At 45.4% G+C, this 141,349-nt stretch overlaps 8 protein-coding genes and 3 long non-coding RNA genes across 15 annotated transcripts; 6 read left to right on the top strand and 5 right to left on the bottom strand.

The window, feature by feature from the left end:
- Positions 1-4,716: 4,716 nt before the first annotated feature.
- Positions 4,717-17,589, bottom strand: LOC123583921 (zinc finger protein OZF-like). Its single transcript, XM_045451128.1, has 6 exons — positions 16,656-17,589; positions 14,698-14,824; positions 13,896-13,985; positions 7,088-7,275; positions 5,734-6,605; positions 4,717-5,688 (listed from the first exon to the last, which is right to left on the bottom strand). The coding sequence occupies exons 1-6, from the start codon at positions 16,665-16,667 to the stop codon at positions 5,478-5,480; spliced, it is 1,500 nt and encodes a 499-aa protein (XP_045307084.1). The 5' UTR covers positions 16,668-17,589; the 3' UTR covers positions 4,717-5,477.
- Positions 17,590-22,945: 5,356 nt separating this feature from the next.
- Positions 22,946-25,032, top strand: LOC123584325 (ubiquitin carboxyl-terminal hydrolase 17-like protein 6). The gene has a single exon (XM_045452122.1). The coding sequence runs from the start codon at positions 23,378-23,380 to the stop codon at positions 24,983-24,985; it is 1,608 nt and encodes a 535-aa protein (XP_045308078.1). The 5' UTR covers positions 22,946-23,377; the 3' UTR covers positions 24,986-25,032.
- Positions 25,033-36,256: 11,224 nt separating this feature from the next.
- Positions 36,257-43,920, bottom strand: LOC123583914 (ubiquitin carboxyl-terminal hydrolase 17-like protein 11). Its single transcript, XM_045451120.1, has 2 exons — positions 43,858-43,920; positions 36,257-37,602 (listed from the first exon to the last, which is right to left on the bottom strand). The coding sequence occupies exons 1-2, from the start codon at positions 43,918-43,920 to the stop codon at positions 36,421-36,423; spliced, it is 1,245 nt and encodes a 414-aa protein (XP_045307076.1). The 3' UTR covers positions 36,257-36,420.
- A 5,394-nt stretch (positions 43,921-49,314) lies between these two features.
- On the top strand, positions 49,315-51,231 carry LOC123584316. The gene is made up of 2 exons (XR_006705313.1): positions 49,315-50,354; positions 51,067-51,231. It is a non-coding gene; the product is annotated as an uncharacterized LOC123584316 (long non-coding RNA).
- A 370-nt stretch (positions 51,232-51,601) lies between these two features.
- DEFB107B (defensin beta 107B) lies at positions 51,602-59,739 on the bottom strand. The gene is made up of 2 exons (XM_045452094.1): positions 57,197-59,739; positions 51,602-52,667 (listed from the first exon to the last, which is right to left on the bottom strand). Exons 1-2 carry the CDS (start codon positions 57,264-57,266, stop codon positions 52,474-52,476), a joined length of 264 nt encoding a protein of 87 aa, XP_045308050.1. The 5' UTR covers positions 57,267-59,739; the 3' UTR covers positions 51,602-52,473.
- An 11,725-nt stretch (positions 59,740-71,464) lies between these two features.
- On the top strand, positions 71,465-75,448 carry DEFB106B (defensin beta 106B). Of its 3 annotated transcripts, XR_006705311.1 has the most exons (3): positions 71,465-72,891; positions 73,832-73,883; positions 75,191-75,303. XR_006705311.1 is itself a non-coding variant. In XM_045452057.1 (2 exons), exons 1-2 carry the CDS (start codon positions 72,843-72,845, stop codon positions 75,340-75,342), a joined length of 201 nt encoding a protein of 66 aa, XP_045308013.1. In that variant the 5' UTR covers positions 71,465-72,842; the 3' UTR covers positions 75,343-75,448. The 3 variants fall into 3 exon arrangements, 1 of the variants encoding a protein (XP_045308013.1); XR_006705310.1 differs by having other exon boundaries at positions 71,465-73,883; XM_045452057.1 differs by lacking the exon at positions 73,832-73,883 and having other exon boundaries at positions 75,191-75,448.
- A 6,826-nt stretch (positions 75,449-82,274) lies between these two features.
- Positions 82,275-88,143, top strand: LOC123584310 (sperm-associated antigen 11-like). Its single transcript, XM_045452080.1, has 3 exons — positions 82,275-83,121; positions 84,195-84,344; positions 87,719-88,143. Exons 1-3 carry the CDS (start codon positions 83,064-83,066, stop codon positions 87,850-87,852), a joined length of 342 nt encoding a protein of 113 aa, XP_045308036.1. The 5' UTR covers positions 82,275-83,063; the 3' UTR covers positions 87,853-88,143.
- Positions 87,048-109,615, bottom strand: LOC123584318. 3 transcript variants are annotated; one of them, XR_006705318.1, is made up of 5 exons: positions 109,508-109,615; positions 99,574-99,722; positions 95,103-95,166; positions 94,893-95,023; positions 87,048-87,746 (listed from the first exon to the last, which is right to left on the bottom strand). It is a non-coding gene; the product is annotated as an uncharacterized LOC123584318 (long non-coding RNA). The 3 variants fall into 3 exon arrangements; XR_006705319.1 differs by lacking the exon at positions 94,893-95,023; XR_006705316.1 differs by lacking the exon at positions 87,048-87,746 and having other exon boundaries at positions 93,222-95,023.
- LOC123584298 (sperm-associated antigen 11-like) lies at positions 101,340-103,363 on the top strand. Its single transcript, XM_045452045.1, has 2 exons — positions 101,340-101,612; positions 103,065-103,363. The coding sequence occupies exons 1-2, from the start codon at positions 101,558-101,560 to the stop codon at positions 103,253-103,255; spliced, it is 246 nt and encodes an 81-aa protein (XP_045308001.1). The 5' UTR covers positions 101,340-101,557; the 3' UTR covers positions 103,256-103,363.
- A 5,161-nt stretch (positions 109,616-114,776) lies between the features above and the next one.
- On the bottom strand, positions 114,777-118,743 carry LOC123584293. Its single transcript, XR_006705306.1, has 2 exons — positions 117,321-118,743; positions 114,777-115,239 (listed from the first exon to the last, which is right to left on the bottom strand). It is a non-coding gene; the product is annotated as an uncharacterized LOC123584293 (long non-coding RNA).
- A 4,876-nt stretch (positions 118,744-123,619) lies between these two features.
- Positions 123,620-124,996, top strand: LOC123582598 (beta-defensin 103A-like). The gene is made up of 2 exons (XM_045448870.1): positions 123,620-123,788; positions 124,753-124,996. Exons 1-2 carry the CDS (start codon positions 123,650-123,652, stop codon positions 124,896-124,898), a joined length of 285 nt encoding a protein of 94 aa, XP_045304826.1. The 5' UTR covers positions 123,620-123,649; the 3' UTR covers positions 124,899-124,996.
- Positions 124,997-141,349: the final 16,353 nt, after the last annotated feature.

Below are 141,349 nucleotides of genomic sequence, written 5' to 3'. Positions count from 1 at the left end.
ATATGTACATTGTTTTATTTCCACATATTTGCAAATTTTCCAGTTTTCCTTCTGTCATCAATTTCTATTTATTTTCCATTGTGAGCAGAAACAGTACTTTGTATGATTTCAATCTCTTTAAATTTATTAAAAGTTTTTTGCAGCCAAACATATGGTCTGGTCCAGAGAATGTTCCCCATGTGCTTGATTTGTTATGCTGTTGGTGGTGGAGTGTATCATATATCTGTGAGGACTAACTGATATGCTGCTGTTTCAGTCACTTTCTTTCTATACAGAACTTCTATCTGGTTCTTGTATCCATTACTGAAAGTAAGTATTGATGTCTCCATTACTGTAGAAGTATTTCCTTTTTTCCCTTTGATTTTGTCAATATTTGCTTCATATATTTGGGACTTCTAATATTTGTCACATATATATTTATAAGTATTATATCTCCTTATACTACAGATTCTTTAATCAATATATAGTATCCTTGGGTGCCTGTGTGGCTCAGTCAGTTGAGTGTCCAACTTTGGCTCAGGTCATGATCTCGTGGTCTGTGAGTTCAGGCCCCGCATCCGGCTCTGTGCTGACAGCTCAGAGCCTGGACCCTGCTTCGGATCCTGTGTCTCCCTCTCTCTGCCCCTCCCCTGCTCATGCTCTGTCTCTCTCTGTCAAAAATAAATAAACATTAATATATATATTCCTTGTTTATCTATTGTAACAGTTTTGGACTTGATGTCCGTTTTGTCTGATATTAAAATAAGTACCTTAGCTCTCTTTTGGTGACTACTTCCATGGCATATCTTCTCCCCCCTTTAATTTTTAACCTAGTTGTAGCTTTAGATTTAAGCAGAATCTCTTGTAGACATTATATAATTGCATCATGATTTTGTTTGTCCTTCTGTTTAAAATTTTTAATCCATTCTGCCATTCTACATCTTTAGATTGGGTCATTTCATTCATTTACATGTCCAGTAATTATTCATAAAGGAAGACTTACACCCTTGGGTTATTAAATATGGATATGAAGTATGAACTAGTATTTTACATCTCTTTGGGTTTTAACTGTAATTATGTACTGTAACACCAGCATGATAGTTTAATAACATAGTACAATTATATTACAGTACAATATATAAACTAACACAGTGGTATGACAGTACATAACCCACGAAGAAGGGAATATATATATATATATATATATATACACATACGTATGTATATACGTATGTATATGTGTGTGTATGTGTGTGTGTGTGTATATATATATATATATATATATATATATTTGTGTGTGTTTATATGCCATACATGAGTTTTTAAAAAAATTAACAGTGCTATACAAAACTTGATCGTTTTTAATCACATGAAAACGTGCCTTTTTTGTTCTTCTGTATCCTTTCCTTTATCTTTAGGTTTCCATCATTTGGGATAACTTTCATTTATCTGAAGAGCGCCTTTCTATGGAAAGTACTATATGTTCTCAGATGAAAATGTCTTTAATACTGTTTTTTTTTTAAGGGTTTTTCATTAACTTTAGAATTCTGACAGATAATTAACTTTTTTGAGCACCTTGTTGATAATTCATTGACTTTTATTCACTTCTGTTGAGAAATTGGTGTAATTCTTACTTTGCTCTTTAAAGGAAGTAAGTTCTCCTTCCTTTGCCTTAATTTGTAACTATATGCATGTCTGGGAAAGGATGAGAAAATACATTTGAATGGAGTCGTTCAGGCTCCTGCAGAAGAGGAAAATCAATTTATATCTCTTTTGAGAAATCTAATGACAATAATATTTAGAAGTGGTCTGTACATAGAGAATAGAAACTATTCCTTGATTTGCCTTGGTGGATATTCTACTGTAAAATTTGCTATCAGATAGCAATCATTTATTTATTCTTATATTTCTGGATATTTATTTATTCTGTTTGCTTTACATGTTTATTTGTGATTTATACTCTTTCATTAATGTATTAAATTTCTGTGTATTTCTCTTTAATGTTCACTGCATGCTTAAAACTATTCATTTCCATAGTTCTTTGCATATCTCATTATTATAGTCTTGTTTATTAAACCTATCTAAGCACAACTATTTACATATTACCTATTTGGATATGGAGGTCCAGACTGAGTGTTTAAAAAAAAAAAACAAACCCTCGTGGCTTGACCTATGGGACCAGGGCTGTTAATGTGTACTGCTTATTGGTATTCTTCGTCTCTAGAACAGTTCTTATTTTCATTATAAACCTTTTCTTATACTATAAGGCATTTACGTTATGTGTGTTGGAGTCCCACCCTCACCCCCCAGCTCTTTTTTAGTACTTCTATGTAGGGGAAGGAAGAGAGAGCGAGAGCGAGAGCGAGAGCGAGAGAGAAGCAAACCACAGAGATTCTTAACTGGAGAAAACAAACTGAGGGTTGCTGGAGGAGAGGGAGATGGGGGGATGGGCTAATCAGGTGATGGGCATTAAAGAGGGCACTTGTTGGGATGCTCATCCTAGACACCGGGTGTCATCTGTAAGTGATAAATCCCTGAGTTATACTCTTGAAACCAATATTACACCATATGTGAACTAACTATATTTAAATAACAATTTGAAACAAACAAAAAAAACAATGAAGTACAGTTCATTCTGGGGATAGAGAGAGGAAGTAAGGAAATTGAAGACACTGCCCCTAAGGACATGGCTTTAAAAGTAGTATTTTAATGATGCTTTAAAAAAAAATAAAGGACACCAGGAAGAACGTGCTTTTACCAAATCAAGAGTTTCAATACATAAATTATAAAATGGAGTTAAATAGAAATTCTGGAGTTGAAAATTACAATAGCTAAAATGAAAAAAAAAAAAAACATATCATAAGAGGGCTCCTAGCATTGGATTTGATCAGGAGAAAAACTAATCAGCAAACATGAAGGCAAATCATTTGAAATGATCAGTCATGGTTTATAGATGAGCCAAAGATGGTCTCTGCATATCAGGCCTATGTTGTTTATTTATTGACAGGGGACAGAACCCTTTAGCTCAAAAGCCCTTGTTGCCAAATTCAAATTTTTACACACTGACTTGCTCTAAACATAGCCCAAATTTGTAGATTTTAAGCCGTTTTTAGTGTGGCTATATCTTCTGTGCATACCCCATGAATCCCCACCTAACGTCTACTAGCAGGAAATAAGATAAACCATGACTATCAGTGTCTCCAAGCTCCTGTCATTCATTCATAATTCTCTGGCTCAGAGACTCCCTATATTGCTGTTGAGAGACATCATCTCCACAGGTAAGCACCTTCTCCAACCCCTCTCCTCTGGGGAGTTTCTTTGCCATCCTAGCTTCCTAGGTAGTGGCCCCACACTGTGGCCACTGGAAGATATCATCCATGAGGGACCTCTCCACTTGGTCAGGCTGTCCGTGTGCCACTCAAACAAATCTTGTGTGAGTATGGCCCACTGTGATCATATAATTGTATGTGATCAGCCCTATACTGAAGTCCCTTAATCTCAGTATGACTCCCCAGCACGCATCCATGTGGGCATGGATAAATCCCACTGGGACATGGGGGTGTGTGCATCCATCATAGGTGTCCCAACACTAGCACAGACCCCACCCCCCAGGTGGAACCAGGACCTATCCCTTCCCTCCTGGTGACACACAGACCAGGGGACAGGGATGGTGATTCCTGGATGAGGTACCAGATAGGTCTCAAATAAGGTGGTTGCTCAGAATTCAAGTTCAATTCAACTACAACGTGTGGATGGAGCATGCTTTCCCTGAGGCAGATGATACAGTCGGTTGCTCATCACCCTTGCACATGAGTTGACATGTTTGTACCCTACCTCGACCATAGAATCGCTGGTGGAGATTTCTTTTAATGATATATCAGTTTCAATCAGGAATGTGCTCATTTATTTGGTCTCAGGCCCATGTTTTTGGGATGGAGCTGGAATGGCAAGAGCACAGGCCAGCCCAGTGGAGCTCCTTGGAGTATTTCCCCTTGATGTTTAGGTTCAGTATTGGTGTTGGTCAAAGGACAATATTTCTAAGCCTTGGAGACAAAGCAGGGACATCCCCTTCGTGATAATGCTTAATTTTCTAGGGGAGAAGTACATTACATTCATTATTAAAAAAAAAAAAAACAAACAGCTTATGTGGCAGCTCATAGGTTGAGGGATTTTATCCTACTGGAGCCCTATTTTCTGGTCTGTGGGATGGGGTGGCGAACAGCTATGGCTTTATCTAAGGTGACTGGAGCATGCATGAATCAGGAATTACCTTAAGAAGATGTAGACTGTGGTCATGGCATTAACTCTTGTTTCTACTTAGCTCAATTGAGAAGCGTGGGGACAAAATCCGCAGAGCTTTCTGGGGGCTTGGAGGGCACAACTGCCATCTCTCTGGCACCAGGTTGCTTCCAGTAGCAGAGACACAGGGTGAAGGGTCACCAAATTTTGGACTAGATGTCCTTGACAGTGAGTGCCTCCATGACCTTGCCTGACCAGGGTCATGACACCAAGAAACCAGGAAAGTGGGGCCAAAGATCACAACTATGCCACCACCAGGGCTTGAAGGGAGACAGATGGTGTCGGAGGCAAGTTGAAAAGAGTGGAGCTGATCTGTGTGGAAGGAGCTGTTGGCGAAGGGGGAGGTGGGGGGAGTCTTGCTGATCCTCTCACCCACATACCGAGGAGTGCAGAACTGAATCTGTTTACAACCACACAGAGAAAACTAGAACACCAACATTTCACTTCTTTAGCAACAGGTTTTATTGTTTCAAGATTTGCAAGTGCTGATCGACAGTAAACGTTTAACTTCTTACAAAATCCTACATTCGATCTTGCCAGACCATGTCACTCTCCTATAGTCCATGCCACATTTTCCACAAACAGGTATTTTCTCAAAGTCTCGATGACTTGCCAAGTACTAAAGGACACTTTCATATGTAGCAATACCACCACTCACGCGTGCGCGCGCACACACACACACACACACACCCATGCACACACTCTTTTTTCTGATACAAAATCTGGCTGAAGTTTACTCTGATTTCAGGACTGCTATCTTCTCAGTGTGAGAACCTTACTGTTGACTAAGAAATAAGGGACACTGAAGACTCCTCTTCACTCGTGACCCTGCGAGTGTTTCGTACAGTCAGAATCTTCACATGTGCCGCAAGAGTTGTTCTTTGAATAAAGGATTTCCCACGATTTTACATTGAATAACTTCTCAGGCCTGAATTATCTGCAAGAAGTGTTTGGTATTCCTCAGAGGCTTCATCCTCTTACATCCTTAGTGTTTATTCCTTCACGGACTTTTCTTACGCTCACCACACCAGGTATTTAGCTAAATATTCTTTCGCAGTGATTACAGACCAAAGGGTTCTCCCGTGTGGAGTTTGCTCATGCTTGACAAGAATTCCCGGTAAGTGCTCTAGTATCTTTCAAGTTGAGCGCTTTGCTGGAAACATCTGTGTCATTATACTTACAGCATAAGTTCTGCTGTGTTATCTGAGGTCAGCCCAGTGACTAAAGGCTTTGCCATGTGGACGGCATACATATGAATTCACTTCCAAATGCAAATACATTTCTTGAGGGAGGAGCATGAGGATCGAAGCATCTCCCATATTGACTGCAGGCCGTTTCTTCCATATGTGCATCCTGTGGTGAGTGTCACTGTGAAAGCTGTGACTGACACTTCTTCCACATTCATTGCATCTGTAAAACCGTGTCGTCACATGTCGGAAAACTTACTGAGGGCACTCATGATTTTCTCCACGGGGATGGGTTCCCTCATGTCGTCTAAGGGAAGAATAATGTCTGAAGGCTTTCCCACATAGCTGACATGCATATGGTTGCTCTCCAGTGTGCGTTCTCTTGTGTCGTCGAAGGTTAGAATATTGACTGAAGGCATTCCCACACTGGTGACATTCATATGGCTTCTCCCCTGTGTGTGTTCTCTCGTGCCGTCTGAGTTCTGAACCTTGAATGAAGGCTTTCCCACACAGAAGACACACATGTGGTTTATCTCCAGTGTGGATTCTCTTGTGCTGGCTAAGGCCAGAGCTCTGACTAAACGTTTTCTTACATTCATGACATTGGAAACATTTTTCTCCAGAATGAATTCTCTCGTGTTTTCTAAGGTAGGATCTGTGACTGAAAGCCTTCTTACACAGATGGCATTCGTATGATTTCTTTCTTGTGTGAATATTCTCATGCTGTCTCAGGTACGAATTCTGACGAAAAGCTTTCCCACACACGTGGCATTCATATGGCCTCTCCCCTGTGTGTGTTTGGTTGTGGTTCCTAAGGTCAGAGCTTTGCACAAAGCCTTTCCCACAAAGATGGCATTTAAATGGTTTCTCTCCAGTGTGAATCATCTCATGTCTCCTAAGGCAAAAGCAATTACTAAAGGCTTTCCCACACACATGACATTTATATAATTTGCCTTGTGTGTGAATTTGGTTATGTCGAGTAAAGGATGATTGTTCACTAAGTGATTTTCGACACTGTTTGCTGACGTAACGTTTCCTCCTGAGGTGAATTAACAAATGTTGAGTCAATGCAGATCTCTGAGTAAATGCATCACCCAAATCAGTGCATTCAACGGGATTCTCTGGAGCAAGAGATTTACGCTTTGGGTAGAAGACAAAAGTTGGTTAATGTTTTGCCCACATACATGCATACATTTATTTTTCTACCTATAAATTCTAGAGTAGCAAATAATAATAGCATCCTACTAAAATATTTTCAATGTTAGTTGCATACACATGTTTCTACTCCCCTGTAGGCACTATTATTTTCTCTTTTTTAGTATCCCAACCTCAGAGTTATCAGATTAACCTTGAAGAGTATATATATTTCAAATATGAGGTAATAAGCAATGTTTATGCAATTGTCTCTTTCCCTCTTTTTTTTTTTAGATCTCAGGTTATTATTCATTCATTTGAACTCATGTTAATTTCTTCACTGATTTAAAACTACCCAAAACGTTTTGCCCGGAAAGAGCTTAATCCTAACTTAATTACATTCAGGCAATTGTGCTCAATTATCAACTTATCTCATTACCTTTAGGCCTTTAGTTTGGATGTCTAGGGACTATCCCCATGAAACTTACCTTTGGCACAGTCAGGGCCATGCCCTTCTTGTGGATATGTCGTGTTAATATCATTTCTTGTTTTTTGCGGAGACTTCCCATGTCTAGAATAATTGAAAAAATATAAATTGTTAGAATGGCATTAGTGGAATAAAAATGTAGAAAATCACCAAAGTCCAGGTGAGTATCTTTCAGAAATTGGCACTCAGCTGGGAAAGTGTGCCAAACGAATACTCTAGGTCATAGAAACATTTTAAAGTTCATTGTCAGTTAGAAAAAAAATGAGGATTGGGAAAATTAGGAAGATGGCAGCATAGGAGGACACTGGGCTCACTGCGTCCTGCTGATCACTCAGATTCCACCCACATCTGCCTAAATAACCCAGAAAACCACCAGAAGACTAGAAAAATGCACTCTCCAGAGCCAAGCATGGACAAGAGGACCACGGAAGAGGGTAGGAAGGGCAGAGAGGTGGTGGGCACTACACGGACCTGTGGGAGGGAGATGGGGCAGTGAAGGGGCAGCTCGCCCAGCAAGGCAGAGCCCCCGAGTCTGGCTTGCAAAAGCAGAGGGGCCAGACAGAGTGAGTTCTGACAGCCAGTGGGACTTAACATCTGGAAGGTTAAAAGTCAACAGCTCTGCTCGGAGAGTGGGGAGGGCAAGAGGACACCTGGAGGGAGAGTTGTTGAGCCCAGGAAGACAGAGCTCAGATCGGTGGGAAACAAAGGCACTGGCCAGGGCCATCTCCCTCTCCCATCCCCCAGCTGAAATCCCAAAGGGAACCAGTTCCTGTCACCGAACTTGCTTACACCACGCAAACGCCCAAAGCTGTGCTTCTGTGGATCCATCCCTCTGATGGCTCTGCCTCCCTCCTGGTGCTGCAGGGCTCCTCCCAAAGGGGACCACCAATGGCAAAGCGAGCTAAGCCTGCCCCTCCCGCCCCTGTGCACCTTGCAGATCATCCACCCTGGCTAATACGCCAGATCCCATTGAAGAAGCACCATAAGCCTGGCAGTGTGCAAATAGCCCAGACAGGGGCCACACCACTCCACAGTGAGTCCTGCCCCTGGGAGAAGGGAAGATAAGGTACATGCCAGTCTGACTGTGGCCCCAGTGGTGGGCTGAGAGCAGACATCAGGTCTGACTGTGGCCCTGCCCACCAACACAAGTTACTCAGGACAGCACAGAAGTGCCCTGCAGTTTGGAGCCACTGCAGGGACTACCCAAAATGATGAAACGGAAGAACTCTCCTCTAAAGAAACTCCAGGAAGTAGCAACAGCTAACAAATTTATCAAAACCGATTTAAGCAATATAACAGAATGAGAATTAGAATAATAGTCATAAAATTAATCACTGGGCTTGAAAACAGCATAGACGACAGCAGAGAATCTATTGCTACAGAGGTCAAGGGACTAAAAAATAGTCATGAGGAGCTAAAATGCTATAAATGAGGTGCAAAATAAAATGGAGGCGACCACAGCACAGATTGAAGAGGCAGAGGAGAGAATAGGTGAATTAGAATATAAAATTATGGAAAAAGAGGAAGTTGAGAAAAGAGAGATAAAAAAATTCAGGAGTAAGAGGGGAGAATTAGAGAACTAAGTGATGCAATCAAATGGAACAATATCCGTATAATAGGAACTCCAGAGGAGGAAGAGAGAGAGAAAGGGGCTGAAGGTGTACTTGAACAAACCATAGCTGAGAACTTCCCTGATCTGGGGGAGGAAAAAGGCATTGAAATCCAAGAGGCACAGAGAACTCCCTTCAGACGAAACTTGAATAGATCTTCTGCACGACATATCATAGTGAAACTGGAAAAATACAAGGATAAAGAGACAATTCTGAAAGCAGCGGGATAAACAAGCTCTAACCTACAAAGGGAGACCCATAAGACTAGTGGAAGACCTATCTACTGAAACTTGGCAGGCCAGAAAGGAGTGGCAGGAAATCTCCAATGTGCTGCATAGAAAAAAAAAAGCAGCCAAGAATCCTTTATCCAGCAAGTCTGTCATTCAGAATAGAAGGAGAGATAAAGGTCTTCCCAAACAAAAACTGATGGAATTCATCACTAAACCAGCCCTACAAGAGATCCTAAGGGGGATTCTGTGAGTGAAATGTTGCAAGGACCGCAAACTACCAGAGACATCACTACAAGCATGAAACCTATAGACATCACAATGACTCTAAACCCATATCTTTCAATAATAACACTGAATGTAAATGGAATAAATGTGCCAACCAAAAGACATAGGGTATCAGAATGGATAAAAAAAAAAAAACAAGACCCATCTATTTGCTGTCTATAAGAGACTCATTTTAGACCTGAGGACACCTTCAGATGGAAAGTGAGGGGATGGAGAACCCTCTATCATGCTACTGGAAATCAAAAGAAAGCGGGAGTAGCCATACTTATATCAGACAAACTAGACTTTAAATTAAAGGCTATAACAAGAGATGAAGAAGGGCTTTATATAATAATTATGGGGATTATCCATCAGGAAGAGATAACAATCATAAATGTCTATGTGCCGAATACGGGAGCCCCCAAATATATAAAACAATCGTAAGCTAAGAATGTGGTAATTGCAGGGGACTTTAATACTCCACTTATAACAATGGATATATCATCTAGACACAGGATCAATAAAGAAACAAGGGCCCTGAATGATACACTGGATCAGATGGACTTGACTGATATATTTAGAACTCTGCATCCCAAAGCAACAGAATATACTTTCTTCTCAAGTGCACATGGAACATTCTCCAAGATAGATCACATACTGGGTCACAAAACAGCCCTTCATAATTATAAAAAAATTGAGATCATACCATGTACACTTTCAGACCACAATGCTATGAAACTTGAAATCAACCACAGGAAAAAGTCTGGAAAACCTCCAAAAGCATGGAGGTTAAAGAACCCCTACTAAAGAATGAATGGGCCAACCAGGCAATTAGAGAAGAAATTAAAAAATATATTGAAACAAGTGAAAATGAAACTGCAACAATCCAAACGCTTTGGGACGCAGCGAAGGCAGTCCTGAGAGGAAAATACATTGCAATACAGGCCTATCTCAAGGAACAAGAAAAATCCCAAATACAAAGTCTAACAGCGCACCTAAAGGAACTAGAAGCAGAACAGCAAAGACACCCCAAATCCAGCAGAAGAAGAGAAATAATAAAGATCAGAGCAGAAATAAACAACATAGAATCTAAAAAAAACTGTAGAGCATATCAATGAAACCAAGAGTTGGTTTTTTGAAAAAATAAACAAAATTGATAAACCTCTAGCCAGGCTTCTCAAAAAGAAAAGGGAGATGACCCAAATAGATAAATCATGAGTGAACATGGAGTTATTACAACCAATCCCTCAGAAATACAAACAATTATCAGGGAATACTATAAAAAAATATATGCCAACAAACTGGACAACCTGGAAGAAATGGACAAACTCCTAAGCACTCACACACTTTCAAAACTCAAACAGGAAAAAATAGAAAACTTGAACAGACCCATTACCAGTGAAGAAATTGAATCAGTTATCAAGAATCTCCCAACAAATAAGAGTCCAGGACCAGATGGCTTCCCTGGGGAATTCTACCAGACGTTTAAAGCAGAGATAATACCTATCCTTCTCAAGCTGTTCCAAAAACCAGAAAGGGAAGGAAAACTTCCAGACTCATTCTATGAAGCTAGCATTACTTTGATTCCTAAACCAGACAGAGACTCAGCAAAAAAAGAGAACTACAGGCCAATATCCCTGATGAATATGGATGCAAAAATTCTCAATAAGATACTAGCAAATCGAATTCAACAGCATATAAAAAGAATTATTCACCATGATCAAGTGGGATTCATTCCTGGGATGCAGGGCTGGTTCAACATTTGCAAATCAATCAATGTGATACATCACATTAATAAAAGAAAAGAACCATATGATCCTGTCAATTGATGCAGAAAAAGCATTTGACAAAATTCAGCATCCTTTCTTAATAAAAACCCTCAATAAAGTCAGGATAGAAGAAACATACTTAAACATCATAAAATCCATTTGTTAAAAGCCCACAGCTAATATCATCCTCAATGGGGAAAAACTGAGAGCTTTTTCCCTGAGATCAGGGACACGACAGTGATGTCCACTCTCACCACTGTTGTTTAACATAGTGTTGGAAGTGCTAGCATCAGCAATCAGACAACAGAAGGAAATCAAAGGCATCCAAATTGGCAAAGGTGAAGTCAAGCTTTCACTTTTTGCAGATGACATGATATTATGCATGGAAAATTGGATAGACTCCACCAAAAGTCTGCTAGAACTGATACATGAATTCAGCGAAGTTGCAGGATACAAAATCAATGTACAGAAATCGGTTGCATTCTTATATACTAATAATGAAGCAACAGAAAAAGAAACTGGTCCCACTCACAATTGCGCCAAGAAGCATAAAATACCTAGGAATAAATCTAACCAAAGATGTAAAAGATATGTATGCTGAAAACTATAGAAAGCTTATGAAGAAAATTGAAGAAGATATAAAGAAATGGAAAAACATTCCATGCTCATGGATTGGAAGAATAAATATTGTCAAAATGTCAATACTACCCAAAGCTATCTACACATTCAATGTAATCCCAATAAAAATTGCACCAGCATTCTTCTCGAAGCTAGAACAAGCAATTCTAAAATTTGTATGGAACCACTAAAGACCCCAAATAGCCAAAGTAATATTGAGGAAGAAGACCAAAGCAGGAGGCATCACAATCCCAGACTTTAGCCTCTATTACAAAGCTGTAGTCATCAAGATAGCATGGTATTGGCACAAAAACAGACACATAGACCAATGGAATAGAATAGAGACTCCAGAATTGGACCCACAAACACATGGCCAACTCATCTTTGACAAAGCAGGAAAGAATATCCAATGGAAAAAGACAGTCTCTTTAAAAAATGGTGCTGGGTGGGGCGCCTGGGTGGTACAGTCGGTTGAGCATCCGACTTCAGCCAGGTCACGATCTCGCGGTCCGTGAGTTCGAGCCCCGCGTCAGGCTCTGGGCTGATGGCTCAGAGCCTGGAGCCTGTTTCCGATTCTGTGTCTCCCTCTCTCTCTGCCCCTCCCCCGTTCATGCTCTGTCTCTCTCTGTCCCAAAAATAAATAAACGTTGAAAAAAAAAATTAAAAAAAAAAAAAAAAAAAAAAAAGAGAAAAAAAAAATTTAAAAAAAAATGGTGCTGGGAGAACTGCACAGCAACATGCAGAAGGATGAAACTAGACCACTATCTTACACCATTCACAAAAATAAACTCAAAATGGATAAAGGACCTGAATGTGAGTCAGGAAACCATCAAAACCCTGGAGAAGAAAGCAGGAAAAAACATCTCTGACCTCAGCCACAGCAATTTCTTACTTGACACATCCTCAAAGTCAAGAGAATTAAAAGCAAAAATGAACTATTGGGACCTCATGAAGATAAAAATCTTCTTCACTGCAAAGGAAACAATCAACAAAACTTAAAGGCAATCGACGGAATGGGAAAAGATATTTACAAATGACATATCAGACAAAGGACTAGTATCCAAAATCTATAAGGAACTCACCAAACTCCACACCTGAAAAGCAAATAATCCAGTGAAGAAATGGGCAGAAAACATGAATAGATACTTCTCTAAAGAAGACATCCGGATGGCCAACAGGCACATGAAAAGATGCTCAACGTCGCTCCTCGTCAGGGAAATACAAATCAAAACCACACTCAGATACCACCTGACGCCAGTCAGAGTGGCTAAAATGAACAAATCAGGAGACTATAGATGCTGGCGAGGATGTGGAGAAACGGGAAGCCTCTTTCACTGTTGGTGGGAATGCAAACTGGTGCAGCCACTCTGGAAAGCAGTGTGGAGGTTCCTCAAAAAATTAAAAAATAGATCTACCTTATGACCCAGCAATAGCACTGCTAGGAATTTACCTAAGGGATACAGGAGTACTGATGCATAGGGGCACTTGTACCCCAATGTGTATAGCAGCACTCTCAACAATAGCCAAATTATGGAAAGAGCCTAAATGTCCATCAGCTGATGAATGGATAAAGAAATTGTGGTTTATATACACAATGGAATACTACGTGACAATGAGAAAGAATGAAATCTGGCCTTTTGTAGCAACGTGGATGGAACTGGAGAATGTTATGCTAAGTGAAATAAGTCATACAGAGAAAGACAGATACCATATGTTTTCACTCCTATGTGGATCCTGAGAAACTTAACAGAAGACCATGGGGGAGGGGAAGGAAAAAAAAGTTAGAGAGGGAGGGAGCCAAAGCATAAGAGACTGTTAAAAACTGAGAACAAACTGAGGGTTGATAGGGGGTGGGAGGGAGGGGGCGGGTGGGTGATGGCCATTGAGGAGGGCACCTGTTGGGATGAGCACTGGATGTTGTATGGAAACCAATCTGACAAGAAATTTCATGTTAATAAAAAAAGAAAGAAAAAAATGAGGATTGATTATGCGAAAGACGTAAAGTGGTGGAAAGATGTTGGGTCAGCAAATGGTTGCAAAAATCTTGAAATAGGAGGATCAGGACTGCTACACCAATGTTTCACTGCAGTAATTGCATGAATATCCTTTTCTCTAAAGAGAAAGACAGGGGGAAGAGGACACATGCATTGTGATTGATTTATGCAAGGATTGTAACCACATGAGGAATTTTGCCCCAGTGTCCTCACTTTTGTTTTAGAAAGTATCACTCACTTGACAGAATCTTCAGTGGGTATTTCTAAAGGACACATTCACAGTAGGCACCTGCTCCTCCTGACCCACAGGTCCCTGCTGCTCACCTGGACTGTGCTCTTGGAGAAACCCAGTTCCTTCACTCTGCATCTCTCCTTCTTGCTCCAACCGGAAGGATCTTTTGCAGCTATTATTCTCTCTTGGGGGGGGGGGGGTGGTGGGAGGAATGGGAAGTATATGGATTTTGAGTTCTGTGCAAATTAATCTTTGCTATAACCAAGTCCAGGGCAGGATTTACCAAGGACGAATGAAGAGATGATGGAAGGTCAGCTGTAATGACACCTTCAAAAGAAACCACACTGAAGGTCCTTCATCAGACCAGGAGGAAATCCAGACTGGAGGCAAAAACAATGAACATGCTAGATGCTGATACCTGCCCACAAGTTCAGAGAAAGAATGCAGAATCCTCAGTCTTCTCCAGATGGGAGAGAATCAATATCTCCACAGTGGGTTAAAAATTATTTTCAAACACATCCAATAAATATAAGAGCCACAAGAATAATCAAAATTATGTTATTTTCACAACTCTGGTCTCATTATTCCACATAATGACTGAAACAGTCATTATTTTTCAAATGTTTAATCAGTTTATGAATTAAAATATCCAGTGAATTTCCAGTTCCATTTTGAATGCTGGAGACTGAGTACCAAGAAAGATATGAACTTGTGGTCAAGATTGCAATCTAGTGTGATGCCAAAAAGTACAAGGTGAAGAAACACCTTCCTTTCACATAGTTATGAGTTATGAAAGAATCAGGGCAGCATTTGGAGTGGGATATGGGGAGCTGTTCTAGATATTTACTCAATGAGTGAATGGATGGACGCAAACATACGTGTTGGCAGACTCACCCAGAAAGATCAGATGATTGATACTTTCCAGCATCACATCTCTGAACAGCTTTCGCTGGGATGCGTCCAGCAGGGCCCACTCTTCCTTGGTGAAGTCTACAGCTATATCTTCAAATGTCACTGATTCCTGAAACATCATGGATATTCTGGCTTAGACAGAGCACTCCCTACCGATGTCCAGAGTAGGAGGGTTGAGATGACAGCACTGAGGAAGGAGGTAGAGGAGCTGGGTGTGTAGAAAGATCAATATATATTTTGGGGGGGTCCCGTCAGTTCACTGTCAGTGCGGGGCTTTTGGATATGTTTACAGAGATCTACACACTCTGACTTCATAATACTTTATTAAAGAAAATCGCATGAAGTGTGATGTCATATAACCTGGATGTGTCTCAATAACCTGATGATTAGAACTTTCTGACAGGTGATTATAAAATATTTGCCTGAGGGGCACCTGGGTGGCTCAGTCGGTTAAGTGACCAATTCTTGATTTCAGCTCAGGTCATTATCTCACAGTCATGAGATCAAGCCCCACATCAGGCTCTGCAATTCTTGGGATTCTCTCTCTCTCTCTCTCTCTCTCTCTCTCTCTCAAAAAATAAGTAAACATAAAAATTCATAACTAAAACTCTCTTCCCTATTAATTTCAAGTAACTCTACAGATTCATCAAAAGACAAATAATAACTATGGTGTGCTGCTTTTAAACCATAATCACTGGCTTAATTTATTCTCTATATGAACTTCTTGTCCCCCATCTACAAAGTGGTTTATTCACATGTTATGAATGTTGAAGGATCCAAGGCATATATGTAGGGAACGTTTCCTGTCTAGCAACCCTGCACTAAATATAAGACATTATTGATCACTAAAATGTCAGAAAAGCTTGAAGGAATCGTCAGCATTCCTCAGAACTGAACAAGATTCATAGATGGCTCTCTTCATGCTACAGAACTGAGGTGTTCCTAACACAAGCAGCACGAGCCAGGGTCCTCTGAGATGGCTGTGCTGAGGACAGTCTTGCCCTGACCAGTCCTAGGCCACGAGGACTCCCAATCCCAATCTTCTCTGGGACCTCAGACACCAGTTATCACTGTTTCTCTTGTATCTTTACTTGTCTCCATGCTAAAGGATAACGGAAACCTCATGACTTGTTTGGGTCTATCCAAACAAGTTTTTCAGAAATTTATTCAGGAACCTAATTTTATTCTACCTACCATACTCTCTCTCCTTTCGGTGTGTGTAGTGCAATTAAGAAAATAGTCCTCCCTCCAAATTCTTTCCAATTGTCAAATATGGACAAAAGTTTGATTACTAAGAGGTAAAAATGTGTGATTAGGGACAAGCATGATAGTGGTGGTTTAGTTATATTTTTAAAAATTTTTCAGAAGTGTAAATTCCAATAATTGTATGAGAAAGTACAATAGAATACAATGCAATAAGATGGAGGGAAAAAAACCATAAACTGATTCTTCAGTCTTTCTAAACCTCTCTCCTGTTCCTCTCAACACTGAACAAGGCTCACACCAGGTCTTGTAACACCGGATTAATTATAGTCACATGCTGAAACACCCACCTCCCTATAGGACTATATTCTTCTCACTCTTCTCTAGCACTTTCAATCACCACCATCCTAAGCCTCTTCCATTCAAAAATATGGTTAATGAGTGAATTATTTGTCACTGGGGCCATGGGCTGGATGAGAGAAGGAAGACTTCTCTTATCTCTTCTGTAAATACACAAGCTTAATGGAAGATCTCATAAATTTGCATAATGCTAAGAAGGGAATTCATTATCGATAAGTTCCTGATGGATAATAACTATCCCAGAATGCTGGGGAAATTAGAGCACAGATGCCTCAACATCACCCGATTCCGCTTGCAACATGCATGCCAATAGGAAACACTGCCCATCATATGGCACTAGGGTGTAATTTCAGCAGGAAGATGCAGTCCCGACTCACCGGTGCCTGCATTGTCGACAAGTCAGTTGCCAGGTATCTTTCTCTGGGTTCTCACTCACAGACAGTCCAAGCACTACGCAGGCAAAGCTGAGGATGGAGAAAGAAGCCATGAGATCCAGTACTGTGCACAATTTGCCCCCAGACCTTCACCTGGGTGTGACCCCCTTGCCCAACAAACCACAAGTGGTGCACACTAAGAACAGGGTGTAAGTGGTACTCCTATCCCAGGGTCAAATGTCAGATTATAGCTGTGACTGAAAACAAAGGTCAAAATACAGATCTCTTACAAATCAGAACATGATAAACATTGCATTGTGTGCATTCAGTAGCCTATGGCATTCAGAATTCTTCAGTTCCCTCCCTGATTCCAGAGCAGAGGGCTTCCGGACTCATGACACACATAGGGTTTGTTTTCCACCTGTAGACGAACACTGCGGAATTTCTCAGATTTCGTTTTTCTTGCTGTATGCCCTAGCAATGGTTCTCCAGTATCCATGGCAGCTCTCTGAAGCCTCAGTCCCCTCCTGCTCTCTGGTCCCCCCTAGACTTGGATATCAAGCAACTAAGATTACAAGGGTGTTAATCAATTCATGGACTTTTATAAACCAATTTCCCCCTGACATCAAGAATAACTGAATGTATTTCGTGGAGAAATAATGCAAAAGCATCATGAACAAAGGGATCATTAACTCACCCATTTGCACCTGAGGTTCGGGGAAAAAAAAGAAAGTCAAACTTGTATAAAATGTGATTGTGCCCTTTCAGACTTACATATATTTGCCTATTTAGTCTCCACAGTAACCATGCTAATTGAAGTCTATTTATTACTTGATGAAATCCATAGAAAGAAATTAATTCAGAAAAGCAGAAGAGGAAGTATTTACAACGAAAAATTATAGAAACATAAGACGTAGATCACTGTGCCAATAGAACTTCCTAAGGTAAAGTAAATGCCCCATATCTGCATTGTACAATACAGTAACTGCCAGACCAAGTGGTTATAGGATACTTGAAATCTTGCCAGTGCTGCTGAGATCTGAAGGTCAGTTATTTAATTTTATGACTTTTTTTTTTAATATTTCTTTGTTTGTTCATTTTGAGAGAGAGAGAGAGACAGAGCGCGAGGGGGGAAGAGGCAGAAAGAGAGGGAGACACAGAATCTGAACAGGCTCGAACTCACGAGCCATGAGATCATGACCTGAAGTCGGATGCTTAACTGACTGAGCCATCCAGGTGCCCCTAATTTTACGATTTTACAGCTTATAGTCACACATGGCTGGTAGTTGTTTTGTTGGAAAACAAAGATCTAGGATCTTAGGGTAGGTGGTTAAAATAATTAAGTAGATTCAAGATCAATATGGGAAGGGGACATAAATAGAAACAGGGAGTGAGAATGGTGGCCTAAATGTTGACACAATGAAATATAAAGATCATCAGAAGCTGCTTTGATTAGACAGATGTCTAGGGGTGCCTGGGTGGCTCAGTCGTTTGACTGTCTAACTCTTGATTTTGGCGCAGGTCATGATCTTGCGTTTCATGGAATCGAGCCCCATGTCAGGCTCTACACTGAGTGAAAAGCCTGTCTGGGATTATCTCTCTCCCTCTTTCTCTGCACAACCCCCCCACCCCAAAATAAATACATAAATAAACATTTTTAAAAAAAATGATTTTAGACAGATGTCTAAAGAGAGATAGTATCTACAGAATTTTAAGGGGATGAGGCCAGCTCCCATGTCACTATGTGGAGAACTCACCAGAACCCAGAGTTGGAGGAGAGAGGGTGAGGCCAAGCAGATTCTGCAGTGAGTTCCACAGGCAAGCAGCCGATTCCTCTTGTTCTCCTCTTCTTCCAGTGTCCCAGACTTCTCCGTTTCTTCTCAAGACAAATACCTGGTTGACTTCCCTTTTATACTGGGAAAAACCCTTAGTAAACCTATTCAAGGACAACATTCCAGGGTCACACCCTGACTGACTAGATCCTAAACAGCTGCAGCCTGTGGGACACACCCTGTTCGATTTGATTGGATTCTCCACACTCATACAAAATTGCAGCCCTCACACCAAGTCAGAGAGACAAGACATAAGGACACCTTGAAATGCTATTAGAGCATCCATTCATTCCTTGACTCATTCCTAAGTACTTTGGAGTGCATTCTGTGTACCGAGAAACACGGTATGTCTTGGAAATGAAGCACAGCATCAGACACAGTGGGACTCTACAGACACAAAACTGGGGGAATATGGACTGAAAAACAAAATTTTAAAAAATGATTCCTTGACTGCTGGCCACTGGCCACATACTTTCAAGAGCATATTAACAATTTATTAATTATCCAAAGAAAATGGGGAACACAATTTTAGACATTGTTTCTTGGTTAGTGGGGAAATAAACAAGAGTGTTACTACATAATGGAATAGAGTAAATAATTTTGTTTCCATGTCATTCACAGTTGATTTACACATTTGAGTGGAATGCTTACAGTTGTAGAGATAAGCTCTTCTGGCTTAGAACTCCCTAAATTTCCAAGAGGAAATAAACCGGAGGATACAGTAAGTGTTCCATTGCATCTAAGGACATTGTGTCTCTTTCTCCAAAAATGCCCGGCAGTCCCGGTAAGCCACGCGCTCCAGTTCCTTCTTCCGTGCTCACCGAAGAGCATGTCCCACCTCTGGCGTTACCATGCAGTCTCCACTGACCCTCCTTTCACATTCTTCAGATGGTGTATAAACGAGCTCACAAATGAAACAGGTAATTTAACCACTAGATTTAACATTGTCCTGCACTTTCGCTCCCCTCCCTCAGGACAGCAGAGGAATGACTTTTAATCTCAGGTAATTTATTCCTGCACTTGTGTTTGGTACCGATTCTTTCCTGCTGTGTCATGAATTTTGTGCTATAATTTAAAGCGTATACACTTTATTTGAAAGTACTCCTTCTCAATTCCATCCATTCTCTGAGCAATTCAACAACTTGTAGCATCATTCAGCCTGAAATTTCAATTAGACAAAAAAAAAAAAGAACAAGAACAACAAGGGCTCCTGGGTGGCTCAGTCAGTTAAGTGTCCAACTTCGGCTCAGGTCATGATCTCGAAGTTTGTGGTTTCGAGCCTCTCATCAGGCTCTGTGCTAACAGCTCAGAGCCTGGAGCCTGCTTCAGATCCTGTCTCCCTCTCTCTCTGCCCTTCCCTGCTTGCATGCTCTCTCTCTCTCTTTCTGCCTCTCTCTCTCAAAACATAAACATTAAAAAATTTGAAGAAGAAAACAAACAACAACAAAAATAAACTTCCGATTCCATTTACTTCCAACTGCTTCTCTCTCTCATCTTGTAATCCAAGGTGAGGAAGCATCCACTAACTGACTTTTCTCCTTATCCCACACCAATCTGATTTTCTGTCCCCATCAATTTATGGACATCTTTCTTGCTGACAATTCAAACGTTCTAATCAACAAAAAGGATGTCAAGGCATATCATCAGTCTTTATGTTATTTTCCTTTCTTTTTTTTTTTTAATTTTTGAATTTTATTTAAATCCACGTTAGTTAACATATATTGTAATAATGATTTCAGGAGTAGAATTTAGTGCTTCATCAGTTACATAAAACATCCAGTGCTCATCCCAACAAGTGCACTCCTTATGGCCCATCACCCATCTAGCCCAACACCCACCCACCTCCACGACAGCAACTCTCAGTTCTCTGTATTTGAAAGCCTCTTAGGGTTTCCCTCTCTCTGTTTTTCTTATTTTTCCTTCCCTTCCTCTATGTTCATCTGTTGTGTTTCTTAAATTCCACATATAAGTGAAATAATAGGATACTTATCTTTCTCTAAATGACTTATTTCACTTAGCATAATGCACTCTGGTTCCATCCACGTTGTTGCAAATGGCAAGATTCCATTCTTTTTCATCACCGAGTAGTATTCCATTGTATATATACACGTCTTCTTTATCCATTTGTCAGTCGATGGACATGTGGGCTCCTTCCATAATTTGGCTATTGTTGATATTTATGTTATTTCCAACTTCAGCACACTTGGAGCCCTTCTGTGTGTAAGCCCTCTCTTCCCTGGAATCGTTTTACTGTTGCCACAGGTTAGGTTCTCAGAGAACAGACAGGACAGAGTTCAATGTGCTGGGTGTTTACTAGGGAGTGATCTCGAGAGAAACATCTCTGGAAAGGCTGAGGAGAGAGAAGTCTAGCCTTACAGCATCAGCCCGACTGCACAGGTTGCTGTAGAACTAGCAGGGCCCTCATACTTGGCCTCCACTAAAACAAAGTGGCCAGACCTAGGTATTCCCCACCTCCATCATTCACTGCTGGTCAGTCACTCTGGGGGCTGGGGGCCTTGAGGCAGGTGGCTCTTGGCAGCTGAGTCAACCCCCACCCCTGCTGACAGTTCAAGTCCTCCAGGATGCCTGCTCATGGCTCCTACCATCCCGTGTCACCCCTGCAGATCACAGAGTAATAAGAATGATGCCCTACAATAACTGGTCCAGACAGGAAAATCTAGATGTCTGAGATCTATGGGTCTGGCAAGGACAGATATCAGGGATAGCAGCTAGAATACAAGGGTTGACAGAACCCTGGGAGATAAATCTCTGTCCTGGTGGTACTCCCGCCAGCTGGGTGTGGACTAAGCCCCTGCGTTCCTGGCATGGAGGCACACCCTATCATCCAGCTGTCCTCGCTCCTGAAAGGTGGTTTTTCAGGGTGCTGTACCAAGGCCCCTCTACATTTGCCCATAAGACTGTTCTTCCATGGTTGACACAGGATGACTCAAGCGCTCCCCTGGCTTGGTTCTCTATTGTGGCACATATTTCATTGTTAAATCTAGAGCGCTGACTCCAACTACCCCATGAGAACTGCTATCATTACCATGCCACTCAGGGAAAGCTCCCTTCTGATCTCCCCTCTCCTTAGGCTCATGATTATCATTAACATAATAATATAATCCCCTGGTTATGATCATTATCATGAGTGTTATTGTCATTCATCATTACCTTCATTATTACTTTTCTTCCTGTGAATTATTTTTGTAGTGGTTAATATACAAGCTTCAACAGAGTTTCTCCACAGGAAAGCGATCCCTGCTATACCACATAGGATTTATTTTTCTGAGGAGCATCCTGAAATATTCCAAGTCAGCCTCCAGAAGCGGGATCAACGCTTGATGCCATGGAAGCCTCTGGAAGGGCATCCTTGGCACACTTCTTCTGATAAAATTTAATATCCCCTCTACAGCCCGCCGGCTGCTTGTGCCAGCCTAGAAGCCCCAGAAAGTTGTCCTTGGACCAACAGAACTGCCACAAAATTCTTTTAGTCAAATCGGGGCCCCACAACCACTCTCACCTTCTTGGAAAGAAGGGAGATGGTGTCTCCGCCCACGGGAACGTCCACAAAAGCTCCTATATCTGAACTGGAGCCCTGGAACCACCATAGGTAAACATGGAGGTGCAAGAAAGGCTTCCTAGGCCAGCCTGAGGCTCTGGATATCTTCTAAGTCCAGGATAGGCTGGTGCAGTACTGGAAGGCAGTTTGGAGACTGGGAGCTGCCATTCTGCACAACCCGCAAGTTTTCTAAGTCTTCGTGGACAGTAATCTTCCCAAAAAAAAAAAAACATTTGGTGGACCCACATAGATTCTGGCTGGTGACAAGAAAGGTCTTCCAACACGATACCTGAGCTCCCTTTGGAAAATGATCCTTCACATTCCAGAAACCTAAATGTCCCACATTCCTTGACTCACTTGATGTTACTCTGGAAGCAAAGTGGATGCTCGGAAAGAATTTCATCTGAAGTTGGAAACTGTCAAGTCAATCTGTCCAGAAATGGAACAATGATAATGAGAGAGGAGGAGAAATTGCTGAAATGTGTGTCTATCCAATAAGGAAGGGAGGGGGAGGAGGAAGGCTGAGCTGAGTGGTCTCTCTGAAGAAGTGTGACCACACCCTAAGACCTTTAAATGAATCTCAAGTTTGTAGCTAATTGGATGACCTGTTCCTAGTCGGCTGGGTGGGGCAAGCTGTAAAGGGCTGAAGAGAGGGCCACAGCTATCATTCAGAGACTGGCCTCTTTTTTTAAATTTTTTTTAATGTTTATTTTTGAGACAGAGAGACACAGAGCATGAACAGGGGAGGGTCAAAGAAAGAGAGAGGGAGACAAAGAATCCAAAGCAGACTCCAAGCTCCAAGCTGTCAGCACAGAGCTCGAGAGGGGCTCGAACACACAGGCGGTGAGATCATGACCTGAGCTGGAGCCAGAACTCAACTGACTGAGCCACCCAGGCGCCCCTGAGACTGGCCTCTTGATAGAACCATCGCTGTGCAATGTGAGGCTCCACATGGGAGATCTTGTAAAAGCTGTTTCTGGAGACATGGAGACTACCTCTTCCATGGAAACCTCATGGAAATGCTCAAGTCCGTCTGTCCAGAGAGGGAGCAATGGAAACGAGGGAGGTGGAGAAAGTGGTGAAACGTGTGTGTGCCTCTGGAGGAGGGAGGGGCAGGAGGAAGGCTGGGCTGCGTCCTCTGTCTGCAGAAGAGTGACCACACCCTGAGACCCTTCATCCACCTCCAGCTGGTAGCTGATTGGATGACATGGTCCTAGTCAGCTGGGTGGGGCGAGCTTTACGAGGGCTGAGGAGAGGGCCACAGCCATCATTCTGAGACTGGCCTCCGGAGAGAAGCAACGCTCTGCAACGTGAGGCTCCACGTTTCAGGAGACATGGAGACGCCCTCTCCCCACTGCCGAGAGGAGTCTCAGTTCCATGTCTTTCCAAACCTCAAACCTTGCGGGTCAAATATGCGTGGTGGTGAAAGCCACGGGGGACCCACTCTGCCTGAGAAGCCGTCACCGTCATCGCACACACCCTGCGACCTGCCTAACGGCCGGGCTCCCACGTCGACAGGTCTGCCCCCCGCAAAGAAACCTGTGAGTTGGAGGAGACCTTCTGTGGTTGGGGCTGGCCTGCAGAACCTGGGGAACACGTGCTATGCGAATGCGGCCCTGCAGTGTCTGACGTACACACCACCCCTCGCCAGCTACATGCTGTCCCAGGAGCACGCCCGAAGCTGTGGGAGGCAGCCATGCTGCGTGCTGTGTGCTCTGCAGGCTCACGTGACCCGGGCCCTCTGCCGTCCGGGAGATGTGATCCGGCCTCCGCCAAAGCTGCTCGCTGCCTTCCACACACACAGGCAGGAGGATGCCCATGAGTTTCTGATGTTCACTCTGGACGCTATGCAGCAAGCGTGTTTGCGTGAGGACAAGCCTTCAGAGCCTCAGGCTCAGGACGCCACCCTCATCCGGCAAATCTTTGGGGGGTACTGGAGGTCTCAAATCCAGTGTCTCCACTGCCAGGGTGTCTCCAGCACTTTGGACCCTTACCTGGACATTAGCCTGGATATCAGGGCAGCTCAGAGTGTGAGCCAAGCTTTGCAACACTTGGTGAAGCCCGAACAGTTGGATGGTGAAAATGCCTATCGTTGTAGTACTTGTCTCGACAAGGTACCTGCTTCCAAGACGTTGACTTTGCACACTTGCTCCAAGGTCCTGATGCTCGTATTGAAACGATTCTGCCATTTCACGGGCAGCAAACTGGCGAAGGAAGTGCAATATCCTGAGCGCCTTGACATGCGACGCTACGTGTCTGGGCGGAACGGGGGGTCGCTGACTTATGTGCTCTATGCCGTGCTGGTGCACGCGGGCTGGAATTGTCACAGCGGACATTACTTCTGTTACATCAAAGCTGGGAACGGCCAGTGGTACAAAATGGATGATGCGAAGGTGACCCCCAGTGATGCGACGTCTGCCCTGAGCCAACACGCCTATGTCCTCTTTTACATCCAGAAGAGTGAATTGGAAAGAGACCGTGGGAGTGAGCCAGGTGCTGGGGAATCCACATGCCTCCAGGCTGACCACGCAGGCACGGCTGCGGCCCAAGGGGGGCCTGAAACCGACCCCAGCATCGAGGTGCCACCATCGGAGGATCACGTGGAAGAGACACCACTGCCAGCAATCACGTTAGACCAGTGGAGATTCCTCCAAGAAAGCCACCGTCCCAAGTCTGAATTCAACCTCAGGAAACTAGAATTTGCTCTTCCCCCCGACGCAGTCCTAATTCACCAGTCCAAATACACAGATGAGATGGGAAAGGATCACCGTGAACCAAACATCTACCGGCTCAACAGTTCAGCCAGGGACATCCCACCTCAGAGGGCAACGGCCATTAACCGAGTCCCTTGTCTCACCGGCAGAGCCAGAGCTACCAAGAGGAAGAACAAGAAGGGACAGAGGTCTCAGGAAGCAGTGCAGGGATCCCACTACAGGCTTTGAGATACACGCCTGCCCACGTGCACACTCACCCGCCCTCACTCACTACTCACTCACTCCCAGTCCCTTGTAGGCCACATTTTGTGTGTTGTAGGTGGGTGTGATCCGGACATGTGGAGGGACCATGAATCTGGCTGTATTCACAGGATATGGCATTCAATTTGGCCTGGAGATTCTTGAGCTCTAAGGCTGGCTTTCTATAATGATATTATTGGAGAGATTTGGAGGATTATGCCGGGTATTTGGAGGATTTCTCCCCTCCATGACACAGAGGAGAATTGGGGGCCAATCAGAGCTGAAAGGGATGTAAGGAGTGGCCAGTCAGGCCTGAAGAGTAGAAAAAAGGCTAAGCACCTGAGTTCGTGAGAAAATGCCTGACATTCAAGTTCCCATCAATGAATTCCTTACTCTCTGTTTATTTTTAAAGCACATTTGTTCCTATGAGTTCCTATTAGTTCCTAGTGTATAATATCTAGTATCTAGTACCTAGTGTCTAATACCTAGGGATGACTTCATAGGGTCTAGAATTGAGGAGCAACAAGGTGATAGGATAGACGGGATTAAAGTGCCTACGAGGTCACATGACCTTGGCCAAGTATAACAGTCTGGGAAGGAAGGAAGTGTCACTCACTGACCGGCCCTCGGGCACGCCGGATGCTGAGTCTCCTCCACTGGAGTCCGCCTGCCACCCGCCATTCTGGATGTCTCCTGACACACAGGAGGAGCATATTTGCATTTCAGGTGGGTTGGGATGATTTGGGCCTCACACAAGCTGTCAGAGAAATAGGACAGGGAGGAAATGGAGGTTGTGATGAGCCTCTACTCACCAAGTGAAGGACTCTTTAGTGTTGAAGAGTATTCTGAGGGCAGAGACTGAGGAAAGGGATGGCTCTCAATGTTCCTGAGGACATGAGGTTCAGATTCCAAAGGAACTGAACCCCAGAGTCTGATTGGTGTGGGGGCATGCGGGAGCAGCGACAGCATCCTGCTCCATTTCGCCATGGGGTCTGAAAGCCTAAAAAATTCACTCCGAGTTTTCACCGGAGTTTTGATATTCATTTCCCATGGTTTACAAGGAAACTCAGAGTGGGGACATAGAAAGAAACCATAAATAAAAGAGTTCAGATATTCACTTTGGAAGATTCCAATCTAGCAGAAGGGATACTAGGTTTTTGGAATTGATTTTGTATTTGAAAATGGCTTCCTTTTATGTCAAATGGGCAGTTCCGTTTTTTGAGAGTCAAGCATACTTGTGTATGTTGGGGCAGTATTTCTCGTGTAAGTCAGGGCAGTATTTCCTGTGGTTTTCATACCAGAGTACAGTTGAGAGACTTCATGAAAGTCTCTCCAATGAGTCATTCAAGACCACCTCCCCTGCCTTTCCTAAGGCTTTCCTGCTGGGGATGGGTCCTCAGGAGACTGTGTAGAACATGCAGGAAGGAGAGGTCATGCAGGGTGAAGACTGTATTTGACCTGGAGGTCATGACGCCCCCTCATGCTTGTTGGGAGAAGGGGTACATGAAAGAGTCAAGTATCTATGTGAATATGACTCTCCTTTCTCTTTTGACTCAGGAAATCCAAAAATCCCTATCCGCGGAGGGCTGACCTGACCCTCCAAGGAGTGGGGCAGATGGCAGGAGGTCATACCAAGCAGGAATTTTACAGACCCTTGAATGCCCCAAAATGGAAGAGGCAACACAGGGTCCCCATGGTGTACAGGAATCCCAGGCCAGTGGAGGAGGATCCTAGGGTAAGTGGATCCTTGGAGGTGTGGTGAAGCAGCGGGTGGGAGCCACTACTCTGGAGATGGGGATTGCACATGACAAGCTCTGTGTCCTTCTGTCAGTTATCCTTTCCTAGCCAAGGATGGTCTGCCTTGGAATCTCCCCAGCAGGCTCATTAGGATCTTCAGATCTGCGGGTCAAACTTACTTGTACGTAGGTCAGGTCTAGGCTGGTGTTTGTCCAAATCTCTCCATGTGGCTCATTTCTATTCAGTCTGAAATCTCCAATCCCTGCTGTGGTCCCTCCCCCCACAGAGGTTCAGACATATTAAATATCCTGGAGCTCACGAGTCGTATATGATGTACCCTGTCCAGAACCCATCTCCCACTCCCAGAATATGTCCTTCTCTGTCGTAGAGTCTAAGTCTAAAGTTCTCTTTTTTCCAGGAAAAAGGGGACACAGGATTAAAGCGAGAGATGGCTAATGTCTGGGCAAAGACAAGAGACCCAAATCAGGGTTCTTGCCCCTTATTTATTAAGATCAGAAGGCTTACAAATGTGATGGGCATGCACAAAGAGACCAAGATACTGTGAACAATAACTTGGGGACGTGAGGGAAAATGGGGGTTTTGAAGATATACAGTGTTTGGGGTTTGGGTCAGTGTAAAACAAAATCCTGGGCCCGGGCAGATAGGCAGACGATTGTTAAGGGCAGGCAGGAGGCGCTGTGCCTGTTTATCTTTGGCAGCTTAGGGGATGAGACAGACAGGGAGAATAGCCTCAGGGTTAACAAGGCACCTTTTTTTTTTTTTTTTAACCATCTCCTCTCCAGGCTGCTTGGCCTGCAGCACAGTGTCCATTGTCCAATTCACCAGTTTACCTAACTTGGCCCTTTCCTCCTGTGAAAGCAGCTTTTCTGCTATAGAACTAATTGGGGGGCCTTTTTGCCCTGCATGCCTGATCTTGCTTACCTCATATACTTTTGTATTGGGAGCCTTTGTGCCCGTTCCTATTTTGGGGACTCTGCACCCACTATTTTGGGTGCCTTTGCACCTCCCTATTCTTGGGGTGCCAATCTGGTTTACCCAAACTCGGGTGTTTGGGTGAGCATTCTATGGCTTTGAATTTCTTTATGCCTTGTTAACCCATTGGTGGAAGCCCAGGGGATTCCTAAGCTTATCCCCCACACTTCTCATGTTCTTTGCAGTTGGATTTTGATTCCTGCTCATTCACTGAGTCTCTCCACCTTCCCTCACATAGGTAAAGTGTAAGAACTGCAGAGCCTTTGGGCACAAAGCATCAAGCAGCTGGTGCACCATGAGGCACTGGGATGGGCCCCGGGCCCCCCAGGCCTGGGACTCCAGGAAGCTGAGGGAGAATCTGGAGCCAAGGAGAATGTGGAAGACAGGCAATGCAGCTCCTTCTACTTCCCAAGTTTTGTCGTGCAGGCGAGAAGGTCAGCGGAGGAAGGCGCTGTTCCAGAGATTCCCCAGGAGACGCCCAGGAAGGCAGCAGCGAACCTGGAGGGAATCCACAGGTGACTATGGTGACTATGAGAGGGTGAGTGTCCCCTGTTCCTGCTCTCCTTCTTTCCCTGGGACAGGGGTGGGCTTCATTGCCCTCCTGGGAGCAGAGGGGTTTCAACTTCGACCAAGGTGATTTCTCTGGGGGTCCTTTTCACCCAGTTCCCCTGGGTGTCCATGCTTTTGCAGGATCCCTTGTATGTGTGCTAACAGTGTGGCTACTGGGGGAGGGCGGTGAGAACACTATATCAGGAAACTCTTGCAACACCTAGACGCCTCTCTGGAAGACCACGCATCTTTCTTTGTGACACATGCTCCCAAGTTACCCATGGAACTCAGTAGCCCCCACCGCAAACCTCCACCTGCAGGACGCCTGCCCCTTCCCTGGAAGCATGAATGGACGTGCTTGTCCACTTCAGGAGGCAGGCACGATGCACAACCTTTCTGGTCCGTCGCTCCGGTGGAATCAAAGCATCAAGGGGCTACTGCCCAGTGTTTCTTCCTGATCAGCACTGAGCTGGAGGCCCTCATCCTCTGTCAGTAGAATCCTTTCCTGTGTCTCCCAGTTGTTTGCAATGGACTGAGGTCTTGGCGTTTCTGTCTGTTTCTTTGCTGTGCTTGTCGTGCGTGTGTCCTTGGTGGGGAGGAAGGACTAATGGCCATCGTCTGTGTGTTGTGTGTTCCCACAGCATCCGCACAGGCCGATGCCCGTGTACACCACCAAGAGGGTGTCCATGCTGGAGCCGCACGTCCCGGCTGAGCCTCCTAGCGGGACGCCTGACACGACACAGCTGTCCCCGTCGGCTGCTCCTCTCGGGAGACCTGCGGCGAGCACCTTCCCGCCTGCTGGCCGACAGGATGCCCAGCATGGGGACCCCTGCCCTTCCCGCCCCGCCTGCCCCGGCACACCAACGCTCTGCCCGGGATCCAGGCCTCGGTGTCCAGCTGAGACAACACCGGCCCCGATGTGCCTCCCTTGAAGGTCTCCAGACTGTCTCTAGGGCGCAGGGCACTGGCGATGCCCAGGCACCAGCCAAGCATCCTGAGGTGAGCTCTGATCCTCCTCCAACCCGTTTGGCTCCGAGTCCCCAGCCCCACATCCAGACACCAGGCAAGAGATGGGCCCCGCTTCCCGACGACATGTGCCAGAACCCTCGAAGGAAACCACGATGGACCCCCTTTCATCAACCCCACAAGAGCACAGGACACCCCCGTGTGGGGCTTTGCCAGAGTCTCTGTCGTCCAGAAAGGAGAAGTGCATGTGGTCTCAAGGGGGCAGCCCACGTGCTCAGGAAGTCACCTGCCTTGGTGCAAAGCATGAGCCTCCAGCCTCCACGCCCCCAACCTCACCTGGATACTCTCCAGGCGTGCACCGTGGCCCTGTGTCCACCCTGTCCACAGGCACCCAGCCAGCCCATGGGAATGGTCTTCAGCCGCCTGGATAAAGGCAGCTGGAACTCCAGGTTCATAGCAGCTCCCTGTCTGGCACCTCCCGAGATGCCAGCCCCCACTGGTCAGGTCCCTCCCATCACACACCAGTCTGAAGGAGGCTGTGTGTGCATCCGATTGAGTGTCCTCATTGATCACCTGCAGCTTTCATCATCCTCAGATGAGTGCGATTGGCAGTGAGACACCTCATGGCCTTGGAATCTTGACCTCCAATTCAGTGACCCTGCGGAGATGACCGTTTAATTGAAAATAGGTTTCAGGAATGGCATATGGTGCATCAGCAATTCCCCTGTTGGGCTCGATGTACAAAATTGGAGCCCTGGTCATACTTGGATGTCACGCTTGTGTCGTGTGTATACATACATCCCTTCTCCCAACGCAGAACACACTTTTTCTTTAGGTAATATATGTTATTTTTCACATGATACTTATCAACATGGATGTAAAGTTTATTTTATGTGAATACATATTTAAGAAATTTCGTGAAATTAAATAATAAATTGTAAGCCTCAATGTAAATATAAATGAAATTAAATGAGTTTGGTTTGCAAATGTACAATTTGGGATTCTGAATAAAGGATCCAACTGTTTCCTTTGCAAATTCGAAGTAGAGATTAATTCGGTAGACTCTGTGATGGTAGTTTTGTGCCAATTGTACTGGGGAATATATTACCCGCTTTCTTCATTTTCGTTATGAAATCTTACCATGAAGCTATGTTTCCTTTTTTTCACATTTAATAAACATTTTCCAAATAGGACATAAGGTGCATTAGTTTTTTTCTCAGCTTTGAAGATTATTTTTAATTATTTACTTTGTCAAAGCTTAATTGTCAGGAAAGAGGAGCTTGATAGGACCTAGGTCTGCTTCGACTGTCAGAACCTCAGGCAAACCCAGCTGTAGTGTATAAATACATGCTTATTAGAATCATTTTTGTGTGATTGGGCACCTGGGTGGCTCAGTCGGTTAAGCATCCGACTCCTGATTTCAGGTCATGATCTCAGAGCTCATGAATTCAAGCCCGGTGTCTGGCTCTGCACTGTCAGGGCAGAGCCTGCTTGGGATTCTCTCTCTCTCCTTCCCGCTCTGCCCCTCCCCCACTCTCCCCCCCCCCTCGGTCTCCCTGAAGATAAAGTAAATAAACTATAAAAGTATTTCCATGTGATCCTGTGTACCTCCAATATGCACTGGGCAGGCTCAGTCTGTCTTTGGCCCATAATGGGATCCGTTGGTGAGGCTTCATGTATGCATATGCCAGAACCCTATGACAAGAGATGCACATATTGGCTGCCTTTTGGAGGCCTGGCTTGTGATTTACTGCCCTCCATAGGATTTTGTGACACAGCAATATTTGACAGGCTGGGCAGGTGCTGGTCAAAATATCACCTTAGGAACAGGCTATCTTTCTTCTCTCCCTCAGGGCAAACTCTGAGGAGGACCCAGGGAAATCCCATAGGTCTGCAGAGAGGTATCCTCCCTTAGGAAGAGCACACACCTCCTCCTTCCCCCTACAGAGCGTTCTTTGGGGAATGCTCCCCTCTCTCTCTCTGCAGATCTGGGCAGCCAGAAGGCAGAGCAACTAGCTGTTGGCCATCCAATGTCACTTAAACCAGGAGGGAAGTACAGGAGTCACGGGGTGAGCCCCACCCAAAACTCCATCCATGCAGACTCTGTGTGACTTGAGTCAGAGGCTGTTGTTCCCTTTCCCCGGCCCCTGACTCAGGCCCTGCCCACTGCCCCATTACTATCTTATTCCTTCTGACAAAACCATAATAATTGGGCTCTTTTTCTAATATTCATTTTATTCAGGTCATGCGGTTGCTGTTTTACATTGTTAACCTCACTCCCCTTTTGCAACGCATTTAACTGTGGATGACATTATCAATGTTGTAAGTCTTCTCTGGGGGTTCTACATATGAAATGCCTAATATCTTCGGTAAGGCATCATGGGGGGTCAACTACTATGCCAAAGATTTTTGACTTTATGACATGCACGGAAACTGTGTTAGATGATATTAATAGGTTATCTGATATCATCCATCACAAACAGATGCATTGAGAGGCATCAAGAATTCTCATTGGACTAGGGGGAGGGCCTCCAAGTGCAATGCCGTCGGCAGTCTGGATGGTTTCCCTCCTTGAAGATTGGCGTGTATTGGACGTCGTGTGCACTTTTCATTTGGCCTTTCCTATCTTCTCCAGGAGGCTGCTCCTGTGGCCTCTGTCCACTGCCCTCAAGGCATGGCCCTCTCCCAGCCTGGTGCCATCCAGCCCTGCCCACAGCCTCCCCCAGCCTCAGTCTGGCCTCACTCAATGGCATGGGACCACTGCCCCACCCTTACTGGCAGCATTCTTACCCCTGCCCCACCCATCACCACACGCTTCCCAATCCTCATCCTCTCAACTCCCAGTTGGTCTCACCTCACAACCAGCCCATCCCTTCACCGTACCAGCCTGGCACCAGCCACTCTCAGGACAGACCAGATTCTTGAGGGGGGGTGGTTAGCGGGCCCAGAGGAGAAGCACACCTTTCACTTTTCTTAAAATATCCATTGGCATGCACCAAACTTGGACCTGTTTTTTAAATGATTATATTTTCCTTTGGGTTTTCACCTTTTCCTATAAAATTGTTGGGGTTTCAATGGAGTTTTAGACAGTATTATCTCTGGCTTTATTAGAATGAGGTCACAGATTGCTCTCCTCCATGTTGTGACCTCAGCCAGTCTATTCCAGGCCTTCCTGGAGCACGAAGCTGACCCATCTCTGAGGACTAGACTTTTGCTCCTGTCTGAATGCTTTGGTACTGACATGTGGGTTCTTCCCGGGGCTTGAGTCAGCCGGCCTTCATACTTGAATGACACCCCAGCTTGTCTTGGTCTCCAAATCTCAGAATGGCCCAGAATCTTCCAAGTGGGTAGTCAGGATGGGGAGTTGTCTCAAAAGGACCATTCTACCACCTGTTTCCCTGTCATGTCTATGTGTCATCTATCTGTGTGTCTATCATGTATCTCTCCTGTCTTCATCGGGTCTCTATTATCTATCTATGGAGTGTATTTCTATTATTGAAATTGTATCTGTTATTTGCCATACTTTGTGCATGATGTATAAATTCAAATGCCTTTGAGATGCAGGTGGGTGACATCCATAAATGTTTAGTTTTCTAAGTATATTCTACATATATTTTAAGTTCATGTTTCTCATCATCTTTGTAGCCTGGACTCTTTGACAGATTATCTTCATTGTGAACATAGAATATAGCTTATTCTTTTACCCATTTTTGCTTTCTCCTTCAGAATATTTTGTTTCACCTATGGATTAGAGCCATGTCCAGGATCTACTGTGTGGGAACTATATGATTTCAATTTAAACTAATGAAAGATGAAGTGTTCGCCATTTTCAGGCATACTTTTAAGGATGCCTGTGCTCTCACATGAACAGGTGAAAACACGATCATACTGCCTTCTTTGGAGCCTCATTAATACCCTTATGAATTGTAGGGTGAAATCTATGAATTAAGATTTCCTTGAGAAATCCAGTTTAGGTGGCAGGATTTGTCAAGACCAAATAACACTGTTCCTATTGCCAGAATTGCTCCAACATCACCGCACGTGAGGCCACCTCCTGGTTTTCCCATATGCAATTGCATTTGCTAATTGTCAACATTTTAAAAAATTTAACATCTTGACTTAACTGGATTTATATTTTGAAATAAAAGTTCCTGGAATGTCTGGAAAACATATCATCACCAGTGGCCTGAGCAGCGCAGGGTTCTCTATTTTAGCTCAGAGTCCAGGGTCCAGCACGGCCAAAATTAAGAGTCACAATGAGGGAATCCTAGACCCACCAGACCTTCTGTAAGTGTTCATGGTCGCCTTTATGCCCCACGAAATGCTCAGGCTGCAGTGCAAGGCATGGCGACTCCAACCTGCCAGCCTGAACAAGTGCCCAATGCCAGGTCCTCCTGGAAGTCTAGGCAATGCCCGTGGTGGCCAGCGGCGCCCCCTGCTGGACAGAGAGCAGTGTGGCAAGACTCCCTCTTGTGACCTCCCCCACGGATTGCAGAGCCAGGGGTGCGGACTTCATCATGTGTGGGTGGAACACGTGACACACGGCCACCCAGGAAGAGCTGGTCATAGTCATCTGGGGAGCTGACTGGATGCTTATGGAGGCCATCATGAGATCCAGATCAAATATTGTGTGTGTGTGTGTGTGTGTGTGTGTGTGTGTATGTGTGTGTGTGGTTGCGTGTGTGATATACAGATTTTAATCCAGGAAGAGAAAGTTGGATCCCAAAATTTCTACAGGATGACCTAGCATGGTTATTTTCTGTGGCTTCCCTTCGTGGCTCAGATGCACATACACTGTTTGCATTCTACCCATGATTCTGCCCAATTTAGGATCAAATCCACAGGAAAAATAGATTTCACGTGTTAATGTCTTTTGAGATCTAACATCCAGTTAGCCCTGTTGAGCTCTTTCAGTGAGAAAGTGCCATGAAATCACTTGTATGTGGAATAAAAAACAAAACAGAAGAACATAGGGCAAGGAAAGAATAAATAAAATAAGATAAAATCACAGAGGGAGGCAAGCCATAGGAGACTCTTCAAAAAAAATTGTTTTTTGTGTATTTGAAAGAGAGAGAGAGAGAGAGGGAGGGGGAGGGAGAGAGAGAGAGATACAGAGCACGACCAGGGGAGTGGCAGAGAGAAGGGGAGACACAGAATCCAGAGCAGGCTCCAGGCTCTGAGCTGTCATCACAGCACCGGACACGGGGCTTGAAGTCTCAAACCCTGAGATCATGAGCTGACTGAATCAGAGTCCGAACCGGCTGAGACAGCCACATGCCCCAGGAGAACCCTGAAGTGGAGAGAAGAAAGTGAGGGTTGCTAGAGGGGAGGAGTGGGTGGGCTCCATTTGCAACAGGTGTTATGGAGGGCCCCTGTGGGGGTTGGCAGTGGGTGTTACATGTAAGTGCCGAAGCCCTAAATTCCACCCCTGAAACCTAGACTACACTCAATGTTAACTAAATTTGATTTAAATTTGGAAAATGGAAGGGGGACTGGGTGCTTCAGTCGGTTGAGTGTCCAACCTCAGCTCAGGTCGGGATCTCATGGTTCGTGGCGTTGAGCTCCACGTTGGGCTCTGTGCTGACAGCTCAGAGCCTGGAGCTGCTTTGGATTCTGTGTCTCTCTCTCTCTGCCCCTCCCATGCTCACACTCGGTCTCTGTTTCTGTGTGTGTGTCTCTCTCTGTTTATTTAAACGTTTTATTTCATGTTTAAATAAAACATGAAAACAACAGACCAGCAAATTTTAAAAGTAGAATAAGAAAAAGTATTTTTCCTCTATCGGCTCTGATATTTGAACATCCAGAATTCAATGTGATTTCCTGTACAAAATTCAAATACTGACATTAGTTCCCTCTACGTGTGGTGTGTATGTTTAATGCAGACTGGAAACAACAACAACAACAACAACAGCAGCAGCAACAGCAACAGCAACAGCAACAGCAACAACAGGCTTTACCCTGTCAGTGCCATTGGCCAACGAGCAGAGATCTCCTATATGGCCCTCCTCCCCTGGGGGGAACTGAAGGATCATGCGCTAATTCCCACTCAACAATGTATTTAGTGAGTCTCGCTCCTAAGAAATACAGGTGAGACTGAGAGCATCTATCCATACCCTGACCTGAAATACCACATTGTTGGCTCGGTGTCCACTTGAGACTGTTTTTCTGAGGTGTACAACCGAGGACCGAGATTGCAATGCAACTGAGCAGAAATCCCTGAGCCTCCTCCCTTGTGGAGGAGATTGTCCGATGGGGGGATGGTGGTCAACTCTGCGGAACAAGGTAGAGCTGCTTGGTGGCTCAGCAAGAAGAGGTGGAAGAAGGTTCTTTTCCCCCATTTGCTCTGCAGCCTCGTGGGAGGGGGATTGTTAAGGGAACCTAATCTAATGAACATGGGCCAGCAAGGCTCCACCCACCCGTCTCCCGAGAAATAAAGCACTTATTTGCTCCTTGCCCTTTCCAGGCAATTAGCCAATGTTCACATGAACATGTGGAGACTTTACAAAATATATTATGTATACAAGGAAATGCTTTGCACAGTTATGAATTCGTGTTTCCTTCTGCTCCTCTCCTTCGGACACAAGACATTCCTGAAAAGCCTGTCTGCTCCCACGTAGAGCTAGAGTTCTTCCAGTTTCCTGGTCATTTGCCACTTCTCCGTGTGGAAGCACTGAGATTGTGTCAAACTCCTTCCCCTGCCGGTGCATGTTTGGATATCACCGAGAGTCCCCACACGCACATGTTTGGGCACACGTACTTTACCAATACACAGAGAGTAGGGAATGGGATGATGGGACCGTGAGTCCCAGGCATTTTCACAGGGACTCCCGGTACTCTGCCTTGTTTCCACCTTCATGCCTCATTGGCCACTTCCTCTGACCCTTTCAGGCTCTGAGAGTGCCCGATGATCCTCGGTGCTGATGGAGGGGAGAAACCTTCCAAATACCCAGCATAATCCACACCTCTCCAATAACATCATTACAGCCGGCCAGCCTTAAAGCTCAGGATTCTCCAGGTCAGCTGGAACGCCATACCCCATGAATACAGCCAGATTCATGGTCCCTCCACATGTCCGGATCACACCCACCTACAACACACAAAATGTGGCCTACAAGGGACTGGGAGTGAGTGAGTAGTGAGTGAGGGCGGGTGAGTGTGCACGTGGGCAGGCGTGTATCTCAAAGCCTGTAGTGGGATCCCTGCACTGCTTCCTGAGACCTCTGTCCCTTCTTGTTCTTCCTCTTGGTAGCTCTGGCTCTGCCGGTGAGACAAGGGACTCGGTTAATGGCCGTTGCCCTCTGAGGTGGGATGTCCCTGGCTGAACTGTTGAGCCGGTAGATGTTTGGTTCACGGTGATCCTTTCCCATCTCATCTGTGTATTTGGACTGGTGAATTAGGACTGCGTCGGGGGGAAGAGCAAATTCTAGTTTCCTGAGGTTGAATTCAGACTTGGGACGGTGGCTTTCTTGGAGGAATCTCCACTGGTCTAACGTGATTGCTGGCAGTGGCGTCTCTTCCACGTGATCCTCCGATGGTGGCACCTCGATGCTGGGGTCGGTTTCAGGCCCCCCTTGGGCCGCAGCCGTGCCTGCGTGGTCAGCCTGGAGGCATGTGGATTCCCCAGCACCTGGCTCACTCCCACGGTCTCTTTCCAATTCACTCTTCTGGATGTAAAAGAGGACATAGGCGTGTTGGCTCAGGGCAGACGTCGCATCACTGGCGGTCACCTTCGCATCATCCATTTTGTACCACTGGCCGTTCCCAGCTTTGATGTAACAGAAGTAATGTCCGCTGTGACAATTCCAGCCCGCGTGCACCAGCACGGCATAGAGCACATAAGTCAGCGACCCCCCGTTCCGCCCAGACACGTAGCGTCGCATGTCAAGGCCCTCAGGATATTGCACTTCCTTCGCCAGTTTGCTGCCCGTGAAATGGCAGAATCGTTTCAATACGAGCATCAGGACCTTGGAGCAAGTGTGCAAAGTCAACGTCTTGGAAGCAGGTACCTTGTCGAGACAAGTACTACAATGATAGGCATTTTCACCATCCAACTGTTCGGGCTTCACCAAGTGTTGCAAAGCTTGGCTCACACTCTGAGCTGCCCTGATATCCAGGCTAATGTCCAGGTAAGGGTCCAAAGTGCTGGAGACACCCCGGCAGGGGAGACACTGGATGTGAGACCTCCAGTACCCCCCAAAGATTTGCCGGATGAGGGTGGCGTCCTGAGCCTGAGGCTCTGAAGGCTTGTCCTCACGCAAACACGCTTGCTTCATAGCGTCCAGAGTGAACATCAGAAACTCATGGGCATCCTCCTGCCTGTGTGTGTGGAAGACAGGAATAAAACCCAAGTGAGGGGGCGCCTGGGTGGCGCAGTCGGTTAAGTGTCCGACTTCAGCCAGGTCACGATCTCGCGGTCTGTGAGTTCGAGCCCCGCGTCGGGCTCTGGGCTGATGGCTCAGAGCCTGGAGCCTGTTTCCGATTCTGTGTTTCCCTCTCTCTCTGCCCCTCCCCCGTTCATGCTCTGTCTCTCTCTGTCCCGAAAATAAATAAACATTGAAAAAAAAAAAAACCCCAAGTGAGGATAGTTTCCTAGGACGTTGGCTGTAAAGGCTATAATGTGCTGGACTGTCGCTTAAGTCACGATAGATTTCTATCTTTATTGTTTCGGTCAATGTCCTCTATTAGCTACTTAAATTACATAGTCGGGTAATTGCCCCTTGTAAAACTTTTCCAGTATTTTTCATGGGTTAAAAACAGGGGTTTCTTGGCCTTCTCAGCAAGGCAAATTTGGTCCATATGCTGGCATCCATTTGTAGCCAAGGTGCAATGGGGAAGTGGGGATACTTTAGCATCCCTCCGTCACAGACCCTTAGTTGGCTGGTTGGTGATATCAGCAATTTTGTTTGAGGTATGCCTTGGGTCGCTTTGACATGTCAGGAACCTCTGTCATATCCTGCGTGTGGGACACCACTCAGGATTCGGGGGGGGATCTTTGAGGTAATGGAAACATGGGAGGAGCATGGGAGCTTCTCTTTGATCCCCAATGACTCTCCCTTGGGATGCCTTTTAACCCACTGGAAAAAATTTGACTGCAAAATTTAGGAAAGGACGGATCTTCTGTAACACTGCATGGCCTTAGCAGGATCTAGCAGTTAGATCTCTTCTGCAGGAAACAGGGCAAATGGGCTGAGTACCATCAGGCACCATCAGTTCATCCTCCCACTCTCACGTTAGGGAGCAAAGAGCACCCCTTTGGACTGCCTACTTCCTATTTCCCCACCAATGTTCCAGGTAAAAAAATTGACAATGGGGGAAAATTTGTCTTAAGTGGACCCAAGGGAAACATATTCTGTATTTGAACTAATTTAAGTTTGTTGGTTTAATTAAGATAGACCTGTCTTTAGAGTTATGAGCATTAAATATGAAACTGTTATTCTACCTAGGTTTCCTGAAGGTCAAATAAGCTCATGTTATCTCTGTTCCAAATTTTTAGCAAAAAGATGACTTAAAGTAATGGTTGGAGTGTCTGGGTCGCTCAGTCAGTTAAGCGTCTGACTTTGGCTTAGGTCATAATCTCACGGTTCGTGGGTTTGAGCCCCGTGTCAGGCTCTGCGCTGACAGCTCAGAGCCTGGAGCCTGCTTCAGATTCTGTGTCTCCCTCTCTCTCTGCCCCTCCCCCACTCATGCTCTATCTCTCTCTGTCTCAAAAATAAATAAATAAAGATTAAAATAATGGTTAATTTTGTCTGTCTCAAACTTTTCATGGGTAATTGTTAAGATAGCTTTCAAAGTCTTTGGGAACCTGAAACTTTAAAGTTTTGTTTGGTTGATAAATTAGGATTAAATTCATTGGACATGTGGGTCTTTTCCAAACGGAATGGAATGCTAAAACATTAATTACTGAACGTAGGTTTGTGCTTTTGACTTACTGACGAGAAACTAGGACTATTTGGGTCTGTTAGTAAACATGCTGTGTGCTTAAATGATTCATAAATTTGCCATCTAAAGAATTCTAGTAACAGTTCACAATTGGTTACTACTATGCTTTCACTGGAGACTCAGGTGTCTAAGAGTTAAAATTCTGCTAAATGTAGCTAAGACTGATGGAAATAAGGGAAACAGCTCTGTATGTAAAGAAGTAGGAGATGTGTAAGAAAGATATAAGGAATGGAAGTACATTTTTGTTGAAGGTAAAAGAAAGTAATTTTGTCCTAAATCAGACTGGTTGTTTGAAGAAAAATAGCTTGGGACAAAATCTGAAGGCAAAAGAAAGTTGTCGAAGGTTCATGACTGAAAATCTTTGGAAAGGAGTTTTATGTGTGGTCAGGATGGACGAAGGTTGCAATGAATGGGCTTTAAAAGTACACTGGTGTAAGATCTGCTTTTCTCTCTGTTCAAAATACAAAGTTTTCTTGGACTGTTGATCTGCTCTTGATACGAATAATGGAAACAAAGTTTTTTTTTTTCTTTTTTGTCTGCCAGGAACACCAAAGCTTTATGTTTCCTTTTTATCAGGTCTTTTATTGCTTAGTTAAAATTCCTCAATGGTAAAGGAACTAAGTTTTGCTAACAACTGTATAACCCTACATACTTGCTTTTGAGATTTTTTTTCCATCTTGGTTAAATAAATAAAGTTTTAAGATGTGTAATGATCTATGATCCTTTTTAGGATGTGTTTTACAACTTTCTAAGGTTTAACAAATTTCCCAGGATTCACAATGTAAATGAAGTCTTTGACCAATTGGGCCTCTTTTGGTATGCTAAGTTACTCTGGAAACACTGTCAAACAAATACTGGTATTGTTTGGGCAAATGCTGTAACTGCTCAGATTTAAATGCAATTCCTAAAGTTTTCATATGCTTTGGTAACAAGGTCTTCACTTGATATTCTGATTATTGAAGTGTTAGGGGTCACAGAAATAACCGAATTTCCTTATGGATTGCAACATAACGAACTCTCATCAGATTGTTAACCATCTCCATTTCTGAGATTTTGTCATGTATAATTATTCTGATGCTCTTACAAAATCACCTCAAGATTTATAAAAAGGGCTTTTAGGACAAAGACAGGTATTTAACATCTTTAAAATACTAAAACGAAAATGGGTGAGAATTTCCAGAAGTAAACAGTTGCGTTGAAACTGAACAAGAATTAGTAACATGGGACTAAACGAACTGAAGAAGATGGTCTTAGTTTTGCAGCTCTTGTTTTGAAGTATTGCTAGTTCTCTAATGTTTGCTCTTCTGGATTAAGGAAACTTTCTCTTCAGATACCCATGGTATACAAAAATAGGATAAAGTATTCATTTGTCAACAAACTAAAGCATCTAACTTTTCTCTCTACCTGAACCCTCTGAAATCCACAAACCCAATGAGTGTTCTTTCTTCCACGGCAATCATACTTATTTGCATAAGTTCAATAAGAATCTGTTCCTCTTGTAACAGGACACCATTAGAAATACTAGTTATTTTACCAAGGCTTTGACTGGAACGTCATGTTTGAAAGCTACATGCATAGACTCAGATATGACTATACAGCTCTAAAGAACTGATACTGACCTTAGGAAATGTGGAGCCATATAGCCCCTCAGAAATGTTGGCCTGACAGCTTGCTTACAGAGTTCCCAGCAGCCTCACCGGCTGAGTAAAGAATGTCAATTCCTGGCAAGTGCAGGAACCTCAGCATATCTTGGGGACCTTGAAAAGAGGAATTCGCCCAAATCAAGAGGCATTGCGGGCATGCCTTATGGCAACTACTTGGCTTGGCTTCTGTCCTGGAGAACCTCTAATAGTTCAGTCTAGAGATTCCTTATAAAAAGTTCCAGCAAAACAAATTTTAAAATATCTATATGACCAATCGCTGTTCTTGCTGAACTTATGTAAATAATTAGGCCAAATTTATGAAACTGAACTTGTTTAACAAGCGAATTAGCCTTAATTTGGTTATCTCTGGAGATGAGGGTTCTTAGGTAGAAAAAGACTGCCTCAATAATTGCATCTTTATGGATGTTAAATTCTAGTTCCGATTGTCTTTAAATGTTGTTTGCCTAAACTAGACAACTTGAGGTAAACTTCAGAAAAATTGTCACAAATAGCATAGGTATAGACAATCTTCTTGCTGGTTATTCTGTGGGGATAGTAACAGGATCCCATGGGTATATTACTTAAACAACTGGAAAGGGGATGGATTCCCCCAACAATTGTATACAAAAAAACTTTTCTCACTGTAGACCTATCAATAGATAAAGACTATAGTGCTTTATTAAATCATTCACTTGAGGCTAGGTTAATTCATAAATCTCTAAATATGCAAACCATATCCTCCCTAAACCTGAACTGACAGTTCCTAGAAACCCACTCCATAAAAACCCAAAGACTTCGTTTATTTAAAAGAGTGACATTCTAATACAGAAGGGAACTAACTCCAAAATGGAAGGGCCCCTACCGGGTCGTATTAAATACTCCCATTGCGGTAAAGATAGAGGGGCGCTCTTCATGGGTTCCTACATCTAAAATAAAACCTGTACCCCCTTCACAAAAAATCAACGAGCAGACAAATGTGCCTTCTCATTCTTGTGAGTGTCACACTTCTCTTATGATGGTGGTACCTTTCTTTTTCATTGTCCTTCCTCCAATTTATACTAACAATTCCTTTCTATAATGGACACAGCATTATGCCAAACTATAAAATCAGACAGCTTGCTGGGGATGTGCGGTTTCGCCCATGTCAAGCACATCTGAATTATCCTGGTGCGTTTCACCTTTACAAGGTACTGATTGGCAACCTCTAGGTACTTATATGTCAAAAATAATATATAACATTATATTAACATGTCTGGGGATAAGTCTATCACTCATCAAAATGTTTCTTCTTGGCTCATGATCAATAAGACTTGGCATTTACCAGGACATAACTGGACTTTTTCATACCCTCAAGCTGTTAATATAAGAACTGATTTTACAAATCCATAAGTTAATACCTGCCAGGGAGTGCCTAAGTTACAAAACCCTACTTATCACTGCACTGAGGATGGGATGTATCAAATTGGGGATGCATATTTATGGTTCACACCCACCATTGGTCGGCTCAGTCAAAAAGGCAATTTTATGCTGGAAACAAAGAAATCATATATATGATATCCGGACATACATATGATACGATATCCAGGGTAGCTATGGAAACGTGCTCCCAAACGGGCATACTTCAGGCTACCGACTGGCTTGCTACTGATTGAAAAAAGCAACCTGGAATCAGATGGCTAGCCCCAAACGGAACCCACTGGATATGTGAAACTAACCTATGGCCCTGGCTTTCTCCGGGATAGGTAGGTCACTGCCCCTTAGGATTTGCCTGGATTCATGGGTGCATTATTAAAACAATCACTGCCCCAGCTAACTTCCCAAATGTAAAACAAACATAGACACGATCTGTTTTCCAATGGTATGATCGTTTGGCATCCATTTTTGCTCCATCCGTGGGGTTAAAAAGTGTAATTTGGCATGTGAAAGCCCTTAACAAATACATCATAAGGGCACTCAGTGACTCACAAAATAGCATCTCCTTACTCAACACTGAAGTCGCACAGATGCGCAAAACAGTTCTACAAAATAGAATGGCATTAGATGTTTTGGCTGCTGCACAAGGTGACATTTGTGCTCTCATAAAAACAATGCTGTGCATACATTCCAGATTCCCGTGAAAGTATTTCTGGGTTTCTAACCGACATGAATACTCAAATTGGTGCTTTAAACAATCCCTCTCTTTCTTTTAGTGATTGGTTAAACTCTTGAGTGGAGGCTTTTGTCAACTACCAAAGACTTTTATTAGGGCTTCTTTCTAGTTATGCTAATTATGCTTTGCTGTTTTCTCCCATGTCTCTCTGCCTGGTGCAAAGACTCTATCGCTACGATAACTTCAAGCCAACGGATGATCCTTTCTATTCAAGGAGGATCATGTATGTTGTCCACGTTGGATTCAGCTGCCTCTACTTTTTGTAATGCCCCTATATGTTCCCCAGCTGATCAGTATTGACCCGTAGGTAGGGACAACTCTACAGCCCTAGTCAGCAAGAAGAAGCTACAGAAGATGAGACCTTCCACCTTCAGCAACCTTAAAGATTTAAGGGTCAAAATTGTTCAGGGCGGAGATGATGACGGACCATCAGGCAAGCTGAGGGGGGAGCAAAAGTTAGCAACCCCCCCTACCCCAGGTGGGATGTGTGTGACATTCCTCAGGCACTCCTGGCTGCCCAAGGACAAAGGGAAGGAAAGAAAACAAGTGGCTAACTGAGAGAGATCAGTCATACACGACCTGAGTGTCTACCAGTTTACAAATGTCTTGGTAAATTACAACATCACCCCTCCATAGCGATATGGGGAACAAAGGCAAGAAGGAAATGGCAGGTAAAATTAAATTTCCTCATAACCCTCAGCCCACGGACAAATACTTGAGACAAATAAAGAGTAGAACATTTCTCCAGGAACACCCTACTGGCCTGATGTTAATGCCTTACTAGAGAGAAGACAACCTTAGCTGGATACTAGCAAGGCCTCTGTTATCCTAGGAGTTCTCGTTAGCACATCAAAGTCTCACTGAAGGCCTCCTTTTGACTTTACCTTTCCAACTTCATAGAACCAGGAGCCACTCTTCATGACCCCAGGGCGACTCTTTCTGCCCATGGGGCCTGTCTCTGTGCTTTAATAAAATCACATTTTGCGGGGCGCCCGGGTGGCGCAGTCGGTTAAGCGTCCGACTTCAGCCAGGTCACGATCTCGCGGTCCGTGAGTTCGAGCCCCGCGTCGGGCTCTGGGCTGATGGCTCAGAGCCTGGAGCCTGTTTCCGATTCTGTGTCTCCCTCTCTCTCTGCCCCTCCCCCGTTCATGCTCTGTCTCTCTCTGTCCCAAAATAAATAAATAAACGTTGAAAAAAAAAAAAATCACATTTTGCACCAAAGGCTTCTTCATGAATTCTTTCATTGCCATCAGCTCTGAACCCCACAAACACCCTCCCATCACCCCCAAAACCTCATCACTATCACCTCTTCCATCAGACCCCTGGAGGTCCAGGTAACTTTATTTGCATATCAAGACTCTGGGCTGTTGGAATGTGAGCCTCTGTCAACTGACCAGCAGAGGGTGACAAAGGCCAGCATGGGAGCCTTACACTGCTTTTGGGAGGACCTAGAAAATGCTGAAGTTTCTGGAGTAGGGGGGGCAGTCACCAGCCTGTGCCTTCCGGTGCTGCACCAGCCTTTTTCTGGAGCAAATAATGAGGGAGCATGAGGCAGGCTGAGGGGCAAAGCACAAGCTAGCACCCCCCACCCCCACCCCAGGCAGGATCTGTGTAATATTCCTGGGACATTCCCAGCTACCCAAGAACAAAAGGAAAGGGTTTGAGTGTTTGCAATGGTAATGTGGGAAACTAAGGCAAATGAAAAATTAAATTTCCTTACTGCCTACAGTCCATTGACAAGTCCTTGAAACTGGCAGAGTGACCTCCCTCTAGGAGCTCAGCTGCCTTGATGATGGCACTTTGCTGGGGCAAAAGAGAAGCTTAGCTTAACATTATCCCAATCTCAAAGATCCTGTAAGTCTACTTCCTTTATCTCAACTGCTCCAAGATATATGCTGGCAATCAGACTCCAAGCTTATTGCCCCCCCCCCCCCCATAGACATCTGGAGGGTCTCATGAGTGAGGTTTTATTAAATGGTAGTAAGTGACATTTCCCTAGAACCAGCTAGCCCCTCAAGGCCCTGGAAACTTTGCTTCCAAAATACCTTACAGACTTACTCTATCCCTGACCCCCTCCCAACCTGAGGATGTATAATGGGTTACCTATCACAACCCCATGCGGCTCTTCCTGCCCATGAGTCTTGTCCCCATGTTTAATAAAATCACCTTTTTGCACCAAAGATGTCTTCAAGAATTCTTTTTTGGCTGTCAGCTCCAGACCCCATGAACCCCCCTTCACTCAAAAACTTAAATCAATGGGGGGGCTTCAAACATTTCCAGGGACTCAGGCTGGCTGAGATTGCCCAGTGGTGGTTCCCTGACTCTGAGTTGAGGTAGAAAATTCTAAGGATACTCAGGCAAGCATCAACTCTTTCTCCAACCTCTCCAGGAAGGCAAGAGCTGTTCCTTGGCCCCCAAGTAGACTTAGAAAACATTTTGATGACTCTGGCCATCCAAGAACAAAATCCCTATGTCTTCCAGCTCATCACAAGACTTATCTGGGCCTTTGGGAAATCGGTGGGGGCGGGGGGGGGGGCTCGTAAATTTTATTAGAGACTCCGCCAGGTCATGGGAACCCTGGTTGCATCTCGAGTTTTAGCACTGTCATTTCGCAGGGTCTGAACTGAAGTAGACAATTCTGAGAATACTTCAGCAGTGGGAAACTCTTAATCGTTTTCAGGAAGACAAGAGTGATCCCTGGGCTCCCAAATATTCTTAGAAAACTTTGTGGTGGTTCTAGTGGACCAAGGATGCCTGGAAATTGCCCCAGCTTGCTATGTGGAGAGGATTTCTAGGAAAAGGTTCAGAGGGAACACCAGGCCCAGTCCAATGTGAGAATATGGAGCAGGAGCCTGGAGTAGATGAAAGAGAAGATAGAGGTAGGTGGGGAGGAAACCTGAGATCCGTGCACAGGGCCAGTCAGTCCTGACTCTCAGGGTACACAAGGACAGCCCTGCCCCTGTCCTTACACCCTCAGAGTTCTGGCACATCAGTAGTCAGTGCTTACTTTATGATGATCGTCACACTGTTCAGAAAGTGCTACGGAATTCCTTTCCTGCCCAACTTTATATTCTCCCCAGGGCTCATTATCTTCTCGTTTTTCATGTATCTGATTTTAGATGTACTCCTTTCTAATTGAATCCTAAACTTTCTGCCCATTGCCTGAACCTCGTCTTTAAAAGTTTATTCTGGGGGCGCCTGGGTGGCGCAGTCGGTTAAGCGTCCGACTTCAGCCAGGTCACGATCTCGCGGTCCGTGAGTTCGAGCCCCGCGTCAGGCTCTGGGCTGATGGCTCAGAGCCTGGAGCCTGTTTCCGATTCTGTGTCTCCCTCTCTCTCTGCCCCTCCCCCGTTCATGCTCTGTCTCTCTCTGTCCCAAAAATAAATAAAACTTTGAAAAAAAAAAAGTTTATTCTGATCAGGTATGTCTATCGACCTCATCATCTTGTAGAACTGTCTCCTAGAGATGTCTGAGGTGTCCCAATCAACGCTGTTGCCAGCTGTGCGTGTTGCTCACTGCCACGTTGAGGGGGCCCTTCATTCTCTTCCTGGGATTCCCACAGGAGTGCTCCCCTGAGTCTCCTGTTCCCACGTTGTGTTGGTTCCCTATTGTCGCTGTCACGAATTACCATCAACTTAGTGTCTGAAAACAACAGAAATGTATTTCTTTTTTTACAGGTTTGGAGGCCTGAAGTCCAAAATGAGCCATTTTGATGGTTTCAGAGTGGCACCTCACTGGGGACACCCCTGTCTATTAAGGGATCTGTTTCTTACACACTCCTTTGTCTCATATGATGAAAACACTTCCCTGCAGTGTTCACAGTTGGCCTTAGCCCTTTATAAATCCAATGACTTTGCTGAGTGAAATGATAAATGGAGAAAATAGAGAAGTGATTTGTCAGAGTTGTGTCATTGAAGATCTGGTAGGATCCTTGAGAACAGAGACTGTACCTCATTTGTCCATATGTTTTCAATGCCTGGTACATAATAAACATCACCAGCACCAGCCCCCTCTTCATCCTTATCCTCCCCTCCCCCCACTCCCATTTGGATTTACTGCCCTTAGTAATTAGGCACTATTGTTACCTCTGTGTCCACTCCCTACCCTTCAGCAAATCCTAAGGTTCCTGTTCTTCAAAACAAACAAATATCCTACTTCAAGTGTAGTAATATTGCTTATTTCTCCTTGAATATACTTGGCCAGGAGTTTTAGGCACTGGCTCTTCTCTTTTATGCTTTTGGTCATTTCCTTGGCCAAAAGCTGGCGCAGGCTGCGGTAAGGCATGTCTGGGCAGGATGGTTAAGATCTCTAGTCCATTTCTTCCCTGAATGTAGAAGGGTACACTCTGTTTGGGAGTCAGCTGGAATCTCTGTGTGCAGGTTCTGTTCAAAGAGACCAGGGTTGAAAGGGAACAAGGAGAGCCAAGGGTGGAATAAAGCTCTAGGGACAGAGTTGAGCCCGAACGATCAGCAGTATGGAGCTGGTTTTCTTAGACTCAGTTATCCTTACAAGTAGGTCCCTATCACTCCCCTTTGCCTGCATCCAAGAGCTTTATCATGGCTCTGTCATGCCATTATCTTAGAATCCCTAAGTCTTGGAGAACACAAGCAGAGGAGGCTTGGAGACAAAAAATGATTAGGAAAATGCCCCATTTTCTGTTACTCAGACCCTGTTCAGTTTCAGTGATGAGGCACAGATGGTTCTAGACACCGGGAAAGCCTTTGACCGCTCTTCATTTCTAAGTCGGTCTTTACACAACCTAGGATGTGGTGCACACAATCAGAAGAGGTTATTCAGAGGTGAGACGACCACGGTTCTCTCAGATATCCACTTTCCCACGGAGCCCCTTCTCGGTATGCTCTGCGTGTAGGTAGTGGGGCTCTTGTCCTGTGTGCAGGATTCTCTCAAGCACTCAGATTCTCAAACTTATCAGGTCTTACATAAGTTTGTTTGATCTGTGGGGAGACTTGGTTGGAAAAAGAAGAGAATGGCATAAGAAAATGACAGTAGTCCTCATGGGTGAAGGTGTCCATACAGACAGTGGAAAATGGCTTCATTTCAGTCAGCAGCTCACTAGGACCAGTAGGACAGATCAGTTTGGATAATGAGGACATTTCAATACCTCCATGAGGATACCTAGGGACCTAGGTGTCCCTTGAGAGCAGAATGGCCTTCAGAGGAGGACAGAGGGCCCTTGTTATTTTGGATGCTCAGTTACCCAGAATGATGAAAATGGGAATTATTGAATGGGGAAAAAAATGTCAAATGGGAACATAAGCTACCAATACATTGGCAATAGAATGGAACAAAAGTCCTTCAGTTCAGTCATAGTGATTTAGGCTAGATTGACGAAGCAATTGGTCTGAATAGTGACGACAGGGTATTTTGCCTGTGAACTTGTTCCAGACTCCACTAACTCAGGTCATACTCAATCATCCTACCCGGAGCTCCCCTCAGGCCTCCCATGAGGCACAGAAACTGCCATGTTGTATGTTACTTTGCTGGACATATATTCATCTTCCCATTAAAGTCTGACCTTCTGTTCCCCTAGTTGAGCAAGGAGGTGAAGATTTTGTTTAGTTCCTCTCAATATCTCCTTTTCAAAAAGTGCATCACAGTGAAATACCACTGGACCTGAAGGCAAGGCTTCTGGATTTGAGTTTTGAAGCTCCATCTTGGTTTCTAAGTAGAGGTGTGGGACACAGAACAAGGGTCATCCTTGAATCTTGGATGCTCCTCTGGTCAATGATCTGTAGTTGCCAAACTTCACTACATAGCAGACTTGATTGGAAAAGTGATTTTAAAAATTCAAATTCTTAGCTTAAGAGTTCCCAATATGGGGGCACCTGGGTGGCTCAGTCAGTTAAGTGTCCGACTTCAGCTCAGGTCATGATCTCACAGTTTGTGAGTTCGAGCCCTGCATTGGGCTCTGTGCTGACAGCTCAGAGCCTAGAGCCTGCTTTGGATTCTGTGTCTCCCTCTCTGTCCCTCACCCTCTCTCTCTCTCTCTCAAAAGTAAGTAAACGTTAAAGAAAAAATTACGAGTTCCCAATATGAAAGCATTAAAGTGAGGACAGACCTCTGAATATTCAAAAATATTCTAGGTAACTAGAATCAGTGTGGTTCTGGAAACATCGACTTATATTATCTCCAAGGGCACTTCTAGCTGTAATATTTTCATGCTCTCACAATTCGAGTGTGACACTTACACTTAGTTTTATGGTTGAATGACACAGCTGGGGTATCATGGAACTACTCCTCATCCCGTGCAAAACCCAATCCCCAAATTCTAGGTAACTGAGAACAATGTCAGTGAAAAGACAGGGGTGAAGAAATGTCACAACACATTTGCACATATTAGTGAGTAATCTATGTAGATTTATGGAATGAGTAAATTGGGTGATTTGTGAGGGAACCTAAGTGCTCCTGAGGAAGCTGTTTTTAGCCCGAGTGTCTGAGTAAATGGTAACAATATTTACCAAGATCTGGAATAGTGAATGAAGATCACTTTTGGGAAGAAAGTGATAAATTGCAACGAAAACAAGTTCCTTTGGGGTGCCTACCAGAAATCCAGTTGGGGAAGACCAAGGCCCTAAAAAACTTTAGCAAGATGTTAGAGTTTGAAATATAGTGTAGGATTTTTGTCAGACAAGGCCCATTCGGGACAACAGAAATCATACTGGATTTTTAAAACAGGAAATTTAATGCAGGAACTTGGTTACACGGGTGGTGGGTGGCTGAAAAGGCACAGAGATGAACAACCACAGGCCCAGAAGAGCAGAAGGGAGAGGGGTTATAAGGGGCAGGAGCTGGAAACCCTGCGGTAAGCAGCCTACAGCTGGAGACCGGATGTGTGAGTACGGGACACCCATATCTGTGCTGGCGCTCAGACCTCTTAATTGGGGAGCAGCACGTGGGTGTGGCTTAAGACTTGAGGAAGGAGGGCTCCGTGATTGGGGCTCAAACAGGGTGGAGGCAACCTGCACCCAGGGTTCACACTTCTGAGAAGGAGACATAGCCAAACAGGGGCGTGGAGAGCCAGGGCACACGGCAAAGCCGGTCGTGGCTCAACTGGTCCTCTTAACTACCAAGGGGACAGACGCTGGGTGCTGCTGGTCCTTTCGAGAGATCTTGTCGGGCTGCTGAGAAAGCCGAAAGAAGCGGGCGCCTGGAGCCCACCATCTGCTGCCGTTGGGGTGCCGGTGGCTGGAGCAGGAAACGGAAGCAGGTGTCTTCACCTTTCGCCTTCATTTCCCGTCCACTGCCAACGCGCTGACAGGAAGCCAGCTGGCCACGGGGTCTGGCAGATGCAGCGTGCAGGGTGTCCACACACTGCCGTAGAGTGCAACACAGAAGAGGGGCTTGGAGCCCGGAAATGCTGGTAAGCAGACGGTGCCGTGGCAGTAGGTGAGACCTTGAACCACGGGAGCATGTGGGGTTAGAGAGAACGTATAACAAGGCGGATGAAACCAGGGTGCGTGCAAGCCCAGCAAAGAGGGAACAAAGGAGAGCCAGGGAGGAAGAGAGAGAAAAGAGCCGGACACTTAGGTCCTCATGGGCAGAGGAGACAGCAATGAAGGAGACAGACCTCATTGTGAAATGTTTGTGAAAGAACCCAGATTGAATGACTACTGGCCGTGGGTCACTGGGGTTGGCCCTGGAATCTTTACTAAGAGGACAGTGGCCAGCACGTGTCTGAGAGGTCACTGGCTCCTTATTACGAGAAATCCCCGCGGCACGAAGACGGCAGGGGACATTTCTGCAAGTCGAGAAGCAAGGAGGGAGACCATAGGCACACGACGGTTCATTTTGCAAGGAAAGGGAGAAAAAAGGAAGGAGAGGGGGAAGAGATCTAAGTACATTTAGGTTCTGAAAGGCAGTTAGTTTTATCTGAGACCGTGGGAAAGAATTTTGGGCAAAAGCCCAGGACCTGAGCAAGTTCCTCTGATTACAACAGACAGCTTTATCTGCCCGCTGGTCTCTTACGGGCAGCCGATTAACCATAATCGTTAATTCAGCCGATTAACCATAAAGGTATGTAGCAGCACCAGAACACTTTTTTTAAAAACACATTTTTATTTCTTATTTTACAGCTTTTTACAAATTGACCTGTCCCAGGACGTCGTGTTTTATTTTGCTCTCTTATTTGCGTCTCTGCAGGAAGCAGGCCTTCATCGAATAGGTAAGAAAACTCTCCAGAGCAGAGCTGAGGGGATTTGTTTCTTCTCTTCTGGAAGGGTGTGCTGTAAATCTGTGATGAAAACAGCCTGTGAACTGTATCTTTCTCTGCCCGAAAGCGGGGACTCCAGATTTTGGCAAATCAGGGCAGAGGCAAACCTCAGTTTACCATTACCATCAGCCCCAAAAGCAAAGACCTCAGGGTCACAGAAGGAATTTTGCAAAGTGTCTAATTTTTCTGCAGCTGATTTCAGCTGCTTCCTCCACCAGCTGCTCACTGAGCTGCTAAAAGGTGTTCCAGCCGGGGCCCCTGGGTAGCTCAGTGGGTTGAGCGTCCGACTTCAGCTCAGGTCATGATCTCACGGTTGGTGGGTTCGAGCCCCGTGTCAGGCTCTGTGCTGACAGCTCAGAGCCTAGAGCCTGCTTCAGATTCTGTGTCTCCCTCTCTCTCTGACCCTCCTCTGCTCATGCATGCACATGTGCTCTCTCTCTCTCGCAAGAATAAACATTTTAAAAAAGTTAAAAAAAAAAAAAAAGGTTTAAAAGCTGTTTCAGCCGTAGGCTTCTGTCCTCATCTGGCACACCATTTTGTACACATGCTAAGAACACAGGACCAAAAAGCCAAAGTCTAGATACGGCTATAACTAAGCTAGTAGCTGTGGGATCTTCCCGGGCCTTTACCTCCTCATCTGTAATAAGAGCGTTGAATTAGATTATCTCTAGGCACCTGGGACTTGAATAGGCCACGACGGGATCAATTCTCGCGGCAAGTGGCCAGAAGGAAGGTGCTACCCAATCTTTGGCCAACCTGAACTTTGACACGGGCCAGTTTCTTTGGGTCACTTCATGTCCCCGATTGGACAGAGTGTGGAGGACATTCTAGCAACTCTTACCTGGGAAGGATACGGAGGGGTACTTGTCAGCAGTGCCGCGAAGGCAGGTGGTCTATTTACTAGGTGGTTGACTCTTCTTATAGCACGGATCCCAGAGTCTGAACAGCAAAAGCCAGGGTCACACATGGGTCTGAAGCCAGGACTGTCACTTCAGAACCCATCTGAACCATGGTCCCCCCTTTCCATTCTATCTGTTTTACCTGTTCATTCACTCCCTCACTGACTTCATCAGTCAATAAAATAGTGAATGGGCCCTATGCCAGCAAGTGGGGGTGCAAAGGTGAACAAGACTCAGTGCCTTCCCTCAGGAAGCTCAGGGCCTAGGGCGGGCATTTCCCTGCAGTGTCAGAAGCTGGACTGATGGCTTCACTCAAAGAATGCAAACTTTAGAGGGCAAGAGAGAAAACCCAGAGCTTTGCCGCACGGAGCTCACAGCCAGAGTATCTTCGCCTCTCTTTTTTTGCAGCTGCGGCTTGGCTTGTACTTGTTCTTCCTTTTTCTTCCACAGAGTGGTGTCAGTTCAGTTCTACAGCCCCCAATCTTAACCTCAAAGGAAAGGCACTCGGCTTCACGGTGACCGTCCGGTTTCAGACAACGTGGCTCTCTGTGCATCCCTCCGCTAGCTAAGTGAAGAAAGCAAGACTTCCGTTATCCAGGAATCCGTGACCAGAAAGCAACATGACATCACCTGGGCCTCACCCACAATTCCCCATTAGCGAATCTCCTGCAGACACAAAGTCTAAATCTAGAGGTCAGAAAAAACAGATGCCTCCTGAACGGCTTCATCGGAGTTCAGACTCACTGCACCATACACACAGGGTCCTTACTTGATATTCACTTCCCTCTGCCACAATCATGTCTAGGATATCTAGAAGCAGAGTATTTCTTCCTGGGAGGGAGACAGTACGCTTTCTAATCCCAATAAACAGTCCTTTCCAATAAATGATCTTTTTTCATGTCTCCAAAATCAATAGGCTCCGATATACAGTGAAAGGTAGAGACTGGGCCGTTTACACTGTAGGCAGACCGATGAGAGACCAAATGCACTGTCGTGCGGCTGTGGACAATTTTAGGTGCAAAGTTAAAGAAACATGGTGCTGGTCCACACTGTAAAAAACATCAGGGGCGCCTGGGTGGCGCAGTCGGTTAAGCGTCCGACTTCAGCCAGGTCACGATCTCGCGGTCCGGGAGTTCGAGCCCCGCGTCGGGCTCTGGGCTGATGGCTCAGAGCCTGGAGCCTGCTTCCGATTCTGTGTCTCCCTCTCTCTCTGCCCCTCCCCCGTTCATGCTCTGTCTCTCTCTGTCCCAAAAATAAATAAAAATAAACGTTGAAAAAAAAAAATTAAAAAAAAAAACAAAACATCAATGGAATAATGGATTTAACTCTGGCAGGCAAATTTAGAGTGGCCTCAGCCGTGGCTTTTCCTTCGGAGCAAAGAGTAAGCTGAGGAGAGTAAAAATATTTTGAGAGGGATGAATGAAAAAATTTCTTGTGGTGTGGGTTCTCAGGAGAAGTGATAGAAGGAACTGGCAGTTGCTCTCAAAAGGAACTTATTCTTGGAAAGTACAGCGTTGGGAGAGGGGGAACAGACTACACATTAGCTGCCATACAACTGAGATACTGCCATGCGGAAGAGACACTGACGCCATGCCCAGTTAGGACGCAGACCAATGGAAAGGAATTGCACAGCCTTAGATTTCTGTTCACAGTTAGAGGAAATTTTTTCAGTAGTCCCATGCTGAACTGGGAATAGTCTGAGTTACAGAACAACTGAAATTCATCACGCTTCTGGGCAATCAACTAACATGGAATACGTATCAGGGCAGATCATAAGAACAGGAATGATGATAAGAACAGTGACATCAAAGCAATAGCAACAGTGAACTTTCTCAGAGAACAGAGGGCGTGCCTGGCTTTGTTTAAGCGGTTTATACAGAGGGATTGTTAAACTTTCCTCAAGCAGTTAGTTTTCCCCTTCAGACAATGAGTAATGGATCCTCTGATTTTTAGCCCGACACGTGGATACTTAGCATAAGGAGTCAGCTCCTGGCCCCGTGTCCTTGTATGGCCACATGGACGAGTTTGGACCAATGGCTGGTTCTGTGCAATGTCTTTGACCATGCTCTTCACTTGCTTTTCAGCCCTTTCCATTAGAGCATCTTTAGAACCAGATAAAACAGTGCCATGTTTAGGATGCAAGGTTGACCTTCCTCTCTGGTCTCAATATGACTTAATGGAGAAGAACCTTCCTTCTACCCACACTGGTCAACTTACCTACTTTTGGACTTTTACATGAGAAACAAATAAACTATCCTTTTTCATTTACTATCTTTTTAAGTTTCTTTGTTAAAACAAGTTAGCCTCTACTCGAATATAACAAATTTCTTAATATTTTATATTTTTAAATATATTTTAAATGTTTATTTATTTATTGGTGGGGGGGAGGACAGAGAGCAAGCAGGGAGGGGTTGAGAGAGAGGGAGGGAGAGAATCCCAAGCAGGCTCTGCACTGTCAGTGCAGAGCCTGACACAGGACTTAAACCTAAGAACCATGAGATCATTGCCTGAGCCAAGACCAAGAGTTGGACGCTCAACCAACTGAGCCACCCAGGTACCTTGAAAAATACCTTAATCTTTAAAACCATCCTGTTATTATTACCATTTATAGAAAGAAAATTGAAGCACACGAGTTCATACAGTTTATAAGGATTGGAACTGAGATCCAACCTCCAATGTCTTGGCATGATAGTCTGTTGTTACCTCTTGTATCGACCATTGAACTCACTTCCAGCTCTAAGATTCTGTGTAGTTGTGATGGTGGTGGTGGTGGTTGTCCCAACTGGAGCCCATCCTGTGCTTATTGTTAGGATTCAAATGTGTCTGAGCTGAATCTGAAGACAGGGAGCCCTTAACTAATGAGTCAGAGGCCTGATGATTGGGGATGGAGAAGACAGCTTAACATGTGTTTCTCTACTTGGATCCATTGTCTGACCTTTGAAGAAAGAGAGTGGGGCAGAGGCTAAGTAAGTGATTTGATTAAGTGAGACTTTGAAACATGAGGGCATGTTTTTATGCCTGTTTTCAAAAGTGCAGTGTAAATACCACATCCCAGGAAGCCCCTCCTGATTCTCCAGTTAGAAAACCAAGCTTCTCTTTGTCATCTGTATCTCTTATGGCACTTATGAGAACTGTTTTGTACTATAGCTATTTGTGTATCTTCCTGTCTCATCCATTCACCTATTTACACATTTGAAATTTATCAAATTGCCTATTTATTATTCTGGACAACCTACTTTTGACCAACACAGAAATAATAAAATAATAAACTTCAAGCAAATTAAGGGTGAAGACCATGCTCTATTACATTTTTGATCTCCATTTTACTTACTTTTGATATAATGCCCAATTTCTCATTAAGTGGTAGGAACACATTTCATATCTATTGGTTTGGTAGGCTTACTGAGGCCTGATTGTGTAATAGTTAAGTGTAGAAATCCAGGAACCATGAAAAACAGTGTTTCACAATACATAGGGAGTCCCCATTAGAAATGACTTCATAACAGGAGGAATGAAAGACAGTTGAGAAAGGATGGGTATAAAAATTTTTTAGGGATAGTCTTGGCTGTACCTGAGCAAAAAGAAACTATTTCAAAGGTGTCAAACATTGAAAAGCAAACTAAGCAAGATGCTACTTGCTTAAATGATATAATTTCTCACATCAGTATGTGAGAACTAGAAAGAAATTCTAAATAATCTAAGATTAGGAGAATTGGACCAACTGGTAAGACATAAAAAAACAGACTAAGAACCTTTTGAGTTTAGTTTCATTTAGGTTACAAAAGCTATACTTCTCTAAATTAACAAATGTGTTTGGACTTTGCCTCTGAAATTTCTCTCATTTTAGAGCAATCACTTTGACATATGCTAAAGCTGTGCTGAATATTACAGAAGAAGGAAAGATCTAAACATAAAGAGAAGTCTGAAACCCCTTGGTGGAGCTTTTAGGGAAATTAACCAGATACTTCTCTGTTTGGAGTTAGTCTGGCTCTGTGTGGTCCCATTGTTTTTTTGTCTAAACTCAAGAAAAGATTTCCAGGGGTGCCTGAACGGTTCAGTCAGTTAAGCGTCTGCCTCTAGATTTCGGCTCAGGTCATAATCCCAGGGTCATATGATCGAGCCCCGCCTCAGGCTCCATGCCGAGCATGTAGCCTGCTTACACTGTTGGTGGGAAAGCAAACTGGTGCAGTCACTCTGGAAAACAGTGTGGAGGTTCCTCAAAAAATTAAAAATAGAACCACCCTACAACCCAGCAATAGCATTACTAGGAATTTATCCAAAGGATACAGGAGTGCTGATGCACAGGGGCACATGTACCCCAATGTTTATAGCAGCACTTTCAACAGTAGCCAAATCATGGAGAGTCCAAATGTCCATCAACCGATGAATGGATAAAGAAGATGTGGTTTATACATACAAGGGAATACTACTCGGCAATGAGAAAGAATGAAATCCTGTCATTTGCAGCAACGTGGATGGAACTGGAGGGTATTACGCGAAGTGAAATAAGTCAGTCTGAGAAACACAGATAACATATGTTTCCACTCATATGTGGAACTTGAGAAACTTAACAGAATACCATGGGGGAAGGGAAGGGGAAAAAGTAGTTTCAAACAGCGAGGGAGGCAAACCATAAGAGACCCTGAAATACAGAGAACAAACTGAGGGTTGATGGGGGGGATGGAGGAGGGGGGAAGGGGAAAATGCATGATGGGCATTGAGGAAGGCACTTGTTGGGATGAGCACTGGGTGTTGTATGTAAGGAATAAATCACGGGAATCTACCCCCGAAGCCAAGAGCACACTGTATACATTGTATGCTAGCTAACTTGACAATAAATTATATTTAAAAGAAAAAAAAAAAGATTCTCTCTCTCTCCCTCTGCCCCTCTCCCCTACTCTCTCTCTCAAATAAAATAAAATAAAATAAAATAAAATAAAATAAAAATAAGAAATAAAATGAAAGATTTCCAATAACTGGTTTGTCCCGGGACCTTTTAAGAACACAGGAATGAGTCATACATATTTCTAAACCCTCAGCTTTCTTCTTAAAAGACAGATTGCCACCCTTACATCTATTAGGATTTCCTTTTACCTGAGAAAATGCCAGCAAGGAGAATGAGAGCAGCAAAAGTTAAGAAAAAGATTCTCATGGCTCCAGACATCAGTGGAGAGAGGACAAAGGAGGGACAGTTGCTAAAATCCAGCTCTTTTATCAAGAGAAGTTGATTAAAACAGGTTCTACAGCTCCGAAAGGGCTGGAAGTCAACTTTGGTTTGTAATGTCCATTAGGAAGAAACTATTTTTCATGCTCTACTGAATAGCGTGTGGGCCTCTGGGTCAGGTATTACCTAAATGAGGTTTACAGGAGAGTAAAGCAAACAACCTGTCCTCCAGCCCGGATCCCTCCAGCCTATGTCTCTGCCTAGACGTCTCTTTTTTCCCTCAAGCCCCATCTCGGGTACCTTCCCTTCCAGAAGATCTATAGTCCCCATTCCTTTTCTTCTTCTCTAAGATATTACACACAACTTACTCTCTTATAAGAGGACCCAGCTGTTATTAATGGGTGCCTGGTATAACTGCTTTTCCAAAATCATAGTATATGAAAAATTTTTATCTGTCCAATTCGACTATAAACTCCACAGATGAAAACCACTCTCCCTCCATCCTTTCCTTTCCATTCACTCTTCATGACAGAGCTTTGTAGCAGTAGATATTCAAAATATATGTTCTTTGACTTATTAATAGCTGTCTAGTTAGAAGAACTCATGAATAGTCAACTAATTAATGTAGAAATTATTAAATGTTCAAAGTTTTTCATCTTAAGAGGATGATGATGATGATTTTAAGTAGGCTTCATACCCAACATGGAGCCCAACATGGGGCAGAAATCAAGACCTGAACTGAAATCAAGAGTCAGATACTTAACCAACTAAGCCACCCAGGCAACCCTGTAAGATATTATTAAGGATAAGGGCATTATGATTCAATATGACCATATCTCATATGTTATGGGAATAGCTTTCATTCAACAAATACGGGTTGGAGAACTACCAGGTGTATTTATATGTTACTAAAAAATTTGAACTTTATCCTAAAATCAAAGGAAAGTTATTGAAGGATTTTAGGTAGGGGAGTTACTTGAAAGATTAAAACTCGAATGAGTAATTCCATTTTGAATAAAGCAGAGTGAGCTTCTAACAGGTGGACCCTCCCACCGATAACAAGTAAAACTCGGGGGGAACAAAACAAAACGAAATAAAACAAACCGACAAAAAAACTACCCGAAGAATATGAAAGTTGAAATAAATACAGGCATATTTTGGATAAAAGTCAAAAGTTGGAAAAATGGAACAGCCCAGAGTATGTTCTCTCTGACTGCAGTGTGGTATGGAGAGGCTAAAACAAAACAAACAAGATATCCACCCTCCTTCTAAACTTAGAACACAAAGATAGAGCTAAGGAAGAAGCGCCACAGCTTCTGGAAAGGAAAACCCAGAAAAGGGAGCTTAGGTTCTATATGTGAACTCTGCCCATAACTCTTGCTAACCCCTGAACCACGCATTCACCTTGTTAAGATAAAATGAAACAAACACGCAAACACCCCTGAGATTTGAGCCGCTGCCCATTACAGATGAGGTGATATTTGCAAATTGAGTTTAATAGAGTTGCTTTCCTGTCAAATCAAAACATCAGCATTCTTCAGAAGATGCACCAGTCTTCAGATCCTTTTCAACACAACATTCACAGCGTCCTGGACATCAATCTTGTTGAAATAATCAGACAAGGACCTTAATATATCCATTTTAACACACTCCAAGTAGTAAAGAAAATACACATGCAATCAATTTGAACTCAGGAAGTCTCATTAGAGAACAGAAAATATAAAAAAAAATTTGATACTAAAAAATACAATATCTGAACAAAATTAACTAAATAGATTTGATAGCACCGAAAATATGACAGGATCAAGAGTCACTGAATCAATAAAAACTATGCAATCTGTAGATCAGAGAGAAAAAAAGATTGAGAGATATAGGCCGTCAAGGGTCTGATGGATAACATCAAAAGCTAAAGCAGACAGGTCATTGGAGTCCCAGAATGAGGAGAGAACCGTAATGGGGTAAAAAGTAGTTCAAGGAAATAATGGCTGAAAATTCCCAAATGCGGTGAAAGACACAAAATGACAAAACCAGGAAGCTCAGCGAATTGCAAGGAACATAAAAACCATGCTTAGGCACAACACAGTCAAACTTCTGAAATCCAAAAAAAGGGAGAGAATCATGAAAGCATCCAGAGAAAAGTAACACTTTGAGTTCAGGGAAACCGCAATTGAATTACCATCAGCTTCTCCTCAGAAACGAAAGAGGTGAGTAGGGTGAGCAGGTGCACACCCTGCTGTGCTGAAGGAAAACAAGCAGGAGCTGCCTGCCCCAAACTCCACCTGCAGGAAGAACTCCTTTAAAAGGGGAAAATAGAATAAACATATTTTCAGGGCGAAGAAAACTGAAAGTTTTCTCTACCAGAGATTCCCTAAAGGAAGTTCTTCAGGCTGAAGGGAAATGCAAGAAGGAAACTTGATTTTCAAGGAGAATAAAAAACATCAGAAATGATAAATATCAGAGGTGCCTGGGTGGTTCAGTCGGTTAAGCAGCTGACTCTTGATTCAGCTCAGGTCATGATTTCATGGTTTGTGAGTTCGAGCCCCGCGCTGGGCTCTGTGCTGACAGCTCGGAGCCTAGAGCCTGCTTTGGATTCTGTCTTCCTCTCTCTCTGCCCCTCCCCTGCTCACACTCTGTCTCTCTCTCTCTCTCTCTCTCAAAAATAAATAAACATTAAAAAAAATTTTAATAAAAATGAATTGGAAGTTTATAACAATAACCCATTTAGGAAATTTCCTAATATTTGAAAATAAAAAAACATAATTCTAAATTATGTATGCATCAAAGAACAAATTAGAAAACATTTCACATTGCACATAAAGAAATACCAATATATCTGAGTGCCTGGGTGGCTCAGTTGGTTAAGTGTCTGGCTCTTGATTTCAGCTCAAATCATGATCTCATAGCTCGTGAGTTCCCCACCCACATCTGGCTCTGCACTGGCAGTGTGGAGCCTGCTTGGGATTTTCTCTCTCTCCCTCTCTCTCTGCCCTTCCTCCACTCACACACTCTCTCTCTCAAAATAAATAAACTAAAAAAAAAAAAACAAAACCCAAAAAAACAATATGTCAAGTTTTGTGGGACCCAGCAAAAGAATCACAGAAATTTGTGTCCAAATGCTTATTTTAAACAATGAAAAATGTCTACACTTATGACTTAAAATTTCATTTAAAAAATTTTAAAAATGGAGAACAAGGGGAGCCCAAGTACATAGAATGAATGAAAGAGCAAATCCTATAGACATTAAAATGTTTGGAACAGATCCAAGGGAACAGGTTACCCTTCGAGGGACTAGTCAGCTCTTGAAGTTTTAGCTTCCTAAATTGGAAGATTAGTTCACTGATTTGGGATCTTTCGTCTTTTTAAATGGAGCCATTTACAACTATAAATTTTCCTCTAAGCATTCCTTTAGCTGCATCCCGTAAGTCTTGTTTTGCTTTGTTTTCAATTTTCATTCACCTAATAGTTTCTAATTTCTCTTTTGATTTCTTCTTTGACCCATTGCTGATCTAGGAGCATGTTGTTCATTTCCACATCTTTGTGACTTTCCCAAGTTTTCTCTTGTTACTCCTTTTTGGTCAGAGAGCATACTTGGTATGATTTCGGTCCTTTGAAATCATTGAGGCTGGATTTTTGGCTTACCACATGGCCTATTCTGCAGATATTTTGGAAGAACGTCTACAGAACGTCTCATGGGACCTTGAGAAGAATGTGTATTTTGCTGTTGTTGGGTGGAGTGTGCCATAGATGTCCAACTGGTTCACAGTGTCTTCAGATCTATTTCCTTATTAAATATTAAAGTCCTCCGGGGCGCCTGGGTGGCGCAGTCGGTTAAGCGTCCGACTTCAGCCAGGTCACGATCTCGCGGTCCGTGAGTTCGAGCCCCGCGTCGGGCTCTGGGCTGATGGCTCAGAGCCTGGAGCCTGTTTCCGATTCTGTGTCTCCCTCTCTCTCTGCCCCTCCCCCGTTCATGCTCTGTCTCTCTCTGTCCCAAAAATAAATAAATGTTGAAAAAAAAAATTAAAAAAAAAAAAAAATTAAAGTCCTCCAATATTTTTGTTGAATTATCAGTTTCTCCCTGCGATGTGTCAGTTCTCACTTCGTGTATTTTGTGACTCCTGTGAGGTTTATAAACACTTATAATTGTCATGTTGACTCATGAGGCTTTGACTCATCTACCATTGTACAAAGTTCTCTTGCCTTTGGCTATATCTTTTTCCATCCGTTTTGATCTCTTTAGTTCCTTGAATCTAACCTGTGTCTCTGGCACACAGCATAGAGTTGCATCTTCTTTACATTCTCCATTCTGCTAGGTTCTAACTGGAGTGTTTAGCCCATTTGCATTTAATGCCATAATTGATGAGGTAAGATTTACATCTGCCATTTGCTATTTGTTTTCTAAACGTTATGCCTCTTTCCCCCCTCTGTTCCTGCATTACTGACTACTTTTGTGTTAAACAGATATTTCCTGAGGTACCATTTGAATTCCCTGTCATTTATCTTGCAATCCATGTTTGAGTAATATTATAAATGACTTGGGGGTTGCAATTAATTTTAAACAATTTAGTTTGTTTACAACCACCCACCGCCAGGGTGGTTCAGTTGGTTAAGTGTCTGACTTCAGCTCAGGTCATGATCTCTGGGTTCATGGGTTGGAGTCCCACGTCGGGCTCTCTGCTCAGAGCCTGGAGCCTGCTTGGATTCTGTGTCTCCCTCTCTTCCCCTACCCTGCTCACTCACTCTCTCTCTCTCTTTCAAACATAAATAAACTTTAAACAACCTAGTTTGGATCAATACTAATTTGATTCCAATGGTGAACAAAAACATTATTCTGTGAAGCTTGGTTTTCTCCCCCTTTCTTTTGTTCTGGTTAGAAAGAAATTGGAGTTTTGAAGGATGAGAGCCTCTCACTGGCCATGAAGGAGAAACTGCTGTTCTATGGGAAGAGCCACTGGGCAGGAAAAAGAAGGCAGCCTCGGCTCGCTCAGGACAGCCCGATGCTGACAGCCTGCAAGACAACAGCCACCCACCCCAGGCCTAGGACCCCAAGTGACAGAATTCTCCCAGCAGCCCCAGGGGTGTGCAAGTAGATCTCTTGCCTTGGATTAGATCCAAATCTGGACCAACACCATGCTGTCAGTCTTGTGAAACCCTGAGCAGGGAGTCTAGCTACCCTGTGCCCAGACTTTGGACCCATGGAAGCCTGAGAGATAACGTGTGCTGTTTAAGCTGCTAACTTTTGTGGTGCTTTGTTGTACAGTGAAAGAAACAGATACCACAATGTTCCAAGATAAATCTCCTTTTGGAAAGCATATTTCTGTGTTCTTTCCAGGCTCCCGTGTGGCCCACGGCATTCTACTGTGTCCTGAATGGTTGATATTGTTTCTGGTCCATCTTATGAACTTATGTTAAACCTAACCTCCCAGGTCTCTATCTTAAACCACTTACTACGGTTCCCTTGCTCTAGCATGCCACATTATTTGGGAATTTTCCCTTTAGGATGGTTTCAGCCCAGTGACCTTGAGTAGCATTCACTGGGTCTGTGGAAGCCACGCCCCTTTGTCCTCCCTAATCTCATGAGTGCAGTCCACTCCAGTGCTGACTTTCCTGTCCTGCCACGGTGCACAACTCCAGTCGGAGCTCTTTGCCTGTAGACACTTTGAAGTGTGGGCACCTGGGAGAGGCAGCCACTGCAGGAGAGGTGGGGGAGAGAACCCCTTCCTCCCATCCACCATTCTCCCACCAAGGAGAGACCAAAAGATGTACTGGAGTGCAAAATGACCAATCATACAATGGTAGCTCAAACATTAAGCAAAATACTGTTCGTCTCACATGTAAAAACTGAGTGATCAGATTTGAGTAGCTGCTCATAAGGATGAATAATTTTGACCTTTATTGTATGAAGCTACAAATTTTATTTCATGAGGCAAAAAGTTATATAGTCAACCATCCATGCTTAGTCTAGGCTGAGCATTGTAAGTCAATCTCTGGCATTTTCATTTATAGGCAAGAAAAGAAGTGAGAAGTTGGTGCCACAGACATTAATTGAGTAGGTATGAGTTGCTTAAAAAATACACCATAAGTTCTAGAAGTAAAGAATGACAATGTATTGATATACCAAGAAATGACGTGGATAATTTCTTGTATTCTATACAATTATAAGTCCACTGACACAAATGCGATGTCCTTTCCGTTTCTCTATTTTGTTAAAATTGGTACACATAGATAGATACACAGAACATGATGGGGGTATACACGTCCGTTTCTGGCTCCCAGGCCAGAAATGGCTCCCAGGCCACCTTGAGGAAGTGACAGCTTCTCTGGGTCTCAATTTCTTCAAATATAAATAGAGATAATAAAATCTACTTCATAAGGTTATATTGAGTTCTCTGAGGAAAGTATGGGGGAAATACTCACAAATGACAAGGTACTCCACAAATTTGTAGTGGTAGTATCTGATGAGGCTCTTAGGCACCTTCAAATCTTGATTTTAAAATCAATAAAAAATAAGCAAAGAAACAAAACGAGGGGAGAAAGAAACCGGAATGATTCTGAGACTCACTTACGGTGTTTCTTGGGTAAAGCCACCCAATTTCTCTTGCCCTCCTTTGAAAGTCCAGGCCTGCTTCCAAGACTGGAGGAGGGCCGATTGGGTTCAGCTGACCTTCCGTCGGCAACAGAAAAAGTTCAGCTTGCAATGTCCAACAGGCTTCTCATCCTCAGCACACATCTTCCTGCACTTGCCCCGGCCGAGCCTGCACGGCTCACAAGCAGCAAAGTCACCTACACCAGAAAGATCTGCTGACACACCTGTCCAGGGACTCCCTGGACGTGGGGAGAACATCAAAGGCCACCCAAATAAGGGAGGGTTTATATGGTCATAAAGAGTGTTTTTAAGAGCCAGCCCTGATTTTTCAAAGAGCTCTGCTTTTCTCAGGATGGAGATGGGGAGACTTAATTTTGAAGCAAGAGGTCGGCACATTCTTTGTTCTTCATGTGTTTATAACCTGGCCTGTGTCACAAGCAAGCACAGTGGGGCCAAGTGTCATGTATATTACAGAAGCATAAAAATACATACCTGATACTTCTGTAAAGGTTACAGGATAAAGATTAGAGGGCTATCTTGTGGTTTGAAAAGATTCTTGAAGGTAGAGGTGAAGTTCGGTGCGGTTTTTTTGGGGGGGTCTGGAAATGGTGTGTGTCCTCTGCAAACTGCCTGATCTCAACTTTCTCATTTGTCAAATGAACATTCTAGAAACACTTGTCTACACTGTAAATTCTTTTAGTGGTCAAATGGAGTAATTCATGTGAGAACATTTTGCCAAACACTATTTAGTCAATTAGCTGTTTTTTGCTGTTGTTACTTTAAGCAAAGCTTTTTTACATGATCACAAAAAAATTTTTCAGGATAACTTTCATGGACCGGAGAGGTAGTGACTTTGCCAGCCAAGAGTCCTTTATTTGCTGGTCTGGTTCTCCAGTGGCAACCTTTATGTTGCAACCCCTTATTTTCTTTCCCATTAACTACCTTCTTGTCAGTAACCCAGAGCTACATGGAATCTTACAGGTTGGTCTCACTACGACAACCACTCACTGGGCTCCTTGACAGCTTATTTCCCCATCCTCAGTGGCTATTTAGGATTTTACATTCCCTGTCTCATCAAAGAAGACGTTTCCTCCCTCTCCTTCCCTCTCACATCATGGCTCAGTGACATGCCCAGAGTTGGTCCATTCCTGGACTGCGTTACATCACCTTGATGCTGGATCTCCTCAGGTTGCCCACCTAACTTCTGAACACCAACCCAAGAGCTGTTTGTGCTCATGCTAATTGCTGCTTGCTTTGTGCTGAAGCTTGCCGGGGGGCATGGGGATGGCTGTGATTATCCAGTTGGTTCTACGAAGTCCACCGTTAGAGTCAGATCTGTTCCTCAGGCTTCGCTCCAGTAAAGCCCAAGTCCGCATCACATGTCTCTTCTGCCGGACGTAGTGCACTCATCACAACTTGTGATAAGAATTCCTACTGGCTCTGAAACAAAGCCCCCGATGACTTTTATTCCAACCCGCTTTGATTGGGGGCAAGGGCAGACACAAGCTAACATTCTACTGAAGGCTTCCTGAGAACACTGAAAAACCAGTGCCCTGCTTCCTCGCCACACAATTCAACTCCTTGTTCATGTCTGGCTGCTGATTTTATCATTTTCTCCTTCTGAGTTCCAATCTTCTTCCTTACCTGGGAACTTCTGGGTGAGCAGCCATCCACCTTGTTTTCCCAGCTTATGTGAGTTCCACCCGTCTTCACTCAGATGATGCCCCAGCCCGTCTTACCTCCTGAGCCTTGCATTACCGAGGCAGGGAGGAATCAGCGTTTTCAGCCCTGGAACCGGGTAGGATATGGACTTATGTTGTGTTTCTAATCTGACCTATGCTTCGGAATGCCAGGGAGTGTCTCTAGATGCCCATTTGCTGCCAAATTAGAACACCCATTCTCCTGCTAACCCGCTCTGGCTGTGTTTATATGCAGGGCTTACAAGCAATGGGCGGAGTGATTATTTATGACAGCATCTGCTCTTTTCAGGCAGGGTATGGTCTGACCATTCAGTGCCTTGCCATCTGTTGAGGATTTTGTATACCACCTCTGCTCAAGGCTATTGCTGGGTGCTTTCCTACCTGGTTGGGAATCACAGAATTCAGACTTTGTGACTCTGGCATCCTGAGTTGGAAGCCTAGCTTACCACTTGTCATTCTATCACCCGGGGACAATTATTTAACGTCTCATCCATGTCCCAGCTTCATCGTCTTGTATAAGACAGTAGTTACAATAGCACCCACATCCTAGGGACGTTTTGAAGGTTAAATGACATAATCCACATAAAGTTAATAGACTGCCTGGTGCACGGGAACTGCTCAGTGATGAGTAGAACCTTAATTGTTTCTCACTCCAAAATGCTGTCTAAACACTTTTAAATTCTGTTTGCAATTCTCCGGAGATATTTCTTTCGGTTCTGTTTATAATACGCATTCTTCCTGCAGAAGATAAGTATACAAAGAGATCGGGGGGTGCTTCAATGGGCACAGCTCTTCTGTATTGGCGGTGAGATTTCACCACTCCTTTATTTGATCCTTCTGAGACCGGTAGCATAGGCTGGGACACCTCTTACTGGTTTTAGGGGCAGAGCCTGTAAGATGTGGGCGAGCATGTTCTCAGAGCGGTGCTTCCTGGCCGGTACAAGCCTGATCCTGTAACCTTGCTTTCATGAGCACCACAAGCTAACGACAATAGGTCATTACCAGGTCCAAATCTCTGTAGCCAAAATTCCAATTCAGTAACTAAGAGATTTCCCTGCGAGATAGCAAACCCAGATATGATGCTGGCTACAAGAGGCAGAAATCTGGGGTTTCAGGCAACTCGATTCTTCTGATTATTTCTATCACACCTTGCCTCCAGAAGTCAGAGGGAGCTGACAGGTCAGAGGTCTTAAAAGTAGAAATTTTACACAGGGGATTCAACTTACCTCCTGGAAGTGGCTTGGAATACTCGAGTCCTGCCTGGCACCCTAAATTCAAAATAGCACATTTTGGATTTTAAAGTCAGTGCAGGAAATAACGCTGTACAAAACAACATTCCTGGCTCCACACATCTGCTGTCAAAGGTCAGCAGATCACAGAGGCTGTATCTTTATTCTATTTCTGAAGGCTAGCACTCTGGGTAACCAGTAAGAAGTTTAATAAAAGGTTGGGGGTAGGTGGGAGAGGGAATCGTAGTATGCTGAGAAAATGCCACTGTAGATTCAAGAAATTCTCGTGAGGACCTCAGTGGGGAGCTGACTGTTAATCTCGATTTTATGGTGGCCCACAGAAGAACCATCAGGCTTTAAGAGCCGCCCCCATCACAATCCCATCCATTTGCAATTACCTGATGGAAACTGGGCGAAAATGAAGAAAAAGGCAAAGACAACATAAGACATCTTCCCGGTCAGGGTCATTTCTGGGGAAGACTCTTCAGAGCAGAGGTCTGGGACCTCTGCGAGAGGACAGGAGGCTCACTTATATTTGAAAGTAATGGGGAATACACTTGGTCAATGAAGTGAATCAATAAAGAAAGCACATTGACATGCTCCATTTCCTAGGATCAAGGACTAACATGATGGGAGGACCTGTATTCTGGGAATTCTGGCTGGGGCAGTGGAAGGAACACGAGGCCAGGAGCTGGAAAACCAGGAGCCACGCACTGATCCTACTGATGCAGGATGTAGGAGCCTGCTAGCCCCCCTTGTCTCTCCCAGCTCCATTGTCTCTTCCATTGACTAAGGAGCAGCCATAGTGATTGACAGACGCAACACGCCCAGAGCTGGTCCTTTCCTGAGCTGCGTTCCATCACCTTGAGGCTGGATCTTCTCAGGTTGCCCACCTAACTTCTGAGCACCAACCCAAGAACTGTTTGTGTTCATGCTAATTGCTGTTTGCTTTGTGCTGAAGCTTGCTGGGGGGATGGGGATGGCTGTGCCTATCCACTTGGTTCTTTGAAGCCCACAGCTCCTCTGCCAGTCTCTTAGGGTTGTTGTCAAGCTGTAGGGATGAGGATATGGATGTGCTTGGAACATAGGGAAGTGCTTGGAAAGAAGCCTGGTGCCCTGTAAGAAAAGCCCAAGCAATGTGCACTGTTACTGCCTGGTTTTCATTTGTACTACCTTCACACAAGAAAGGGGGGTGGTTAATCTCAATTTTATGGTGGTCTGGGAGAAAGGGGGGGGGTGGTAGTCATTTTACCAACGTAGCTCTGAATCCCCGAGCCTGTGACAATGTCAACTAGCAGCCCAAAGGCAGAATTTCCACATCCTTTTCATTCATCAAGAACACAGGTATCAAAATTACTACTTATATCCCTGCACCCCCAAATAAGTCCCATCCTGTTGTCCATGCTTCTGCAAGGCTCTGTTCTTCATCTTGGGAATGCAAAATAGGATAACTGAACAAGGCAGGCTGAGGTCAGACAGAGGGGGTTAGCAGATGTATGACCTCGGGCAGGTGGCTTATTTTGTTGAACTTGTCTCTTCATCTTACAATGCGGACGGAATAAAGGTACATACTTCATAGGATATTTAAAAGGACTCACTGAAATGAGTATTAAGTGGCTATCAGTGTGTCTGGCTATTATTACCAGCCTTACATTCACATGTCTGTCTATCCTGCTTTGCGTCCAACTTTTATGTAAATTCTTTTTCAACTACACCAACTCACAGTGAACTTTTTCTGGCCTGGAAAGTGCAGCCATGCTGATATCTGCACGTTTGTTTCTGTGGCCTTCAAACAAGGCAGCTTCATGAACATAAGGCAATACGTAGGTACTAGGGGATGAGAGCTGAGCCTAACAGCCTCAGACTTCAGCTTCCAGGCATTTTTAATAACCTGGAGCCAGGCCAAGTGTGAGGAGGGCAGCTGCACACCCCTGTTCTTACCTTGGGGTTTAATGCTCAGCACTCACTGTATTGCAATTCTTAATAATTTTATCTTTGAATATGTGCTCTGTAAATCAAATCTGGTCGGAATAGGAGCAAGTCTGGGACCTTAGAGCCTCAGTCCCCATATGATCTGCCTTCCTTCCCCTCCTCACCTTCTTGGGGGTTCCTGGCCCCCGGCCCTGGGGGCCCCACCCAACCTCCTCCTTTCCTATCCCTCCCAGAAACACTGCCACCACCGACCCCCAGCTCGTACTGAGTGGAGATGTATCTAGAGAGGGGATGGCAGTGTCTTAGGGCCCAGCATGCCATCAAACCCTCCCGTGCCATGGCCGTGCCGTGGTGTAGGCGGGCAACCTGGCAGGAGCAGACCCCTCTCCAGCCCCCAATTCGATACGGATTGCTTGCAGACGATATCGACATATCCTTAAGAGTTGCCCGGCCACCATGGACGGCAGCGGAGGCTCATGGGGGAAAACGTGGCTTGACTCTCTCTGGAGCAAGACACGCCGGTCCGGCAGTGGCTGATTGTGGACCACACAGGTGTTCGCAGTGGCAATGTGGGCATCCCCAGGCAGTGTGAACATCTGCAAGCGTCCTTCAAGTATCTTTGTGCCTGGGAGATTGTGACATTAAATAGCAAAGAAGCATTACTATGACAGATCGAGAGAACTAGATACCTTTAACGGCGCCTTTTTCCTACTTCTTGAACGTGGGCCCTTGCGCGTTATGTAGCTGATCTTGACCTGGAGTGAACTTCTAGTCTTAGGAAAACAAGATGACTCTAGAAACTTTCAAATTAAAGGGCTAGTCCTTGTCATGGGGATTGCATGGCCTCCTTGCTCCATCATGAGTCCAGAGATGCCCCTGTTGAGCGGTCCCTACCATGCTCACTTCTGTAGCTCAAAGCCTCCTGCTCCAAACTCAAATCTTTCCATATCCAATTGCTTTGAATATGGTACAAATCATCATTTGTTTAGCCATTTAGAGCCTACCTGCTTTGCACCCCCCCACAAAAGTGCGCCAACATCTGCTAACATAGATAAGACAAATCCCAGAGCTGGAAGACTCCAAATTGCTGACAGCCTTCTAGGGCTTTGATCCCGAGACTTCTCACCTTGCTGGTGAGAGGTATCATCTAGACTCATGAGCCCCTGTCTGGCACCCCTCTCCCCTGGGAGTTCCATGGCCCTTTGGGGTGGGCACCTCATGCTACCTTCTCTGGGAGGCCCATCCCCTCATGCAACCCTGTCCACGTACTACCTGATTAACACCTCTCATGGTTCTACCTCTTCCCTGAGCAGCCCTCAAACCCTGGGACTCACCCCATCCTTGGAATTCACCCACTCAAAGTTATCTGCCCTCCTCACAGTGTGGTGTGAGTAGGACACATCTTAGCTCTTACAACGTTGCACGTCCCTTGGGAGAGTTAGTTGGCTATTTGTGAGTGCTCAGACAAAATCACATATGCCATGCTCTGAATGTCTGTGCCCCCCCAACATTCATGTTGAAACCTAATCCTCACGGTGATGATGTTTGGAGATGAGCCTTTGGGATGTGATTAGGTCATGAGAACGGAGCCCTCGTGAATGGGATTAACACCTTTATAAAAGGGGCCCCTGAGAGCTCCCTGTCCCCATCTCCCAAAGGAGGACACAGTGAGAAGTTAGCCATCTGCAACCCAGAAGAGGGTCCTCACCAGCACCCGGCCATGCTGGTGCCCGGTCTTGTATTGCAACTTCCAGAACTGTGATAAATGTTGTTTATAAGCTACTGAGTCTGGGGTGTTTGGTTATAGCAGCTCAAACAGACTGAGACACCATACGCTGAGAGGAAGACTAAGAATCCCAAGAAGGATCCGTGCTGCCAGCCCAGAGCCTGATGCAGGGCTCGATCTCACAAACCATGAGATCATGACCTGAGGAGAAATCAAGAGTCTGACACTTAACCAACTGAGCCACTCAGGCTCTCCTAAAGTTTTTTAAGTAGTATTGGAAGGGAATAGAAAAAAATTTGTATATTCAGCCTATCATTCTTTTTTTTTAAATGTTTTATTTATTTTTCAGAGCAAGAGAGAGACAGAGTGTGAGCGGGGAGGGGCAGAGAGAGAGGGAGACACAGAATCCAAAGCAGACTCCAGGCTCTGAGCTGTCAGCACAGAGCCTGACACGGGGCTCGAATCCACAAAGTATGAGATCATGACCTGAGCCGAAGTCTTACACTTAACCGACGAGCCACCCAGGTGACTCTCAACCTATCATTCTTCACCGGATTTTTCATATAAGAATATATAATCAACATACACACACACACACACGTACCCATACATGCACACACACCTCACAAAAATCTCATGGTGACTGAGGCTAAGGATACATGGAACATTCCCGCATAGTTATTTTAAGCAAATTATTGTATCTAAATTTAGAATAATTTAGAAAATCTGCACAGTGTAGAGTTCTCACATACACCTCCCCCAGCTGCCACTGATGTTAACATTCATGCTAATAATTATTATTTTTTTTTTAATTTTTTTTTTCAACGTTTATTTATTTTTGGGACAGAGAGAGACAGAGCATGAACGGGGGAGGGGCAGAGAGAGAGAGACACAGAATCGGAAACAGGCTCCAGGCTCTGAGCCATCAGCCCAGAGCCTGACGCGGGGCTCGAACTCACGGACCGCGAGATCGTGACCTGGCTGAAGTCGGACGCTCAACCGACTGCGCCACCCAGGCGCCCCTAATAATTATTAATAGTATGACCACGATGCGTTTGTCAAAACCAAGAAATTATCATTGGTATGTCATATTCCTACTGACTACCCTACAGATTTTGAGTTTGTCTGAGGTTTTCTCACAACCGGACTGGGGTTTGGGGTCTGGGAGAAGAATAACACAGGGTTGAGGCTCCTCACCTTGTCCCTCGTGTCAGGGGAATGTGCTGGGGACATGCCTGGCCACCCCTGATGTTAAACCTGGCCACTCATTTAAGGTGCCAGCTTTGTCCGCGCTAAAGGGACGCTCTTGCCTCCCCACATTCTTTGGAATTAATCGCCTTCATTCAAGTTGGAGGACTCAAGCCTCACCTCCTGGAGGGAGGTGTCTACTGGGACCATCTGCAATTCTTCTGTTAAAAATGTGTCCCTTTTATCACAGTTATTTGTGTGTTCAATCATTTATTGACATGACTCTGGCAGGAGGAAGTAAATTGGTCACATTCACAAACCATGTTTTCAGTTACACAGCAAGCATCTGGTTGCTTTTTGGGAGTTTGTGATTATTTTAATAATATTTTCAGATATTTCAATTTTCAGTAGCAATAATAATAGGGAGAATGATGATGAGGGAGGCTCATCTCCCTAATGTCACATTAAAGAGAGGTATTTCCCAACAGGGAAGAATTAGAGTGGGTAATTCAGGCCTTTCTCTCCATCCACTTAGCTGATTTACTTCAGATTAGGAAAAAGAGATAATCAAATTAGTGGCAGCCTGTGGTCAGAGTATATGGATATTTGATGTATCTATAGTCTTAATCAAATATCAAATATCCCATATGCTCATAACTATCCAGGGAGCTGTTTGCAGATTAAATAAGATGATGTATATAGTATTTAAAGTATCAGCACTTTTTAAAAAATAAACAATAAAACATATGTTCCGGTAAAGGCACTTGCCGAATGTACACAGCTCACAAATATTGGAGCTGGAATTCAGACCCCACTGACTCCGTCATGATATTATGTAATTACTCTGATTTTACATACGAGTGAACCAAAGCTATTAAGGAGCATAGTCAGGATTAGAAATCCAAACTGCCAGATTCCAGATCTTTCTTCCTACTGGTGCATATATCTGCCCCTGATCATCAAGGCACCCTCTACTCTGCCTTCCCTTCTTCCCCATTGTCCTTCTTAGGAACTTTCCAGTATCAGAAAAGCAGTGAGCTGCGGACTGAGTGACACCCACTGAGATGTGGGCTCGGCTTGGCAAAGCATGGAAACGTCCTCATTTCTGGCATGCCTCACTGATCAAGATGTTCTCTGGGCTAGAGAAATGTATAAATGTGGGTGTTTGCTGCTCTTTTATCATGGACACTGTGCTGATCTCTCAAGACCCTTCGAGACATGAGGACATTCCTCTTTCTCTTTGCTGTTCTCTTCCTTCTGGCCCCAGGTAAAATGAACGTCTTTGTAGGGAAGGTTCTAGAGGTGGTGGCCCAGAGAAAGAGTCTGCTTCAGTGAGCACCTTGGTGTGGTCAGCCCGGTGGCCCTGCAGGGGAGCATTTACTATGGGAGGTGACCCCCCCTAATGTCTCTTCTATAAATCCATTGCATTTTCCCTGATTGTCTAAGATGGGGTATCACGGGGTTGAGGAAATAAAGATATGCCAGGAAAGATGCCCTTTGGTCCCCAGCTCCATGCTCACTAACAAAAACAAAAAATTGGGGAAAAAATGTAAAAGCTAGGGTTGGCATCTATGGGTCTTGTAAAAAATAGTCGTGATAGATATGAGACAGGTAAGAAAGAGAGCCAGAAAAAGGCAAAAGGGGACGAGGAAAGGGACGGAGCTCGGACACCGCGTTCACGCCGGCCATGGCGCAGGTCAAACGTACGTGTCAAACTGCTGCTCCTTCGTCACAACACCATGAAGCTGGGCACTTGTGACGAACACTTCACACCACAAAATGCATGCCGTTCACCAATGCCGGGACCTTTAAGAAAACTCTGTCCTACTTCGAATTTAGTGATTTTAGACCAACACTTCAGGCTTGGAAGGTTTGCTTTATAGATATTTTTCAGAGGCAGGAACTGAGCCTCAGATGGGCTAGGCGGCTTCTCAAAGTCATACAGATAAGCGGGAATGAAGCCAGGACCCGAGAGTTCACAGCAGGACTCCTGCCACATCCTCTGGCTCCCAGGAACCTCGAGTGGCTCCAGTCAGATCTTCCTCAGAATAAAATCCAAGACTAGACTTATCCCAGTTTCCAGAGAGCTAGAGAAAGGGCTTTTCAGAGCCTGCAACGAGCCCAAATTGTGCCAGATGCTATAGATGTCTCCTTAGGAGGTTCAGAATTCTCACGCCAGCTGTATGCGTTGCTGGTCTGTTTTGCAGTGAGCCTGTGTGGTTCGATTCTGTGCCAAGTGCACGGGATCCAGGACCTACGGTGAGCTGTTCATTCCACTGACCTCGATGTACATGTTGGAAACCGACCAAGGCCCCCTTTTCAGATCAGTCAGGTTTATTATATAATTTAGTTAACACAATATAAGATAAGGCAATATAAAATTATCTATATAAGCAAATGGAACTGACCTATTAATATGCATTTGCACACACGCACACACACACACACACACACAGAGTTACATTAACCTCTAGATGGGTGTGTGTGATGATCCATCCGAATCCTTGTGGACACAGATGCCCTCTCTTTGCAGAGGCTCTCTCTTTCTGGACCATCACTGTTAACTGGATATAACACAAGGCCCCTTGTGAAAAGTGAGGTCCAGTGCCTCCAGCCTGGGATGACCTTACAATATTAGGAGGGGGGATAGAGTACTGTCCCCTGCAGTGGGGGCCAAAGTTCACTGAGCTTTGAAACACTGGATTTTGATACTTATGAACTTATATGCAGATGCTAGAAATGATTAGTACACATGCTAATACCAATCCGCCTGGTTTTAGTTTTACATATATGTGAATTAGTCACCTTTGTTTGTTGACATTAATTTCAACTTGTGTACATCTGATGCCTGTCCTTAAATATACCTGGATTAGGTAATCTAAAATGTTGATTCCAGTAAGATGTCTGTCTCTCCTTAACTTGAAGCGGGCTGCTCTTAGGACGGCTACTGATAAAGTACTAAGGCCAAAGCCACTATATTCTGCACAGAATAGACAAGAGGAGTCCTGGGGAATCACTCCCAACACATGCCCCTACTGGCCCTTGAACACGTTTTATGAAATGTGGCAAAGAAATCTGATGAGCCTTTCTAAGCAATCTTTTCCCTCCCACCCACAAGAGTAAACTTTTCCCTTTCTATATATTTATCCCTGTTTATTACTCCAATCGTGGGCCATGTCCCCAGCCTCAGACCTGCTCAATTCTCAGGGTGTAACACTTTGACAGTGAGTTGGGGAGTTACCTGCCCTGGAGGGGTTTACAAGGACAAGGTGATCATTACGTACCGCTAACAGATTCTGATAAAAGAACAATAGCTTCTGCTTCCCAAAGCCCCCACAGCCTAACCCCAAATGTCAAGACAAATGTATTCTTCCTGGTCGTTAACCCCCTAAAGCAAAAAGACAGAAAAATTAGAGAGAAAATATCTCCTTACCATCTCATCTACTGGCAGGATGAGACCATGGCAGCTTGTAAAGAAATCTTTCCTAACTAGTTACAAGACTGTACCTGGTAACTGGATGTATGTGAGAGGAGAATTAATCCCAGTGGCTCCTTCCCTTACATAGCCAGGAACGCGTTTTTTGACGAGAAATGCTCCAAGCTTCAAGGGAGGTGCGTGAATTCTTGTCAGAAAAATGAAGAACTCGTTGCTCTCTGCCAGAAGTCTCTGAAATGCTGCCTGACCCTCCAGCCATGTTGGAAGAATACAAATGATTAAATCTGAAGGCTCTGGCATTCCAGAGTGACATAAATGACCTCATTTTGTCTTCTTTTTACTCTGGTCTCTTCAGTGAGAAGACACCTCAATAAAAATAAATGACTATCTTTTATCAATTTGTCAAGCGCTTCACTTAGAAAGGAAATGTGAGTAGTTAACCCTGATGGTCCCTGCCTACTTGCCTTCTTTTTCTATAATTTTTTGATAAGGGAACTTTCCCCAAATGATCTGATATTTCTTTTTAAAGGGGACTGCTAAAGACTATACATCAACAAACCTCTCACTTGCCCTCAGGCAGTCAGCCCCAACCACCTGTTGAGACAGATGATAGATAAATGGGTAAGTGGAGAAATGAACATATTAAGGATAAGTAGATAGATAAATTTACTTATTAAGGATTCTCATGTGTCATACACATGTATAAGTTAATCATCTTGACTCCATGGCTTTAATTGGAAACAATTACTGGATCCAGGTCCCCGAATGACTTTCTATTATTTGCCAAATCACTTTCTGACTCTAAGCTTTCATATTACCCAGTTCTTTTTTTTTTTTTAAAGTTTACTTATTTTTGGGACAGAGAGAGACAGAGCATGAACGGGGGAGGGGCAGAGAGAGAGGGAGACACAGAATCGGAAACAGGCTCCAGGCTCTGAGCCATCAGCCCAGAGCCCGACGCGGGGCTCGAACTCACGGACCGCGAGATCGTGACCCGGCTGAAGTCGGACGCTTAACCGACTGCGCCACCCAGGCGCCCCACATATTACCCAGTTCAAGTAAGGATTCCTGGTCATGTTCCCCAGGCCTAAGATCCAGCCTTGGTTCCCTGTTGGGTCAGAAATCTTGCTTATTTCCCTCTTGATTCCCCAAGGTCAACGCACTTAATCCTGTTGAAGCAACAACCTTTTTTTATGACATTTTTCTGTTTTGAGATAATTACAGAGTCATGCACAGTTGTAAAATATAATACAGATACATCTCTACCGTTTAATGCAGTTTTCCCAATAGCACAACCAGAGGGCAATACAATACGAACACCAGATACTGACACGGATACAAAACAAGTCCATCACCACAGAGATCCCTGCCCCCACCCACCCCCGCCATGTTGCCCTTTCGGGGCCACACCCTCTTCCCTCCTGCGTCCGCCTCCACCTTAATTCCGGGTACTACTTATCTGCTCTCCACTTCTACAACTTGTCCTTCAGGAATGTCATATAAATGGAATCCTACAGGGGTACTTGGGTGGCTCAATCAGTTCAGCGACCGACTTAGTTTCGGCTCAGGTCATGATCTCACGGTTTGTGAGTTCAAGCCCGGCTTCAGGCTCTGCACTGACAGTGAGGAGCCTGTTTGGGATTCTCTCTCTCCTTCTCTGTCTTCCCCTCCCCTGCTTGCACGCACTTTCTGTGTCCCTCAAGATAAATGAATTTAAAAATAAAATAAATGGAATCCTACAGTAGGTAACTTCTGGGGGACTTTTCACTCACTGTAGTGGTCTGGAGACTTTCCATGTTTGGTGCGTGTCTCAGTAGGTCTTCCCTTTTTGTCCCTGCATCGTAGTCTACCGGGTGGATGTACCAGGATTCATTGAACCATTCACCTGCTGGAGGACAGCTGGGTTCTTTCCAGTTTGGTACTATGACAAGTAAAGGTGCTGTAAACTTTTACGTTTATAGATGTTTGAGCAAACACACCTTGTCGTTAGTCTGAGACAAGTGTCCCAACATGCGCTTGCCAAGTCATATGGTTGCAGGTTTAGTTTTTACAAAAGAATGCCAAACTGTTTCCCAGAGTAGCTGTACCGTGTTTACACTCCCACCAGGAATGTAAGCGTGACCTAGCTTATCCACACCCTAGCTAGCATCTGCTGCAAAAAGTTGCCACGATTTTTTTGTTTTTGTCATCAACAGCTTATATGTCATTTGAGTTTGACTTTCTCTAAAATCTCATGATGTTTAACACCTTATCCTGTGGTTTTGTTTTTTTGTTTAGTTTCGTTTTTTGTTTTTGCCATCTTTGCACCTTCAGCGAAATGGATGGCTCATGCTTATTTTCTAATTGGATTTTTTCCTGTTTTCACTGTTGAGCTCTGAGAGTCCTTGATATATTCTTGATATGGGTCATGTGTTGGATATGCAATTTCCAAATATTTTCCCCCCAATATACATTGCATTTTTAACCTCTTAATAGATCTTTTGAGCGGCAATTTTTTTAACTTTGTGAAGTCCAGCTTCTTTCTATGGATCATGGGTTTCTTTGGGAGTCAAGTCTCAGATCTTTTTGTGTAGTCTTAGATGATTTTCTCCTATGTGCTTTTCTAAAAGTTTAATGGTTTCACAGTTACACTTAAATCCATGAACCATTTTGAGATAATTTTTGTAAAAGCTGTTAAGATGGTCAATGTTGTTCTCATTTCTGTTTTCGCTGTGGGTGTTCAGTTGCTCCAGCATTTGTTCAAAAGGCTGTCTTTTCTCCATTGGATTACTGTTGCAACCTTGTCAAACATTAGAAACTTAGGTCCAAACAAACTCCTACCTGGAATGTTTATAGCACCTTTGTTTATAATCACCCCAAACCGGGAGCAACCAAGATGTCCCTCAGTAGGTGGGCTGAGAACAAACTGTGATTCATCCAACTAATGGAATATTATTCAGGAATAAAAAACAGGTAAGCTGTCAAGTCACCAAAAGACACAGAATAACCTTAAGTGCATATTGCTGTGTGAAAGAAGCCAGTCTAAAAAGGTTATAGACAGCATGATTCCATGTATGTGGCATTCTGGAAAGGGGAAAACTAGGGATCGTGAAAAGAAGTGATCTTTTGCCCCGGTTGCCAGGGGGTTGGCCAGGGGTAAAACACAGGGAATGTGCTAGGGCAGAATATCAAACTTCTGCATGATGCTCTGCCTTTGTTAAACCCTGAGAACCATGCAGCCCAAAGGGTGAACTAAAGTTCACTGTGCAAATTAACAGAGTTAATTGGAAGTCAGGGCTACCCCAGGGTGAAATGCAGAACTATCTAATGGTATCATAAATGTATAAAACAACTTTCCTGCAGGCCAGGGGGAAGGGGATGCTGGCCTGGGTAACGTGGGCAGTTACAAAAGAAGTCTATAATCTAGTACGATGCACAAGAGCAGGGCACTCTAGCCGATGATGTATTTGTTAGGTAACACAAGCTTAGCAATTCAGATCTTGCTGTGCACTTATAGCCGGAACTGAACAATTAAGTACCGGGCTTGCAGATGTGGGAGCCAGGTTTGGAGAGGGAGTTTATAGATAAGCGGGGAAAAGGTAGAATGACCCACCTGGGGATGGATGACAGGTGGAGACCTGGCTTGCATACAGATGGTTACATATACAAATATTTGTGTGTGTGTGTGTGTGTGTGTGTGTGTGTGTGTGTGTGTGTGATTAAACAAATATGTACGTCCTTGCTCTGTCAGCTTAGAGGTCCCGGAAGCAAGAACATTCCAGAAACTATGAGCACACCTGGCACTCACATACTGGTTTTTAATTCCATTCACCAATGGAAGGAGTCAGGGATCCTTGGAGAAGTGGGTGATTCTAAGACTGGAGCAGAGAACATACAAGATAAACCCAGAGCAACTTTGTAGTGCCAGAACATGTGGAAGAACTTCAAACAAACAATGACACGGGTGTGCCAAAAGAACACAAAAATTGAATTAATTTAGGGAAAAAGAAATTAAGTAGTGTTGGTATAAAATAGATATCCATGAGTATAAAATAAATATTCATGATCAGGACTCCACCATACTGAAAGAAACACCAGTCTGTTCCTGGCTGGTGTCCCTGCAATGTGACCTTCACAAATACGTCCTAGGGTGTCCCATTCATTTGAGCGAGGAAGCTGGGTGGGCTGGTGTAGGGGGCATGTCCTTCCTCCAGATAAAGCTTTAGTAAAATCATTTTCCTGGGAGAGTCAGCTCTTGTTGTAGAAAACTCTCTGGGCATATTTCACATAATTACTTCCCCTTTTCCTTGCCAGGGCCACCGGGGATTACTTCTTGGCTTTTCACCGTGACTACCTCATCAGAGTCCTAGAGTTAAAACCCAGGAAGCAGTGGGGTCCCTTCCCCTGTGGCCCTCAGTCGTTTGGTTCAGGCTTGCCCTCACTCATCCTCTGGAAATTTGTCAACATGACCACAGTGTTCCTACCCTTTTAAGGCTCCAGAGGCTTCTGCCCCAGGTTAGCCCATCTCCGCTGTGACTCTCTCCAAATCTGGGAGCAGTGGTTTGCCCTGTGACCTAAGTTCTCTGATGGGTCCAAGAAAAATCATCGATTTTCAGTTTGTTCACAGTTTTTCTTACCTTAAGGATGGGAGTGGAGACTTTCAGGTTTTTCACATGTAGCAGCTGAAATCAAAGTCCTCAGCCCAGTGAGCCCGGTGGGTATCTCCTCTCCTCTGTCTGTTCTGCTCTCCCCTGCTCATGTCGCTTCTGCTTTATGCTCGTCTTCTCTGTCCCAACGTTCACTCAACAGGTGGTTGGTTTTTAAGTACATGTTGGGCACTGGGCGAGCCCGTAATTTGTGAATGGAACATGAACATCGTCTCCCACCTGGGGAACTTAGAATTCAATCAGGAAGACCAAGTCACTGAAAACATCATGTAATTACAACTTGGGAAAGATGTCGTGAAGGAATAAAAAACTTCCAGGGCGCTTGGGCACATGGGAAGAACAGGGAGAGATCCCCCAACGTTGTGACATGGAGATTCCAGGAGGTCATTCGTGGGAGGAGGGGGGAGTATTCCAGGGAGAAGAGCGTTGGGCCCTGAACAGAGGCCAGCGCTGCTCGAAGCTCATGGTAAAGGGCTTGCCTGGATTCAACCAAAAAGTGATAGCAGGGATTTTATTGTAGGATTTTGAGAAGAGATGTGACAAGAGCCAATTAATGTTTAATTTTAATGTTTAAAATTCTCTTCTCATCTGGAAGAGAATCAGATGGTGGGGTCCATCAGCTAGGAGAGCAGAGGGAGGAGGTGGCTTGGGAAGTCTGTTCCACCAGGGTTCCAGGGTATTCTCTCAAGTCAGTTCAGTCACTATCCCCTCGAAACCACTGCCAAAGTCCCGCCTCCTGGTCTTCAGGCATGATAATCGCACTGATTTATTCTGTTATTTAGTGAGAAATGAATTTGACACAGACAAGATATGCGGCTATGGGACCGCCCGCTGCCGGAGGCGCTGTAAAGCAGGGGAATTCTTCATCGGAACTTGCCCCAACATCTACCCCTGCTGTCTGAAAACGCGGAATGCCAACCGACCCATTCCTCTGACGTACTGAAACCCCGTGGGGCCGGGTCCTTGCGGCAGCAGGAACTCTGAGCCTTCACTTCCTGAGTCCCCTCAAGGCTGGAACGTTCCCAGTGGCTGCAGCTAATCCAATTACGCTAAAACCTTGGATTACGAGTAACTTGTTCCTGAGAGTGTTCCACAAGAAGAGCAAATATTTCTAATAAATTTTAACTTGATAAACGAGTGAGGTCTTGCAATACGAGTAGTACGTGACGCCCAGTGTCACATGATCACAGCTGAGCCAATGGTCCTTGAAATTCGCTTTGATATGCAAGTGCTTTGGATGACAAGTCTGTTTGTGGAACAAATTATGCTCGCAGACCAAGGTTTTACTGTCACAAGAATTTGCTAAGTGCCTTCACTCAGTGGAGAGCGTGTGGGGGAGCCTCAAAATGGCCTTGCATAGTTGGGATAAGGGAGAAAGCAAAGTGGGTTAAGTGAGTGTTTCAACATAACAGCCAAACCAAAAAGTACAGCTAATCAGCCACAAGCCTAAGTGAATTTCTTTTATTTTTTTTAGTTTTTTTTTTTAATGTTTATTTATTTTTGAGAGAGAGAGAGAGAGACTGCACGAGCAGGGGAGGGACAGAGAGAGAGGGAGTCACGGAATCTGAAGCAGGCTCCAGGCTCCGAGCTGTCAGCACAGAGCCTGATGCCGGGCTCAAACTCACAAACCCTGAGATCATGACCTGAGCCAAAGTCGGACACTTAACCGACTAGCCACCCAGGCGCCCCCTAAGTGAACTTCTTTTATATTTTTGGCCTGAACTGCATCAGCTAAGCTTGCTAGCATGAGTTGTCTCTTCTGATCAGTTTTTCTCAGCAGTTAGTAATGTCTTTTATTAATTAAAACAGGAAAGAAATCAATATTAAGTGCAATTCATTTAGCAAACACTCTAATTCAAGGCATAGACCTCCAGGGAGCAAGACTAAAGAAATGTTATGTGACGACAAGGGACTGGCCCACATGGATGTCTGTGGAGGGTCACATCCTGCAGACATGGCACAGAGCTGATCTGCCCCGCCCGCCCCCCCCCCCCAGACCCACTGTCCTGAAATCTGGTAAGGAAAGGGGAGCCCTAAAACATTTGACTTCCCTTTTTCTTCCAAATGTTAGCCCAGCTAATAAATGAATAACAAAGAATGATAACATCAAGAGAATATCACTATTTTGCAACCCCCTAGGGAAATAATGACCTAGCCTGTGAATGTCAAGAGCCCCACTCAAATAAACAAGAATGGGGCACCTGGGATGCCTGGGTGGCTCAGTCGGTTAAGTGTCCGACGTCAGCTCAGGTCATGATCTCACAGTCCATAAGTTTGAGCCGCGCGTCGGGCTCTGTGCTGACAGCTCAGAGCCTGGAGCCTGCTTAGGATTCTGTGTCTCCCTCTCTCTCTGCCCCTCCCCTGCTCATGCTCTCTCTCTCTGTCTCAAAAATAAATAAAAACATTAAAAAAACTTTTTTAATAAAAAAAAAAGAATAGGGGCGCCTGGGTGGCTCAGTTGGTTAAGCGTCCAACTCTTGGTTTAAGCTCAGGTCATGATCTCACGGTTTGTGAGTTCAAGCCCTGCATCGGGCTCTGTGCTAACAATGCAGAGCTTGCTTGGGCTTCTCTCTCTCCCCCTCTCTCTGCCCCTCCCCTACTTGCTCTGTCTCTCTCAAAATAAATAAACTTAAAAAAGTTATTACAAGACGAGAAAACTCAGACTCAATCACAGATTTTTTTAAAAGCAGAATTGAATTGGACCCAATGGCATCAGTAATTTCTGAGGAAAAGACAAGAATGAAAAGAGGAGGGAAAAATGAAGAGTCAGATGAATTAAAATCAAAATGGGAAGGACACAGAGATGAAGGAGAAGCAGAAGAAAAGAACAGAAATGAAATCTGGAATGACTTTGGAACGACCCACACAACTTCAGGAAATGACAGTTGTGAAAAATCAGGCCATCCCTGAAATGCCTGACGTTTTCCTGCCTGATTTTTTACACTGAAATAAATACATTCAGAAGCCAGGGTAGAAGCCGGACGACAGCCATATTTATGTCACCATTTCGATGCGCACCAGCGCTTTAATAGACTCTTGAGGAAGTTGGTTTTTTGTGTTAATGACGTTTGTTCTCTCTCTTTCCTCCTCTGCTCCTCTTCTCTTTGTTCCATCCTCTCTTAGTCACCAAACCCACCCAGGGCATTCAGGCATACTTTTCACTTCCTGAGGAAAATGGCTCCCATGTTTGTTCCGCTGCCCGTGGGAAAATAACACACCGACTGTCCTCAGTGCCAGAGACACCGTTCCGGATTTCACCTCTTCCCACCTACAGGCCCCCGCCCTGCAACTCAGGGCTATAAAGGGAGCCCTGCTGCCAGGGCCGGGACCTCCTCAGACAGCTGTCCCCTTGGTGACATGAAGCCATCCCTCTCTGTATTCCCCAGCTTCCTCCTTGTGGCTCTGCTGTTTCCAGGTAAATGGGAAATGTGACCTCGTCCTGGGGACTGAGTCTCTCTGCAATGGTCATCTCCAGGCGGGGCGTCCAGGCAGGGCGTCCAGGCAGGCCGTGAGACACTAAGCCCACAGGTGCATTTCCTGGTGGGGTTCTCGGGCAGCAGTCTCTTGATGGGTTTGTCAGTGACCCCTTGAATGTGCTGATGGCCCTGGCTCCCCAGCAGACAGGGTCCTGACCCTGACCACACTTCCTCAGCCTTTTAATATTCACCTGCTCCTTACAGAGAAGGCAGCCTGCATCATGAATGATCCTAACTGTTAGGGAGTCTCACTCAACAACTATATTGGGGCACACTCATTGGGGACGCTCATTGGCTTTCAGGTGGCCTCCACTGCCAGCCCTCTCAGTCCTCACTCACCTCTCCCTCTCCTCTCTCTTCCTTTCTCTCTCCCTCTCCTTCTCTCTCTCTCCCTTTCTCTCTCCCTCTCCTTCTCTCTTTCAGTCTATCTCTCATACTCTCTCTCTCCCTCTCTCCCTGCCCCCCTCCACACACACACAACACACACACACACACACACACACACACACACACACACACTTGCCCTGCTTCCAACCCATTCCATGCCATTCTCTATTTGCTCACTCTCTTTACAGCTTTACTGAGGTACACTTATTATACCAAAACCCACACATAGTTAATGTGAACAGTTTGATGAGTTTGGATATTTGCAAACATTCCTGATACTATCACTATAGCCAAGGTAAGAGCCACCCGCAACCCCTCCCAAAGTTTTCTTCTGTCCCTTTATGGTGGTGTTTTTTTGTGATGAGAACACTTCAAAGATCTATCCTCTGAACAAACTTTGAAGTGCACAATACCATATTGCTACCTGTAGGCACGGTGCTTCACAGCAGATCTCTGTACTGCGGCCATGTTACAGGACTGAAACTTGTACCCATTGAGCAGCAGGGACTCCCAGTCTCCCCCCGACCCTCCATTTTACCCACCCGCTAGAGTAAAGGACCTCATCCTCACGGGTCCTCTTAAGAGAGAGAGTTCTAAAAATGCTGCAATATTTACTCGGAAACAGGACTATCCGGAGCCAGAAATGAGGACCTTCAAGGCACTGAGGGGCCCAGAGAACCCAGGGAAGAGTCTCCTGGACAAGGAACAAACGGGTCTCATTTGCTACACCACCAAGAGAAACGCCACATCTTACCGCGCACTCCCCCTTATGAGGGTAGGTGACTCCAGGAATGTTCAGTGAATGAGGAGAGGGGAAGGGGTCTGTGCCTGTGGGGTAGGGGAGAGCTTCACCCAAACCTGAGACCCGGAGGATATGACACTGAGTAAGACACCCTCGTGCCCGCTCCCTTGGCCTTGAGTTCCTTCAATCTAGGCATTTGCTGAATACCGGCGAAGAGGGCGGGGTAACCTGTGAGCTCACAGGGATGCCCCAGGGTGGGGTGTGCGGAGGATGGGGCACTGGTCTGAGGAACACAGGCATGACAAAGCCAAAGAGCCCTCAGCTGCCTTTCTGGTCGGTCCTCAACCTCCACGTGGAGCCTGAAAGCAATCTGGAAGGCCCTAGAGAAGACGGTCATTTCTAAGATGCTTCCTTAGTCCCAAACTCTTTCCTGACCCTGAGTCAGGGAACAAGAGGCTGGACGCTCGGTGGGCAAGAGCAGGGAACACATGAGGGTGTTGGCAGACGGAAGCCAGGAATTCAGATCCTGCGACATTATTCCCTGCATCGTCCTCTCCTCTCTTCAATCCCTTTGGAGGGGGCTCTGGGCTCCCAGGGGACTCACTCCCAGGTTCTCCTCCCAAGGGAAGGTGAAAAGACAAAACGGTGCTTGCACAACAATATAAGCAACACGAGGTGTGTGTCACTTATCCTAACTGTAGATCTATGACACAGGGTCATTCCCATTTGATTCAAGAGGGCGTTGGGGAGATTGGTCCACATTTGTCCAAAATAACGTGTCTAAGATCGTGCGGCTGGCAAATGGCAGTCAAGAGTGGAAACTTCAAGAATATAAGCAAGACTTCCAGGGCTGTTGTCCAGGAAGAGGTCTCAGTTCACTCCCTTTAAGACATACCTGTTTCTTTCTCCCCGATACCCTGCACTCGCTTCCTGCCTACGTTTCTCCGTGTGCATCACTCACTCTTGAATTTTTACTTGCTTTCCCCACCTGTGATTTCCGTCCTTAGCGCGCAGCCTCACTATGTTCAGACTGGTCCTGATGTGCGTCTGCTCCATCCCAGGGCCACACACAGAGTGCAACCTTGTGACCGGGCATCACTGACCACTGCCATCTCATTCCCCAATTCAGAGAAGAAGCAATGAAGACAGAGAATTTCCTCCATAATAAGTATTTTTGCAATACAATTTTCCGAGGCATTTTTATTTTCCTACTGTTTTTTCTACTTCCTATTGCATTTGAGTCTACTGGAGAAATACTCTTTATGAAGAAAATTCTCTCCCTAATGGCTTCTCCTCTGAATTGGGGAAGGACTCTCGTTACTTCCTGTATTAACATTATACCTCGATCTGTGTCTAGAGATGCAGTATCTCAAAAGTACACCTGAAAAATAAACAGCTAAGAGAATACACCCTAAAATGCTCACCCAGCTGCACAAGTCTGTGCTGGTCTGGCACTACGCTGGGTTAACCCACATTTTCCACCATTACACCGCTGTGGTCCCCAAGCCATGCGGTGACTTCTAGAAAATTCTCTGCCCTTTCGTGTCCTTGCACAACCCTGTGGAGCACAGCTAGCTTTAGTTCAAGACCCCATTTCGACGCTACATTTAACATCCATTTAAATTTGATAATCCCTGTGACCTTATTTGGCTGTTCTCTATGTTCCCAAATCACTCTGTGCAGACTCGACTGTGGATGGATTATACTGAATTTAAATACGTGGTTACGTGTTTGTTTCACAGCTGATTCAGAGAATGTCCCCCTCCCCTGACCCTGTTATGGCACACTAAAATGTCCTACATCATTCAGCCTTGAAGGAATGAGCAAGTGAGTTAATTTACCGAGTGAATAAACATCTGTAGGGCCCCCCATCTGTTCTCTTTTTGTCTTTCTCTCTTTCTAAGATTACCCCCTTTCTCTCTCAAAAGTTATTAAATTTCTGTATATAACGGCATGTTTAACAAAGTACAAAAATAGGATTTTCAGCTGGGATTCAAGGTACTAGGGGGTCGGGAGGCAGACCACTCTGCACAGAGGAGGTAACCAAAATGCAGCGACACAAGCCTTAAATCCTAGGGTGACTGGCGCATGGAGAGGCCCCTCCTTCTCCAGAGGGCAAGGGCTGGGGGTCTTGCTCCCAAATGGAGCCATTGGTTTCTTTTCTTTTTTTTTTTTTTTTTTCTCAACGTTTATTTATTTTTGGGACAGAGAGAGACAGAGCATGAACGGGGGAGGGGCAGAGAGAGGGAGACACAGAATCGGAAACAGGCTCCAGGCCCTGAGCCATCAGCCCAGACCCTGACGCGGGGCTCGAACTCACGGACCGCGAGATCGTGACCTGGCTGAAGTCGGACGCTTAACCGACTGCGCCACCCAGGCGCCCCTCTTTTTTTTTTTTTTTTAATGTTTACTTATTTTTTGAGAGAGAAACAGAGAGAGAGCTGGGGAAGGACAGAGAGAGAGAGAGAGAGAGAGAGAGAGAGAGAGACACAGAATCTGAAGCAGGCTCCAGGCTCCAAACTGTCAGCACAGAGCCTAACACAGACTCAAATTCACGAGTGTGAGCGGGGCAAGGGGCAGAGAGAGAGAGGGAGAGAGAGAATCCCAAGCAGGCTCCGTGCTGTCAGTGCAGAGCCCGATGCAGGGCTCAAACTCACGAACCGTGAGATCATGACCTGAGCCGAAAACCAGAGCCAGATGCTTATCCGACTGAGGCACCCAGATGCCCCGCTTTTTCTTCCTAACCCTTGCCCCTTGCCTTTTCTGTCAATCGTCTTCATAATATATAATTTAAGACAAAAATTCATCTTTACGAACCGCAGGGCTTGAACCGCAGAGTGAGGGAGCAAGTTCACATTCCTCAAGTAAACTGGCACATCTCAGAGGCACAAGACAGTCTTCCAGGCGCTTCCCCAGAATCAGGCGGAACTAGAAGCCATTTTCACTTTCAAAATCTGCCCTTGGCTACCTCTCATCTCCCTTACAGAGATGGCTCAGCCCGAACCCACCCTCCTCGCAGGACCACCCCACTGAAGTCTGCACTTGGGAGGGCTGTGTCACCCGTCAGTGAGCCTCGCAGAGCCCTTCCGTGTCCCCTTGCCTAACATCCTACATTGTTGAAAGTGGAACATTTGTATCGTGATACATCTCTTACCGCGTCTCTTTCCAACTGCCTCTGACCCGGCAGCTTATTTCTCAGGGAGAGTAGAGGTGGCTTTCAAGCCAGAATCAAGGATCTGATTTGTACACTCTCAGGCTGACTACGGGGAACTGTGAGTGCTCACATACAAAAGAAACCTGTTTCCTACCTACGGGCAACCTCCGCCGTGTCCCTTTGGACTCAGATGATCCGTGTTCGAGTCTTGAGATGGTCTTAAGAGGCTAATGTCGGATCTCTCTTTATACAGAACCGGAACCGGATTTCAAAGTGGTCAACTGCAAGAAAAGTGAAGGCTACTGTCAAGAATACTGTAATTATATGGAAACACAAGTGGGTTACTGCTTTAAAAAGAAATACGCCTGCTGTTTACATCAGAACTGAACTTGCTGACACAGAAGCCAGAGTTTGGTCCCCTCGCCGGCTCTCTGGGTCCTGTCCCTAACGCAGACACAGGGGTTTTTGGAGAAAGGACCGAGCATGGGCTAGCTGAGGTGTTGTCATCTGAGCTGGAGAGTTTCGACATGTTATTCCAACTAAAAGAGAGATGAAAACCCACTACGCCTGCCCTTAGAGAAAGTGACTTAGCCTGACGTGGACAAAATCCTCAAAAATCAACAGTTTTTTCTGGTAGATGTGGATGTAATAAACTTTCACAAGAAAGCATTCAAGTCATTCCTTCTCTTGTTTAAAAAAAAAAATTTTTTTTTGAGGGGGCGCCCGGGTGGCTCAGTCGGTTAAGCCATGACTTCATCTCAGGTCATGATCTCACGGTTCGTGGGTTCCAACCCCACATCAGGTTCTGTGCTGACAGCTCGGAGCCTGGAGCCTGGAGCCTGCTTCAGGTTCTGTGTCTCCCTGTCTGTCCCTCCCCTGCTCTCGCTCTGTCTCTCTCTCTCAAAAATAAACATTAAAAAAAATTAAAAATAAAATAAAATAAAAATATTTTTTGAGGAGCGCCTGCGTGGCTCAGTCAGTTAAGCATCTGACTCTTTTTTTTTTTAATTTTTGTTTTCAACGTTTTATTTATTTTTGGGACAGAGAGACACAGAGCATGAATGGGGGAGGGGCAGAGAGAGAGGGAGACACAGAATCAGAAACAGGCTCCAGGCTCTGAGCCATCAGCCCAGAGCCTGATGCGGGGCTCGAACTCACGGACCACGAGATCGTGACCTGGCTGAAGTCGGACGCTTAACCGACTGCGCCACCCAGGCGCCCCGCATCTGACTCTTAATTTTGGCTCAGGTCATGATATCATGGTTCATGATTGCAGCCCCCCATCGGGCTCAGCCCGGACAATGCAGAGACTGCTTGGGATTCTCTCTCCCTCTCTCTACCCGTTACCCCCTCTCAAAAAATAAATAAATAAACATTTAAAAAAGAGAGAGAAGGGGCGCCTGGGTGGCTCAGTTGGTTAAGCGTCCGACTCTCGATTTTGGCTCAGGTCATAATCTCATGGTTCCATGAGTTCAAATCCCACATCAGGCTCTGCGCTGACAGCTTGGAACCTGGAGCCTGCTTCAGATTCTGGGTCTCCCTCTCTCTCTGCCCCTCCCTTGCTCATGATCACCTCTCTCTCTCTCTCTCTCTCTCTCTTTTTCAAAATTAAACATTAAAAAATTTTTTTAAAAAAGAGAAAAATATTTTTGAGTGCCTATTTTGTTCCTGGGCACTGAGAAATGTAACAAATTGGAAATATGAATATGTGAGGAGAAACACAGCCAAATAAACTTAAAAAATAAAATGCCACACATTTTATCATGTGAATATATCCAAGGTAATATGTGGAGCAGATAAATATAAGAGATTTAAGAAAGGATTCCTGGGGAAATTCGAGCAGGGTTTTGGAGGATGAGTAGGAGTTTGTTAAGCAAAAGAGAGAGGCAGAGATTCCCAGGCAAGGGGTACAGTTTGCAGAGAGGCATGAAGACGTGAAAGAATGGTTCGCTAAGCAAATGGTGAGAAGTTCAGCATCACTACGAAACAGACGGATTGATCACAAGTCTCAAATGAGGAGCGTGCAGGAAAATGGTGAGAGGTTGTCAAAGAAAATAAATATGATGCTCCAGATCTCAGCTGCTAAACGAGAGGGGGTTATCAGGTACCTCCAGAGGAGTGACGCCATCATAGTTTCAATTTTAGAATGTTCCTTCTAATGAAAGACTTGGGGGTGGAATGGAAATGCACGAGACCAGAGGCAGGAGTACCAGGTAAGGGCTGATGGCAACTGTGGACGTCCAGAACAGCCATTCAGCGACCAAGGTGGAGATAATGGCTAGGAAGGGGAAAGAACTGGGTCCCCGATGACGTGGGGTTCTCAGGTTTGGTGACAGAGAAGAAGGAAGGGCATGGGACAGCAAAGAACGGTTAACTGAGGCAGCTCGCACAGGACAAGAGAGAGCAGGAGGGACATGGACAGGACCAGGTTGGCTCTGCACACGTTGTACTGGATCAGGCATTCGGGGCACCCCGCAGGGGCTTGAAGGGACCAATGCGGATTCCGGGAGAGGCAGGGAGACAAGAAATCCGAGCGGAAGGCTTGCAATCCTTCGCGAGGGGGCAGCTTTCGGGGCAGCAGAAGGACCTGGCTGAGTGATGCGACCAGTTCAGGGAGGCACAGAATGGGGGAACCACTGCAGCACTCGTCGGGGGCTCTGGGAGGGGACGTGAGACAGCGTGGGTCTAGAAGATGAGCACAGGAAAGGGGGTGGGTCGTCCTGCAAAGGAAGGTGGGCCCGGACAACAAGCAGGGACCCCGGAACAAAGGCAAGGATGCCTCTGCCTTCACGTTGTCTCCGTTCCGTCCGGTGGAGGGACAGGGGCCGGAGATGGGACTCCACTAGGAACGCAGCCTCGGGTATTCAATGCCAGCGTCTCCTAAGCAGTGAGAGCAAACATTTACTCAAGGAGCCTTTCATTTTTGCTCTTGGCGTAAGAGTCAGAACAGTGATTAAGTATGAAATCGAGAAGGGGGGAAGGTGTATGTGTGAGGAGTTTGTAAAGGAAACAGAATGTTGGGGTGGCTGAGAGGGAGATAGGGAGCATTGGCGCCCTCCCTGCAAATACACGTCTAGCGTGTCACCTTTCTCCTTAAATCTCTCTGCTGGGGCCGCTGTTTCCATTCACTCATTCATTCATTCACTCATCCATTCACTCATTCACTCACTCATCCATTCACTTATCCATTCATTCACTCATCCATCCATCCATTCATTCATTTACTCCTTCATTCACTCATCCATCCATTAGTTCGTTCACTCATCCATTTGTTCACTCACCCATTCATTAATTCGTTCACTCATCCATTAATTCATTCATTCACTCACTCACTCACTCACTCACTCGTCCATTCAACACATATCTAGTAAGCATCCACAGCAGCCCAGGCATTGTTTTGGGTACCAGAAGTCCAGCGATGAACAAAATCTCTGCCCACACTCTACCAAGAGGGACAGACAATAAGCATGACAGGTGAGTAAAATGTATGATGCATTAAAGTGATAAATGACGTGGAATAAGAAAAATCCAGGAAGGGATGACACTTTGTCAGGCAGGGGCTTGGGGCTGGGTGCGGGAGGTGGGGGAGCCTCCCTGGGTACAGACAGAGAGTGGCGGGGGGTGGGGGGGCAGGCCCTCTGCATTTGGCGGGTGGAAGGCATCCAAGGGTGAAGAGAGGACAGTGCCAGTGCCCCAGGGAGGCAAGGTGCTGTATGTGTTTGTGGAGCAGCAGGACGAGGCCAGTGTGACTGCAGCAAAGGGAACTAGGGAGCTACAGTCAGCTGTGAGGCCAGAGTGGTAGCATTGTTAGGTAACGAACCCAGGGATCCCAGCAAGATTTGGGCTTTCTCTTTGAGGAAGATAGGAGGCCATCTGCAGTTTGCTTCTTCGTGCTTCTGTACTTATAAGAGCATTTTATTAACACCACTGGGAATAAAGGGTCAGCGTCAGACCTGGGCTTTCCTGGGGAAATGAACTTACAACTCTCTTCAATCTCATGAGATGAAAATGTGCAAACAGTATTTTCTGTCCCCTTCGGTTGAGTGAAAGTCACCCTGCATGAAGACCTACTGTGTCCTGGGAGTCTACTGCCTGTGCCCACTGCTGGTGGCTCAGAAGTACATTTGTTATGACCATTGCAAATTTTCATTTGTCACGTGGGCATTGGTGGATGGCAGGAGTCCCCACGCCTGGTCCTTTACCCTTGGTCCTCACTGGGATTCTGCTCCGGGGGCTTCTAATCATTCCCCGAATAATGGGAACTTAAAAAAAAATCTCTCCTCACTAGATTCATAGTGAGGCAATAGCAGAATTTGCCATGAAATATGTCTAAGTGGTGATTATTTTGGGGCTCAAGGTGATTATTAGTAAACTGTTTATAACCCATGTTACAAAATTTTGAATGCATCATTCCTTCTACACCTTTCTTTACCTTTTATGAGTCAAGAGTCCTCTCTGCTCATCACAAGGAAAGCCCCATTTTATTCCTTTTCTATCTCCTTTTTTTTTGGGGGGGGGGGAGTTGTCTATATGAGATGATGGATGTTAACTAAACTTGTGGTAATTATTTTCTGGTATATGCAAGTCAGATCATTATGCTGTACACCTTAAATTTACACAGTGCTCTGTTATCACTTATGTCTCAAAACTAGAAAGAGGGAGAAAAAAAGATCATCATTTCTGATGTCAATGATATCTCAATAAAACAAGAAAACAAAGGAAGGAGATGCTATGTCCTCAAAAAAAAATCCTTTGGAGCACTTGGGAGGCTCAGTCAGTTGAGTGTCCAACTTCAGCTCAGGTCATCATCTCGGTTCATGAGTTCAAGCCCCCCGTGGGGCTCTGTGCTGACAGCTCAGAGCCCGGAGCCTGCTTCGGATTCCGTGTCTCCTTCTGTCTCTGCCCCTCCCCTGCTTGCACTCTGTCTCTCTCTCTCAAAAATAAATAAACATTAAAAAATTAAAAAGAAAATCCCTTGCGGGATTGTTGTGTCTGGGTTCCAGCTGGGTTACGATAAAGATTCCGCAGCTCACGTAGACCACCGAATTCCCAGCGGTGCATAGAGTGGCGCATAGACCTCCTCCCAGAATGCTGCCTTTCCAGACCTCTTTCTGGATAAATGTATTCCATACTTAATGCACACATAGACACACTCACACGAGGCTGATACTCAGGGACAGGGCATGTATGGTGAAAACTAGTACTTACATACAAACCCGGAAGCATTGCCATTGACTCAGTGACTCAGTTATTCTGCTTCTCAGAAACAGAATGGGTGCAAAGTTATAGTTATGCAAAATGAGTAAGTCCTAGAGATCTGCTGTACAACATTGTGCCTGTGGTTAAAATACTGTATTGTGCACTTAAACATTTCTTAGTAGGAGTAAGTCTCATGGTGAGTGTTCTTATCTCAGTTGAGAAATGGTAATTGTTCTCAAGAAATAACAAAAATGTCTTGAGAAATTTTTTAAATAAATCTGAATTTCAAACTAGAGCACTTATCAAACTACGGTATATCTACTTAAGGGATGCTATATATCCCTTAGGTATAATAAACACAAAAGCAAATAAAAAACATAAAATGCATAAGATAAAGATTTCAAGGCAATTTTCTATCTTGGAAAATACAAGATACAAATTTTCATATATCTGATGTAAAATTAATTGGCCAAATTATGTCTGAAAGAAAACAAAAGATTTTAGGTTCCAATGTGAAGATTATTGGGGATTTTTAATTATTTTATCTTTGAAAATACCCTGTCAAGTTACTGCATAACTCTTAAATTTTAAATATGCATTCAAAAAGACAAATAAATGTGCCTAAGGATAAATATGTATGTATGTAAACAAAGGCATACTTTGATTGCAGGCAAAGACGTTGCATCAAGAAAGTCCTAAATCTAACACAAGAAAGAACTTCTGGGTATTAAGACTCTAAAACATTCAAGCATGTTACCCAAAGAGATCTTGGGATTCAGAAGAATAAGGTCACAACTGATATTTTTCTACCGTGTGCGGTAATTTTTACAGTCCCCCTTGGAGACAACGGAATGAGCCCCGTGGCTCCTCAAGGCAAGTTCCAGTCAGCAGCTCTGTCAGTTACACTTGCTTTGTTCTTTTCACAGAAGTCTGCTTAATGCAGGACCCTGAGGATGGGAGGCTTTATGGACACCAGCTGTACCCCTGGTGGGAAGAGACCCGTTAGCCAGAAATTGCTTTAGGTCCTTACAGGGCCAGTCATACCACGCCTGGCTGCCTCCATGTCTGCCCTCCACGCCCACCGTCCACACACAGTGTCCTGCCTCCCACTGCACCTCCGGACCTTCCGAGAGCTTTGATCCCTGTGACCCATCCATCCCCCCGGGGTGACCCTTCATGGAGGAATCTATTTTCTCCTCCATACCCCTGGTCTGCTGGGGCGGGGGCCAGGTGGACAGGCTCAGTCAATCAAATCCTCATTTCGCTTCCTTGACTTTAATAACAGCCACACCTAGTTTTTTTCTACCTGTCCACGCGGGTGGTGGTCACTACACCTTGCAGGTTTGGACTGACTCAGTTTATCTCTTGGGTTACAGGAAAGTACCTTACTGGACCCAGGGAGTCCCCTTGTTGTAAAAACAAAAATTTAAATTAGTATGTCCAAATGAAGGGAAACTGAGATCATTAACACCGTGTCTGCCTCTTTTTTGATAGACCAAAACAATTTCCGGGGGTCAGATGACTAACATTAGCATTACCTATGAGGACAGCAGGGATAGGGCTGTATCCTGGCAGCGGGGAAATGACATCAAGCCCAGGTGGGAGGCAGAGGGGTCTGAAAAAATGTCTCTGTTAGGTCTAAATGCATCTCTCGTGCTCTACCGACTGAGCCAGCCAGGCAGTGGACGCTGCAGTTAGGCATGAGGCTTTCAGGAGAGCAGGGGAAGTGTCAGTCTGTTTTCCCCCTTCTGTCTGCTTCCTATGGACCCCCTCTGTGATTTGCCTCCACTCTGCTCTTCTTTTCTGTGGGGGCTCTGAGAACATCCTTCGAGAAGTCACTGCTGCCTCCTACCTATCTATCCAAGGCACCTGTAACGGGCACGTTATGATTCCTATTTCATTTAAGACAAAATAAGCATAGAAAGTTAAGTGATCCAACCCAAATGGCGATCAGACAACATATCCAGGTTGCTAATCGAGTTCGCTTCAAGCCAGAAAAGTCCAAGTGTGGGCTTTTTTTTTTTTGTCTTACACGACACTTACATTTCTAAGAGAACACACCTTTGTTTCTCAGAATGTCTTCTTGGCCACAACCTCAGAAAGATGGACACTGGCCAGGACAGGGGCTCAAGCTCTGGGGAAAGGCACTTTCCTTGCAAAGGCATGTGACTCTGTGAGTCCCAGATGCCAACAGACGTGGGTGTGCGAGCAGAGGAAATCACACTCACCAGGAATGCTGATACTTGGGTTCTAGTCCCGACTCTAGTCAATAATTGTGTTGACGCTTTGTGCAACTCCTGATGAGTACAGGGGGCAAACCTGTCCTTCTAAACCCAAGCTCTTTGCGACAATCAATGAACTGTATTTGTAAGAACAAAAGTTAAAATTAGAATGTTCACATGAAGGGAAACTGAGAGCTATTTCTGTAAGTACAGTACCTCAGTAGAGAAAGATGTGATCGCAGGAGGTTGGTCTCTCTCCTGTGATGAATTTATGGTGAGCCTGGAAAAGAAAAAAAGACCTATGAAGTCAACAAGATGAGAGTTTGGTGTAGGACTCTGGGAAAATGACGAATGTTCTCCCTGTCTTAGCCAAGGATCTGAGATTGTTAGCTGCACAGAGGGCTCTAATATAGAGGATCATAGGAAGTAAGTAAATAATTGATTTAGGACAATGGAAATAAATCCCCAAAGGAGTTGCTAGTGCCAGAAGGAAAGGAGGCTGGTGATGCTGATCAATCATCTTTTCTCTTTATTTGAAGCTACAGGAATAAAGACAAAAGGAAGACGCGTGAGGAAGAGCCCATGAGGATTCTTGGATAAGAGGAAGTCAGTGGGAAGATCACTTCAAGGGGATACTGTGGCAAGAATCATTAACCAAAGAATAAGAACCATTACCCCAGCCCAAATCGGGTGGTGGAGACCCCACTTATTTTTTCCCTTGGTCTAAACCCAAGGGCTGGGTTGACGTTCAAGTGGTTGGAAACCAGGCACTTGGTGAGGCCTCTGATGAACAGTGATCCCAAATCAGACAATCAAGACACTCCCCTATTGCTTTTAGGGGAGCATGAGATGATCCCACTGGGATAGTGGAGGCTGAAAATTCTGTTTTATATCTCCAGGAGTAAAAAGGAGGACATGAATCACAGTACATGGTTAAACAGACACATGGAGAGGAAGAAATGCTTCTATAAAGGTAAGGAGCCTGTCTGGTCCAAGGGAACAATAAGTACGAACGTAAGTACAACTTTGAGAGGGGAAGGTGAAGTCAGCCAACTGCTGTCTGCTCTTCGCTAGGGGATGGAACTTCTGGAATCCACAGAATTGCAAAGACATAGAGTCTTGACCTTTAAAGGGCACAGCCATGCTTTGACCCCCAGGACATATGAACGTGGGTCTGAACACAGCAAATTGAAAGGAAGAAACTGACATCTGATATTCTTCTTGGGGAAAAAAAAGGCAAAGTCGTACGGAAACAAACGTAAATTTTATCATCTTTTCAGGACCAGCATTTGGATGAAATATTTTCTGACTCCCTGAATATTTCAGGGTGATTTTCTCCTTTTCCCACGCAAGATAATCAGCCATGAAACCAAATCCTTTCAACACAGTTTTTCCCTTAAGATCTCAAAGGTGTCTTTCCCCGTCTGACATCTAGTGTGGACTAAAATACACGAGACAGGTCTGTTTTTGTTCTTTTGCAGGATGCCTGCTTTTTTGTAGTTTTTTTTTTTCCTTTATTCCTCAAACATTTTATTTAAATACTGCAATTCTCATTTCATCTGAAAAATTTGTAAGCCCTACTAACTGGCTTATTCTGATAATTTTCTAATTCATAAACAATTTTAAAATTGCATTTTAACATTAGTTCTTTAAAAGAAGGGGAAGGTGGGTGGGGGGATGGGACAAATACGCAAAGGAATAAGAGTTCACTTATCACGATGAACATATGGAATTGCTGAATCACTTGTACACGAAACTATTATAACACTATATGTTAACTATACCGGAATTAAAATATTTTTATATAAAAATATCAAGAATTTTTTTTTTAATTTTAAAAATAAAGCTATGAAAAGTGGTGAACCATATGGTCAAAATCAATTGTAAATGTACTGAGGCAGGAAAGAACTTGACAATGAGACACTAATAATTGTTAGGGAATAAAACATTGAGTCCAGGGCTAAGCAAGCATGCAATAATAATTCAGTAACAGTCACTTCATTCTGCTGGTTTCCCCCATACATTTCTCACTAAAAATTAATTTGCCTTTAAAAATCTTTTAATCAGGGGTGCCTGTGGCTCAGTCGGTTAGGCATCTGACTCTTGGTTTTGGCTCAGGTCATGATCTCATGGTTCATGAGTTTGAGCTCCATGTAGGCTCCATGCTGACAGAACAGATCCTGCTTGGGATTCTCTCTCTCTCTCTCTCTCTCTCTGCCCCTCTCCTGCTCGCGTGCTCTGTCTCTCGCAAAAATAAACATTAAAAACATAAGTTAAAAAAATTTTTAATTATATTGTCATAAGAACACTTCACATGCCTCTCAACAAATTTTAAGAGTACATTAATGTTGACTCTAGGTATAACGTTGTACAGCAGATCTCTAGAGTTGATTTATCGTGCTTAACTAAAACTTCATACCTATTGATCATTAATTAATCCCCATTTCTCCCTCCCTCCAACCTCCCATAGTTACCATTCCACATAATTTCTTCTTTGAAAAATTTGTTTTCCTTTCAGGGATCACATAGCCATGAGGTCGGCCCATTTGCCTTTCTGTGGTGCCTCATCTCCTCTGATAGCTTTCCTGCCTGTGTCTTTTTTCCCCCTCTGCCTGGAATGCCAACTCACTTTTGACTCTCACACCATTAATTCAACTTCGAAAGTATCAACTTTGCATCGCCACCATAAACTTTTCTTTACTCTTCCAATTCATTTTTTTTTCATCTTAGCCTGCCATTCTATTTCACCTTGTTTGGTCCCTAGAGACCCTTGCTTCTAATTAGTAGATGCTAAGGCTTTTTGTTTTTTTTTTCAATATATGAGACAGAAATGTCATCTGATTCCTGCAGTGAATCTTTTTCTGAAACGGCTGTCTTCTTAGTCTTCCCAATAATATTCCCATATCTGTATTTTGTAGTTTTTTTTTTCTTACACTTTGTGTTGATTTCAATTCTCTCTCTCCTGGAAAACATGTGAATTCATTCAACAGCAATTCACTGAGCTTCTATTTTATGACAACACTGTTCTAGGTCCTAAAAATAGAGAACCAACCGCACAAAACCTTGCCTGAATGAAGCTTACACTCTCATGGGATAAATAAGTCAGTGCAAAGAGTAAACAGCATCACTCACTATTCGAGAGCAGTGGAACCCTATTTCAGGGTCACCTGGATGGCAGATGGATGGGATTCCTGGCCGAATTCTATCTAGTACTTTGTTTCGTGAAATAGACTGAAATGGTAAATCCAAACTCTACGACTCGTCAGGAAGCAACACCACTTTGCCATGGTTATCATTATTATTATTATTATTATTATTATTATTATTATTATTGTTATTATTCTTTTCAGTGGCCATCCTAGTGCATGGGAAGTGGTGTCTCTGTGGTTCGGATTGCGTTTCCCTAATGATTAATGACGGTGAGCATTTTCCATGTGTTTGTTGGACATTCGCACTTTCCTCTCTGGAGAAATGTTTATTCGAGTTCTCTGCCCATTTTTATATTTGATGGTTTCTCTAATCATTGTGCAATTGTATCAAGGTTTTTTTTTTAATAGATAAAAATGTTTTACCACTCTCAAATGTTTTCAAACCCATGAGCAACTTTCATCTGTCCTTAAGGCCATCTTCTATTATGTGGGTACCATGCACGCCAGAATAATTATCTTCTATATTGGGACAAACTGACCTTCACTTCCTTTCAACCCTGTGATTATAAGAACCAATGAGCCTATGACCAGATTAATGAGATTTTTCAATGAGCTTGATTTTCTAGTTGGTCTTCTGTTGGAATGGCATGCCTGATTCTCCAATGCTATTCACGAAATTCTTCCTTAGAGGTTGCATCCGAGTCTGTGACTTGGAAAAAACAAGTCTACATATAAAGGAAAAGGTGGGTAATAAACTCTGATACCATTCATTTATTTCTCTCCAAAATGAGCTAACTTTCCAACATAGCTCATAAAAGTTCCGAACTATACAGAAAACAATTTCCAAACTATAATTTCACGGCAATTTGAAAGCTGGCCGGGCTGCTAGAAAAAATATACCATCCACGTACCTTAAATCTTTTCTAAATCAGGTAACAACAGCAAAAAGAAAACATACTTTTCATGGTTTCACCTACAAGGTGACTTTTAAAAAATGACCCATACATTTGGATATATACATGATAGAATCTGTATTAAACAGTAATTCTTGTGTCTTGTAGCTACACTTTGTCCATCCACAGAGGTGGATTCAGAATTACAAACATTCATTGGAAGTCTTCAACTTAGCCTGTGTTCTTGGTGTGGAAGCCAGTCTTCTCAAGGATCGAATTGAGATGCTTGTGCTTTTTTTACAATGGGAACATCCAGAGATGTGTTCAGAACAAATGCTCCAGAGAAAAAGAATTACAGATTTTGACAGATTTCTTATTTACTGTTTGACCCTCACACATACCCATCTTGGTATCTCTTTCATGATTGCTTCATTCAGTCAGCTATAGGGTGACCCTTTTGTTGGCAAAGAGAGAAAAGGACCTTTTAGTTCCCAAATAATTCCTCCTTAACTCCTGTTTTCATAGGTGTCTTTACAAGGTACAGAAAGGCCAGTCAATCAGGGTATCCTTTGTCAGGACCCACTGTACTGTCTTTGCTTAATCTTTCTAGTTCTGGAATGTCCAAAGTGACCTCCGGGTCCCCACCTCTTCTGTGCACCTGCATGGCTCACTGGTACCCTTGCTCACGTCCAGAAGTCCCAGGCCACCACCTGACTTCTCGTCAAAATCCATTTTCTGAGTAAGATGCGTGTTCAGATATTGTGGTGAATGGCTTAAGTCAGGTGGGAGGCCACCTAAAAGAAATCCTACATGCAGCTGTTACAAAAAAAAATCAGGAAACTCTCCACACACCTAGTTGAAAAAAATCTCCAAGGTACATCATATAGAAAAGGCAAGTGCAGAGTACAAAGAATAGTCTGTCACGATGTTTATGCAAGAAGGGGCATATAGACGCATCTCTGTTTATGCATACATGCAACATCTCTGGAAGGGTGGAGAAGAAACCGGTAACGGCTGCCATGAAAGCCTGGGAGGGGGGAGAAGACGGGAAGACTTCCTTTTCATTTCTTGGTAAGTGAATTTTAAGGGAAATAAGCCCAAGTGATACTGGGACCTAAGTCAAGTAGGTGCAGAATGAGTGGTTGCAGGGATGCCTGGGGCGGGGTGGGGCTCAGTCAGTTAAGTGTCCGACTTCAGTTCAGGTCATGGTCTTGTGGTTGGTGAGTTCAAGCCCCGCGTCAGGCTCTGGGCCGACAGCTCAGAGCCTGGAGCCTTCTTCGGATTCTGTGTCTCCCTCTCTCTCTGCCCCTCCCCCATTCACACTCTATCTTTCTCTCTCTCTTTCAAAAATCAATAAACATTCAAAAAAGTTTTTTTTTAATGTTGAGGATTCCAAAAAGCATTGAAAAGAAAAAAAGAATTAGTAGCTGCGGTAACTGGACATTTTAGCATCATCAGTTACACAAAGCTGTGTGGAGAGCTGTCCTTCAGGACCGCCTCTAATGCTATCCTCCTTATAAAGACTCCCCTCAGGTGAGGCACAGCCTCCCCACACAGGCCAGTACAGCCATCTGCAGCGGGGGGAGTCCCTGTGTCTCCTGCTAGGCTGCCCCCTCTTTTTTTTAAGTTTATTTGAGAGAGAGAGAGAGAGAGAGAGAGAGAGAGAGAGAGAGGAAGGGGAGGAGGGAGGGGCAGAGAGAGAGAGAGACGGAAAGAGAGAATCCCAGGCAGGCCCCGTGCTGTTGGCGCACAGCCACAGCCCGATGCGGGGCTGGAACTCACGAACCTTGAGATCATGACCCGAGCCTGTATCAAGGGTCGGATGCTTAACCGACTGAGCCCCCCGGGTGCCCCTAGGCTGCTTGCTCTTCAAGTCAAGACAGCTTCACGGAAAAGAGTCTACCCTCTTTACCCAGGGTACACAACTTCCTGACTTTTAATACATCAGTTAGACTTGCCCCATTTAAAACAACAATACCGTACGTGGTATCTGGCTTCATTTTTTTTCATTCAGCACGTTTGCGAGGCACATCCATGTTGTAATCATCTGTGGCTGTTGTATGCTCGTCGCTGCGAGGGAATGCAGTATTCGCTTTATTCCTGCGCTGTAATACACTATTTGGGCTGTCTTCTGTCGACAGTTGCAACGACGAGGCTACGCTGAACCTTCTCGTACGTGTCTCTCGGTGCACACGGGGCTGCGTCTGTTGGGGATACGCCTGGGAGTGCATTGGTGTGTCCAACTCACGCGTCCATACCGCCCAGACAAAAGCTTCTCAAAGGCAGGAACCGTGTGCGCACATCCCCACCTCTGTCACCGGGCGCAGCACCTGCTCGCCACTCGTGATTCTCTTTCCAGGGCACCCTCGGTGTACCAGGTCATTGGTCAAGCCCCGCTTCTCCCAATACCAAGAAGCCTGTCTGTTTTTAGGCAGAAAGGAAGAGTATCCAGTACCCTCTGCCCACAGCTTTGCTCAGTAGACCAGATAAATGTGCTCATTCCTGATAAGCATTGTTCCCCCAAACCTATAAATGTCCCATTTTTGTGTCCTCTCCCCTCCACTCCGCTGTTTCATCGGCTTTGCTTTCCCGCACAGGAGAGGTGGGAGAGCCGAGGGAACCTCAGAACATGAAGGTCCTCTTTCTTTTTGCTGTTCTCTTCTACCTGGTCCAAGTTAACTCAGGTAAATGTCTCCTGGCCGGTGCAGAAGGCTGCTCCAGGCTAGTTGAGGGGACCAGGGAAGGCAGGGCAGGAATCCCATGGATGAGTGTCCGTGTGGAGGGCTGGTGTGTCGGTGGGTGGTTAATGGGTGCAGGTGCGCCCCCTGGGGCTCAGCTCTGGATGTTTGGATCCTCCCTGCACCATACGGGTCCTATCACACAAGACAAAGGGGCACCTTTGCTCTGATACGAACTGGAAGCATTCACTGCAGTCTGGGGAAGGTTTCCAGAAGGAAATGACAGCCACATGAATTCACAGCTGGAAGGGACTGTGGCTCTTCCGTGGCAGGACTGCACTCCACAGGGAGGGGAAAGCGAGCATCCAGGAAAGCCACAGTGTGTGGCTGTGCCCTCACCAGCTACGGTCTGGGCCGTCACTCACACCCATGCCAGTGTCCCTCCTGCTTCCCCGGGGGCCTGTTCTCCATGACGACACTGACACAGAGCTGGTCAAGCACACACTCCTGGGAGAAATAATCAGTTACTGGAGCAGGTGAGACTAGAATGCACATCTCCAGCTCCCTAGGCTCATGGTTCTTCTAACCTTCACTGATGTGGGGCCCCTCTCTTCACCACGACAGAGCTGAGGCGACACAGGGTCATGGGGTGGGCCCCCATTGTTGCTGAGATATTGCACCAGGCTGATTTGTAAATCGTGCAACGCTGTGAGCATGTTGTGGGTTTTGTTTGTTTTTTTTAGTCATGACGAGTAGTATCTAATAAGAACTTTCCTTCAACCACTCGTTCCCAAATAAGAAATGCTTCCTTTTTTTTTTTTATTGAGATACAGTTGATACGTGATGAGATACGAGTTTCGGGTGTACAGTACAATGAGTCCTTGTTTATATATGTTGTGAAATGACCACCGCCGGAAGCCTAGTTAACATCACTCACCGCACACACTTACAATTTGTTTTTCTTGTGACAAAGAGAAAAAACTTTTCATACAGGGTGGTGGTGCTGGATGTACAAGTTCACAAGTCGTGGTGAAGAAAAAGGCTTTTTTTCCTTTTTTTCATTGGAAAATACGAAACTAAAAACGGGGCCACAAGCTGAGCATCAGAACTATTCTGCTCTTCCGAGAGGCCAAGACCCGTGCCCCCATTATTCCACTCTGTTTTCTGAAGCTTCCTTTCCTTTCTCCGAATGTGCTACTCCTATCTGTCACAAGGAAGCTTGAGAGCCCTTTTGTAAGAATAGGGGATAAAACACACACCCTCCTGGAAACATTCCGAGGTGTAGGTAGACTGTTCCTGTTTTAAAGCTAAGAAACCAAAACTCCATTAAACTGGCATTTGTCCAAAGACACTTCACTTTGGAAAAATACAGTAAATATTCAGGGTTGGGCTGTGGGCTGGGGTCTTCTTTTATTCTCTGGCTTATATGAATTCCATGTCTATTCTATTTACCACTAGGGGATATTCCACCTGGAATTAGAGATGTTATCTGCCTTACACAACACGGAACCTGCAGACTTTTTTTCTGCCATTTTGGTGAGAAAAAGGCCGAGATCTGCTCCAATCCCTGGAACAGGTGCTGTGTACCAAGTACAGAGGCAGAAATAAGTAATAAACCGGAGATGGTTGGCAAAAAAAGAGAACCCTGAGACCTCATGTGTCAGCTTCTGGAATGCAGGAGGGCTCTTGAAGTATCTCAAGGGCTCAGAAGAATGTGTGGCTTATCGAAGGTGCTCAATAAAAGTTTGTTGAATGAATCCAGCAGCAAGGGTGAAGGTCTGATAAAAGAATTTTCCTAAAATCTTGTCCACTTTACCTTCTCTTGTTTTTTTCTTAAAGAGTCTCAGAAATTTGTCCTAGCATACCTCCTGCTTCTCTTCCCGGGAGTGTCTCTCACTGACCCATAGACCAGGGTGAACCAGAAACCATGCTCCAAACTGATCTCATCCTCAGAGGGACAGGAATGCAGTCAACCTACTGGCCTCTTTCCCACCAAAGACCATGCGCCTTCTCATCACACCCAGCACCTGCCTCAACTTACATATTCCCAGGCCCTGACAAGCCTCATCCCCTTCTCCTAATCTCAAGTAATAATCACAACAGGTGATATGTAAATAGGAGTTTAGTTTGCAAGAACTAAACTCAACACTTACCCTTAGGTTATCCCACTTGATTAACCAACAACCTTACGGAGTTATGTATGAGCAGCTCCATTTGGGGGATGGAAGGGAAATGAAAGCCAGAAGGTTAAGCAGATTGCCCAGGTCGGCATTTCCTAAGAGGGATTCTGACATGCCCAGCCCAGCAAACACTCACTGCGCCGTGTTACTTCTAAAGAACCTATTTCTGAGCACCTGCGGCAAGGTAGAGCTTCTGTCCACGAAGATTCCTACAACTCACAGCCCTTCGCTCTTCTCTGGATCCTGCTCACACGCGTTGTCTATACCACATCTCTGAGCCAGCCATCCTGAGAGTAGTGACTATTAATTACAGGCAGGAAATGTCAGAAGATAATAAAGACAAATGTGCTGGTGTAGGAGACCCTATGCCAAGCTTTTCCAGACTAATAGCTTAACAAGTTCCCTTGTTTGGGATTTCCTGCTCACAGCCTGAATCCAGTCTGCTCATGAATACACAGAACTTGAAGAGTCGCCTGGAAAATAAACTTAGGGGTTCCTGTCTCGATTCCCCGGTCAAGTTCCCATGAACATTTCATGTAATGCCTCGGGCCTCTCCCCAGGCTCTTCTAAACTCACCAGACAGACTTGTAGGAACCTCTTTTGACTACAGGCATCTCTTGACTCAGGGGGGACTGCAGCCCCCTTTCTCCCCAGGGGGCTGAGGACCTTTTCCAGGCCTGGTGTCAATGCCTGCCTAGGAAGGATGTGGACTCCACAGTTAGATTTTGCTCCCGTGAAACACAGCAAAGCTTCATGCTTCAGAAGACGCACTCTGCCAAGAGCACCATCACTCTGTGCCCAAAACTTGGCCACCAGAGAGCACCCAAATAATAAATACATAAATGAAGGAACAGGCCAGTGCCCAGAACGCTGGGGAACTGGGGTCTGGTTCCACCCCACGCACTGAGCAAGTACCATTAGCCAGCTAGTTTCTTTTCGTGGTCTCCTTTCCCTCAAAAATAAAATAAAGGAGCTGCCATAGACCTCTGAGACCCCATCACATCTCACCCATGTCTGAGGGTAGAATTGTTACTTCACCCATGATCCTGGGGTGCGGGGTCTCCATCAAGTGAAGCAAGGACAGAGGACCCACCTCCCCTAACTTCCTCTGCAGTATTGTCACCACAGAGCCTGATGGTAACCCACAGACGAGTCCAGGACTGGCCAGCAGGGGGGTTGCCCAAAGCCCTAAACCGGGCTGTTAACATTTTCCTAATGGAAACATTTTCTAGTGGACATTGGGCCTGGTCTGGCCTTCGGTGTGAAAAATGTTACCTTTGTTTTTTATTTATTTATTTATTTGGAGAGAGAGAGAGAGAGAGAGAGAGAGAGAGAGAGAGAGAGAAAGCCCCAGAAGGGGAGGAGTACAGAGCGGGAGAATCCCAAGCAGGCTCTGCATCCTCAGCGTGGAACCCCAGGCGGGCCTCTGAAATGTTGAACAAACTGCCTCATCTCCGCGGTACTTTTTGAAATTGCCCAGTTGTACACGCTCCTAAAGTGCTCTGGAATCGTTCTAAGATGATGTGAACCCCCGCCAAACGCTATTTCACAAAGCCAGAACGGGCCTTGGCAAGGCGGGCAGCCTGTCGATACCAGGACTGACCGCTAGAGGGCGCGCCGCCGCCCTCAAGGCGAGAGCAACCCCGGTTTTGATCAGGGGTCTGAGCTGCTCCAACAAAGCAGCAGGTGGGAATCCAACTCCGGCTGAGAACAAAGGGAGCCTGGATTACCAACACTTGTAGCCTGCATTTCTTAGCATTAAGTAATTATAGTGCCTCATGCATTTCTGCCCTAGAGTGCCACTGCAGGTCTGTGGGAGGCCTGCTCGGAGACTGCCTCCCCCAGGGTTTATAGGAGCCACTCCGGTAGGACTGTAAGTGCACATACAAATAGAAAGGGGTGCTGGACTTCACTGCATCCTGCCTCTGGGTCCCAGATCTATTGCAACCTGGGGATTCACCTGCCCCGGCCTTGCTCTGAGGCACCTGCATCACACAGCCAGGGGCAGCCTGGAGGAGGCGTGGGCAGACCCAAGACATTGGCATGCCTTTTCTCTTGGTGAAACTGGTGTTGGAAGCATGAACCCTCTACCCACACAAGGGGGAACTGAGTTTCCTGGTGGCTGGGGGCCCCAGGGAGCCAGCAGAAGGCAGAGGGACCAGCCTGTGTTGAACAGGGTCCAGTGTTTTATACTTGGCAGTTTTGGTTTTTTTTGTTTGTTTGTTTTTGGTTTTTTTTTGAGAGGGGAGAGAGAGAGTGTGAGCAGGGTAGGGGGAAGGAGAGGGTGGGAGAGAGAGGGAGAGGGAGAGGGAGAGGGAGAGAGGGAGGGAGGGAGGGAGAGAGAGAGAGAGAGAGAGAGAGAGAGAGAGAGAGAATCTTAAGCAGGCTCCACGCCCGGCACAGAGCCTGGATAAATGAATCCACGTCTCCAACACAGGTCATCTTCCGTCCACTGCCACCATCCTTTCTGATCCATGGGCTGAACGTGGGGCCACCAGGGGACCTGGACACCCACTGTGTTGCCACACCCTCCTCAGAGCCTGAAGTCTGCATCCTTGCCTTTTATCACCCCCCCTCCGCCCCCCCCCCCCCCGGCTGGGGAGTGGCAAAGCCCTCACTGGCCCTGGAGCATGCTACATCACACATGTCCCCCTGGGGGACAGCAGGAGTAAAGCAGCAGGGGTTGGAGGGGCAGAGTCCTCCTGGATCCTGAGTCTCCACAAGGAGCATTTGCCTACTGTCCCCTGTCCCTCGGTCATAGAATCTTAGACAAGAGATGGTGCCCAAGAGATCGTTTAACAAAAACCACGTCCTCTGAAAGGCAGCATGCTGGCGTGGAAAGACTCCGGAATGAAGAATCAAGACAGCCGAGCTTGGTTTAGTTCAAGATATAGGCAGACTCTGAGCTCACCTCCTCCATGGAACACACCAAATTAATGTGGGGACCTGGAACAGATCCTTCTGCCTTGGGCACAGAAAAAAAAAATAAAAAAGAAGAAGGAGAAGAAGAAGGAAGAGAAGGAGGAGAAGGAGAGGAAGAGGAAGAGGAAGAGGAAGAGGAAGAGGAAGGAGGAGGAGGAGAAGCAGCAGCAGCAGCAGCCATGGTTTAAAAGAGCAACTAGTTGGGGCGCCTGGGTGGCGCAGTCGGTTAAAGTCCGACTTCAGCCAGGTCACGATCTCGTGGTCCGTGAGTTCGAGCCCCGCGTCAGGCTCTGGGCTGATGGCTCAGAGCCTGGAGCCTGTTTCCGATTCTGTGTCTCCCTCTCTCTCTAACCCTCCCCCGTTCATGCTCTGTCTCTCTCTGTCCCAAAGGTGAATAAACGTTGAAAAAAAAATTAAAAAAAAAAAAAAATAAAAGAGCACCTAGCCGGGCCCCTGGGTGGCTCAGTCAGTTAAGCAACCCATTCTTGATTTCGGCTCACATTATGACCTCACAGTTCGTGAGTTCGAGCCCCATGTGGGGCTCTGTGCTGACAGCGTGGAGCCTGCTTGGAATTCTGTCTCCTCCTCTCTCTACCCCTCCCCAGCTCACTCTCTCTCTCTCAAAATAAATAAATAAACATTAAAAAAAAAAAAAAAAAGAGCCACTAGCATAGAAAAGCACTAGAACTCTGCCAAGCAGTGCAGATAAGCTGCAGAGAAAGGTGAGAAGATTGTGTTATCACTGCCTCTGGAGGTGAGAGACTGCCACCAGGTCCTGTGCTGTGACATTACCAAGCAGGGGGGGATGAGCATGCAAATGTCATTAAAAGTCTCTCAGACCAAACTCCCCACCCTCCCCCTGGGCAGAGTCAGGCAGCACAGCTCCTACGGGGTGATTATCTACCGTCCAAATATCACCTCCAGGGGAGGCACCGCAACATAAAGGATGGAACGGGTTTTTACGAAACAAACAAGAACATCCTTTAAAATAGCCCTTTTGGAAAGCCACAGGCCATACAGTTAAACAATAGTGTTGCAATAGCTCAACATATGAACATTCCTCTTTGGGGACAGCCTTCGGAATCCTCCTCCAAAAAACTCAGAAAGAATCCAGTGCAGCACAATCATGAAGTGAAGCAGCCAAGGAAACCCAAACCCCGGGGTTGGGGGGTGTCCGAAACCAGCCCGTGGTCCTGGGCTCCGTCCCTCACTGCCGGAGAAGGAAGCATCCGCCAGACTCGGACACCCTGAAACGCAGGCACGTCTACAAAGCCACCGGTGCTCAACACGGCCGGACACCAGGCGAACCTGTGCTTTCCAGGCTTCCTCCTCGCGGGACACCCGGTACCCAGTACCTGCGGGTTATTCCCTAGATGACGACACAGGAGACCATCACGTGTCTCACCTACAGGAAACACGTGCCCGCCCCAGCTAAGTCTGAGAATTCACGCAGGGGAGGGGCCCGTCTGGGAGGTGGAGCTCACTCACCGCGGTCACCCAGACGAGGCCTCTGGGAGGGTACATTACACATAGAGCATCAGCTTGGGGCCGGGGGCATGCACGACTCGGGCTAGGTCTGCCTGGGATCCAGGTCCAGAATTCTAGTGCTAAATGCCAAGGAAGCCAGGTTTGTGCTCAAGGTCGGCCTGGCAGCACTTGGGGCTGGGTGCTCCCCGGGCTCCAGCTCCTGTGCTAAGTGCTTCACATGCTCTATCTCTGTTCATCTACCAGCAGGCGTCAGTGTGTTCATCAAACAGATGAGACGCTTACAGCTCAGAGGTGTGAAGCTACTCACCCAGAGCCACACAGCTCTAAGGGAGGAGGTTCTGCTCAGATCTGCCCGGGAGGCAGCAGGAGGAGGTAAATGCACCCCACTTGAAGGTCTCGGAGGCTTGCCTGAGGTCATGTAGCAAGTTGACGATGGGTTGATGGTGACCCTTTCCCCGCCCATTTTATAGGACGGAGGAAAGGATATCCTATGAAATATAGAGGAAGCAGCGTCCACACACAGTGTCCTTCTAGGGCTCCCTAACTTCATAAATAGTGATGTGAGGATCAGGGTGGCCGTAGCAGTGAAAACAGAAGACCGCGCGTTACCAAGGGCCTTTTAGAGTCGACCCTCGAGATTACCGGGGTTTTAGAGAGGAAGAAACAGAAACTCGCCTGAGTGAAGACAAGAGCCCAAGACCACACAGCTAGCGACGGGGCGGGGCGGGACGGCAGCCCCTGCCTTGTCTCCTGCCCTTGGGGTGACTGTGAGGAAGGAGTCCGGGGCTCTGCCCGGGCTCCCGGGCTCCCGTATCTCTAGATGCGGGTAGAGGAGGAAGTGAGTCCTGGGCTTGACCCTGAACCGCCTCCCGCTCCCTGTCCCGTGGTAGCAGGAGGGCCCTCACCCTTCCACCCGAGCCCGGGGGAGGTTCGAATCCGGTGTTCGTGGCGCTCCGCTTGGGGCCCTGAACGGCGCTAGAGACGCGGAGACTGTGGCTCGAGCCGGCAGCAGAGGCCGTCGGAGGCCTTCTCTTACCTTGGGACCTCACGGGTGTGGGTGTCCGCTCTGCAGCTGGATCAGTGCAGGGGGAGGGTGGGGCTGATCACAAGGACCACCCGCCAGGGCAGCCCAGGCAGGGCTGCGGCTCTAGGGCGCCACCTGGCGGGTAGGAGGGGCCAGCCAGGTGAGCAGGGGGATGGGACCTCCCACAGCTCCGGAAGCAGAGGGAAGGCAGTGACAGGAAATGGCAGGAATTGAATGAGAGAAGGTGTCCGGCGCACGGGGAGGAAGGAAACTGAGGACGGACCCACCTCGTGGCCTCTGGAAGGCGGACTGGACCAGCCCGTACTGGAAGGTGGGGCGGGCTCAGGGGCACTGTCCCCGTTCCCGCATCCAGCCGGCTCCTTCCCTGCAGCACAGGTGGGCCACCGGCTACCCAGGACCCTCAGGCTCCCACAGGGTGGCCCCCTGAAGGCAGGCGGATTGCTGGAGCTGACGAAGTCCTGGGAGACTTTCCCTCGTGGCTGTGCGTCCCCGTCCTTCTCGCTCTAATGAGCAGCTGCCCCTCTCCACCATCCCCTGCAGGTGAGCCAAGCCCGCAGGTGCCAGCAGGACCAGGAGGAGTGGCGGCAGGGTAACCGAGGCACCAGGGATGCGAATTCACACGGTGCCCGGGAGCAGAGGCCAAGCCCTTTCCCAGCAGGCGGGGCCACGCGGGGAGGCGGGGAGGCTGGTGCCCGCCCAGAGCTCCGGGAATTCTCACCCGCCTGACCCACCGGGGGGCAGAGCCACGGTGACTCACACACCCAGGTGTTCCGGGTGATGCTTCATGCTGGGTGTGGGGCCTGTCACAGGTGAGCTGGACTGAAGGGGCTGGAAAAGCCGCACATTTCACTTTATTCTTGTCACTGTCTTGCCCCAGGGAGGGCTGTGCAGATGGCCAGCAGTCACCAGGCGAGGTCTGTCCCTAAGGCAGTTGGGTGTCCGCACCCGCAAGAGATCATCTTGCTCTAGAGCTGTGCTTCCCAGCGCTGTGTCGGCAGCTTTTCAGACTTACTCACCGTGCCCCGGGCACCCCCGGGAGCTGACTGGATCCCTGGCTGTTTCCGTGAAGGGACTGAGTGAAACCATTGTGCGTTCAGAGCCGGGACCACCGCGGCCTCAAGCACGGGGGTTACGGCCGAGCCCTCCCAGCACACAGCTCTTCTGTGACACGTGGCCCCTGCTGCCGTCACCCGCACGCAGTAGGTGATGTCCCCTCTCTACAGGCACACAGAGAGGGGTGGTCGTGGACCCAAGGACCCTCCCCTTCACTGACGGTCCTGCAAACTCCCTAACACTCTCGCACAGGACTTTTTACTGATGTTTCTGGAAATCTTACCAGCGAAGGGCAAAAAATTAAAGTCTGGCAAATGAATGTTTTCCCCAGGTTCCAGAAGGAAAGTCCCTCTGCTTAGATCCTTTAAAGAGCTGGTCCTTCCCCAGTGTGTTCTTCCCTTTCCAGCCTCAGTCTCCTGCACCCAGGATGTCCTCCTTCAGCCCACCCTCAGGCTCGCCTACAAGCCTACCTGCTCTCCACCCACCACCTCCTTCCATTCACTGAACACGCTCGAGCCACGCCCCAGCCCCCACCCCGGGCAGCTGGATGACAACCAGGAGTGTCCGGGAAGCTGGGAGGGGCTGGGATTTCCAGGGATGGTGTGGGTGGTCCCACACCTCAGGCTTGCTTCGTGTGCACCTGCAGGGTGAGAGCTCACAAGCTATCTCCTGGGATCCTGAACCAGTTAGATGGAATATCTGTGCAGGTCCCCAGGCCAGATGTGAGGTTTTGATGACAGTGCGGCCTTCACTCAGAGTGAGGAAGGAAATAGTTCCCTAATTGCTAAGATGTTTCTCATTGCCAGAAGAGTCAGGAACTCGTTGTTCAACAAAGGAGCATTTGATTTCTGTCCTGAGGCTTGCTGGGATCCTGAAGGAGCACCGCCACTCCCTTTGTGTCCCAGGAGGCAAAGCTAGATTCTTCCAGTGAAGATCCAATCAAATGGTCATGTCTTCCTGGAGCAGGTGAGGACGGTGGGCTGGAGAAGTTGGGAACTTCAAGAACAGCAAATAAAGTAGGGGATAGGAAAATGGTCAGCCGTCCAGTTTACTTGCCCATGTGGAAATAAAAATAGAAATAGGTTTCTCACAGTAGAGAAAGAGATTTTCTCTTTGAAAGAGACTGTTTCCAAAGGATGAAGAAATGCCAATAACCATCTGTGAGCTCATACTTGTGTGCCAGATGGATAGAGCTGTAGGGATAAAAAAGAGAAGGTTGATTCATATCTCTGTTACATTCTTCTTCATGAATCTTCCGTGGATGTATCACTACAGAGCTATGTGGCCAGGTTTTTTGACAGAAGCAGGGCTGGGTGTTCTGGTCATACTGTCCCACGATAACCTTGGAGGCACCTGATGGCTGAAGAGGAAGGGTTTCCTGCCAGAAAATCCCCCTAGCTGGCTATGGGGGGTGGTCCTAAGAGTTAGAAACACCACAGCCTGTCAGGAAGAGACCTCTGATATGGAGAGACCCTGAGACACAAGACCACTGCATTGCCTTCAAAAGCTGAGGTAGAGAAACCACCAGGCAGGACACAGACACACAGTGATAAAAACCGAGAACACAGTAAGAGACAGATAATGGCAGACACAAGAACTCAAGAGACAGAGATAAAAAGAGGCAGAGAGAAAGTGAGAGCAAAGCAGAGGACTGAACTCAATCCTCAGAAACAGGGAAAAGAGATGAGGAAAAGATATAGGTGTTAGGGGATGGTATTAGGAAAACACGGACAATTCCAGTTAGGCTGAAATGAAGGGTGTTATCAGGGTACGCGTAATCGTTTTTGCTGGTTGAGAAAACGGGTGGCTTTGCAGTGGGTCTGCAGGCTGATACTTGGAGTGTCCACATCTCCCTGGGAAGAGGCCAATATTAACAGTCAGTAAAGTGGCACTTTTAATAGAAACTTCAGGCAACCAAACAAGGCAGCCTGTGACACTGAGCACCAATTCTCTTGAAGAAAATCTAGTTCCAAAGAGGCTACAGAACCAACTGGACAGAAGCAAATGTCGCCCCTTCGGAAAGCAGTGCACGCCTTCCTGCCCCCCCACCCCGCCCCAGGGGCCTCTCCTGTTCATTATGAACACAATGGGCAGGTGGTCCCCAAATATCAGTCTCCGGGAGAATTAAAATCCAGGCCATCATCAAAGTTACTTTTCTAAAATACGTACTGTGTGTGAAACCATCTACATATTTTTGTTAATTCCCCTCCCCCTCTCCCCCACCGTTTTTATAGTTTGTTGTTGGGTGGACAAGTTCCGTAGCTGGGTGTGCAGGTCTGAGCAGGTGTCGTGAGCTATGCGTAAGTGTGCATAAGTAGCGTGCTAAAGCCAAGAGCTGGCCCCAGGCCAGAGTGTTTCTTAAAGCATATATCTTGTAAAATGCTTAAAACAAAACACAAGGGGCGCCTGGATGGCGCAGTCGGTTAAGCGTCCGACTTCAGCCAGGTCACGATCTCGCGGTCCGTAAGTTCGAGCCCCGCGTCAGGCTCTGGGCTGATGGCTCAGAGCCTGGAGCCTGTTTCCGATTCTGTGTCTCCCTCTCTCTCTGCCCCTCCCCCGTTCATGCTCTGTCTCTCGCTGTCCCAAAAATAAATAAACGTTGAAAAAAAAAATTAAAAAAAAAAAAAAACACAAATATGCCCTCAACACAAGATAAGTTTTGAGTCATGGTAGTTCAAATCAGAGGGCACATACATCCATGTCTTAGACTGTTTTCCCTGAGCTGGTAATGCCTTGCACTCGAAAGAATGAGAATCCAAACGCAGGCAATATAGAAAAACAGAAACCATGGGTACAGCAACCGTGAGAGGGTGGAGAGGGAGGGGGCGGGTGGAGAAAAGGAATGAGAATCAAGGGGTCACAGAGATTGTGTCAGAGATGAGTTCCACCAGGTGAGAAGGGGTAGTGAGGCCCTGCACACAGTAGAAAAAGGGAACGCTTTTCCAGCCCTTATGTATATGGAACTGAGGAAATGTAAGACAAGTGTAGCTTCTATCTGAGCTAGAGAGAATTCTGTGTGTGTGTGTGTGCGTGTGTGTGCGCATGTGTGTGTGCACACGAGTGTGCATGGGAGTATGCAAAGTGTGTTTTTCTGTAAAGGTTGTGGGAGGGAGGTGAGATCATCCAGATGTGTGGCAGAGAGAGGGAAGAACCCAGGCTTTTTGCAAAGCACGGTACCGCCGGTCCAGGCTCTAAGCTGGGGCTTTCGCGAGGTCCATACAGCAGAACTTGTGGGTACAGACTATGACGCAGCATTTCACAAGGGCACAGGGAGCCAAAAAAGGGCCAGTGTCCTTGACTCAAAACATAACCGAAGGTAAAAGAAGACCTTTGCTCTGTTATAGGAAACATCTCAAGGCAAGCTCAGACATAAGTTAAGTGACTCCTTAAAGCCCATCCAAGCCAGGCATTTTGAAGAGGTGAGACAGGCCAGTGAACGATAATGAATGCAGGTTCTGATTTAGGGGGCTTGTATTCTGCGTAAAGGGGCAAGAGATCTTTGGATACACCTTGATGTTCCCATGTAGCATTGTGGGCCCTAGTGGTTACATCATCGAATTTCTCTGGAGAAGTCAGGGATATGGATTTTTATACAGAATCTTTACTCCTTTAGATGTTGACAATTAATCGTCAGAATAAGTTGGGAGACTATATTTCACCCATGGGTTTCCAATTCATTCGATGCAGATATCACTGTGGCTCAGTTCAATGAGCTATGAAGATTTAGACTTGTAATAACCTCAGAAATTCATGATTCCCATGCCCTTGGCAGGCAGAGGGGAAGTGGAGGGTCCAGATGAGTAAACAACTAACCTAAATTTGCACAAAGCCTGGCACCAGAGCACAGGTCTCCAAAGCCTTGTATTGTTTATACTGTACCGCACGGTGGTAGTTATCCATTGCACAACAGCACATGTCGAGTATCTGTGGGTTTCTGTGGGTTGTGGGAACTGTGCACAGTGTGGCCGGGTGCTTCTGGATCAGGACACTCAGGAAGTTGGGGTCAAGCTGTGAGTTCATCTGAAAGCTCATCAGAGAAGGGTCCCCTTCTTCAGGCTCACTCACGTGGTTATTGGCAGAAGTAGCTGTGAGATTGAGGGTCTCTTGAGCTCCTCACTGGGTTGGCCAAAAGTTTCCCTCGGTTTCTTGCCAAATGGGCCTCTCTGTAGGGCAGCTGTAAATATGGCACCTGGCTTCCCTCAAAGTCAGAGAGAAGAGGGCACCCCAAGTTCAATCCACAGTCTTTTTATAACCTGATCCCAGAAGTGGCATCCATCACTACTGCCTTATTCTGTGTGTTAGAAATGAGTCAACAAGGACAACCCACAAAGAAAGGGAAAGGATGACACAAGAGCATGAATTCTAGAAGGTAGGGAGGATTAGGGGCCTTCTGAGAGGCTGCCCACACCCTCATTGTCTCCCAAACGCATGCCAGGGGTCCACAAGCCATGGCCCACCGCCTAAATCCAGCTGCTACCTACCTGTTTTTGGAAATAAAGTTTTATTGGAACAAAGCCACACCCATCTGTTCGCATGTTGCTTATGGTGGCTTTTGCCCCACACCTGCAGAGCTGAGCAACTACCACAGAAACTGTATGATCAGCAAAACCTAATTTTTTTTTGTACTTTATAGCCTTTCACAGAAAAAGTTTTCTGCTTCCTAGTGTATGCAAGTGTAAAACCTTTTTTTAAATATGGAAGAAGAGATTGATAGAGAGATGCCAACGTCATCATTAGCTTGAATTTCTCTCGGTGTCCTGGCATCGTAAATGCCGTGGTGAACACTTCCACGAGGCACTTATCTGGGAATTCTCCAAACAGAAGCAGTCCTGTAGTCTGGGTCAAGCAGATGTGAAGTATGGCTTCCATCACCCGGTCCTGTGGCATTCTTTTCCACCCCATGTATCAGCATACACCTTTCCATTGGAAACCCCACTCATGAAACCTTTGGCCAAAAACACGGATATAAAACATAGTTATGTGTAAGTGCTGAATCACTAAACTGTACACCCAAAACTAACATTACACTGTGTGTTAACCAACTGGAATTGGTGTGTTAACCAACCAACTTGAAAAACTCAAACAAACGTAGTGATAAGGACATCAAGTAGTAGAGTGGCATAGTCATAATTCAGCATAATCCGTGAACCTGACCGATCTGGGCTCCAAACTTGAATTTTACCAAGTTACTTCATTCCTCTTAGCCCCAATTTCCTTACCCTTAAAATCTAGATTGTAATACTGACCTCACACGTTTTTCTCACAGAAAGGCATGAAAGCAGCAGTCACAGTGTTAAGCACAAATAACAGTTCGATAGATGCCAATCGTTATGTGTGAAAACATTTGATGGTTTCCCATCGCCTCTTGCAATAGTTGCTAATAGATTTATTTCAAGTATCAGTTGTGATTAAATAATAGTGGCAGAGTCCTATGTGGTTTTTTTTTTCTTTTTTCTTTTTCTTTTATCTTTTATCTTTTTTTTTTTTTTTTTGTCAGCACAGAGCCTGACGTGGGGCTCGAACTCACAAAACCTGGAGATTATGACCTGAGCCAAAACCAAGAGCTAGACGCTTAACCAACTGAGCCAACCCAGGTGCCCCAGGAGTCCTATATTTTTAAAAAAAATTCCCGTGGGGTCCCACCTCTTGCCTTTGGGGACATCTCTTCCTCCACCCCAGCCCCCAACGCACTGAGGAGTTATAAGAGCCACCTACAACCTGAAAGTCCTTCCCAAGCCAGCGGCCAGCAGACCGTGTAGGCTGGTGGCAAGGGTTGCTATACGATGAGTTTTCACTGGGGCTGAGCATGAAATGCAGTGAAAGAATCTGATTAGAGTGTAAAAGTATAAACAGAAAGTAATGCATCATCCACACTGCATTCCATTTGGAAAGAAAATATTGCTGTCAGATGGTAGGAGGGTAGGGTAGAGTCTTACATATGAATGTTTGTGTACTTATTCCCTTCCTGATTTTGCCCTCAGGAGCCGGGAGACTCATCCCTCACCATGTTAGCTGTGATTTTAGACTCTGGGAAAGTCACACGGCACCACATCACTGCTCAGGCTCCAAATTCCTGAACGAGTTTCAACCTGCTAAAAGGGTCATCATCTCTAGAGCCTGGCTCTCTCTCCAGAACGCGTCTCCCTTAATTCTCTCTGCTCGCAACTCAGGTCAACAGTGGCACCGATCACACTTCATTCTATGTGGAACGAATTTCTTGAGACAGATGCCAGGAAGCAATAAATTAGGGAGCGATGGGTTGAGGGAATAGGAGGTCACGTGAACGTCGACCACCCTTTTGAGAAATTCGGTAATGAATGAAAGAAGAGGTAAGGTAATGGTTTAAGGAGAAAAGAAGGGTCAAATACAGGTTATTTTTAAATAAAGAATTGAGTGCAATTGGACCATATGAAGGAGCCAGTGGAAAAGGAGAGGAAGAGAGTGGCATAAGAGAAAAAGGGTTTATGCAATAGTCTATGGCTAAAAGAGGTGGAATTCAGAGAACAGAGAAAGAAAGAGCCACGGAAGAGAGAAACCCTTCCTCTTAAACAAGGTAGAGAAGCCAGAATAGGTGAAGATACAAAAATTCGAGGGAGAGTCTAGAACATGGTGACCTGTTGAAGACAGGATTGGTCCCCATGTCCTTCTACCCCCGTACGTTGAAACACTTGGTGAAAGAGAGAATTAATTTGTAGAGCCCTGCATGTCTTCTCCATTGTTTACTAAAAGTGTGCCCCCTGAACCATCTGGGTGTTTTCTTAGGCAGGAAGGATATCATCCAGTCATCTAAACTGCCAGGAGGAATATGAGCAAAACCCAAACAAAACAAGAACACGCGGCATCCATTCAGAAGACATTTTTTTCCCTTTGCTGGCAGGAGTCGATGTGGGAGCGTCCACAAGTGGGAAGAGCCCACCCGTCAAGCCCCAGCCTGAACAGAAGGCGAAGGTGCGTTCGGTGAGCCAGAGAACTTGCCTGCAGCGAACCTCCAGCACCACACGCAGGAGGTGCTGCGGGAGGGCTCACCTTTGGAGGCAACGTCACCTTCTGACTGTACTCTCCAGAGACATCCCACTGCGCCACGCGGTGCCCCTCATCTTTCCCGTTTCCTTCCTGTAATATTCTCAGACAGAGTCAGGTAAACCTGGCACTCACTGGCAGGAATTTCCATAGAGCCCCTGGGCAGAGAAAAGAAGCAGTGCTCTGCTGAGACCTTCCTCTGGACCGCATCTGGTTTCTCGAGAACCACACTGTCACTGGGGTGTAGAGGAGCAAGGGATCTGGGGACGGTCCCCTGGGCATCAGGAGGCTCATCTCACAGTGGCTGCGCTCCCGCGGCCATCACATGACACCATTTGCGAGTAGATGATGTAAATGGTTTCAACACGCAAGGTTTTTTGGGAGTCACCCCAGCCCATTGGCCCTATTGTATGCACGGCATTCTCCGCCCTTCCTCCCAGCCTTTATTGAAGGAGCTACGGGGTGGTCAGCACGTTTGAGACTTTAAATCTGAGATCTAGTCTTTCATGAATTCATGGCATGTCTGCCAAACCAAATGCAAAACTGTCCACATGCACATCCACTTGACTTTGACCAGACTAGACTATTCACTGCTCCCTAAACTTGCTCTATGCTTTGCTGCCTCTGTGGTGGCTCCTGGGGAGAAGAGTTGTGTCTGAGTCTCTGCTCCAGCCCATGAACCCGATGGAGTCCTGTGACTCCCGGTGAGTCCCTCAGGCCCAACTCTTATCCCTTCTTGGTACACCTCCCCTTGCCTTTCTATCGATATCCCCCCTTTTTTCCTATAGTGGATGAAGTACAATATCAAATAAAGTGTGCACAACACAGGGGTGTTTGTAGGAAGCTACACAGTGTTTGTTCATGCCTGGGAGATGCAAAAATGCCAAGAAAACTTGTTGGCAGAAGATGATACAAAATATTTGTCCACACCCAAGTGGTTTGGTGAAGACAAGTCAGTTAGCCTGTGTGAAATAAAGCCCGAGCTTCCCCTGGCCCACTTCCTGGCGATGAGAAGTAGCTCTCTGACTTGGGTTTGGAGGGGAGACAGTAAAGCTGGAGGCAGAGCTCAGATGCCCTCAGGAGCTCTGCAAACGTATCAAGGCACAAAGCAGGGGAAATGAGACTTCATTCTAAGCTGACCTCCCTGGGGGCCTAATTCACTGGCAAAACAAAGTACCTCCATGGATGGTCTCCAACTGGAGGCCTACAGTTTGCTACCTTTCTGGAAGGAAAGGTAACCTATGGTCACATAGTTGGGAAAAGGTTTTATTTTTCCTGGTTCTGTGTTCACATTATTTTAGAATAATCAAGCTAAAATTGCAGCAACGAATTGGAATGCTAGAAACCACCTCACGTACACCTATTGTAAGGGTCAAATTGTAGTGTAGGGCTAACGCTTAGCTTGAAAAATAACAGCTTTGTTCTGACACTGAAGGTCAAAAGATAACAGCCTTGCTTTTACTCTTGTAAATCAGGCTTTACCAATGAAGGAAACAAAAGTTCAAAGAAAAGAGCATCAAAGGCAAGGTCAAGGAGATCCACTGGTTGTAACTTAGAGGCAGAAAGTCTAAAATAATCACCTCATTAGGCAACTGTTTCTAACTCATCTGGGAACTGTTTCTCTCTTCTGTTCCCAGGTAATGATAAAACGATGCGATCAGCTTTAAAAACTCTGTACTCTGGCTGTTTGGAGCCTCACTCTTATCAAGAGTGTTGGTCTGATTGGTCAGCCTTGCCTCTCATTGTAATAAACTTTGTTGTGACTGTCACTGTGCCCGTAGCATTCTGTTTCAGGAGTCGTGTGGATGCAACACTATCATGGAAGCATACATGAACATGAGAACTGTTAGGATGTCCTTGGAACCACAGTAGAGGGGACGGCCCTCTTGCCAGCACAACCCAACAAAAAGCCCCTGGTGGCGTGCCAGAACGAATTGGAGGTCAACCAATCACCGAGCGACAGCGCGACCTGACGTGAAAAAGGCCCACCCGGACCTAAACCCGGAACTGCTGCAGCTTAAAAACCCCACCCCACCACACCTGGGGGTGACTCCCCTGACTCCTCTCTCTCTCTTCCTGAGTCATGGAACCTCGCCCGAGACCTTAGTTCCCAAATAAAGCCTTTGACTGCTAAAATTTTTTAGCCTCTGACTCCTATCTTTACCCTGCCTTATGACTGACCCTAACAAGAACAATCAAGAGACCATGACAAGTTGGCATCGACTCACAACCCCATACCACCATCTCAAAGATGAAATCTATGCTCAATCTTGAGATGTGGCTGAGGTATACGGAGGGCTGTGTGTAGCAAAGCGTTATTCTCACTGGTGACAATACAGTAATATCACAAGGAGAGGAATTAACAGAACTTTAATATTGTATGGTTTAGAGCATGGACTGTGAAGACCAACTAGACCAAGTCAAAGTCCAAGTAGAGACACTGAGATAAATGTAAGAATCTCAAATCGTGTGAATGTAATATAGATGGTTGGTCATAGAAGAGAGCTGAGAAGCCAAATGTATGATGAGTCACCTCAGTATTTGCAACAGCAGAAAGGCACTACTGTCCCTAGAGCCAGAGGGAACAAAGGAGGAAGGAGGTGATGTTCCCAAAGCCTGGATTATGGAGCACTCCACAGACGCTGGGGTCAGGGTGGACCTGCCTAGTGGAAGCTGGGACCAGGGATGAAGTGCCCTCCCATCTTCTGCTAAGGCATCCCTTTGGCCAATCCATATGGTACATGGAGGGCAGGAGCTCCTGGAAAATGTATGCAGTTCCCTGCAGTTCATAGTATGGCCATTTACTACGTGGGTGGGTTGAGGCAAGTCAACCTACCTCTCTGTGCCTCAGGGTCCTCAACTGTAAGACTGGGATAACGCCTTTCTTTGCCTGTGTAACTTATCCAACAGTGGTCATGACAAGATGAAAATGGCTATAAAGGACGGTGGCTGGCCCTCCATCTTAGACTGTGATAAGATAAAGAAAGGAGTTGGGGCGCCTGGGTGGCGCAGTCGATTAAGCGTCCGACTTCAGCCAGGTCACGATCTCGCGGTCCGTGAGTTCGAGCCCCGCGTCGGGCTCTGGGCTGATGGCTCGGAGCCTGGAGCCTGTTTCCGATTCTGTGTCTCCCTCTCTCTCTGCCCCTCCCCCGTTCATGCTCTGTCTCTCTCTGTCCCAAAAATAAATAAACGTTGAAAAAAAAAAAATTTAAAAAAAAAAAGAAAGGAGTGGATATTCTGGATTCCCTTGCTGGGAGCCCATGCCATAATCTTTAAGCTGCCTTAATATTGCTAACCATCCTCTCATTGGTTATTCTTCCTGTGGGCCACATGGGTAATACTTGAGTCCCATGGTGACTTTCAGTCAATTTCACAGCATGAACTCAGAGGCCTTTCACTGTGGACTAGCAGGACACACATTACTCTCTGTGCTTACTGCTGAGGTACTGAGATGCTCAGAGAACCAAGAAACCTGCTCAAGGAAACCCAAATAAGAAGTGAAAGGACTGATAGTTAAACCAGTAACTTCTCTCTTCAAACCCAGTGTTCTGCCCTCCACCTAGTGCTGCCTTCATACCCAAAACTTGCATCAACCACATCTCTGCTCCATATTTTCAAAATAGAATTAAAAAAAAAAAAAAAACCAGATTAGTGGAAAGACTAATACAAAAGTTTAAGTAATTGACGTCTCTCCTCCTCAACCTTATCAGCATTCGGAAACTTCTGTTAGAGGGAGAGAAAATTCGGCTTGTCCAGCACACCGCTGTGTGGGGTCTACATTTCCAAGCTCTGTGACTTGAGGCAACTAGGGCCAGGGTGTGGCACCAGCTCCTTCTACTGTGTCAGACACCACAGGCACATACTCATTATCCGGTGGGAGATGTGTAACTGCTAGTACTTGAGAGGCCAAAAGTGCTTTTGACATTAAAAAAAAAAAAAAAAAAAAAAAAAAAGGATAATAAGCCACAAAAAAGACAAACTGCAGTTACCAGCAGAGGAAAAGTGAAGAACCTTGTCTAACTCTTCTGGTGTTTGAATTTTTACCACAAACACGCATGACTTTCATAAACGTTCTCAAAATTCATTTGGTAGTGGGGAGGGTGCTACTGCCATAGCTCTTCCCACAGGCCCCTGCTTCCAAATTAGCTGATGAGGAATAATGGCTTTCATTCCCAAAGAACCTCTTATAAAATAGTGGCATTGCCTCAGAAATGCCTTCCAGTCTTGGAAGGAACCAGTTAGACCAAGAGTTCACTGTGGAGGTCTGTGTTCCTTGCGGAAAAGTAAATCATTCCCGGTGACCTGATGCTCGCATGACTCTGGCCCTGCACCTGGGCTGAGAGCAGGTATTGCTTCTCTACAACACCCACCCCACCCTCCTTTTTATCCTGTGTAAGCCTGAGCAAGGCTGTCTGTACAGCCGCCACCCACCCTGCCCCACACTCACTTCCTTCCCCATTTAAAAATATCTGCTTTGAAACTGGTGCAGCCACTCTGGAAAACAGTATGGAGGTTCCTCAAAAAATTAAAAACAGAACTACCCTACGACCCAGCAATTGCACTACTAGGTATTTATCCAAGGGATACAGATATGCTGTTTCGAAGGGGCACCTGCACCCCAATGTTTATAGCAGCACTATCAACAATAACCAAAGTATGGAAAGAGCCAAATGTCCATCGACGGATGAATGGATAAAGAATATATATATATATATATATATATATATATATATATATATATATATGAAATCTTGCCATTTGCAAGTACGTGGATGGAACTAGAGGGTATTATGCGAAGCAAAATTAGTCAGCCAGAGAAAGACAAATATCATATGACTTCACTCATATGAGGACTTCAAGAGACAAAACAGATGGATATAAGGGAAGGGAAGCAAAAATAATAAAACAGGGAGGGGGACAAAACAGAAGAGACTTTTCAATATGGAGAACAAACAGAGGGTTACTGGAGGGGTTGTGGGAGGAGGGACGGGCTAAATGGGTAAGGGGCACTAAGGAATCTACTCCTGAAATCTTTGTTGCACTATATGCTAACTTGGATGTAAATTAAAAAAAGAAAAGAAAAAAAAATTAAAAAAATAAAAATAAAAAGATGAAGTGTTTACAAGTCCAAACTGTTTTTAAATTATCTAAACCTGCCTTTTACTCTTTCTTCCACCTTTCCACAGCCCTGTGCTGGAGCCCTTACTATGACACTTATCAGAACTCCCCCGTCTATGGCTTATGTGACCCCAAGCACGTGGCACTTGTCTGTATCGATAGGAGGGGTTCAGAGTGTGTTTACAGGACCCGATGAGTGCACCAAGATCCCAAATACACAGTCCCAGAACTAATATACCCCGGGACCTCAGTGGATCTGTTTTAAGTGCATTCGCACAATGCAACAGCCAGGCAATGTCATGGTGACTTCAGGTCCCAATTAAACAGTCTATTGACAAATACAACCCACTGATGGATTCCTTAATATTTAAGTCTAATCATTAAAAAAAAAAAAAAAGTTGGCCCTTTAGACATCAAGTTAATATCCAGTAGAAATCACCTGATCTCTGGACTCCCTTGAATGCTCTTGAGCCATGAATAACTAGAAGTCTTAAATGTGCCTTCCCATGGCCCTCATTTGTATAGGGAGTGTCATCAACAAGGAAGAGGTGCCAGTCCACCGAATGCATCATCCCAGCATTTTCCTTCTCTGAGGAGGGAAAATGAGACACCTTGACTCATGAATTTGACAGTTTTCAGATAATGATGACGTGTAAGCCGTGTTTCACGAAGTTATTGTCCTGCATCACATGCCAAGGAGCATAGGGTCAGGGACTCTGGAAAGTGCCCCATTTCTCCTCCCTCTCCTATCTGGAAGCTGATCCCATTCTATCTCAATTTCAGGCATACCTGTGCAGGCTTAGGATGTGACCCAACCTGAGTTTACACCTAGATTCTGAATATGTCCAAAGCTGGACTGCTTTGGTCCTGGGTGAGCTTCAGATTCACCCAGGGCTTTAAGAAGAAGGCTCATAAATACCACAGTGGGGACAAGGCAGCTCCAGACTACATGCCCTAGGATGGCTCCCAAGAGGAGGGGGTCTTTCCCACCCATATCTATAACCAGCTCTGAGCCAGACCTGGACCTGATGCCTAGAGGGCATCGGGATGGCTGTGTGCTCACATCAAGTTTGCTTCACCCTTTAGGTTTGCAATTAACTTGGGGTGAGTGGGCGTGGTCTGTGGGGTAAGAGACACTGGCATGAAGCATCAGGAAACACGTCATATTGTCATCACTGTACTATTACAGGAATTGCAGCCGTTGCTTACTTGTACCTATGGTTGTGTCCTGCAATCCTTATAAAGTGGACGAACACACCTTCCCACCCAGTCTCAGCGTGCTGCGAAGCCTGCCGGCCATGAGAATCTGTTATCTCCTCTTCGTGTTGCCCTTCCTGTTCTTGATGCCTGTTCCAGGTAAGATGGGTCGGGAGGTGAGCGGGTTGAAACAGTTGCAAAGAGGTCAGTCCCTCCCCATCCTCCAGGGAACTTTAGACCAAGGAGATTTGTTGTATGGGAACAGACGTCACCATTTTTTTTTCTGTTGAGAATCATCAGGGACCTTGAAGCAGTTTTCTCAGTCTTTTCTGATCCACTCCTCAGAGACTACATAGCTCACAAAGACCACTCCTTCATGGAAAGATGGTTTTACTTGTTCATGAGACATAAAGAGAATGATACAAAAACCTTTAACACCAACAGGAAAGACTGATTTAATCTGAACTCAGAAGCACAGACTCCCAGTTACTAGCTTGCTGGTTCCAAGTAGAGTCTTTGGACCTCTTGAGACCCAGGGGACCATGACCACCCCAGCCCTTGGGTGCTCCCAGTGGCCACGCCCCTTCCCCACGGCCACCTCGGTGGTCCTCGGCAGAGCTGTGGCCCATAGAAGCCCAGTTGACTGGTTGCTTAGTCCTTCCCCTACTTTACTTCTCATTTTATAGAAAAAAAAAAAAAAAAAAGAAAGGGTAATTAAAAAAAAAAGATACCCTAAAATAAAAGAAAAACAAACAATTCCCTTGAGTGATTAATAGTGATTGGAATAATATTTTATTTAAAAAGGAAATTACAAATTGGCATCTACCAAATCCTAACCAGTATCTTTATACCATGTGTTTTCTCATTTCTTAATCGGAAGAAATGTGTATGTTCACCCCATGAGGTATACAACTAGGATTATAACTGAATTCACTTTCCAACTACCCGACCCTAAATAGAAGTGTATATTGAAGGCAGGAGAGGCTGGGGGGGGGGGGCGGGGGGGTTGGGGCTTGTGGGGGGGGGGGGGAATACAAGAAAAGTAGCAGACCAGTTATTTGGGGAATTCCAAAAGCCCTGTGCTTGGACCAAGCTTTCTATGTGTCCTGTTTTTTCGCTACAGGAAATGGAGGAATTATAAGCCTCCTGCAGAAGCAGTTTTGCAGTTTGAGAAGCGGCCGGTGCGCTCTGCTAACCTGCCTTCCAAAGGAGGAGCAAATCGGCCGATGCTCTCTCAGCGGCCGAAAGTGCTGCCGAAGAAAGAAATAAAAAATCCAGAAACGCGATGGGAATGTTGTAAAGTGTTGTGAGATGCCTCCTGGAAGTTTGTAGAAGCAAAATCAAATTAAATATTTTTCTCAAAACAATTAGGAGCTTGATTATTTTTTTTAATTCTGGTTATTGTGGTCATTGTTACCAAACTGATAGCTTAGAAAGTGTTACTGGACTCACCTTTAATTCAAACACAGGAAAATCTGGAGGAATCCCCCAGGGGACCTGAGCTTATTTTCCAAGGGTTATCAGATTTGATTCCCTTTTTTGCAAATTATGTATCCCAGTGAAACTGGACTGCCTGTTTTCCCTGAAATATTTCCTTTGCCTTCCTGTCACCGGTGCCTCTGCTCTGGCCGACCACGTCGCTGGCATGCAATCACCCTTCTGCAAACTTCAACCCATCCCCCCGCCCCCCACCCTAGGCCATTGCAGATCCTGCCTCCTTCTTAAAAAGAGTGCCTCTTTCCAGAAAGAATAGGAGATTTCCTCTGATTCACTGCAGGGTTCTGACCCAGTGCTCCTTCAATGAATCTTGCTTGATCTCTGCGTCCTATACATTTGCATATTTCCAATCTCCGTATTTGGTTGCATCACTTTTTAAGGGCAAGGACCTTGTCTTCCTCCTGTCTGGAACCTCATAAAGTGCCTGGAGCACAACAGCTGCTCAGACGGTTTAGTGAAGTACATTGCAGTGGCTTGAAGGTGCTATGGTTTGAACAGTGTTCTCCCGACAGATGGTTGGAACGGATGGTTCCAGGAGATGGAGAAGCAGGCCCATCTTCCCCATCACCAGCCCTATACAAAGGCAAGAGAACCCGGCTGTCAGGAAGAGGGGAGCAGACTCCTGCAGAGAAGAGCCTGGATCCCACTTCCCATCAAGAAAAGGATGAACAGCTGTGGGAACTGCCCTCCTACAGGATGCAGCTGGGGAAGCAGACAGAGATGCCAGACTGCTGTTCCAGACGCTGGACAGTCAGCAGTGTGAGACCGTGGCTGTGGAGGCCGGTGAGAGTCTCCAGTCTCCTTCGGGAAGCAGGTTCCAGGCCAAAGCACAGGGAAGAAGAAGCCAAGCAGACCAGAGATGGATCAAAGTTCAGGCAGCCCAAGACCCCTGCATTCCTGGCATGGAGAACCGGAAAGGGGCATCTGGATAAGGACAGAGCTCCCAAGTGCAGAAGAGGACTGTCTTGAGTCTTGGCCGGAGTGCCGGGCTCAGCACCTTGGGGTTAAATTTGGCAAGCTCAGAGGAAAACAAAAACACCCAACAGGGATTGGATGGACAATTCCAGGAACACACACCAGTCTGGAACACGTGCATTCCCACCAGCAGGGTGGAGAGAGTCCTCACAAAGGGATGGCATTTGTAGCCCTCCTCTGGAGCCCTAGTGTGAACTGTTCCGGAATTACTCTGGGTGGTGATGATATGTCAGTGCAGGTGCACCAATTTGGCCAGATGCGGATGGGGAGGCTGTGCGAGTGTGAAGACAGGGGACATGTGTGAAATCTCTGTACGTTCTGCTCAGTTTTCTATGAGCCTAAAACTGCTCTAAAAAATAAAGTCTATTTTAAATTTTTTTTTCAACGTTTATTCATTTTTGGGACAGAGAGAGACAGAGCATGAACGGGGGAGGGGCAGAGAGAGAGGGAGACACAGAATCGGAAACAGGCTCCAGGCTCTGAGCCATCAGCCCAGAGCCTGACGCGGGGCTCGAACTCACGGACCGCGAGATCGTGACCTGGCTGAAGTCGGACGCCTAACCGACTGCGCCACCCAGGCGCCCCAAAATAAAGTCTATTTTAAAAATAAGGTAAAAATTTTTAAGCAACTAAAAGCTAACAAAATTTCTCACCAGAAAACCTGCACTATTAATTTTTGTTTCTTTAAGCAGAAGAATAATGCCAGATGGAAATTTGGCTCTACATGACCAGCTAAGATTCTATGTCAAATGAAGAGCCTGTCAGCTCCTTAAAAAATAAGATCATAAGAAGGGCACCTGGGTGGCTCAGTCGGTTAAGCGGCCAACTTCGGCTCAGGTCGTGATCTTGGGGTTCATGGGTAAGCCCCGCATCAGGCTCTGTGCTGACAGCTCGGAGCCTGGAGCCTGCTTTGGATTCTGTGTCTCCCTCTCTCTCTGCCTTTACTCCACTCATGCTCTCTCTTTCTCTCTCCCCAAAATAAATAAATATTTAAAAAAATTTTTAATATGATAATAAGATACATGCTGTCTATAAGAAACTTATGTGAGATATCAAATGGAAAGACAAAGATAGATTAAAAATAAAAGAATGGAAACAGGCTAAGGAAACATTGATCTAAAGAAAACAGAATTAATTATGTTGGCTAATTGCCTATAAATCAAAGTAGATTTTAGAAGAAGTATTACCAGGAATAAAAGGGGATATTTTTCCCAGTCATAAAGTGGTTAATTCACCAATAACATATATTACATCATATAATACTAAATTAGAATGCTCTTCATAACAAAATCCCAAAAGTCTTAAAGGAAAACTGATATAAAGGGGAGGAGAAACTGACACATTAGCAATTACTAGTAGATACTGTTGTAATGCCCGAAGTTCCTAAACCTCCCACAAAAGACCACCAGAGTCGTGAGTCAAAGCCAAGCGGCAAGGGTCGTTTATTGCAGGTTCGAACCTGGACCTCTGCGCACTCGTTGCTGGTGACGCTAAGAGGCCTCGATCAGGGTTGGTACAGCGTTTTTATAGACAGGGACAAATAGCACAGGTGAGGTTTCAAATTATGAGGGGCCTGATTAGTCGATTTTAAAGTACGGACATTTGTGGTTTTCTGATTGGGCGTCCTTTGTCTGTCCTTTGGCGGGAAGGCTTTGTCCGTTACTTGTGGTGGGAGAAAAAAAAAAAAAGGGGAAGGGGATAGGTGAGGAATGTGCTAAGCAAGCAGGTTTACAGAAGCGAGAAACGCCGGTTAGTTTATGTACAACCACTCATTCCATTACATATCAGACTACATTTAGGAAGGTTTACAACCCATTCTACTACACAGCTGGTTACATTCAGGAAAGGTCTCACAATGCTCATAGCAAACAGCAAGCAAAACAGACTTCTCAGCAATTGTATTTCTTATCAAAGATCCATAATAAGCAGAAAAGAGAACCTAGCTTTAAACTAAGGTAGGGCTGTCATTTGGATTGTTCCTTTCACTGTGACATTTCATTTGTAGTGAAAAGAAAAAGCAGAAAAAAGTATCAGTAATAATATATGGAAGACATGAACACTATCATGCAGTGTGACCTAACTGAAATTTATAGGACACTCTATGCAATAATCACAGAATCCTCTAAAATGTTATATAATACCGCCCATACTGGGCTATAACACAAGTCTTAAAAATCAAAACAATTTAAAATTATTCAATGTATACCATAGAGAGACACACACTGTGTCTGTCCACAGTAGAATTTACAAAGATATCAGTAACTGAAAGATATCTGGAAAAATCCTCAAAAAATGTGGAAATTAATCAACATGCTTCTAGTGGGTAAAAAGAAGAAATCACATGGGAAGTTAAAAAATATTTTAAACCCATCAAGAATGAAAACAACGTACCAACACTTGTGGGAATGTAGCTTAAACAGTGCTCAGAGAGAAATTTATAGCATCGAATGCTTTTAATATAGACATGACTAAAGCCCACAAATTAACAATGTGAATGAATTTCTACCCTAAGGAACTAGAACAAAGGGAGGTAAAACCAAAGTAAAAAGGATAAAGGTGAATAAAATGCACACATAGTAAAAAAAAAAAAAATTTTAATCTTCTCTTTGAGAAGATCATAGTTAGCGCCCAAAGTAGGTTCATTAAAGGGGGAAAGAAATAAAAGTAAATCACAAGATGCCTCAGATATACACACTCCCTTAAGGCAGAAAGGAAAATGTGAAAGAACATTTGGGCATCTCCGGGTGATATGGACAGAGTCTCCACCAGATGACAGTAATTCACACCCTCATCATTACCTCCTGCAAGGTCAGGCCACAGCCTCTTTGATTTCTCTTAAGTTTAAGATATGCTGGGGCGCCTGGGTGGCTCAGTTGCTTAAACGTCAGGCTTCAGCTCAGGTCATGATCTCACAGTTCATGAGTTTGACCCTGTGCAGGGTTCTGTGCTGATAGCTGGGAGCCTGGAGCCTGCTTCAGATTCTGTGTCTCCCTCTCTCTGCCCCTCCCCTGCTTGACTCTGTATCTCTCTCTCTCAAAACTAAATAAATATTGAAAAATTAAAAAAGGAAATAAGATATGCTGCCAAAAGCAGCTGTATATTCAATGCAATCACTATGTAAATTCCAATGGTCATTTGTACTTTTTCTTTGGAAAATGTCTATTTGGGTCCTTTGCCCATTTTAAAATCAGGTTATGTGTAATTTTACTATCAAGTTGTATGTTTTCCTTACAAATTTTGGATGTTAACCCCTTATCACATATGTGGTTTGCAAACATTCTTTCCCAACCTGTAGGTTGCCTTTTCCTTTTGTTGTTTCCTTTGTTCTGTGTGGTCATTAGACACATGAAACGATGCTCAACGTCACTAATCATCAGGAAAATGCAAAAACACAATGAGATATCTCCTCACACATGCTAAAATGGCTAGCATAAAAAAATAAAAACAGATGTTGGCAAGGATGTAGAGAAAAGGGAACTCTGGTTAACTATTGGTGGGAATGTAAATTGATATGGCCACTATAGAAAACAGTACGTGGGTTCCAAGGAAGGAAAGGAAAGGAAAGGAAAGGAAAGGAAAGGAAAGGAAAGGAAAGGAAAGGAAAGGAAAGGGGGAAGGAAGGAAGGAAGGAAGGAAGAAAGGAAGGAAGGAAGGAAAGAAAAGAAAGAAAGAAAGAAAAGAAAGAAAAAGAAAAAGGAAGGAAGAAAAAGAAAGGAAGGAAGGATGGAGGGAAGGAAGGAAGGAAGGAAGGAAGGACAGAAGAAAGGAAGGAAGGCAGGCAGGCAGACTATATGATCTAGCAATCCCACTTCTGGGTATATACTAAGGGAAACAAAACCAGGACCTTGAAGAGATATATGCACCCTCATACTCACTGCAGCATTATTTACAATAACCAAGATACGGAAACAACCTAAGTGTCCATCAATGGATAAATGGATAAAGAATTGTGATATACACACAATGGAATATTAACCAGCCATTAGAAAGAAGGTAATCCTATCGTTTGAGACAACAGGGACAACAATGAAGGCAAAATGCTAAGTGAAATAAGGCAGACACAGAAAGGAAAAAGACCTGCATGTTGTCACTGATACATAGAATCTAAAAGAGTTGAATACGTAGAAGCAGAGAGTAGGATGGTGGTTACAGGGGCAGAGAGTTATGTAAGACAAATTGGTCTAGCGATCTTGTGTGCGGCATAGGAGTCTAGTTCATAATTTTATATCGAACCCTGGAAATTTGCTAAGAGAGTAGATTTCAGGTGCTCTCAGCATACACGAGAGATGGTAACTATGAGAGGAGATATGTTAATTAGCTTGACTGTAGTCATCATTTCTCTACATGAATATAGCAAATTATTTTTTATACCTTAAATATATACAATTTTTATTTTAAAAATTAATGGAAGAATAGACTGAGGAGTATGAAATGGTGTTAGTAAATACAGATTTCCCAGCTCACTGAAAAATATGGTCTGCAGCAGTCAGGTGTGTTTTTATGATCCGATGAATAATTCGGTCTTATTTCCAACTTTATCGAGTGAGTATTTTTTAAAATATTTAACATGTATTTATTTTTGAGAGACAGAGCATGCGCAGGGGAGGGGCAGAGAGAGAGGGAGACACAGAATCCGAAGCAGGCTCCAGGCTCTGAGCTGTCAGCAGAGAGCCCGAGGTGGGACTCGAACCCACGAACCATGAGATCATGACCTGAGCCAAAGTTGGAGGCTTAACCAACTAAGCCACCCAGGCGCCCCTCAGGTAAGTATTAATGAGGAATTTGGTTGGCTCCAGCAAAGCTTTTGGAGATGTATGTAATATGGAGGAAAACGAAAATAACACCAAATGGATCTATGCTTTGAAAATAAAAGTTTAGTTTTTCATTAGGAAGCTGTATAGACACCATCAGAGACTCAGACCCATGAGAGGTTGAGAGAAAGAAAGGTCCTTTTCTCTACCTTCTGAGGTTCTTAGCTGGGGCCTAGGAAAGTAAATTTGTCTGACAAAAAATAGATTGACCTAAGGGGACACCCGGGTGGCTCAGTCGGTTGAGTGCCTGATTTCATTTCAGCTTGAGTCATGATCTCACGATTCATGGGATCAAGCCCTGCACTGGGAGCCTGCTTGGGACTCTCTCTCTCCCTCTCTCTCTGCTCCTCCTCTGCTTTCTCTCTCTCTCAAAATAAATATAACTTAAAAAAAAAAGATAGATTGATGTGAGAAAAATATAATTTATTAACATGTGGCAGGTGCATACATGTGGGAGAAACTCAGTGATGAGTAACTCTGACGGGAGATTAGAACCTGGGGCTTATAGAGCATCATAGCAGAGAACAATAATGCAGAGAAGTGACAAGACAAAGGAAAAGGAGTTTAGGATTTTAAGGTGCAACGTGGGAAGGTAGTAACTATGTTATGTTAACCAGGTTTGTTATGTGGGTGCCTCTCAGCTGTCTCTGGGCGGGTAAACGTCTAGAGTCCTCAGTACAAGTCTAGGCTTGCTTTCGGGCAAATGGTAGGGGAGAGCAGAGAGTTGTGGGCTTTTGTTTTGACATCTGCTATTTCTCAATTGCCTTCAGCTTAAAATAATCTTTATGTCTAAGTGGCATATTTGGGGTGGCATATTCTGACATCCTACGGGGACAGACAAGGGCAGGAAAGGGATGCCAGAGGGACAGTCTGGAGGAGGAGGTGACGGAAAATGGGGGTCATGTCCCTTGCTAATTTTCTGTTTCTGGCAGTGACTCACACATCTGCCCCATCCATTGTTTCCAGCATTCACAAGACTTTGTCACATACAATGGCCTTTGGGCTTTGGGATCTGAGCAGATAAACAAGGCAAGTACCACACTGAGCCGGAAGGAGCTGGTGCAGGAACGCAGATCCAGACGTGGTGAGGGACGCTGGCAGCCTGAGATCAGGTACAGTATCAGTTGAGCACAAGCACCCTGGGAACCTAAGAAATACTGGAAAGGGATTTACCGACCCGCATTTCTGAGGGCTGGAGATTTCGGTGTGTGATTCAGATGCAAAAGGAAAGGCTGATGCCAGGAGGTTGGGGGATTTGGCTTTGTGCCAGTTACATGAACTTACTGGGATGTTACTTGCGGAGTGCTAAGCACGGTTCTGGACACAGAAAAGCGGGTTGGCGGATTGTAGCTATTGTATTACTCTCATTAACATTATCACGATGATTATCACGATGGTTACCAGATAAAGGAGTAAAAAATGCATGAGTTATTTAAAAGCTTTAAAGCTCTCTTTTGTCATCTTTTTAAAAAATTATTTTCTTAATATTTCTTTCTTTATTTAATTTCTTTATTTATTTTGAGAGAAAGAGACAGAGCACGAGCAGGGGAGGAGCAGAGAGAGGGAGACAGAGAATCTGAAGCAGGCACCAGGCTCTGAGCTGTCAGCACAAAACCCGACACGGGGCTCGAACCCGCGAGCCGTGAGGTCATGACCTAAGCCAAAGTCAGACGCTTAACCGACTGAGCCACCTAGGCACCCCTCTTTTCTCATCTTTTAGGATAGATACCCTATAGTGTTGTCACAACTATAGAGACCAGAGGAAACATATATTAATTTTAAAGACTGCAGTCAATTCTTTTTTACTGAGTCTGCTCAGCCACCTCTTACAGAATTGGCCCTAAAAAAAGAAAATCCTCCTTGGGATGGACAGGGAAGGACGATGGAGGCATTATGTGTCTTGCGTGTGTAGAGTGGATGGTTGTGTAAATGAGCAAACAGAAATAGGAAGGATCGCTCTACTGTTCCCACCAGAGGCCACTGCCAGGGCTCCAGGAAGCAGCTAGGAGGGGTGTGGTTCAGGTGTTCCAGAAGACAGGCGGGGCTCGTTCTTGAGTGGCCCCGTCATCTTTATTCCAGGAGGTCAAACTCAACTCCAGCCTGTAACCAGGGCAGCAGAGCTGGTCTCAAATGATGTGGGAAAACCATTTGAAACAATGAATTGTTATCCAGCAACGTTGCCTCCACTCTGCTTCTGCACATGGCAAACTGTGTATTCCAGACACGCTCTGCCAGACCCATGCCAGCTCCCACCAAGAGGTGCAGTCCGAGTCCCCTTGCCCTGGGACCCCTCAGGCCTTTGTGACTGTGTCAGCTGAGGGAGCTGTCAAAGCAGTGAGGGGCCACTGAGGGGGCCCTGAGGTCACAAAGCCACACCTGGCTTTCCCTTTCCCAGGACACACACCATGGGAGTCCCAAGGCCCTGTGTGACAAGGCTGGCTGCAAAGTGTGGCTTGAGAGACCACGTGGAGAAACAGATACCCAACAGGCTCCAGCTCCACCAGTCCCCGCAAGGAGCCTCCCAGCCCCGGTGCCAGGTGTGTGCATGAGCCACGAGATGGTTCCGACCTCATCTGCCTGCCAACTCGTGAGCATTTCTTAGCTCCAGACACCCAGCTGATCCTGCTTTATCTCTAGGACCATGAGAGAGAATGATGAAATAATAATTTCTGAAGTTTATTTATGTATTTTGAAAGAGAGAGCGCAAACAGGGGAGGGGCAGAGGGAGGGGGGGAGAGAGAATACTGAGCAGGCTCCATGCTGTCAGCACAGAGACAAACGTGGGGCTTGAACCCACAAACCACGAGATCACAACCTGGGCCAAAATCAAGAATCGAACACTCAGACAACAGAACCACCCAGGTGCCCCAAAATAACATCTTTTAAAAGAGCTAGGTTTGGGGCTGATTTGTTTTGCAGCAATAGATAACAGGACACCTCTCCTTCCCCTCTTTACACCCACGTCCCAACCATGTAATGCATCAATGGTGACATTTTTCCACTCTTTGCTGAGATGCCTCCATGTGGCCTCAGAATCTTTCTCAACACAGCCCTCCTGAAAGATTTGGTCATTGTGGCCAAACAACCAAGCTCTTTGATTTTCCCGGACTGGAAGGCCTTTCACTTATCTTCCAGCTATGACATTCTATTAATTAGACTGTCACCTTCCAAGCAAAGTGAGAAATTCACAAACTACAGGCAAATAGATCCTAACAGTGTTAATAAACACTAATAGAGAACATCTGTCATAAACTCATGCCTTCACGAATACTAAGCGGCAACAATGGGCCAGAAACTCTGATAGGCGGCAGGAATGGAGACAGATGGCCATCAGCCAAGAAAGGTCTAATCTTATGATCAGCAGCATATTGTGTTGCATCTAAGCCTGCACTATTACAGTAGACACTAGCTGCAGGCAGCCACTTAAATATAAGCTTTAGTTAAAAGTTAACAGAATTTAAAATTCAGATCCTCAGTCATACCTGCCCAAATGCTCAGTGTGGCCAATGGCTGCCATGTTGGACCCCACGGATGTAGAATACTCCCATCATGGCAGAATGTCCTGTGGGACAGCACTGGTCCCACTGGTCTCATCCCAATCCTCTCCCAGTGAGACACAACAGGGGGGCAGAGTTACAGAACGTAAAGAATATGGAAACTCCATGTTCTTTTGCATAAAGGCCTGCATCGTGCCCTTGAATGCTTATATTTACACAGCATTTATAAGTTGGCATCCCGCTTTCCCTACTTGGAAAAAAGCTTCCTTGAATGAGTGGTTTGGATTCTCAGTGCAAACCCACTACTCCATTTCCTATGGTTTTTGTTGTTGTTTTTGTGAAGGTAACTTATGTCTTAAACTATGAAGTCTTAGTTTAGCACTTAAAAAGTATATGTTGTGAGCATACAAGGTGTAGACCAAAGATCCAACACCTGGGTTTATTTAGTGAGCTACAGACAAAGTAATGGAGGGTTGCCACCTTGTTGTAGATTGTACACACTTTTATATTCATTCACACAAAAGCCCATGATGCCTCTGCTAACATCCCCTCTTCTGAGGGTCCCTATGCTACTTGGTGCTTTCCCGACACATATGAAAGGGAGTGAAATCACACCCTCAGAATCATCACCCCCATCCCCCAGAGCTTCATCACCTGATGGGGCCACATTAAGCTTTATCAATCTCTTCCTCATCCCCACAAAAATTACTCTGCGACAACTTGAAAGGGATCTTACAGATCATACTTTCAAACATTAATCTTAAAACCCTTCAGCAGCTTTCCTTACCCCAGGCATAAAATCAAAACCTGCATTTTTCTTTTCCCTATGTTCCCTGGCATTCAAGATTTCCCTTGACTTCCAAAATCCTCATTCTACTTCTAGTTTAAATTTTTCATTTTTTGCTCCCAGTTCTGAATCACTGTTCATGAACAGCCACAAGCCTGTCCTCCATTTCATCTCCTGAGCCACAGTTGTCATCTTGATCTAAAACCTCAGATGCCTTGGGTGCCTGGGTGGCTCAGTCGGTTAAATGTCCGACTTCAGCTCAGATCACAATCTCACAGCTTGTGGGCCCGAGTCCAGCATCGGGCTCTGTGTTGACAGCTCAGAGCCTGGAGCCTGCTTTGGATTCTGTGTCTCCCCCTCTCTCTGCCCCTCCCATGCTCATGCTCTGTCTCTGTCTCTCAATAATAAATAAACGTTAAAAAAAATTTTTTTGGGGGCGCCTGGGTGGCGCAGTCGGTTAAGCGTCCGACTTCAGCCAGGTCACGATCTCGCGGTCCGTGAGTTCGAGCCCCGCGTCGGGCTCTGGGCTGATGGCTCAGAGCCTGGAGCCTGTTTCCGATTCTGTGTCTCCCTCTCTCTCTGCCCCTCCCCCGTTCATGCTCTGTCTCTCTCTGTCCCAAAAATAAATAAACGTTGAAAAAAAAAAAAATTAAAAAAAAAATTTTTTTTTTAAACCTCAGATGCCTCACATCCCTTTTATTCTTTATTTTCAGCCCATTTTAGTATCGATTGGCCTTGGTCTGATTTTTTTTAAATGTTTATTTATTTTTGACAGAGAGAGAGACAGAGCATGAGCAGGGAAGGGGCAGAGAGAGAGAGAGGGAGACACAGAATCCAAAGCAGACTCCAGGCTCTGAGCTGCCAGCACTGAGCCTGACGTGGGGCTCAAACTCACAGAGTGTGAGATCATGACCTGAGCTGAAGTCGGATGCTTAACCGACTGAGCCACCCAGGTGCCCCATTGGTCTGATTTTAAATGTGATTTGGCTCTACTGTTTACCAGACTTTTATCATCTTCTTTGTGGGCATTTTCATTTTTTCTAAAGTTTGAAGTTTTACCCTATAAAATCTATTAATGTTTTATTTAAGGCATAACATTCCTACGTGTCTTCTTAGGACTCTCACATGGGAGGAATACCTTTCTGGTTTCAGTAGCAAGAAGAGGGCGGCGTTTCTATGTGAATCATGAACCAATGGGATCATGCTCCGGTCTAAAGCGAACCTTTCCATTTTGGTCCACTTCTTTTTCTTTCTTTCTCATGGATGACACTTCCCCTGCTGCCCCTCTTGTCCCCTCTATTGAATCCATAAAAACTAAAAACAAACACACACCGTTTCTTTGACGTTACGTCACTGATCAGCCGCTGCTTCTTGTCTTTGCTTAGTTTCGCAGCAAAGCCCTTTGGAAGGAGTGTCTAGTCTGTCTCCACCTCCTTCCCTCCTCCTCTGGGGGCCTGACACCACTCAGGTCTGGCTCATGCCCCTCCTCTCACCAAATGGCTCCGGTCAATAAGGGATCACAATGCGTCCCACGCAATCTCGCTCAGCCCTCCCTTGGCGTGTTGTTGATCTGACCCCTAGTTATGCGGCAAAGGGCAGCTGCTCTTAGGCATCCCTGCCTGGAAGGACAGGCAGCAGACAGCTTGGGAAGTGTGGAGGAGACAACTGGAAGGTAGGTGGTGTTCAGGAGAGAGCCATCAGCGGCCAAAGAAGGGGTGGGAATTATGCATAATATTTAGAGAATTAATAAAAAGGATGGCTTTCAGTGTACAGGTGCAGGAGACAGGACAAAAGCTTTCAGCCTATCCTTTTCTTTTTCTTCTATTATTATTGCTATTATTAGTATCATTATAAAAGTACTGTCACTGGGGCCAGTAAAAGTAAAAAGCCTCAGAGCTACTATGTAGATTTAAGTGTGACTTATTTATTTATTTTTAATGTTTATTTATTTGTGACAGAGAGAGAGAGAGAGACAGAGCATGAGCGGGGGAGGAGCAGAGAGAGGGAGACACGGAATCCAAAGCAGTCTCCAGGCTCTGAGTTGTCAGCACAGAGCCTGACACTGGGCTGGCACTCACGGACTGCGAGATCATGACCTGAGCCAAAGTCGCTCAACCGACTGAGCCACCCAGGCGCCCCTATTTATTTATTTTTAATGTTTATTTATTTTTAAAAGAGATAGAGAGAGCGTGGGCAAGGAAGGGGCAGAGAGAGAGAGAGAGAGCGAGAGACAGAATCTGAAGCAGGCTCCAAGCTCGGAGCTGTCAATACGGAGCCCAACGTGGGGCTGGAATCCATGAGCCGTGAGATCATGACCTGAGCTGAAGATGGACACTTAACCGAACGAGCCACCCAGGCACCCCTAGTGTGACTTATTTAAACAGACTGCTGCAAACACTCATCCTACTTTTAGGTCCATATCACTGAACTAACATAGATCTCTACTTGGTGAAACGTTCACATGCGGATCAAAGGATTCAAAAGCAGAACCATTTTATTGCCAAGTTGTTTTCTGGACACACACAAAATGTCAGAAACAGATTTAGTTCTTTCAGATGGTGGAGAGATGGGTCAGTGAAGGCCACTTTGGTGGCACCCAGTGAATGGGGACAGGAGTTGACGGATGTGCTCAGAAGAGATGCTCTAGGATAAGGTGAGTTAATGGGTCCTCATCAGACCCTCAGGTTATGCCTGGGCCAAAATATTAAAGAAGACACTCATTGGTACCCCAACCTTTTTCTAAAAAAGGATTTGACGTGATCTTAGTGTGATGGGGTTGGCGATGGGGGATCAATTTGTACCACCAAGAAGGGAAGCAAGAGAGCCCTCTTGGGTCTCCTCCCAGATTAATAATTATCTGTAATAATGATATCAACATTAGCATAGGATTGTGAATGGTGTATGGCTAGAAGGGAAAGTGTGTTTCCCCTTAGTATAAAACCAGAAAAGCGTACTAATTAAGTTGATGGCATTACTTCCAAACGTACAGAGGGGTGTTATCTTGTACTCATGGGCGAAGGATGAGAGGCAAAGATAAGCTGTTCAGATAAGTCGGAACAGTCTCCGTGACCCAGGAGCCCCTTGTGGTTGGCAATGTGCCCCTGGCCATTTCCAGAGGACCGAAGAGAGAGCATTGTACAGAGGACCATCAGCTTTGAGGCTTTTCCTAACTTTCAGCCAAGAAAAGTGCACTTGTTAACAAAGAGGTTTTCTTAGAGGGAAGGTAGCAATATCCCAGATTGCCTGGGGCTGTCCCAGTTTATGCCTGTTGTCCTAGCATAATTTAGGAATAAATGCCTTGCATTCTAACAAGTGTCCCAGTTTGGATGATGAATTATTTGACCAACTTGCTCAGGGAGCACCAGCCTGATGTGTGCCTCAATTTCCTTGTTGATAGATGATGGTAATTTAGAAAACCTTTAAGCAGAAGTCCTCAGTCATTGTCTCCCTCTCCCTCTTTGTCTCCCCTCACACATACACACACACACACACACACACACACACACACACACTCACACACTCACACTTGTTTATCTCCCTATAGCTACATTCCTTCATCTGGCAAATGCTGTCATGCTTTCTTCAGCAGGAAAGACTATAAAATGAGTTCAAAGAGCTCAAATCCAGGCTCTGTCACTAGCTGTACAACCAACCTGCATTTGTTTGCTTAAAGAAAATGTCTATCTCATATGGCAGTTGTGCGAACTAAGATATCATTTTTAAGATTCCTAGCACATAATAGTTATTCAAGAAAAATTTGTCCCATTATTTTACAGGAGTAAAGGTCAAAGGAGGCTTAATATTATCTTATTTAATTATGCAAACTTATTAAGCAATAGATGTGTTTAGTAAGTGAAATCCAGGGGCTCCTGGGTGGCTCAGTCGGTTAAGCATCCAACTTCAGCTCAGGTCATGATCTCACGGTCTGTTGGTTCGAACCCTGTGTCGGGGTCTGTGCTGACAGCTCAGAGCCTGGAGCCTGCTTCAGATTCTGTCTCCCTCTCTCTCTGCCCCTCCTCGTTGCGTGCTCTGTATCCGCCCCCCCCCCAATCCCCGCTTCAGAAAATAAACATTAAAAAAATTTTAATTTAACAAGTGAAATCCAAAGAGGAGCTGTGTGCATGTACCTAAAATTCCAGGTTCTTTCTCAAGACCATCTTTCTTCCATGCCAAAAATGGCCAAAGTTTCACTACAAGCTTCTAGTTCCACAGGCTTAACAAAAGTGCAATTTAATCAAAATGCAAGTTTTAAATTGCAGCCCTTTTCTGAGACATTCCAGATGTTGAAGGAAGGGAACTACTGTCTTGTGCTAGGAGATTGGCACTCTGTCAGCAGCAAGTGTACAGAAGGAGAAGCTGGAGCTTGAAAAGGTTATTTCAAGATCACGCAGCTAATAAGTGGCAGAGCAAAGACGGGACCCACCACTAGCCGACCCCAAAGCTCTTTAAATATTACACAAAATTCCTTTTTGTTTCTATTCCCCCAAAGATTACTGCTTGCTTCAGAGTTTGAATGATCTGTCTGAGGTCTGCTCCCAGTAGCCAAATATCTTTTGATTCCCCTACAATAGTGACCAGTGATAGATACGCAGAGCAGTCTGGTTCCCTTTGTCCCCTTCTGTGTCCGTCTGTCCTTTCGTCCTCTCTCTTTCTCTCTCCCTTATTTTCTCCCTCCACCCTGTTATTCATTCATCTATGTACTGGTTCTTCCATACAAGCACACATTCATTGAAACACATACTCGACTGCCCTTTCTATACCGGTATACTGTTCAAGGACTTGTTACTTTAGAAGGACTTGTTACTTTAGAAGTTCACGTTCAGTGAAAAAGAGAGATGTATAAACAATACGAAGCAAAACTAGGAAGGGGAAAGGGAAGAAATGGGGAGGAATTTCAATGTTTTACCTTGGATACTCAAGTCACTACTACTCCTTTGCCACAAGGACACAGTGGTGCAGTATCTGTATTAAGAAATACTTTGGGGGAACAGCATGGAAGCTTTTTGTGTGTCTCGTGTCCATGAAATACAGCCAGACCAACACTAAACCATCCTACACACCTAAAAAAACTGATTGGAGGATTAACACAACAGTCTGCACAACCTGAACCACAGAATTCAGCAGGTATGCGGAGTGGACAGGTGAACTTGGGGAGAGAGAAGCTGGTGGCAGGCAGGGAGCCGCCTTTGCAGGTGGAGAGAGGATGGAGACTGGGGCGGGGGGAGAATATGGAAAAGCACCCCTCCCCAAAAGCAGCTAGAGAGAAAGTGGAAAATTGGAAACAGCCGCAGGGATTAAACTAAAATGGGAGAAAGGAGAAAGGAGAGGGTTTAAATTCCATTAAGACTGTAAACAAGGGGAGCACGAAGGCTGCAACTCCACAGCTCCATACCTGGCAGTGCTCTGGTGGGAAGGGCGAGTCCCCAGGAACAGAGTGGCGTCCTTGAGGTTCTCGGGCCACATGGGGAAAAGCGGTTCCACTGCTGGACGGGCATTTGGGAGAGACTGTTGAAGCCACCTGGTCCCAGCAGACCCCGGAAGGCAGCCACATTCGCCAGTGCTGGGGCAAGGTCGTTAAGGGTGAAGCCAGGTGCCAGATGTGTGTTGGGATTTTCCATAATCCCTGAGACGCTGCTGCTACACTGTCTCGTGAACTTTTTCTGGAACGGGCTGGCACCTGGCCGCAGTCTCGGGGCACCAACAGCAGCAGGGTCCAGCCGGCGTTCCTGCGGGCAGCCGATATTTGGCCACTGCTCTTTCGGCCATTGCCCGGTGAGACCCTCCCCCAGAGGGGCAGAAGTGGGCAAAGCCGCAGTCCTTCGGAAGTAAGGGGCCGGGGAAAACAGCTGCATCTGAGACAAAACTCGGGAGAGAGGTACTGCCTGTGGCCTAGTCACGAAGAGTGAAAAAGTGGGAAGTGGATGAAAGCTGAGGCAGAGGATGGGTGCACGATTGCTGATCTCGGAGAACAGACTGGGTGGCTGGGTGGCGCCATTTTTACCACTCCCGCACATGCGCATACGCACCTACGAGCCCTGCAACACTCCACCCCAGTAGGCTAGCAGCGCCATCTAGTGGAGAGAGGAGCCATTACACTGAGCCCCGCCCAAATGGGCCAACCTCCCTCTTCAAGAACACAAGTCTCACCGCCAG

This window comes from Leopardus geoffroyi, chromosome B1, assembly GCF_018350155.1.
Source record: "Leopardus geoffroyi isolate Oge1 chromosome B1, O.geoffroyi_Oge1_pat1.0, whole genome shotgun sequence".
Classification (NCBI taxonomy): Eukaryota; Metazoa; Chordata; class Mammalia; order Carnivora; family Felidae; genus Leopardus; species Leopardus geoffroyi.
Note: the sequence above shows the minus strand (reverse complement) of the source record. Positions and strands in the feature narration are given on the sequence as shown.

Excerpts from the sequence above, each read along its gene's own strand:
- LOC123583914 (XM_045451120.1), bottom strand. The coding sequence starts at position 43,920 with ATGGGCAGAAAGAGTCGCCCTGGGGTCATGAAGAGTGGCTCCTGGTTC. Across the intron at positions 37,603-43,857 it reads GGTTCTATGAAGTTGGAAAG|GCGCCCCCTCACTTGGGTTT; the intron begins GTAAAGTCAAAA and ends TGCGCCACCCAG.
- DEFB107B (XM_045452094.1), bottom strand. The coding sequence starts at position 57,266 with ATGTCTGGAGCCATGAGAATCTTTTTCTTAACTTTTGCTGCTCTCATT. Across the intron at positions 52,668-57,196 it reads CCTTGCTGGCATTTTCTCAG|CTAGCGGAGGGATGCACAGA; the intron begins GTAAAAGGAAAT and ends TTCTTCACTTAG.
- DEFB106B (XM_045452057.1), top strand. The coding sequence starts at position 72,843 with ATGAGGACATTCCTCTTTCTCTTTGCTGTTCTCTTCCTTCTGGCCCCA. Across the intron at positions 72,892-75,190 it reads TCTCTTCCTTCTGGCCCCAG|CCAGGAACGCGTTTTTTGAC; the intron begins GTAAAATGAACG and ends TCCCTTACATAG.
- LOC123584325 (XM_045452122.1), top strand. The coding sequence starts at position 23,378 with ATGGAGACGCCCTCTCCCCACTGCCGAGAGGAGTCTCAGTTCCATGTC.
- LOC123584310 (XM_045452080.1), top strand. The coding sequence starts at position 83,064 with ATGAAGCCATCCCTCTCTGTATTCCCCAGCTTCCTCCTTGTGGCTCTG. Across the intron at positions 83,122-84,194 it reads TGTGGCTCTGCTGTTTCCAG|GACTATCCGGAGCCAGAAAT; the intron begins GTAAATGGGAAA and ends ACTCGGAAACAG. Across the intron at positions 84,345-87,718 it reads GCGCACTCCCCCTTATGAGG|AACCGGAACCGGATTTCAAA; the intron begins GTAGGTGACTCC and ends CTCTTTATACAG.
- LOC123584298 (XM_045452045.1), top strand. The coding sequence starts at position 101,558 with ATGAAGGTCCTCTTTCTTTTTGCTGTTCTCTTCTACCTGGTCCAAGTT. Across the intron at positions 101,613-103,064 it reads CCTGGTCCAAGTTAACTCAG|GGGATATTCCACCTGGAATT; the intron begins GTAAATGTCTCC and ends ATTTACCACTAG.
- LOC123582598 (XM_045448870.1), top strand. The coding sequence starts at position 123,650 with ATGGTTGTGTCCTGCAATCCTTATAAAGTGGACGAACACACCTTCCCA. Across the intron at positions 123,789-124,752 it reads GTTCTTGATGCCTGTTCCAG|GAAATGGAGGAATTATAAGC; the intron begins GTAAGATGGGTC and ends TTTTCGCTACAG.
- LOC123583921 (XM_045451128.1), bottom strand. Across the intron at positions 13,986-14,697 it reads CAATCATCTGATCTTTCTGG|AGAATAATAGCTGCAAAAGA; the intron begins GTGAGTCTGCCA and ends CCCCCCCAAGAG. Across the intron at positions 5,689-5,733 it reads CCCCGTGGAGAAAATCATGA|ATGCAATGAATGTGGAAGAA; the intron begins GTGCCCTCAGTA and ends ACGGTTTTACAG.